Source organism: Haemaphysalis longicornis, unplaced genomic scaffold (genome assembly GCF_048455015.1).
Source record: "Haemaphysalis longicornis isolate Haplotype H1 unplaced genomic scaffold, Haemaphysalis longicornis Haplotype H1 scaffold_2, whole genome shotgun sequence".
Lineage (NCBI taxonomy): Eukaryota > Metazoa > Arthropoda > Arachnida > Ixodida > Ixodidae > Haemaphysalis > Haemaphysalis longicornis.
Genome location: NW_027526295.1, coordinates 40935156 through 41079334, shown reverse-complemented (window position 1 = coordinate 41079334; position 144179 = coordinate 40935156). Strand labels below are relative to the sequence as shown.

The 144179-nt window shown below is 46.8% G+C and overlaps 1 protein-coding gene across 2 annotated transcripts; it reads right to left on the bottom strand.

Moving 5' to 3' along the window:
• Positions 1-28707: 28707 nt before the first annotated feature.
• Positions 28708-126932, bottom strand: LOC144168840 (uncharacterized). 2 transcript variants are annotated; one of them, XM_077697822.1, is made up of 10 exons: positions 126834-126932; positions 102836-102903; positions 79257-79363; positions 75799-75905; positions 74851-74904; positions 64969-65040; positions 57546-57653; positions 43252-43321; positions 38595-38785; positions 28708-28856 (listed from the first exon to the last, which is right to left on the bottom strand). In XM_077697822.1, exons 2-10 carry the CDS (start codon positions 102865-102867, stop codon positions 28818-28820), a joined length of 780 nt encoding a protein of 259 aa, XP_077553948.1. In that variant the 5' UTR covers positions 102868-102903; positions 126834-126932; the 3' UTR covers positions 28708-28817. The 2 variants fall into 2 exon arrangements, with proteins under 2 accessions (XP_077553948.1, XP_077553949.1); XM_077697823.1 differs by lacking the exon at positions 102836-102903 and having other exon boundaries at positions 126834-126895.
• Between the last annotated feature and the right edge of the window lie 17247 nt (positions 126933-144179).

The following is a 144179-nucleotide window of genomic DNA, read 5'->3' as shown; positions in this document are numbered from 1 at the left end:
GGTATTTCCCAAACTCGGTTCAACTCGATGAAGATAGCGTGCTTATGGTCGTAGGGAATATTGCGTAGATCGGTAACGCTCACCCCATCGCCGCCTGGAGACTATGTGCGTTAGCTTGCTGCAACGCGTGCTCGAGCTCGAGCATGGTGAAGGACTCGCCGTCTTTAGAACTTGGCTGTGGGGCGAGACGTTTGAGGGAAAACACTTTAGCGCCCTGTTTGATGCGCTCCTGAGCACTGATTCCTTCCCGGAGAGCCACACGAGCCACGCCGTTTTAGTTCTTGCGCTGGCCGAGACGAGAGCGCAGTATGTCCCATAACTTGGACGTGTGGGTGTGCTATTGATGGATCTACAAATTCTCATCAAAGCGGTCTGACACGAGCGCATTCCTGTATTCTTCAATGGAACGTGGTATCTTGTGCAACCGTGCTATTTTGCGCGCCGCGCAGCCGGACCGTCTACAGGGTGTCCCAGCTATCATGCAGCAAGATTTTAAAAAAGAGTAAAGGCGTAACTCGAAGGAAACCAGGTGCATATTGTTTGCAGTACTGTGAAGAAGCGTACAGTATTTTTTTCTTTAATGAGACTTAATTACTAATTGTAATTAATTATCTAACTCGAGAAATACTGCCCTAATCACTAAAGTGTCAATGAGCAACTTGTAGGTAACCAGGAGGGGCATCTAACTGCGGCATTTTCAGCGATGAACTAATTGCGTACACATTTATTCTGACTGATAAAGGAAACCCGCGAAATTTGAAAAATACCACGTGACGGCGCCTCCGCGCGCACCGTAAAGCAACGCCCTCAAACAGGCTGCCTCTGAGTTAGCCAGAATGAAATAGTCAAAAGAAAGAAAGAAGAAATCGCGACCGAGTTTGTCCTATATCTGAACACGCGTCCCGTGAATCTTGCTGCTACTGCTCCTTCCATGCATGAAATTATCAAGGTGATGCGCTGTCTCTTAGGGCGGGTAACACGCGAAGCAGTTGCTTTCAATCAGTTGTGTTTGGGGACGCTGCTTTACAATGAGCGCGTAAGCGTCGTCACGTGGTATTTTTCATATTTCGCGGGCTTCCTTTATCAGTCAGAATAAATGTGTACGCAATTAGCTCGTCGCTGAAAATGCCGCAGTTAGATGCCCCTCGTGGTTGCCTACAAGTGCCTCATTGACACTTTAGGGATTAGGACAGTATTTCTCGAGTTAGATAATTAATTACAATTAATTAATTAGGTCTCATTAGCGAAAAAGTTACTCCCCGATTCTTCACAGTACTGCAAACATTATGCACTAGGTTTTCTTCAAATTATGCAATTTGTCTTTTTTTAAATCTTGCTGCATGATAGCTGGGACACCCTGTATATCGCGCAAGAATCCGGAGCCTTCTGTTCCATAAGTTTAACAGGCGTCGATCAGGTTCTCGGTGGGCAGACCGAACCCGTAGGGTCCTGGTGGCTTTCCACTGTGCTGCGCATAGCTGCGATACCAGATGGTCAATGTTCTTGGCCGGAGGCTGTTGCTGTGATAACTCGCGGGGTTTGTGTCACGGTGTGATGTAGCTTAGCGGTGTAGTGGCGTCTGACTTCATCTTCGTATTGGCGTGGCGTTTACGAAAACGTATGAGTATCGAAAACGGTCGCTTCCTATGTAATCTTCCCGTACCTCCCTTTGAAACAGCTGTGGGCAGACCCTGTACTTCGAGGCATCTGGCATGATGCTCCTACCGCGCGGACTGCATTTGTTGTATCCCCAGGCGACGTGCTGAGTGCTGAAGTCCCCGAACAGCAATATGGTGTGCTGTGCATAAAGCGTCTTGAAATGGGTGATTAAACTTAAATCAATGGGTGCCTTATGGGCCTTATTTTATGTTTTAGGAACAACGTAGACGCAGAAGACGAGGATTACACACCATTATGAGAATTCTACAGGCAACCGACAACGCTAAGAGTAGTACTGCACCATTGTTGCGTATCTATTTACACGTGTGTTGTTCCCCATAGCACGTGCAGTACTGTCTTCGTGGGTGCAGCTTGTTCTGGGGACGGGGAATATCCACCATAGCCCACATTTTTTCAGCACAGGGCCGTTAACGTTTTGAAGGGCAATGGTCAATGAACTACTCTCTTTCTTGCCTATGAACGGGGTGGTCACGTCAGCCCTTTTGCTACGAAGCGACCAGCAATTCCACTGCAGGACAGTTGTCCATGGCGATGAGTTTAAGAAGCGAGCCTTGGTGAGGCGCTGTTCCGTAAGGAGCAATGAAGTTTCATGGCCCCCAAGGTCTACGCATCCCATGTGCTCCTATCGGAGGAGTTGTGCCAACAGGGAGCATGCGCTGGCCAACCCTTACATAGATTGATTTTTCTATTTCTGCCATACGGTTTTCAAGACGCCGTTCGAGATGTTGGAGCGTGGTTGGGGCGGGAGGATGTCGATGGGCACAGGGAGGCGGGAGCGCCGTTGATTAAGCGGCGTCCCTTCGAGAGCTTCGCTCCTGCACCGTAGGCAGGTTGCGGCACGGAGGGAGTGAGTGTGTGCATGATGCACGCACTGTGATATTGAGCCACTTGTTCGGCTCACGTTCGCCTCTTCAACTTCATCCGTGAACGTGATTTTGCCGATATACTCTGTGTGTGCAGCTGGGGGTAGCGGTGGCCCGGTGTAGAAACTCTGGCTTGTTGCCTTGATAAGGAGTGTGGAGAAACCTTGTTATGTCTCAGGATTTCGGCGCTGGCACCGCTGCGTCTGCCTTTCCCTGCGTTGCCTTTCGCCGGCCGGCTTGCGTTTTAGATGCGGCGCATATCTGCTCTGAGGCTTGTCCCTCCTGCGTCGTCGGCGTCCGTCCGCACGCCACCTGCGCATGCGCGACTCTCCTCCGTTCGTCTCTCCCACAGCTGTTCGCAACACTCTCACTCCGGCGCATTAGCATAACGGCAGCTGGCGCGCTTGGTTGGCGCGCGCTTCGCTGCGTTAACGCTGCGTTAACAGCCGCTCCGGTGCGCATGTGCGCGCATGCGGGACTCTCTCCCGCGGTCTCCTCTCCTTCAAGCCCTGTGAATATAAAGCGGGCATCGCTCCGCGGCGGTTCAGTCCGCGCTCGCTCTCGTTCTTCTCGAACATCGACGATGAAACCAGGATTCGACCACTGCTGCGGCAACCGCTCACTGTGCACTTTACTGACCATAAGGTCATCATACTTAAATGTAATGAACAGCTGGGTGGTGGTCGCTAAAACACGTGTACTCTCTCATTTCGCGTATGCATGCGCCGCATCACACCAGGGTTCCCTCGGGGGGAGATGGAGGCAATTTTTGTTCAGCTATCTTGCTTACTTTACTTTTTTCGCAGTTCTTTGGCCAAGTGTGAACCACAGCAGCTGCGGCACTTTGTTTCTGCAACTAGACATTGTGTGCCTTCTTCGTGTTGCCGCAGACCGCATTAAGGGCATCGTGCCGCCAAAGCATTGGGGTAGTGCTCCTTGTGATGCCCAATTTTGTGGCATGTGTCACAGACGGCCACTTGTGCACGGTACAGAAAAACAGGGAACGTATAATTACCCCAGGCCGACCGTATAGTTCAAAGTGTTAACTTGAAATGTAGCCGTGACATTGCCTTTATCACCAAATGGGCGCGTGTGCAGGATTTTGCACATTGCGGCAGTGGATTGGCTTCATTAGTTCCTCAGAAGTCATATCCCCTGCGTTTCTTATAATGCATCTGATTTAATTGTGACAAACTGCTTCGTTCGCTTGAAAGGGCACGTCCTTTCTACAGTCTGACAGAGACGCTACCGCGAGAAGGGCGTTGCCCACCTCGGCATCAGCCGCGTCGACAGCGAGCAGGTTGCTATGGCCTAAATAGCGAACCATGATCTTCGGCAGTGGGTGTTCCTCATAGAGATTGGGTTGAGCAGAAATGTGGGGCGTTATGATTCTCTAGAATCGTATGAACTGCTCATCGATCACGTGACATGGCTGCTTAGGCTGAAGGATGACGGTATGTTGATATTTGCGCGCAACACCTGGGCTCGATGTCGTTGCGACCGTCACACGGTCTTGCTGTTTACGTCGACAGCTCACTGGTATCCAACCATCCTGTTCGTCCTGGTGACAAACGGACCCGGGTGGCGTGCGAGGTGTGCTTCTCGCATGAGGGCAATCCCTGCGCATGGGTGAGTACTGTCGTACAGGGGTCGTCAAGAGCGAGCCTCGCGCGTGTTTCTCTCCATTCGGCACGGTAGAAATATTTCTGCCTCAATGAGAGCCATTGTCAGTCAGACTTGCCTTCATTCTGAAATTTGTTTCTTACTAAAACAAGTTCCGCAATTCATGACTTCAGGTAGACAATCGTCAAAAATGGGCTTATAAAAGATGCAGAAGAACACGAGACATCTCGCTGTCGTGTGTTCATATGCGCGACAGGTTTTACATACCTATTGTGGTAATTTTAGCGTCCACCTTAATCAGTTTTATCACTGTGCGTCTGAAAATGTTACGATCATATTGTCATGAAGCCAAAGACGACTTAGTTGTCTTCAAGGAAAACCCGTTTATTGGAGCGCACTTGTGCTCCCCTAACAACTCATAGTATACACAGGCGGCGAAGCAGCATTCAACAAAGTGACCTGTGAAGGCGAGCGTCGACAATCCGAATGCCACAGAGTCTGCTCCGCAAGCATTTATATCTGGGCGCGAGTGTTTCTCGAACCGTCGGAGTACATCCAGAAAACTGTAGGTTAAAGAAGATGATTCTATGCTGTTGACGTTAGTTCAAAACACTTTCCCTATCACAAGATAACACGCGCTGCATAGAAATAAAGAATGGCCCACGCGCTTCCCTTCTCCCACAGTTACACAGATAACAGTGCCCGGCCCAGCCTGTCGGAAAAAGCAAAACATAAATAAACAAACCCAATCCTTGGTTTGCGGCATTACCCCCCCCCCCCTCTGCGTGTGCATCTGCCCGATGCTAAAATAAAATGCAGTCCGAACAAAGAGAAAAAAAATAAGGTTTCAGGCGAACTACGGGGAGGACTTCGGGCTGTGCGCGCCATCGGGACGCTCCGGAATCACTATCGGGGATCACATCGTAGGTAAGTTGCCCAACACGTTGTAGAATCCGGTAAGGTACGAAATAGATACAGTCGCAGAACCTTTTTACTGAGTCCATGTCGGATTGGAGTCCCCAGCGCTGTACTCACCGTCTCGGCGTCGGAAGTTGTAGGGTCGAGCATCCACAGACTGCTGGTCCGTTGTGCAAACTCGAGCAAGCTGGCGGAACTCCTTTGCACGCTGAAAGTATCCTTGGACGTCGGCGTTGAGGTAGTCGTGTTCTACCTGCAGGAGCATGGCCTGAAGCATCATAGCCAGCCTTCCTCCGTAGACATGCTCGAACGGTGTCATCTGCGTTGTTTCCTGGATCGCCGTGTTGTAAGCAAACGTGACATACGGAAGGACTTCGTCCCAAGTCTTGTGTTCACCGTCGACATACATAGCATATCTGCGATCGTCTTCTTCAGACATTCCGTTAGTCCGTTCGTTTAGGGGGGGGGGGGGGGGGTACGCCGTGGTTCTTCGGTGATCTGTTTTGCTGTAGTGCAAGATTCCTTTCATAAGCGTTGCAGTGAAAGCCGTTCCGCGGTCCGTGATTAGGACTTCAGGGGCTCCATGCCGCAGCACAAGTTTGCTAATGAAGAATTTGGCGGCTTCTTGTGCAGTGCCCCTCGGAAGAGTGGCGATCTCTGCGTAGCGCGTCATGTAGTCTGTCGCTCCGACAATCCACTTGTTCGCGGATCGTGAGCTGTTGAACGGGCCCAGGAGGTTCATTCCAATTTGTTGGAAGGGCCTGAAGAGGACGGCTATCGGATGCAGAAGTCCGGCATGTCTCGTCGGCGGCGTTATTTGTCGCTGCCAGTGACGGCAGCTCCGGACGTGGCGGGTGACGCGATGTAAGTCGGGGCCAGTAGTACTTCACCTTGATTTTTTTATTAGTGCGAGCTGTGCCAAGATGTCCGGAAGATGGGTTGTCGTGGCACGCGTCCACAATATCGTCCCGAAGGTCTGCGGAGATGACAAGGAGATAATTCCTTCTCGTTCCGGGGCTGAAATTCTGTTTGCGAGGACGGGGTTTTTAAGGCTGAATGTTGGTAAGTTGCGATTTAAGTTCTCACGCATGGCAACGTTGCGTCCTTCGAGTTAATCGATCATGACGCGTAAGTCGGGGTTGGCACGCTGCTGGGCAGCTAGGTTGCTCTCTGTCACGACTCCGAAGAAGGCGCTGTCTTCATCGGAGTCCAGTGATGGTGGGTCGACGGGCGCGGGACAGGCAGTCGGCATCAGAGTGTTTCCTGCCGGATTTCTAGACGATTGTAACGTCGAACTCTTGCATGCGCAAGCTCCACCGCCCCAGATGGCCAGAGAGTCCTTCAAAATGGCCAGCCAACACAGCGCATGGTGGTCTGTCACAACCTTGAATGATCTGCCATACACGTATGGGCGAAATTTTGAAACTGCCCATATTATAGGAAGGCCCCCGTCTTCAGAGGCTGAGTAGTTTTTCTCCTCCTTCAACAGACCAGGGCTGGCAAAGGCGATTACGTTTTCTCAACCGCTCTGCTTTTAGACGAGGATAGCAACGAGGCCTATATCACTGGCTTCTGTGTGCATTTCCGCTTCGGCGTTTTCGTCAAAATGAACGAGCACGGGCGGGTTAATGCAGGCGTTGTTGCTGCTCGCAGAATGCTATTTCTTGGGCGTTTTCCCAGCTGAAAGGAGAGCTATCTTTCGTCAATCGCGTGAGTGGCTCAGCAATGCGTGCAAAGGTTGCTAGGAAGCGCCGGTAGTATGCGCACAGTCAGAAAAATCTTCGCACGCCCTTGTCTTTCGGTCAAGAGAAGTTCGCTATGGCTAAAGTTTTCGCCGTGTCAGGCAGGACTCCCGCGGGGGTAATGACGTGGCCCAAAAACTTGAGTTCCCCGTACCCAAAGCGACACTTTTCAGGATCCACCCATAACCCCGACGTGCGAATAGCATCGAGTACACACTCCAATTTGCAAGGTATTCGTCGAACGTTTGGGCGAATACCACAAAGTTTTCGAGGTACACCAGACAGGTCTGCCTATTTAGGCCGGCTAGCACGTTTCTATGAATCTTTGAAACATTGCTGGTGCTGTGCACAGACCGAACGTCATCACCTTGAAATCGTAAAGGCCGCCCTGGGTTATGAATGCAGTTTTCTCTCGGGCTCTCTCGTCTACTTCTATTTGCCAGTAGTGATGCTGAGATCTCTCGATGAGATGTACTTAGGGTGGCAGAGGTGGTCGACGGCTTCGTCGACTTGTGGAAGAGGGTACACGTCCTTTTGGGGATCTTGTTCAGTCGCCGGTAGTCAACGCAAGACATTAATGTACGGTATTTCTTCTTAACCAGTACGACCGGCGTAGCCAGGGGCTTCCTGATGGCTGTATGTTGTCGTCGCTGAGTATGTCTTCAACTGGTGTCCGGACGAGCGGGAAGCGGACACCAGTCCGCTTCCCGCTCGTGTAAAGACACGCGGTGCAGTGGCTGTCGGGTAAGCTCCATCTTCGGTTGTTATTAAGTGCTTCGCTAGAGGTGTATGACGTATTTTGAGTTCGGGTAAAAACTCTGGTTGCAGCGACGCAGCAAAGCCAATTATTTGTTCCGTCTTTCGTGCGCCGGGTTTGCTCGTCGTAAGGTGGCGTCGTAAGACCTCGAAGCAAAACCTAAGCCTTGCACACACAGGGCAGTGGATGTTATTGCGATATTATGTTCCCCAGTGGTACAAGCCCGACATTTACTGTGCTCACCCATCGCCATCCGCTGCTTCCAACTCCTTCACTGCTAAAAGAGGTCCGCTGTTGTTCCGCTGTTAAAAGAGAACTGCTCAAAGAGATCCGCTGTTCTTAACAATTAAGGAACACAGAAATAACTAAATCAGCCTTTCCAACCGAAAAAATACCGGTTCGGTTACTGTTCGGGTTCGGGTGAATTCATTCTGTTCCTGTGCAGTTCTGATTCGAATGTATAGCAAAGCGAACCGATTCACCAATTTAATTATTAGCGGGGTGCTAGAAAAGGTTTTATCGTTTAAATCAGCCATGTAAACCTAACAAAATTCTGATGTATTCAAAATACTGCTTTTCCTACTAAGAGCTGCGCAATTTTATAATAGAGTGAATATTTACGTCATACATTGAGGCAAACAAATGAAGCAGTGACGATTACCGGCTAGTTTACCGTCCAGTTCGTATATTGTAAATTCTAGAGTCCCTAGCTCTCATTTGTCTTCGTAGAAGACTACGCCTGTATTCGAAGTACGTCAAATTTTAATGTGCACGCCAGAAGGCCCTACTTCCCATCAAAGAATACAGAAAGGAGTGCCTCAAGGAGTGGTCTTAGGTCCTGTGTTGTTCAACCTTAAGCGTATCCACCCAAAGCGTGTTCTCCTTCCCGGCGTCATGGTCACACTTATTCTAGATGATATCTGCATTTGGTGTGCGGCAAAGTCACGTCGTACAACGCAACAGCGACTACAGAATGCTTTGAAAACTGTTTCTTCGTACCTTTCGTCCAAGGGTCTCCGCTTTTCTTTCAATAAAAGCGTCACCATGGCGTTCACACGCAAGCGGATGGCCCAATACCCTTTAATCTTTAGCGGTCGTTATCTGCAATACGTACGAACCCAAAAATACCTTGGGATTATCGTGGATTGAAACCTAACCTGGGCGACCGAAGTCAAGAGATTACGTACTCGTATCTTCGCGGTGGCACAAATTATGGGTACCTTGCCGAAGTCGATAGGGCAGTGACACAAATAAACTCTGGCGAAACCAATGGGTGGCATTTTGCTCAACATTAGGTGTATTTACACCATCGCCACTTATCTGGGGAGTGGTGAACAAACTTCTTGGCAAAACTAGCCCTGTCTGGCAATGGCTCTAATCAAAGGCATGACTTTACCACCTCTGGCTGAGGAGTTCGCTGACGTGTACGCATCTTCAATATCACCATGCGTAACAGACGTGTCACTGCAATCAACGGTTTGCGCTTACTCCTCGGTTTCAGCAATGGATACCCCATTCACGCTTAGGGAGCTTCAAGCAGCCCTCGCAAGCTTACAGAAATGGTGTGCAGGTTGCCCTGATGGCATCACGAACCAAATGCTACCTAACTACATTCCGTCATCGTGGAAGCTGACCTGGGTGGTACCGGTGCCTAAACATAACAAGGATACAGCGGACCTCTCATCATACAGGCCAGTGTCGCTTACTTCTTGTGTCTCAAAGCTCATGGAAAAGCTCGTCTGTGCCAGACTGATGTGGGGGCTAGAGTATCGGAAAACGCTTCCTACCTGCATGACCGGATTCCGCCAGCGGCTGAGCGCCCAATATAGTGTACTGGATTTGGTCAGAAACTTGCAACATAACAGACCGTGTGGTTTGTCCACCGTAGCTGTGTATCTTGATGTGGCTAAGCCATACGGCTCCATTTTTCAAAGTGCTATTTTGAGTTATTTGCAAGACCTGGAGGTGACAGAACGCCCACTCCGCTTCATTTGAGTCTTCTTGACCGATCGCTTCATGCAGGTGCGGATAGACAATATTTTTAGTTAAAAAGAACTGTAGTAAGAAGCATAGCCCAGGGCAGTGTTCTGTCGCCTATTCTCTTCAATGTAGCCATGGCTGCCCTGACTTCTATGCTGAAAAATCATCGGTCAAAAGCTCGTATGTCAATATATGCGGATGACTTCTGCATCTGGCTCACTGGATACCAGACAAAGCAATTGCGTTTAATAGCACAACATTCTGTTTCGTCTGTTCAAGCGTATCTTTCAACAGTAGTGCTGACACAATCACAGGATAAATCATGTTTTGTTCTACTTCCTGGTGTACGACGCAGGTCTGCGCGTCTCAGGATATAACTGAATGCATCCCCATCCGCCATGCTACTTATATACTATTTCTAGGAATTGTGGTCGACCATAGCGGTGATTGGCGAAAGGCCGTCGACTCTATGGTTTCCTCTGTGGCGCCAAGACCTAATGTACTGCGGAGAATTGCCGGTGGGATGTAAGGAAATCACCCAGCCTGTAAGGTCAAGTTGCACGAAGCCTTGATCTTGAGCCGCATGCTCTATCAGCTGCATCTGATACCGCCTTCAGAGACACAATATTAGCGTTTGGAATCCTTACACAGGAAAGGGCTTAGGCTGTCTCTTGGCGTTCCTTTAAGCCGCTGTAAACAAGATCCTCCATGAGGCGCAGTCAACACCTCTTCGTCTTCAGGCGTCTCAACGTTTGCTTATGCAAGTGTTGCGCCTCAAAGAAACAAGTGCTTGATCTGCATAAAGGCGGCATATACAATTAGGGTAGAGTCTCGTGTTGATGCAACTCTAAATACTCTTGGAATGCTGTGTCCCAAATGGCCTGGGAAAAGGTCTACTTTGAACCCGCCTTGGCCCCAGGAGAGTGTGGATTGTGCATTGACCATCCCTCATATGCGCTCGAAGCGTTGTACACCTATTTCTGAAGCACCATCACTGGTGCTGAAGCACTTGGAACGGGAATACGGGGACTCTCTGCACATATACACTGATGGATTGGTTGGCGCAACAAGTGGGGTGTGGGCTGCGGCTTTTTTTATACCCAGTTTGAATATTTCGTGTGCTGCCAGTTTGAATACCTAGTTTGAACACCCAGTTTGAATATTTCGTGGGCTGCCAGGGTGACGCCTTTGGTTTCATCTACAGGGAGTGAGTGGGTTGTCATAGAGGCTGCGTTGCGCCAACTGTCATCGTTTGAAAGGCAAAAAGACGCAATATTCAGCAATTCAAAGTCAGCCCTTCACCTGTTGCAGCGTGGTATAGCTGTTGAAAAGACTTGTCAGCGATCCCTAGTTTTACTAAGGCGGCTTAAGCATGAAGGCTTCACCGTGCAATTCTAGTAGATCCCATCGCACGTCGGTGTAGCGGGAAACGAACATGCTGACAGCTTAGCTACGGACGCCTTATCATCTACAAGGACGGTGCTAACGCGGTGCGATTTCCAACGCATACAGAAACAGACTGTTCGCGAGCTCTTTAGGCAGCTGTGGCGACCAGTACATCAAACAGTCGTGACGAAAGGCCTGACGAGAGCCGAAGCCTGCCTGCTGCACCAAGTAAGAACACACTCTGCCCGTACACCAGATTGGCTAAATAAAATCAACATTGTTTCATCCCCTTTGTGCCTCTCTTTCAAGCGTATCTTGGACTGGTACCTAGAATGGTAACATTGATCATTTTATTATGAACTGCTCGAAAAACAACCCTGAGCGGACGAACGTTTTTCGTGATCTCCAGAAGTTAGGAGTGCCCAATGCTAAATCGGAGGGCAATATTTTTCGTAGGGACTACTGGATTGTGCGAAGAGAGGTGTCTCATCTCCTACTCGGATTCTTGCAGTCCAGAGGACTAAGTGAGGTGTGATGACTTTGAGAGTGTCTGCTATTGCATTGGGGATGATTAGGCGGAGCAATTGCCGGCAGCTATGGAAGGCTAAGCCCGCCTCATTCAGCGATACTTACTGTCTATTGTGCTACTCTGCAAAACTCTGCGAAGCTTGCTGTGCTGCAGCCTGCCTGTTCTGCAACGGCTCTCACCAACATGTACAAAGCAGCTCAATGTGGTCAGGAATAACTCTTTTCTTACCTGTCTCGGCCTCCCTAAGTGCTCATCGTGTGTCGGCACTGTCGCGAGGCTTGGTGCTTGCCTTTAGATATTCTTATACTGCAGGAAACATTTCGACTATACTTGAGGCGTACGCTGCACGCAAAATCTAAATTCTTGAAAGGTATTGTAGAATGCAACAAGAATTTGACCTTCGCAGAATCTATAAATACCATAAACATCTCTTTACCTACCCAATGACGACACTCCTGCCATCTGATTTCCCGGCTTGGACTCTATCACCCCTTTGCATACGATTCCACATACCTGGACTCACCTCAAAAACATTATGCCTCTAGTTTTGCCTCCTTCGATTAACACTTGTACTTATAAGTAGTCAATACTCTCAAATGACCCACATTTTTACTGATGGTTCGTCTACGCCTGACTGCAGTTCTTCTGGACTCTTCATTTCATGAACCGCACAAGCACTCTCATACCGTCTTGAGCGCCCAACGTCATCCACATCTTCTGAGCTTCATGCCATTAAAGAAGCACTTCGCTACATTCTGCCCAATCAGCCAGCCCAGTGGTTTATCTTTAATGATTCGCAGACAGCGCTACAAACTCTTCGGCGTGCCAGCTGCTTCAGCATTCACGAACATATAACCCGTAATGTCTCCTACCTAAACCACCTTCTGCGTAGCCGGACACCGCGTGATACCGCAGTGAATCCCTGCACACTGCGGCATCATAGGACATGAAAAAGTGGATGAGGCTGCCAGGAGAGGATTACGACTGTGGAACGTGAGAAACAATTTCTTCATGAAGCAAGGTACTTCGAGACTAGCGCAGGAGCTTGCTTTAAGGGAAAGAAGCTGCTTATGCTCTCTCCCGGAAAACCAGCACCCATTCCTGCATCTTGGGGAACAGCGCGAACTAACAGGGACACACTAAGAAGTGGACAGGACTAGTGCTTACTTTCCACTCGATTTATTGGAAAAGACGTAACTACTTATACATACACAGAATCCTCCTCCCCCAGCACGCCACCTGCCCACACCAGCCAATGACATACTGTCACGACCAAAACACTCCACTGTTGACAACGCATCTTTCTTAACACTGGAACACCTTATCGCGACGACCGCTCCAAATAACCAAATTGTTTTTCGTGCAGGACAACTGATGTTTCACTTATACAATCACTACTCCACTTATACAATCACAAGCTCACCAACTCGCCCAACTCGCCACCCTGCTACCCATTCCTGCATCATGTCGATCCAACTTCGGCAATGAGGTTACCGGAGCGACTTCCACGTCGGGTAGAGACTTTGCTCCATCGTTTACGTCTCAACGTAACGCTCACAAATACCTAGCGGTATCACCTTCGCCTAACCTCTAATCCGTATTGCGACTACTGCGGTTCACCAGAAACCGTCGAGCATATTTTACTGGACTGCCCTACGTACGGTCAAGAAAGAAACTACCTCGCACAGAATATCGAGTGCCCTAATCACAGTTACCTAACTTTAAAAGCTGTTCTGGGACTGTGGCCATCTTCCTCGTCTCCGCGGAAAGTGCTAACCGCATAATTTAAATACCTCAATGACATTGGTGTCATTGAGATGATTTAGGACCAGAACGTCCTTGGACTGTGCAACCATATATACACTTTCCGCGTGTCGCACTGACGGTCCCCAACACACACGCTACCTGCGTTTTTTACTTTTCTTCTTCCTTCTCTACCTTCCGCCTTCATGTTGCAACCCCTTCCCGCAGAGTAGCATGTAGGCGTGAACACGGAGACAGACTTCTCTGCTTTCCTCTAATAAAAAGCTCTCTCTCTCTCTCTCTCTCTCTCTCTCTCTCTCTCTCTCTCTCTCTCTCTCTCTCTCTCTCTCTCTCTCTCTCTCTCTCTCTCTCTCTATCTCTCTCTCTCTCTCTCCCAGTTTAAAGCAGGCACCAATGTTCATGACTGTCTGCCGCTTCTTTTTTTCCTTAACGCTTTCAGTCCTGGATTTTTCGTTTCAAGCGAAAATTGTTTTGCTGCATGTTTTCGTACAGCATTGAATCTCAGAAGCACCAAATTGAAAAATTACGTTAATAGTGGAAGTATTTAAAATTTGGAGGCCTGAAAATTAATTAGGTGATTAGGAGGAGCAGGAGGAATAAACTTTATTTCTATATTAGTTTTTGTAGTAGTGGCAATAGGGGGTGTTCTCAGTCCGGAAGTCCCTGGGCGGTCGCTGCCAGGCGGGCCCTTTCAACTAGACGAAGCTGATCACCGGGGTCCGGGCTGGCTAGCATGCCTTTCCACTGCTCATGGTTGGGGTAGAGAATGGGGGGGAGGGGTGGTGTGTGGGAGCACGCCCAAATCATATGGCAGAGTGTGCAGGGTTGGGGACAGTACTTGCAGGTGGCGGAGTAGGAGGTGGAATGAATGGCGTGGAGGAGGGTGCCGTGTGGGTAGGTGTTGGTTTGAAGGCGGCGGTACGTGGTGGCTTCTTCCTTAGTCAACTTGTCGTGGGGTGGGGAAAAGATGCGGCGTTCGAGGCGGTAGTGTCGAGGATGTCTTTGAATTTTTGAGGTACGGAATGGTGGACTTCTGACGGTGGTAGTTGCGAATTAGAATAGGTAGCAGGTCTGTGAAGGACATCTGCGATAACAAAAATCAGCCCTGAAAGAGACAAAGCAGCACAACAAACGCAAAATGTGGGCGCAGTGAAAATAGGATAGTGTGGGGCCGGTCTGCCTTTCTGCATGTGTCATCTATTTTTTTGGTGCGGCTTCTTATCCAAAACAAAATAAGGTCGGTCCTCAAAGCTCGTGGGATAGCTTTTAGCAACATGAAAAAAGTGAGTGCCATAATCTAAAAGAATGGCATCTTGGGCGAGTTGGTGTTGATTCAGCTTGAAAACAGGCGCGGAAAGACGTTGACTAAGAGAAATCTAAGAAGACTAAGAAGAGAAATCTAACTGTTTTGTCTGTTATATTTACAGTCATTGTTTGGATATCTACAAACAAGAAATTGTTCGTTCAGCGCGTCCGGAAAATCTATTACCAAAGGCATCACGGAGCTCGCTGCCTTCGTAATTACACATATTGATATGCTTATTTAAAGGCTCGATAAAGGAAGGGGTCTCTAGAGCAAAGTCTACCATTTTGTGTTTAGTTTATTCGCTGGCTGAAGGCAGCAAAAAGGAGGTTAAATGTCTGGTGTAAGAACTCAGCACGGAATAGTGTAAAAACACGTCGTGGGCCTTCTCTTTTTTGTTTTCCCGCAGAAAAAAACACTTGTATGAAATACTGGTGCATATGATGCCCCGAAGCTATTATTATGCTGATTCCCACCTTATTTTGCGGGCTGAAAGAGCCATTTAGATACCCTAGAAATTTTTGGCGTGTGTCGAAACGTAAGTTTTTGTTTTTCATCTAGATCAGAAAAACGACCCCCGCCCGGGGAAATTAAACCCGCATCGTCGTGGTCGGCAGGCTACGGCAGCCTATGGGTGCACTTCTTCGCCCCTCCAGTGCGTGCCGGAAAAGCAGGGGTCCTGGTCAACACGGTGACTACGTTAAAAACGAATCACGCGGTGTTCTAAGACACTCTAATAACGGTTCGGGTTCTGATTCAGTTCCGGCAAAATAGTGGTTCAGTTCCGGATTTCGGTTCGGTTCCTGTTTGACACACTGAAGTTGAATAATTATTAAATTATGGGTTGAATAATTATGAGGTAATATTGATTAATACGGATGGATAATGAACGTAAGTGTCCAACTACGTCTCCCGTTATCTTTGCGGCTTTTGGAGCTATCGACATAAAATAGATGTCTACTAAGCACGTGCAAAATTTTATACTGAAAATTGGTATAGTTTCAAAATAAAAATTACCAGTTTTCTTAGATTTTTTTCTTCGGCTTAACGAACATTTTAAGAAATGCTTTTACAGCCTCAGGGCTGAATCATTATCTATGTGTGTTCAATGCTTCTGGCTTTCTTTTGAATCTGAAATAATGCTGGCCATAACCATTGATTTTTAAATATACTATATATATATATATATATACAGTGCGTCCCAGCTATCATTCACCAAGATTTAAAAAAAGATAAATTGCGTAACTCGAAGAAAACCTAGTGCATAATGTTTGCAGTACTGTGAAGAAGCGGAGAGTATTTTTTTTCGTTAATGAGACTTAATTAATTAATTGTAATTAATTATCTAACTCGACAAATACTGTCCTAATCACTAAAGTGTCAAAGAGGCACTTGTAGGTAACCACGAGGGGCATCTAACTGCGCTATTTTCAGCGACGAACTAATTGCGTACTCATTTATTTTGGCTGATAAAGAAAACCCGCGAAATATAAAAAATACCACGTGACGACGCTTACGCGCGCATTGTAAAGCAGCGTCCCCAAACAAAGCTGATTGAAAGCAACTGCTTCACGTGTTACCCACCCGAAGAGACAGCGCATCACCTTGATAATAGCATGCATGGAAGGAGCAGCAGCAGCAAGATTCGCGGGACGCGTGTGCAGATAAGGAGCAAACTCGGTCGCGATTTCTTCTTTCTTTCTTTTGTCTTTTTCATTCTGGCTAACTCAGAGGCAGCCTGTTTGAGGGCATTGCTGTACGATGTGCGCGGAGGCGCTGTCACGTGGTATTTTTTTTTTCTCTCAACATGATACAATGTCGATGGTCTCCCTGGCAAGAAAGCTGTTGCTACAGCTTGTCGGGGCCAGGGAGCCAAATTGACAGCTCAATGACGACTGTACAATGCGATTAAAATAAGGAATACAGCATAACAGTACCTCTGAGAAGGCCGATAAACATCACAAAAAAAATAAATAAATAATAAAAACATTAAAAATACTTGTATAGCGAGTTTGAACGCATTGGTTCGGCGTCACATAATCATATACAGGTAAAAAGAACAGACGAGACAATTCACGCATATTTACACAACAATATGGAAAATGGAATTCAAAAACAATCATTTCCGACAAACGCATCACGTAAAGAAGCCCGTGTTAGTGTTCCGTAATTGTCGCTAAGTCCCTGTAATTTATTTAATATGCTTGGAATGTTGTATGCCAGTGACTGCCAAAGATAATTGGTTCGTGGGCGTGCAACGAGCCATTGTTCCGAGCCACGAGTTGTATAAGTGCTAATTCGTAGATCTAGACCGCATAATTGTGTTAAGAATTTCTTATACTTATCATTTGAAAAGTGTAACTGATATATCAGACGGTTAGAATAAAGCTGCATAATATTGATTATTCTATGCTGCTCAAACAATTGCTTAGTCGGATGAAGATACGGTACGTTATTTATACATCTCATAGCTTTCTTTTCTAACAGCAGTAGCGTGTTCATATTTTTCTTGGTTGTCGTGGCCCAAACTAACGTACAGTAATTAAGGTGTGACCAAAAAAGCGAATGGTATATTTGAAGTTTAATGTTCAGCGGGAAGAAATCGCGGCATCGGTACAATGCACCCACTGCGCATGAGAGCTTTTTGGCCAGTAATTGGCGTCCCATGTCATGGGCGTCCCATGTCATGCGGTGCGAGAGCACCACCCCCAACACTTTATGCTGCTTAACAATGTCGATTTTCGAGGCCCCCAAGATCAAGTATTCGGTTACATTTACATTTTTATTTTTAGGCGCGAATAAAATGCATTTGGTTTTCTTTGCATTAATTTTTAAACAGTTTTCGTTCGACCAGACGTGTAATTGGGATAAGGTAAAATTGGCGGCGGAAAACAGGCGGGTTGCGTCAGCATTGCTAATAAATAAACTAGTGTCATCTGCGTACAACACAAATTCGGTTTGTTTATCAATAGAAATGACGTCGTTAACATAAACATTGAATAAAACCGGTCCCAGAACACTTCCTTGCGGTACACCGCACAATATCTTTCTGAATGAAGACTGGTAGCCATTGTGCACAACACATTGCTCCCTATTCGACATGTAGGATTGCATAAGCGAGTGCGAGACACCACGGATTCCATACTTTTGAAGCTTTTGCAGAAGAATTTCATGATGCAGAGAATCAAATGCCTTGCTGTAGTCGATAAATATTGCAAGTGTAAGTTTGGAGGATTCTATGTTTTTTAATATTATTTCTTTCTGCAAGAGCAGTGCAGACTCGGTGGAGCAGCCTTTCCTGAAACCATGCTGGCGTTCGGACAAAATGTTATGCTTAGAAAAAAAGCTTTCAAGCCGCGCCAAAATAATTTTTTCGAAACCCTTTGATAGCACTGGTAGGACAGATATGGGTCTATAGTTAGAGGCATTGTCTTTGTCACCATCCTTAAATATAACAGACACTTTAGCGCGCTTCATTTTGTGCGGGAAGCAACCCGACTCGATTGCAAGGTTAAATATAAAGACTAGATACGGGCAAACAAGGTCCAGGACGTGTTTTACGGGTTTAATCTGCATGCTTTCAATGTCGAGGGCTTTGCTGTTTTTAAGTGACATAAAAGCTTGATTAATTTCCGAGATGTCTGTTGGTTTCAAGAAAGCAGTTTCGGGAACGTGGGGTTCCAGAGTACATGACATGGGGTTTGGGGACGTAATGTTAGCATTTGCATTGATGAAGTGATCGTTGAAGTGTTCAGAAAGTGCGGTAGCAGTAAGGGTCTCGCCACGAACAGTTAGCTCTGACGTTTCCGTCGTCCCGGTGCGTTTTCCCAGTGCATCATTTATAATTTTCCATGTTTTATCAGGACGGGATGCATCAGAAAATAGCTGCTGATAATACTGGGCTTTGGCCTTTCGTAGTTCGGCGGTCAAACGATTGCGGAGTGTTTTAAATGCGTTATGCGCCGCCAAGGTGCGCGTGTTTAAAAATGGGCGATGAAGCTTGTTCTTTTCTCGTATCATTTTTAGTTGATCAGGCCCAATCCACGGTTTTCTGATACGCTTTCTGGCTGTGAAGGACTTTATCGGAAAACAGGCGTTGTAAGATTGCTAAAAATTCATTGTAAGCGCCGTCTGCGGTACCATGCTTAAGGACGGGTGTCCAGTCGCTTTCGCGAATTTTGTTTCTGAACTGCTCCAACCTGCACTCAGTTATGCTCTGGTAAGTTACTTTGGGGGGAGAGGGATTACAACGATTATTGCAAGAGGAGTACGCTATAAATATCGGACAGTGGTCGCTTAAGTCGCAATTGATAGTGCCAGCTGCTGTCACGGGCGTGTCGGTGTTGGTCACAAGAAGGTCAAGGATTGTTGAACTTGTTAACGTCACGCGGGTTGGCGTTTTAATGACATTTGTAAAGCCACAGGCAGTCAAAACGTTTATTAATTTTTTTGAATGAGTGGTCTCAGCAAGAAGGTTAATGTTGAAATCTCCACCAAGAATTAATCGAAGCCTTTTAAATGAAGCGTATTCAAGCAGCTCGTCCACAAATTCTATGAAAGTATTTGTATCGCCGCTGGGTGGTCGATATAGAACAGATACAAATGTGTTCGTGCCTTCAATACTCAGCACCTCGTAGTCTTTGGATACCACAGTAAATTGCGGTAGCCGGTCGTAGCAACTAGAAATGGATGTAAAGATGGCAACACCACCCCCACGCTTGTCGGATCGGTTCGCTAAAAATTGCTTGTAGCCCGGTAAAGAAGGAGGAATATTGAATGAGCTAAACCACGTTTCTGTAAGCATTATAATGTTGAAACGAAACGCGAATTGGCTAAGAAAAGAAGTGAATTGGTCATATTTGTTTGTAAGAGAGCGAGCATTCAGGTGAATAATAGAGGTGGTCCTTTCTGGCGGAGCACATAGTGTTGCAGATTCGGGATCAACAAATTCTTGATACAACATTTGGTCAAAAAGACGGAAAAAACCGTGCAGCTATTGAACTAGCTACGCGATCTTGGAAAGATCAGCCACTGTGACGATGTGTTGAAGCGCACTGCGCTCGTGCTTTCGGGCAAAGATCTTTCCGTTTCGCGTCCAGACGAAACGCCAGTTGTGCTCTCGCTTCCTTGCTATGGCCATACCCAGCAGCCGCTTAATACTCTGGCACAACTGCTCATTAATGTAAATGGGGTCCCCGCCACCTGTACCGCCATCAGCGTTAGTGCTGTCACCCTGCTCACCAGCCAGGCGCAAGGAGCCGTTCGTGATGCGTTTTTTCCGTGCCTTTTCAAGCACACGATCCCGCTGCTGACGGCTCTTGAATTGGACGACGATATTTTTTTCAGTCCCACGTGTGGGCACACGGTGACATGCGTCTATGTCTGACGGCAATACTGGCTCTTCCAATTGCGCGCACACCCTCTGCACAAGTTCCAAAACATCCTCTGAATCCGTCTCGGCAACACCCTCGATCTCTAGATTACATCTTCGAGAATACTGGTCACACTGCGTAAGCTTTGCGTCGAGATCTTTCATGTGCTGTGCATTTTCAGTGCATTGTTGGCGGAGGCACTCATTTTCCTCCTTTATTTTCTTATTTTCTGCGACGACTGCACTCAGTTCCTTTTTGAAATTTTCAAACTGTGCGTTTATGAATTCCATGCTTTTCACCATCTCTCGGAACTCTGCCCGCAAATCACGGTTTTCACTGCGGTTGCCCCTGTCTGACGAATTTGCATCTTTCATTATTGCAAAAAGAACAGTAGAGTCACTTTTTAAAACAGTACAGAAGTGCAATGCAACACAAGCAAGGTATTTGGCAGCACTGACGACGCTCTCTCAAACAGGGAAGCCCAAAATATAACGTCGGAACCAACCTGCGCAAAGCAATTTCGAAGTGTCAGCGCAGTGCTTCCACGCGTCGTCCGTGCTGCCAAGTGCTGGTCGAAGAGCAGAGGCGGCTTTATAAAGGCTGAAGTCGACGTCAGACCCCCTTGCGGTGATCAGCAGTCGACGAAAAGGCCCGCTTGCTTGATGAAAACCACCAGTGGTGACGATGCTGTGCTGGATCGGATTCACCCCCGTTGAAGGCACACGTGCAAGGACGCGTTACAACAAAAACCTGCGCAAAGCAATTTCGAAGTGTCAGCGCAGTGCTTCCACGCGTCGTCCGTGCTGCCAAGTGCTGGTCGAAGAGCAGAGGCGGCGTTATAAAGTCTGAAGTCGATGTCAGACCCCCTTGCGGTGATCAGCAGTCGACGAAACAGGCCCGCTTGCTTGATGATGACCACCAGTGGTGACGATGCTGTGCTGGATCGGATTCACCCTTGTTGAAGGCACACGTGCAAGGACGAGTTACAACAAAAACCTGCGCAAAGCAATTTCGAAGTGTCAGCGCAGTGCTTCCACGCGTCGTCCGTGCTGCCAAGTCATATTGCCAAGTCATATTGCCGTGCTACCAAGGTATTTTTCATATTTCGCGGGTTTCCTTTATCAGTCAGAATAAATGTGTACGCAATTAGTTCATCGCTGAAAATACCGCAGTTTGATGCCCCTCGTGGTTACCTTCAAGTGCTTCATTGACACTTTAGTGATTAGGAGAGTATTTCTCGAGTTAGATGATTAATTACAATTAGCTAATTAAGTCTCATTAAAGAAAAAAAATACTGTTCGCTTCTTTACAGTACTGCAAACATTATGCACCTGGTTTCTTTCGAGTTACGCCTATACTCTTTTTTTAAACCTTGGTGCATGATAGCTGGGACACCCTGTATATATCTGTATATATGTACAAGAAAAGGAAGCTTTGAACACGGTAAAAGCACGATTGTTGCCAACGTTTCAGCAAAGAGACTTGCTTTCGTGAGCGCAAGCTCTCACCTGGCTGGCACGCTTTATATAGGGGTAGGTCCCCAGGTGAGAGGGGAGAATGAAAGCAGGAAGTGAAATTGAGAAAGCGGATTGGTTTGGGAGTATGTCGGGAAGATATTGAGGACCAAAGAGGGTTGTATAGTTTGAGGCGCGAAGTAGGTCACACGGAAGGCAGCCGGGGGTTGATATTCGGGGAATTTTTGGAGAGAAAGGACGAGAGGGTGTTTGTTGACCCGCCACGGGGCATACTGAAAGGTTCTCAGAACCGCCGGTATGCCGTTTTTGAGTTGCAGGACAGGCCTGTTCCAGGAATGTTGCCGTGGGTGACGCGGGCCATTTTATTTGCTGGGTCATTGCTTTTTTGTGTGTGTGGGTTTGTGTGATTTCCCTCCCAATTTTTTTTCTCTTTTTTTCTTGTTTCCTTGACCTAGTTATTTCCTCCCTTCTCTACCTTCTCTTTTGACCTGAGTCTGGTAGATAGTTTCTGATAAGAACCCCACCCTCTCCGCCTGGTCTGCTTCCAGCGGTTCTGAGAACCTTTCGGTATGCCCCGCGGCGGGTCAACAAACACCCTCCCCTCCTTTCTCTCCAAAAATTCTCCGAATATCAACCCCCGGCTGACTTCCCTGTGACCTACTTCGCGGCTCAAACTATACAACCTTCTTTGTCCCTGAATATCTCCCCCGACATACTCCCAAACCAATCGCCTTTCTCAATTTCACTTCCTTCTTTCCTTCTCCCCTCTCACCTGGGGACCTACCCCTATACAGTCAAACCCGGCTATAACAAACCCGGATAGAGCGAATTATGCTATATACGGAACATAAATATGTCAGTTACGGAAATACATGGGAAACCTATTGCTTATAACGAAGTTCAAATCCGATATATCGAACTCTGTGCGCCTAGAATGGCCTCCGAAAAGCATGATCTCGGAGCGGCGAGTGAGATGTGGATTGGCCGCGACCACGAAGCAAGAGCCGCGACTGAGACATTGCCCCTCGCACGGAGCGACGTGACGCCCAATACTTTCCGTAACTGTTTCCGATGCGCGGGACTTGCGACAGAACCCGCCCAGTGAGGGATTCTGGACCAAGACAGCAGCATCGGTGAACTGTGGGAAGAGCTCGCCAACGTTCCCGATAATGTCGCGAGTGAAATCCGTCCGACGCTTATAACGAAGCGCTTTCGGCAGTCGATATGCACCACCAATGCTTCTTGAATTTTTGAGAACGCGGACTCGTACTGGTGCAAACAATATTTCGTGTAGAGAGTGCTATGCTAATTGAAGCCGCCAAAACGAAAGTGAAAACAAAAATCAACGGTTTTTTTGTTTTGTTTTTGCAACGTGGGCAGTTAAGGTTGAAAGTAGCTTTATTACTTGCAATAAATAAATTTTGTATGGTAATGGCTACTGTACTGTGTTCGTTTCTGCCTACGCGGATGGCGGAGTTGGGAAGGGGCCGGAGGCTTCCGCGGATTGCGAACTCGTAACAATGACTCGTTATAGGCGGGTTCGGCTATATCGACCTATTGGATATATCGCACTCATCGCGGTGCATATTGCAGTTCGCTATAAACGGGTTTGACTTATAAAGCGTGCCAGCCAGGCGAGAGATTGCCCTAACGAAAGCAAGTTTCTTTGCTGAAACGTTTGCAACAATCGTGCTTTTACCTTGTTCAAAGTTTTCCTTTCTTGTGTTCTCTACCATCTTCAAAAGTTCTACTGCTCGCTCTCTCTCTCTCTCTCTCTCTCTATATATATATATATATATATATATATATATATATATATTTATAGCGAATCAGAATAGGAAATGAGGGGTTCGTAGAAATAACACAGAAATACGGGTTGGCAGTCAAGAAAACCTCGGAAAGCAAAGGGGAGGCTGTGGCAGGTCATTGAAATAGATAAAGAATTTGGAAAGAAAGAAAGAAAGAAAGCCCAGAACAAATGCCCGCCAGGTGGGATCCGAACCCACGAACCCACGACCGCACCAGTCCGGTATTCTGGAGGTCGTGGGTTCAGATCCCACCTGGCGGAAATTTTTTTCCGCTTTCTTTCTTTATTTCCAAATTTTTTATCTGTTTCAATGACCTGCCACAGCTTCCCCTTTGCGTTCCGAGGTTTTTTTGACTGCCAACCATTATTTCTGTGTTGTATGTGTATATATATATATATATATATATATATATATATATATATATATATATATATATTGTCTGAAAAGATAAAAACTCACACAGAGCGCGACAAAAGTAAGGTTAGTAGAGACAGAGACAAACGAGTAAGACGTAAAAAATAGAAACAAGTATACTGACGTTTCAGGGAGAGGACTCCCTTTCTTCAGAGTACAAAATAAGTTCGTTTCAGAGCTATACAAATACAGAAAATGTAGCAAGGGCGAGGGCAAGGTAAGAGGAGGGAGAGTTTGTACAAATTGATCATGGTTGGTGGGTAGCAAAAGAATGAAGAGAGAGCGGGAAAATAAATTATAAAAAGGATAATAAGAACACACAGTCACGCGGTACGAACATGGGAAAAAAAGAGAGAGAACCAAACTCAGAGAAAAAAATAACTAATTAAAAAATAAAAAATAATAAATAACCAGGCAATTTTCCTCCCCGTGGCAATGGGAGTGAAAGAGGGGTCAAAACAAGATGTGCCCATGCACGTGTTTGACATGGGCAAAAAGGCTGTTCATTTCTTTCCCTTAATAATATTCTCCCATTAGTTCGCGAGCTCCCATAGTTGGGTATAGTTTCGTGCTAGCACGACGTTTTTTAGCACAATGGCTTCACTGAACCAAATTTGATGAACAAGTCTGGACATTGTGTTCTGGGTAGAAGGCTGCAGTACCATTTTTAGCTTTGATATTCTCACCTTGTAAATAATTTGGGAACGCGAGCGTGTGTGATTGCTTTCGTGTCCTCTTTCTTTCTTGTATTGTTGTTTTCTAATATTCGTTGCTGACCGCCTCGGCATTCCCTGAGCTGGCACCATGCGCCGACCACATGAGTACCACTTGCTGCCGCGCGAACAAGTCTGGTGAACAATGAACAAGTCTGGACATTGTGTTCTGGGTAGAAGGCTGCAGTATCATTTTTACCTTTGATATTCTCACCTTGTAATTAATTTGGGAACGCGAGCGTGTGTGATTGCTTTCGTGTCCTCTTTCTTTTTTGTATTGTTGTTTTCTAATATTCGTTGCTGACCGCCTCGGTATTCCCTGAACTGGCACCATGCGCCGGCCACATGAATACCACTTGCTGCCGCGTCATACGTGTTTGCCTTTGTCCTTTTTTTTTCCATACCAAGGTACACTCATTTTGAGTCGAAACTACCTGTCCTACTGCTTTTTGGCGTGACCCTTGCCTGAAACCAACAGAAGTCACGTGTCTCATGTTTCAATGACCTTACCATGTTTTTAAAACGGGTGTGTATGGGCAGATGTTCATCCTTTGTGTGCATTTGCATATCTTCTTTTCCTTGTTCCGCGTGACTAATCTTTTTGCCCATGTCAAACACGTGCATGGGCATAACTTGTTTTGACCCCTCTTTCACCCCCGTTGCAAAGAGGGAGGGGAAATTACCTTGTTAATTTTTCTCCCGCTCTTTGTATACCAATGTACACTCTTTCCTGTCGAAACTGCCTGTCCTACTGCTTTTTGGCGTGACCCTTGCCTCAAACCAAAAGAAGCCACGTGTCTCTTGTTTCAATGACCTTACCCGGTTTCCTAAAACGGGTGTGTATGGGGAGATGTGCGCCCTTTGTGTGTATTTGCATATCTTCTTTGGAACTTCTTCGTTCCGCGTGACTAATCTTTTTGCCCAAGTCAAACACGTGCATGGGCATATCTTGTTTTGACCCCTCTTTCACCCCCGTTGCCACGGGGGAGGAAAATTACCTTGTTATTTATTATTTTTTTTTTAATTATTCATTTTTTTCTCTGTGTTTGGTTCTTCTCTCTCTTTTTTTCCCATGTTTGTACCGCGTCACTGTGTGTTCTTATTATCCTTTTTAAAATTTATTTTCCCGCTCTCTCTTCATTCTTTTGCTACCCACCAACCATTATTCATTTGTACAAACTCTCCCTCCTCTTGCCTTGCCCTCGCCCTTGCTACATTTTCTGTATATATATATAGCTCTGAAACGAACTTATTTTGTGCTCTGAAGAAAGGGAGTCCTCTCCCTGAAACTTCAGTAAACTTATTTCTACTTTCTACGTCTTTCTCGTTTGTCTCTGTCTCTACTAACCTTATACAGTCGAACACGGATACATCGAACTCCTAGGGGACCGCGAAATAGTTCGATATATGAAAAATTCGATATAAAAAATATGGGTTCCGAGACCTCACCTATGGCGGACGATCACTTACCGATCGTCGCATTCAAGAATGACAACTAATTCCGCACTCACGACGCAACAGGACGACTTATTTCCGTGAAAAAAAATCGCTTATCTTGGCCTGCTTCTTCGTCCTGGAAATGAAAGTAAAGACGCCGGTCTCGATCTTCTCGAGGCTGCACAACTAGAAAATTCCAGCAGTACGCTGCGCCTTCGCACACCATTTACAACACGCACGCAAAAGAAGAACAGCGCTCACGTACCACAAGAACTTTGAAGGTAACAATTTCAAGGCTCTCTGAACAGACTCCAACAAAGCGCTCGTGATGGTCATTTCTGAGAGAAACAGTGATCGCCGAAAGGTGCGGGACAACTCACCAAGCAACAGCAACAGCAGCAAAATGCAAATAAGGAGGAGGCCGCCAGCGCCTTCGTTCCCTCTTCTCTTTCCCGAGACGACATCGGGGGAAGACAGACCCAGAGAGAGAGAAAAAAACTCTTTTTCGGCTAGCCGGGGAACGGACTCAGCCGCAAAAACAAAGGACGTGCGCAGTCGGGGCATCCCTACCTCGCACTGTCACATTTTCCAATTTCGGGCTCGTGTGCCTAGAGAGAGTTAGCATACCGGGCTGCGTCCGCTAACGCTACGGCGGCCGGTAGCGGGGCCTGACTGGGCAAGCGCAAATTCGTTCCGGTAGGGGGATTAGTTCCGCGAGCCAGTCTTCGCCATTCCCGCGCATTCCTCCATATCCTCCTCAACCTCCATCGGGGGTGCAGCGACCGCCGAAGAGCACCTTCCAGCTCGCGCGGCGTTCGATATACCCAATGTCGGGAAAAGTACGGTTCGATATAAACGTACTAATTCCTATACTTTTACACAGAATTTTCAAGGGGATAATTTATGAGTTCGATATAGACAATAATTCGATATACCCGTGTTCGATATATCCATGTTCGACTGTATATATAAATATATATATATATATATATATATATATATATATATATATATATATATATATATATATATATATATATATATATATACAGACAGAAAATAAGGGTTGGGAGTCAAGCAAACCTCGGAAAGCAAAGGGGAGGTTGTGGTGGGTCATAGAAAGAGATTTTGCGATTCTAAGTAGTCCGAGTGGCGCTGGCTACCACCCCCAAGTGCAGGAAACAAAAATACCTTAACATAAATACCCGAGAAAGTGCTGGGGAAACAGCCCCGCTGGTAGCGTAGTGGTTATCGCACCAGACCGGTATTCTGGAGGTAGTGGGTTCGGATCCCACCCGGCGGGCATTTTTTCACGACTTTCTTTTCGACTAAAAAAATTCTTCATCTCTTTCTAAGACCCACCACAGCCTCCCCTTTGCTTTCCGAGGTTTTCTTGACTGCCAACCCTCATTTTCTGTCTTATTTCACGGAGCCCCTCATTTCCCATTTTCTGATTTGCTATATATATATATATATATATATATATATATATATATATATATATATATATATATATATATATATATATATATATATATATACATACATACATACAGAAAGAAATGCCGGCAGTCTACAACGCCAAAGAAGGCATAGGGGAATGGTTAGACTGTTTTTTACTGTTACTGATATTACATTATTTTTTATTATTAATTACACGAGAAAGAAAGAAAAACACGCGCCCAGAGTGGGGACCGAACCCACGCCTTTCGAGTGGGTTCGGTCCCCACTCTGGGCGCGTGTTTTTCTTTCTGTCTTTCTCGTGTAATTAATAATAAAAATAATGTAATATCACTAACAGTAAAAAACAGTCTAACCATTCCCCTATGCCTTCTTTGGCGTTGTAGACTGCCGGCATTTCTTTCTGTATTTCCTAACGAGCCCCTCATTTCCAAACCCTATATATATATATATATATATATATATATATATATATATATATATATATATATATATGAATATTATATAGCTAGCACAAACACAACATTATTAAATTTGAGGAGAAAGAAGTGTTAATAAAAAATTTTTGTTTCAATATGCTCATTCTTTTTTTAGAATGTGTATACCACATTGATAAAGAACTCACACAAAAATTGTTTCGAAAACTAAAAACGTCCAAGAGAAAATGTTCCTCTGCTCTGCGAAAATGGTATTTTGAGAAACCGTATTTCAAAGTTTTCGTGTCAAATTTTTCGATGTTCGTTTCTTTCTCAGATTCTGTGAAAAGCTAGGTGATGCTACTATCACAGTGAACTTCTAGAATAAATGATCACTGCAGTATGTTAGAAAAGAAACCAATTGCATGCGCACCTACAGAATAATAGGCGACCGACCTGGCGTAAACAAACATTACGCCATGCATGCGAAGCGCAATGGCACACACAACGCTGCGCCATTGCGGTTCACAGTTAACTACCAAAAAATCAACTGTGCGCTATATTTGTAAGTAATTATAAAAATAAACCTTATCGCACGTTTTACAAAAGAAAAATAACAATGTAAATACCACTGAGCATCACTCAAAACTTGCAGTGATTTGACGGGGCCACGTGTGGCGCGTGTGGCGCTATTTTAAAATGACTTCTGCGACGCATCCAAGGATGTCACTTCATGGTGATTTTCTCCAAAAGTACTCGAATATTTTGGCACCATATTAGAAAATTCTTTTTTGTCCGTTTTGCTATCCATCCCCCATTAAATAAATTAAAATTGAATATATAAATTGTGTTGATTTTATTGTGAAACGCCACGGTGGCCCACTGCGCTCGCAGCTACAGATTTCCCTGGTGAAGCCTAAATGCTCTAACACAGCCTTGGGCAATATTCTCCAGGCGGCCACTTTCTTTAATGTCATGGAACCACACGGAGAAAATCACCTGAGAAATCTGAGTCATAAGACCAGCAGTCTACTAACGTTTCTGCGACACACCCAAATCTTCACGGTTTATTTCTCATTGTCATTTATTGCAATGTTCTTGAAAAAACGAGCATATTTCAAAACAGGCTACAGCCATACAAGTTTTTTTGTTCAGATTTCTGCTTCAACCAGTTCCTTAGTTGTTTCCTTGTGCCCATGTTGGTGGCGCGCCCACCTGAAACAGAATGACAATAGGCACGTTCAGTTATTAACATGGTTATTGCTGGGAACAGCAAATAAAAACAATAATATCAGGTGCGTTGCCAACACAGGTTTTAGTTGAAAATTTGACCAAACATATCTGTAGCTTTTTACCACTCAACGAGTGTTGGTAAAGCCGGCGACATCTTCTGCACGAAAAAGGAAAACGCACCTCTCGTGCAACTTATCACAATACCTGGCAGTCCAAAAATGCTTCCGAAGCCATTAACTTTTTCGTAATCCATTGGCTGACTAAGTGTGAACAGGATCTGACATTGGTAATTATAAATATTGGTTGCCTCTGAAAACATAAGGACGAATTGGCAAGTCTTCTCACACCTGCAGTTCTGTGTGGTGATGTCCTAGTAATCACTAATATGCATATTCCAAACACCTGCAGGCTTTTTGACGTCACGAGGCTACAGTTACTTATTTTGTCATGGTCACTTTGCCGAGGACGCAGGATTACACTTTTTGTTCATAGTCGCTTCGTAGCTGTGTCTTCAAGGGCAGCTTTCGGGCATGCAATATCCAGCCAGTGGAGTTGCTCAAGGGAATTATTTGATGGGGCTTTTCCCAGTTAATCGATCGCGGTCATATGCAATCACTGATATTTCGAAAGGAATGGTGGTCATGCCTAAAGTGTTTGGTGCAGGGAAATTAACTAAGCCTAACAGGTGATTTCAGTATATTATATGACGTGTAGTACAGCAAAAGGGGCTTGATTATTTGGGACTTTCGTGTTCGCGCCGACTTTGTTGTAAATTTTGAAACTAGTGGCCCGTAATTGTTAAAGGACGTCTACTTGATGCCGACGAACGCTAAGCGCATTAGTTGGAGCCCAAGCAGAAGAGGCTGTTACAGGAGAGGCTGAAAAACTCCTTTGAGAGCACTTCCTTCAGGCGTCAATGTTACCATGTTGAAACATTTGGTCTAACTCTGTGGAGCATATGGATCATGATGAAACCTGTGGACCATGTTTGAAATTTTTGGTTGTGTGAGACAGTGGTACAATTAATAGCATTCACACCATATAAATCAACCCTTACGTGACTGATCTGGCCGTAACTCACGTCATTTCTGCACTTGAATGCAAGAATGCAAGAAAATACCTTCATTCGCGTCACGGACACCACAGAAGATACAAAAAAAGCAGTTTTTCTCTCATGCATCGCTGTGAGACAGCACCATAGTCAACAACCAATCAGGTTCATTGCAAGATGACGACCTCTCCCTTTGACCTCAACCCGCTCCCGTCCTGTGCTGCCCCAGCCCATTCTTGGCCTCCGAAGTTTCTTAAATTATTTCGTTTCTCCGTCGAGTTACCGGCCTTCCCCTTCTTCAATACCCCCCTTTTGGTATCCACTCTTTTAACCTCGTGGTCCACCTGTTCACTGTACGTCTCACATGGCCGGCCTAAATGGGAACTATGATATCTTCTACTCGAGTTTGCTCCCTGATCAGAAATGCTCGTTTTCTGTCCCTTAGTGGTATTCCGGTCATTATTCGCTCCATGGCCCGTTGCGACAACCTACATTTGCTTTCCGGTTGTTTAGTATAAGGCACCAGGTTTCTGCTTCATATGTCATGAGCCGTAAAACGCATGCTTTAAATACTTATCTTTTAAGTAAAGAGGTAGCCTTAATATCATTATTTGTGAGTGCTTTCTGAGTGCGCCAGAAACCATTCCTATTGTGCGCCAGATTTCTTTCTTGTGGTTGGAATCAGCACTAACCACCTGTCCAAGCCACCTATATTCTTCCACTTGTTCCAGCATTTCGCTACCTGTGCTGAAGAGGGCGCTTTCACCGTGCTTATTTATGATAAATTAAATTTACTTATACTTATTTTAACCCCACGGCGAAGCTGTACATCTTCTACCACTTTTTGCAGTTGTTCTGTTGATTCACCGAGCAAGAATACGCCATCTGCAAGCCTCAGATGACTCATGTACTCTCTGTATCTGTAAACCCGTATTTTGCTTGTCACGCTTCCTGCATACCCCTTCCATACATGATATAAACAATTTTGGTTAGATGGTATCTCCCCGTCGTACTCTATTTCGGATCAGGAAGTTTTATCTTTGCTCATGCAGGATTAACATGTCCGTACATTCCTGATGTATTTCGTCTGGGAGTATATATAGGTCTCTTTTATTCCTTGGTGTTTTAACGCCCCCATAAAATCTCCGGTGTCTGTAGAATGAAATGCTCTTTCGTAGTCTATAGATGTCATGTAAAGAGGTTCATTATGCTCTGCAGATTTTCCTATTACATGATTGATGGCATGGATGTGCATTGTATTGTATACTTTCGTAAACCTATCGTGCTCCCTCGGTTGTTAAAACTCAAGGCTCTCAGCTATGCGGTTAACCATTATCTTGGTAAACATCTTGTGAGGAATCGACAGTAGGCATTCGGGTGTGTAATTCTTACGATTTTTCCTATCTCCCTTTCGTGCACCAGAACTATGTTGGCGTTGTTCCAGGCCATGTGCACTTCTAATATACTTAATGGTCTTAACCATTCTGAAAATTGCTTAGCAAGATTCTTCAGTACAATACCTCCACCCTCTTAAAGAAGATCCACGGTTATGCCATCCTCTCCGGCAGCTTTTCTTCTTTTCATACCATTCAGAGCTTTTTCTACTTCCTCTTTAAATACTGGCGGGATATCTCAAGATAAGCATGTGTATTCAGTAGTTTTCCCTCGGCCAACGTCGCTGGCGTATAGCCTTGTGTAGAATAGTTATGCTGCTTTTATTATCTTGTTCATATTGCGCGACACGTTAGCCTGTTCGTGTCTGAGTGCCTACATTCTGTCTCTGCCAATAGCCAGCTATGTCTTTGTTGGGTGAAAGCTTGCTCCTGTATGCATGTTGTACATGTACGCAGAAATGTCCTTTCTTTTACTTCTTTACTTTTATTAATCAATTTGCACACCTCCCCTATTTCGATTTGGCCCATCCTACTCGACAATCTTATGCTGTGTAACAAGAAGAGTTAACGCTGCACAACAACATTATATGCCGAAGCGCCATTTGCCCAATCGAGTATGCCTCGGTGATTATCGTGAAGACAACGAAGGCCCGACTTGGACGTTCATGCTCTCGAGCTCATACCGGCTGGACCTGCGCTCCGCTCGTTCCCTTACGCGACACCTTGAATAAACCCCCACGATCAACTACCGTCGTGTCTGTTATTCCCCTTCGCAAGTGGTAGAGGTCAAGAGCCTCGGTTCCACACTGGAGCTTCGCAACCGGACACTGCCCTAGATGAACCACCGAGCGACCATCCAGCACCCTGCACCATCGGGCGCACCCATGATCTGCTCTTGCGCGATGCGACAGCGTGACCCAACCATGTTCACTGGCGAGGACGACACTGATGTCGAAGACTGGCTGTCGTCCTATGAGCGTGTGTGTGCCTACAATAAATGGGATGATCCGACTAAGCTGCATAACGTGTTTTACGCCCTTGATAAGCTCGCCCGGCGGTGGTACGCGAATAATAAATGAGACATTACTACCTGGTCGGCCTTCCGCACCCACTTTGTGGCAGCATTCGGCCGCCCAGCTGTACGGAAGCTCCATCCCGAGCCGCAGTTGCGTGTACGTGGCCAACAAGCCGGGGAAACATTCACCAGTTACATCGAGGACGTGGTTGACTTGTGCAAGCGGGTCGACCCGTCGATGACGCAAACGGACAAGGTCAGGCACGTCCTTAAAGGAGTGAACGATGACGTGTTCCAGATGCTGCTGTCCAAGGATCCCCAAATGATAGCCGACGTCGTACGTTTTTGTCAGAGCTTCGACGAGCTTCGAAAGCAACGGGCCCTAACTCGGCAAGCTCGCGCTCAGGCCGAGCCCCTGTCGAGTTTGGCTGCGACCTACACAAACGACCCGACGCTGTTCACCCGGATAAAAGATTTTATTGCGAAAGAGGTGGCTCGCAAGGTGTTCCTCCCTGCCGTACACCGCGGAACCGTCGTCCCCTCTAGCTCCTGCACTGAGGCACGTGATACAAGAAGAGGTCGCTGAGGCACTACCAACTGCCCAGTACCAGGCGCCGGACGCCAGCCCAATAATGTACGCCGAAGGTAAAGGGAGGTCACCTCTGCAGCCTGCTGCTTCGGTCAACCCCGAGTGGTGCACCCGCCTGCTCCACCAGCCCAGCCTGGCGTGCCACTGCGTCCGTTGCAGACCAATCTGATTCGGAATGTCGTGCCGGCGAGCCGTCTTCCAACGGCTGTGGGTAGTCCTCTTACGCGCACGTGGCGTACGCATGACAATCGCCCTATATGCTTTGTATGCGGAATAGCCGGGCATGTAGCTCGCTACTGCCGCCGTCGCATGCCGCCGCCGAACACCTTCCAACAGGTCCCGTACTACGACCCCGCTTACGCCCAGCCGTATGTTGTTCCGCAGCCAATTTACCCAGTCACCTCTGATCCGCCGATGACGTCGCTGCCACCTGACCGCTCTACTACGTCTACCAACCGCCGATCTCCGTCTCCACGTCGTCGCTCGCTGTCGCCTATGCGGCGGCCCTCTGCCAGTTCTGGGGCGGAAAACTAACAGCCGCAGTTCCCGAGGCAAGAGCTGCGTCGCCCTTGAAAGCGAAAAGTCCCCACGTCCCGTCCCAAAATGTTATTGGTGTGTTTGTTGAAGGTATCCCCACTAGTGCCCTACTCGACACAGGAGCTGCTGTTTCTGTCGTCCACGCCGACCTATGCCACTCAGTTGGAAAGGTTCTGACGCCACTTTCTGGACTATCCTTGCGCACCGCCAGTGCACAACAGACTAAGCCCACAGCAGCCTGCACGGTCAGTGTCGTTATTCAGCATATTGTCTACACCGTTTGACTTTGCCGTATTGCCGTCTTGATCTCATGATGTAACCCTGGGTTGGGACTTTCTGTCGTGCCATCAAACCATCATACGGTGTGCACCTGCCGAAGTCGAGTTTTCGCCTCTCTTGGAAGATTATTTCAGTGCTCGCAACGCCAAGGTGGTCATCGCCGAAGACACTGTCGTCCAACCCCGTTCTTCCGTTCTTGTTCCTGTTCGCTGCACATCTATTCCTTAGGCTACGGTACTTTTTACGCTGTCCGACATTTTCTTCCGCCGCAGATGACTTCCGCTACCCCTCGCCCGTTTGACACTTCGCAATGGCGCGAGTGCAATGATGATTATGAACCAGTCGACGACTTCGTGCGCCCTTTTACACGGCGAAACAGTCGGCTTTGTAGAGCCGATCGATCCCCGTCTTGTTACGGAGCTTCTTGATTATGCGCCCCATCTCCAAGTCGACGAGCTGAGCACTACTACGCCATGCACACAGGACAAAACATGTCCCGAGATTTTCTGCCGCTCAATTGACGAAAGTTTGGACGCCACCCAACGAGCCCAGCTTACTGCACTTCTGAGCCAGTTCTCTTCGTCGTTCGATAGTGGTCAAAGTTTTCTTGGCCGAACGTCCGTTGTGAGCCACGCCATCGATACTGGCTCGCATGCCCCGCTTCGACAACGACCATATCGTGTATCACAGGCAGAGCGACGCACCATTGAAGACCACGTGAACGACATGCTTCAGCGTGATATTATTCGTCCCTCCAAGAGTCCCTGGGCGTCACCCGTGGTTCTTGTAAATAAGAAGGATGGGTCCATTCGGTTTTGCGTCGACTACCGCTGTTTGAACACCATAACTCGCAAGGACGTGTATCCCCTCCCCCGCATCGACGACGCCTCGACTGTTTGCAGGGAGCAGAATACTTCTCGTCGCTTGGCCTTCGATCCGGGTACTGGCAGGTCTCGATGGCGGAAGCAGATCGAGAGAAAACTGCTTTTGTTACCACTGACGGACTTTATGAATTTAAATTATTACCGTTCGGGCTTTGTAACGCTCCTGCCACCTTCGAGCGAATGATGAACAGTATTTTGGGCGGACGAAAGTGGAAGACGTGTCTTTGCTATCTGGACGACGTCGTTGTTTTCTCTTCAGACTTCAAAACGCACCTCGGCTGCCTGCAGCAAGTTTTGACGTGCCTTGCAAGAGCTGGGCTGCAGCTGAATCTCAAAAAGTGTGATTTTGCTGCGCGCAAACTGACGATCCTGGGCAACGTCGTTTTGAAGGACGGGATCCTCCCAGATGATACGAAGCTGAGAGCCGTAGCCGAATTTCCGAAGCCGGCCACTATAAAGGCGCTTCGTAGCTTTATCGGTCTTTGCTTGTATTTTAGTCGCTTCGTGCGCAACTTCGCCAGCATAATTTCGCTTTTAACTCAGCTCCTCCGTTGTGCCAGCGACACATCTGCGTGGTCACCCTCCTGCGACGAAGCCTTTGTGATGCTACAGTGTCTACTCACATCCCCGCTGATACTGCAGCACTTCGACCCGTCCGCCCAACCGAGGTCCACACTGATGCTAGTGGGATCGGCCTCGGTGCTGTGCTTGTCCAACGAAAGCCCGGTTTTGACGAGTACGTCGTAGCATACGCGAGCCGTGTACTGACGAAAGCTGAGTCGAACTACTCGGTAACAGAGAAGGAGTGCTTGGCGATAATTTGGGGACTAAGCAAGTTCCCCCCGTACTTGTATGGTCGCCCATTCGGTGTCGTCACCGATAATCACGCACTCTGTTGGCTCTCCTGCCTGAAGGATCCATCAGGTCGTCTTGGTCGGTGGGCTCTCCGACTGCAAGAATACATCCGGGTCATTTACCGGTAGTTCAGGTCGCAAGCACTCGGACGCTGATGCTCTTTCACGCTCACCCGTGCCTGCTGAAGTTTCCTGCCTTGCCTCAAGTGATAGCGACTTACGTCTGCCGCCTCTTGCAGTCAGCAACATGTCAACCGAGCAACGCAAGGACCCGTAAATTGCTTCTCTTATTGGCATAATCTCCAGTACATCACCTACCGGGGAATCTCGGGCCCTACGCCGGCAGGTTTCGCACTTTGCGCTCCGTGACGAGCTACTCTAGCGCCGCAACTACTTCTCCGATGGCCGAAAGTGGCTGCTGGTCATACCCCGTCATTTGCGCAGCGACATATGCACCTCCTTTCACGCTCATCCAAGTTGCGGTCATACTGGCGTACTAAAGACCTATGAGCGTCTGCGCCTGCGATACTACTGGCGTGGTATGTATACCTTCGTGCGCCAGTACGTGCGCTCTTACCCTCAATGTCAACGCCGAAAATCGCCACCGACCCGCCTTGCCGGTCCTTTGCAGCCACCACCATGCCCAGCAAAGCCATTCGAACGTGTGGGCATCGACCTGTATGGATCACTTCCGTTTACTGCAGCCGGAAACCGATGGATCATTGTCGCCGTGGATCAGCTTAGTCGGTACGCCGAAACCGATGCTCTTCCGGCCGCCACGGCACGCGACGTAGCATCCTTCCTGCTTCGCCGCTTAGTTCTTCGACACGGGGCACCTCAGGAGCTTTTCAGCGACCGAGGGCGGGTTTTCTTGTCTGAGGTTATTGAAGCACTGCTCCCTGAGTGCCACGTCGTTCATCGGACTACCACATCATACCATCTACAAACGAATGGGATCAGAGAACGCTTCAATCGCACTCTTGGTGACATGCTATCCGTGTGCGTGTCTGCGAACCAGTCGAAGTGGGACCTCGCACTCCCGTTTGTAGCATTTGCTTTCAATACGGCAACGCAGACGACCACGGGATTCTCGCCGTTTTTCTTGTTGTGTGGGCGAGAGCCGTCCTGCACAATCGACACGATACTCCCCTACAAGCCCGACGCAACCGAATTTACGCCGATTTCAGACCTTGCTCGTCGCGCCGAGGAATGCCGTCGACTGGCCCGTTCGTTTACATCGACCGATCAGCAGCGCCAGAAGCATCATCACGACGAATGCGTCAAAGATCGCAGTTTTGATCCCGGCTCCCTTGTGTGGCTTTCGGTGCCCTGCTCAACACCCGGTTTCTCCCCAAAACTGACCCCGAAGTACCATGGCCCGTACAGAGTCGTTGAGCGGACTTCGCCCGTCAATTACCTTGTGGAACGAGTTGCACGAACTACAGATCATCGCCGCCGAGGGCGTAAAATTGTTCACGTGGATCGGTTAAAGCCCTACTACGACCCTCTAGTTTCGTCGTGCCCTTGAGTAGCCAGGATGGCTCCTTTTGCACCGGGGGCAATTGTAACAAGAAGTGTTAACGCTGCACAACAATATTAGATACCTAAGCACCATTTGCCCAGTCGGGTATGCCCCGAGGATTATCGTGAAGACGACGAAGGCCCGACTCGGACGTTCATGCTCTCGAGCTTATACCGGCTGGACCTGCACTCGGCCCGTTGCCTTGCGGGACGCCTTGAATAAACCCCCACGATGAGCTACCATCGTGAATGCTATTCACCTTCATAGCTGTTATATCTCGCAATAAGTTCCCTTTTTTCTGCGTTAGCCTGGCACAATGTTTCCCACATGCTGCTTCTCCCACAGATGCTGCCGGGTTTGTGATTACCGTCGTTAGGTTGTCCTTTAGCGTATTAACGCTGTCGTCTTTCAAATCGGTTAAAAGCGCGAATTTATTCTGTGGTGTTATTTTGAACTCGTGCGACCTGGTTTTCACAGAATACATGGTGGGTTTCTTACGTTTTGCAGTTTTTCTCTTTTCTTTTCAGTATAGCCGTATTTTCCACGTAAGCATCTATGGCCGCTGCTTCGAATTTTGCTTAGCACCTCCACGTCATGCACAATACCTGGCTTGCTACTTAAAATGAATTCAATTTTATTTCTTTGTTTTGTCGTAGGGACTTTTCGATGTTCATTTGCTATTCCTTCGTTTGTGGAATAATGTGTTCATTAGCCTCCGGTTATTTCTTTCCCCAAATCCAAACAGTGTATCTCCTGGGCTATTGCAAGTGTCTATTTCTAGGTTGCCCAACGACCACTCTCCTACCCCTTGTTCACCTACAATTGTGATTTGTGTTGTTCCTTTGTTTGTTGCCGATTCAAAGTCTTCGTAGAAACTATCAATCGCCTCGCCATCATAGACAGCTGTCGGTGCATAAACTTGTACTATCTTTACCCTGTACTGCTTCTTCAGCTTGATCACAACGACACCGACCCTTCGGTTAGTATTGGAGAATTCCTCTACATTCCCTTCTATGTCTATGTGGATGAAAAATCCCACCCCGTGTTCTTCCTTTTCGTGAGGTCCCCGGTAGAATAGAATAGACCCACTACTCAATTCCCTGAGGCCTCACAGCCCTACAATATCCCACCTAATGTTCGCGAGCTCCTGTAATAGTCCAGCTAACCTTCCTTCGCTAAACAGACAGTGCGTTGAACGTTGACAAGTTCAATGTGCTGTGGAACATGTAACTTTTTTTGCGGATTTGCGCGAGTGCCAGCATTACAAGCCCTGGTCACTGTCCTTAGGAGCTGATTGCTCGCCGCAAGCTTGTGCCCGTGGCAACGGGTGTAGTTTCCACTCTTCATAATCAGTTTTCGGCATTAATTTACTGATATATAACCTGTCGTCAACGCGTTGCAATAAGATGGCATCTTTGCTCTTTGGTTTCTTTTTGTTCTATGCGCCAGCACAAATGCTGTCCAGCGGTTCATGGGAAGGCTAAGAAATGATTTATTTATATGTTCATTCCGCGCTCAATGTATGCATTAAATCCCCACGCACGAAAATTGGGATCGCTCTAACATAGTTATCTAACGCGCTTCTTGAATCTTACCATGAGCTTCATCCACCCCTGGGGAAATTTCACCAGCAGCTCGTGGGGCTCGATGATGATCGCCAGGCTTCCGACGGGCAAAGCAGAAGACGACTTCTGGAACGACGCTGCATCTCGCCAGGCTGTTGTGTGCCTCACCAGCAGGCCTTCCGTGGACACCCCCTCGTCGAGGCCGTATTCAGACCTGTCACCTGTAGACTCGAAGGCGTCACTACATTTCCTGGCTGATTTTTTTTCACGCTCGTATGCATAGATCACACTGGGCACTGTGACTTTTAGCTAGTGTTTGCAATATTGCCAAGCAAAATTGTTGGGAACCATGCTTTGAAATCAGCTTGTTTTTCGCCAGCACGTGACCCTAAATAGTTGTTGCCCTTTCCTCGAAGCGAAGCGCGCGTTTCCTTCTTCCGTTGCATGGCGCGCAGTGCAAGCAGGTTTTACGTGAAAATGGTCCCAACTAGGCTATACTACACGGTTTATCTTCGATATACATTGTTTTCGATGGCAGGGGAATTTCTGGGAAGTACACCATCTAAAATAAAGGCATGCAGGGCAAAGTGCGCGACAATATATTTGCCCACGCTCCTGTGTCCCCGTTACTATGTGTTTCCTTCTAATTTACTGCGAAGCGACGTTTACTACGGTTACTTATATTTATACAAAATATTTGGTTTCCGCTATACTGCGTGACGCTATGATACAGTAGCATTCTACTTTAGCCATACCTACTAAGTCTTGCGTCAAACCTAGTTACTATGCCGGTAAACCTGGATGTAACAAAGTTGACAAAAGTTCGCAAGTTTTCGCGACATTTAGGTTTGGTAACATGCAGGCTTCGAGTTGAGGCTCAGCGGTAATAATCAGAAAAGAAGCCAAAAATCCAGAAATCAGTGAAGGTGAACCCACCGTTTACGGATTTACGTCACAGCGAAAAACTGCGTGAGTTGCGCCTCCTGCTTCCTCAGGAGCTTAGGCACTACACGGAATTGAAAGACTTCGGATCGAAAGACACGGAATCGAAAGGCTTCAATGAGGAATCGAAAGACTTCGCTAGATCCAAGAATTCGTTACATAGAAGTTCGTTAAATCCAGGTTTACCTGTACAATAAATGGCAAGGGTAGTAACTGAAGAGGTTGCGGAAAACTAGGCACAAAACAGTGTAGGTTTCACTGTCGTTGTAACTGAGGACAGATGCTTCCTCCCAGCCGAGACAGCTTTTTTTATACCGGAGGTGAGAACCATGAACATCCATTCTAGAAAATTGCGCTTGAAATAACATTTACCCAAGTGAGCCAGAATACTCCGCAACCTTTTTATATCGAACCCCCCTTAGTTAAGGGGAACCTGAGGGCCCTAAGTCCCCAATCAGACATTCGCAACTTGCAGGGCTGTTTCCTAATAGAGGAGCAACTTGTAGAATCAGCAAAACAAGCGTACTACACACTCGTATTAACCAATCACAAAAATAAATATCACCACAGTGGTCATAATAATAGGAGCAGGAGCGTAATAACAGCGATGTTCAGCGACGTATCAAGAGATGTTTTACATTTTGGGTTTGAATGCAAATGTATCGTTGATTTTGCAATTCACCTTGATTGCACTCTTCACTCTTGATTTTGCAATGCAGAAAAATACCGCAACGTGCCCCGGTGTACACCATAAAGTACACGAATAATTGTATCCGCAGCCGAAATCAAATATGCGAACAGTCTTGGAGGAGTATTGGGGGACTCATGCAATAATAGATAGCATTAGGTCATTCAAAAAAGAAAGCTTATTTCTGTGCTGTGACTAGATAAGTGAGACTGATGACAAATGAGACAAATGAGACAGTTCCATATATAGATGGGGTATGTTGTATATTTGCTAGCTGAAATCTTTGAATATTTGCAAGCATAAAATTTCTGTGCACAGTAAATTGTTCGAAGAGAAGGTTCGGAACAGCTTACCCCGACGTGAGCGAACAAGAGCTAATTGCTGTGACGCATCCGGTGTTTCATCCCTTTCCAGGGGTGCGTGCGCATCTTTCTACTATTATTAATGTATTTTTAGGTCTTTTATATATGCGTTTTCAGTGGTGTCTCCTTTCTTTCTAATTTCTTTACATTGCGTAACCACATTTCAACCACAATATTTAAGCCTCAGAGGCTATTTAGATCTGCTATTAGGTATATAATACATATATAAAATCGCCAATGCAGTTCGATCATCCTTTCTGATGTCAATAAATAGTGAGAGCGTAGGGAAGTTTTCGCACAGGTGAAGGAGTGATAAGAAAAAAGCCTATCTGAAATTTTTTTTTCTCGGTGGGAAAATTTATAATTTTAGTGTGGCATTGACGTGCCTGTTTTCAAGAACTGCACTGACTCTCCTGGCCCAAAGCCTTAATTTTTTTTGGTCACAGCAAGCTGAGCATAGAAGAAATCGTCATCAAGTAGGCCGCCTACTCTTCCTGTGTTGAAATTACTGCAAATCGCCAAACTCTTATTAAGTCTGTAGCGCCACCATCATCATCTCCTTAGGCGCCACCATCATCATCACCAGATGGGCCAGCTGGCACAGAACACACTCGGCACCCGGCACACCTCGGGAACGGCACCCGCGTTCTACGCGCCTCGTCGTGTTCATGGCACAGCCAACAGAACCACAATAAACGTGGTCGGCCGCACCGCCTCATCGGCCGCCTACAATTTGGTGACCCGGCAAGCGGCTTCGCCGTGGCTTCTCAACGCTGCTTCCCCAGCCACAACGCGGACGACGGCACGTGAAGAACGTTCCCCGCCCTCCCAGACCTTACCTGGCTGATCCCGTTTGATTCCATCTCAAACCACGCTGCCTGGTTCGTTATCTTGGAGAGCCATTTTTATGTAAATTACATCTGCTCCCCGGAAATCAGGTACCTCGTGACACTACAGAAGCTACCTGCTGACCTCACTGAGCAGATCCAGCTGCCGAACCCAGGAACAGGTGCGTATGACGACTTGAAGGCCGCTGTCCTAAACCACTACAGTATAGGAACGCCTTTGTCCACGCCACCACGCCTTCCAACGGTATCCGTGGATTACACGTCGCCGGCAGCTCCACCCTTGCCTGAGCAACAAGCGCGAACCCCGACTACGACTTGCGGCGCTTCCGAGTTGGCGTTTCACTTAGCCAACTCGACGCCACACCATGGCGCAGTCCCACACGTTGTGGCTTTTGCTGCAGAAACCCACCCAGGTGTCGACTGTTTTGCCGCTAACAACTGGGAAACTTCACCGCCTTCGCCGCACGGCACGGGTGAGAAGGATCTTTCAGACCCTTTTCCTCCCCGCACACGTGAGACCTCTTCCCCGTCACCGGTGGAACAGCTTCCAGCAGTAAACAGCTCGAGATCCTCGGATGTGCAACTGACACTCGGAAGCTGATCAGATTGCCCCCGACAGTCCTGACACCCTGGATATGATCAAGACACCGGAAAAACAATTGCGGGACAAATGTGCCAACAAACGTCGCCGAAAGAATGTCTTGTTCCTATGCAGTCAGACGCGCCGCGAAATGGTCACCCCACCTCGACCGATTTCCTGCTATAGGAGCGTACTCGGTTTACGGTGCCACAGGCGCTCTGCTCTCCGACCCCTGATGAAACCAGCGTGAGGGCACTGCACGTTAGGAACCCGACACACCGGTGGTGTGAGAGACGCTTGTCGTTGGCGCCCTCCGCTGCTCCGTCTCTCACGGCGCGTGCGCAAGTTGCCCAGACAGCGACACATCCCCAGAGCTCACACCACAGCACAGTCACGCCACTCCGGTCGTCATTCTGCCGCACCACGCTTCACCTTGTCGCTGTCCTTCCAGTCACGCCTGCCGTTCACGCCACCATCAATTGCAGCAGCCGCTTCGCACCCCGCAATGTGTCCGCGGCCGCACTCCCAGCCTCGCCCACCAGAGGTTTCCCCATATCCCGGACGCTACCTCGCCAACGACCAGGACCGTGCCTTTAGTCAACCTACTGTCACTTGACCACTGACTGCCCAAGGACTCTTCCTGACTACGGACAAATTGTACATACCTGTACATAGTGCATAGTGTATTTTCCTGCATTGTTATTTACATTTCTCACTTTACCACCCTTCACGCTAGGGGGGGAGCCCTGTAGCGCCACCATCATCATCTCCTTAGGCGCCACCATCATCATCACCAGATGGGCCAGCTGGCACAGAACACACTCGGCACCCGGCACACCTCGGGAACGGCACCCGCGTTCTACGCGCCTCGTGTTCATGGCACAGCCAACACAACCACAATAAACGTGGTCGGCCGCACCGCCTCATCGGCCGCCTACAAGTCTTAAATTTCTCACCTTCAACAACGCGTTTAGTGCTATCCATGGTAAGAGACGGATCAAAATGACCCGAGAATAAATTGATGAAAAAATAGTACAAACATAGGGGGGAGGCAGTACTCAAGTATTTGATTTCACAATTTAACCTAAATGATCTATAATTTAGGTTTTGCGGTAACCAGTGTCCTTGCTCCTAACTCATGCCATTTCGATGTCTATAGGGCTTCTGTATGCGTGGGAATAAACTAGCTGGCAGGATATGTGCGCCAGGTGCTGCACTAGTTCATCACAAAAGTTCGCCGTTTCAAAATTCTTGCTTCTGTCCTCACCAAGCGCCGGAATTCCAGGAAGGCCCGGCAGCCCAGGTGGCCCCGGGGGCCCGGGTTGACCGCATTCACACTGCAAAAACATGAGAACATCGCCAGACATTGGTTTCATGAGCGACCTTTTGCACAGGTGTCTTTGAAAGACTATTACTTTTGCTTTCAGGTAGCCTCTCAGAAGCGTCCGAATGTAGTAATATTCCCAAGCTCATCCTTATCATAACCGTCATCATCAACACTACCACAATCATCGCCTACAGCCTGTTTGTGAACACTGCATGACGAAGGCCTCTCCCAAATATTTATTTCTTTGCCTGTCGTGAGTTTACCGAGCAGAATATTTCGTAGCTCTCCAAGTTTCAGGCTACCACCACTACCACACATTATTCGGATCCGTTTAACGGTAGTCCATCCGCTTAACGGAGCGGCTGCCAGCGGCCTGTAAAGGGAATGCAGGTGGTACTTGATGGAGGCATTAACAACGATAATTTTCGTCATAGAATCATCTGTGCTAGCTCGTGATAGATACGGCAAGAAATCATTGGGAGAGACTTTCGCCCTGCAATAAACGAAACAGGATGATGAGGCTGATGATGATCCCCAATTCCGTAGTTTACCCGTTGTTCGTAATCAGATTACATCACCTGTCGCGCACCTATTTTGCTAACTTGGAGGTAGATCATCTGTAATTCCAGTTTTTCCCTAGTCCACGCTGCTCTTTTATTGTACTCAAGTGTTACCCCTGATATTTTTGCATTTGCTTGGTGTGCAGAAACCAGTTTTCTTTCAAAGGGCTTCCTAAGACGCCAAGTTTCTACGCCTAATTTTGTGGCTCCAATTCACGTTGGCCATACTCCAGCTTTTTCATAAACATTATGCTGACAACTCAGGAATTTACATTATCACTGATCTTTTTGGCGTTTAACGGTCGTTGCACGACTGGTATCAGCCCTAATAGACCGACGTATTCACTTTGTCGAGAATTTGTTCGGTACCTTCAAAATACTGAGGAGGATGAGGAATAAATGTTCATTTTACAAGCGTTGGTGCTGCTGTTAGGGCACCTGCCCGATGGGGGCGTCCCTAGTCGAGGATGTCTTGGCCTTGGCTGGCAACCCAGGCGTCCTCCACCAGTATTCTCAAGGTACCAAGGTCTGGACTTTTCAGGCAGGCCACCCACTGCTCGTAAGGGGGGTAAGGGTTGAGGGCTAGGCCGGGGTTTGTCCTCACTCGCATACTTGTGAGGTTGTGGTGCCGGCTAAGATACTGAAATTCCCCGTGGCCGGGTGTAGGATGGGGTGTGTGGCATGAAGAAGGGTTCGATGAGAATAAGAGTTTGTTTGTAGTCTTCGGAGGGTGGTGGCTTCTTGTCTGAATACCTGGGGATGTGGAGCCGGGAATATTCTTCTGCTCTGGCGGTAGTGTGTCACAATATAGTAATATTTAACCAGAGGTACCGTCTTTGGATCAGCAGGGGATGCTTGTCAATCGCAGATAATGGTCTGGTGTACACATGCGTGCGCAGCGGCATGGGCCGCCTCATTACCAGCGATGTATGTGTGTCCAGATACCCAGACGATTTGTATTTCGAGGAGCCGCGCCTTGGTTTTGAGGTGGAGGGGTGAGGTGGAGGGATAAAGTACTGTGGCATGGTGCTTGCCATTCCGTTAGCACTGTGGTGGCGTACTTCATAGTTCTTGCACGTAGGGCAATAGGCAGTTCATCGGCGTTTTTTTGTGTTTTGCACGGACGGTGGCGGCGGTCATTATTTACCTGCTGTATAGGTGACGCACACCGCGTGGGCTGGCCGTTGAAGATAAGGGGACGCGTCAATGTACCTTGTCGTCGGGTTTGGTCATACTTTATGTTCGTGACACTGGCTCGTGCGATGCGGCGAGCTTGAGTGTAAATTCGGTGCATGTGTCGCGGTAGCAGCGTTACTGTGATGTTTTTTTAAGAATTGTAACCTTGTGTTCTCGTGTTGGCGGCGTTGCATAATTCTATATTCTTATGGTGGCTCTTCCCGTGGGCGTTAGCTAGAGTCGTTCTATTTGAGAGGTATGATGTGCGTTACCAACATCTTCTCAAGTATTGTGCATCCCAAGTGAAAGTAATTTCTTTGTCGACGTCTTGGAAGGCTATCCTAGGGCAATCTTATAGGCTTGCCAGATTAAAGTATTCAATCTTCCCTTGTCGTCTGTTTTGGGAGCCAAGTATGGTGTACCGGCGATCCGGCTGACCAGCACAGCCCGTACCTTGCGCAAGGTGCATAACTTGCAATTCAAGGTATCGATGTGGTCGCGGTGCATTCAGTGCATCCATTGACTAAGCATTTTTTGTTGTGGGGCTGTGGTGTGGAGGCCTTATATATTTTGGTGATTGTAAGGCCCAAAATACGCAGATTAGGTACCTTTGGAACTAATTTGCCTGCTATGTTCACTTCCAGATCTTGGAGGCACCGCTTCCATCGTTGAGCCGTCCCACTATGACAGCAAAGAGGGCAGCCTTCTCTGGTCCGCATTCGAGACCTCTAGACCACACATAAAGATGCGCCTCTTCTATGGCTGTTCGCATTGCAACTTGCTGCTCACCTATGCACCCTCTTAGGGACCAGAGGGTGAGGTCACCTTCGTACAGTGCATGCCAACGATGCGCGCTATATTTCAGTGGAGTAAGAACGTCTTTGATCACTATGATGTACAGAAGCGGTGATATTACAGATCTTAGAAGGGCGTTCTGGATATTGTGCTGAATGTGGTCGCACGAAGATGGCTGATTTCTGTACAGTTAAACCTGGATGTAACCTACCTCTATATAACCAATCCCTGGATTTGACGAAGTATTTCAATTCCCCATTGCCCCCCTTTCTGAAGCCCACGTATTTGTGACCTCCATGTAACGAAGCCGTAGCGACGGTCAACTATATGTAACCAATTTGCTACGCTAATCAGTCAATGTTTGTTACACGTGTTTGGGAACTCGGCCAGAGAAATGCACTAATTCAGCAAATTTCGCCCTAACCTGAAACTACCTTTCACTTCAACGTGTGTTTGCGGTGTAGGTTAGGTGCTAGACCTGTTGTCGGCGTGTAGCCGCGCGTCTCTGCTGTCTCTGGTGTCGATTCGGCGCTGATGAGTTCTGCTGCCAGAAAACAAAAACTTTTTTTTTCAAGACAAGCTGGCAGTTTTAAATAGCGTCATTGCCGACGAGGAGGAAGAACGTCGCCACGTCGCCACTTTCAGCTAGCACCGTCTCAAGAATTTCGAGTGCGGAATACAGCATCATGTTTGGCAAGAGGCGCCGCATCAGCATACGTTTTGTACTTGAAATACGTTAAGGCACCGAAAAGTATCAGAAGGCAAACGGTAATACTTAAGTTACGTTCGTGAATACGGGGTAAGTGACCTTGCTTCTTAGGACTGCCGTGTAGTGACTAAGCACGTGAGAAAGCAGAAGCCGCAAACCACGCAGTTTTTTACTTTGAAATTAATACCTGAAGACTGAGTTCACCGTGGCAGATGTCTAGTATTTTGAACCCGTTTCTGCTCCGTTCACGCTAGCCTTAACTGAAAACCGGTATGTAACGAAAACCTGCGTGTAACGAAAAATTGAGAGTTTTCGTCAGCTTCGGTATATCCAGGTTTAACTGTACTTGCGGTGCGCCGGGTAAGGAAGTCTGTGACGTTGCTGTACATCCGGTTGCCTACAGTTGGTCGAAATTTGTCCTTGAAGGATGGTTTCACAGCTGATATTTTCGAAGGCGCCCGTGATGTCCATAGCCAGGATCCAGCGCTTGTGTGTACTTAACGACTGCTTATGGTCTCTTACTTCAGCTGAAAAAGAATGTCTTGTGTGGACAACCCGGGGCGGAATCAGTACATCGTATTGGAGAAGTGTCCATTATGCTCAGTTCAGGCGGAGAGGGGATTTCGTACCATACATTCTAGCACTTTTCCAACACAAGAAGGGAGGGAGATAGCTCGCACATGATTATAGGTTAGCGGTTTATCAGGTTTTGGGTCAAGGTGATATCTCCGTGCCTCTACTGAGGGGGAATATTGCCAGTTGTCCACTTTTTAATAATGAAGTCGAGAAGGGTCTCTAACGCTGCGGCGTCGAGGTTATGTGGTAACTAGTTTCGAATCTACAACCCTCTACGGTTGTAGAGTGGACGGGGTCGTGCTTGCTTGTTCCATCTTAGCCACGGTTTCTCGATTTTCTCTTGGAGATCTCATCTACCGGCGTAGTTGTCAATTAGGCAGTTTTGTTAACGGCCTCTCGCTTACTTGCTTTCCTTAGTATTCATTGGGTTTGTAAGCAGATGCCACGTGCGCCGAGTGCGAAGCGTGCCTCGCAGGTTGGTGCAGAAATCATACGAATTTCCTCGGCTCAGTTTACATGCGTAGCCTACTGCTCCTTGCGTTTGTCGAGATATTCTAACCTACAATTTTCAATTTGCTTTATGATTTTTGCCTTATTTGCTTAGACCCGGCATATATGATCTTAGTGTGTTTTTAACCTGTATTCAATAGAAAATTCGGTATAGAATTCTCGAGCAGGTTCTTTATTTCCTGTCTGGTATGACCGAATCAGACGATGTCATCTCAATAATTAGCTCAAGTGCAGTCGAACACGGATATGTCGAATTATTGTGTATATAAAAACGTCTGAACATTCCCTTGGAAATCCTACGCAAATATATAGCGCTGTTGTACGCGTGTATCGAACTTCAGATCACGAACACATTCTATATATCGAATGCTGCACCGCAGGTGCCCCTCAAAGTGCGCTTCTCCAGATTGGCTGGATGCGATGATGAGGACGTCTCCCGGGCGCTGCGCGGTCGAAGATGAGGAGGCGCCACCACGTCGCTTCAGTGGCCTTCAACAAACTTCTATTCCCCCATGCTTCACAACCTGCTCGCACGCTGGCACGGGAGCAGCCGTGTGGCACCGCGGGCATGGGGAGTTACTGAGTGCTAAAGGCAATAAAGAAGGCCGAAACCCGTTGGAAGCGCTAGGATTCTTGCATTTTTTTCAGCTTGCGTCAGTGATTACCAGTGGCGGCTCGCGCAGGAGGACCTATGTGGCGTGGTGCGTGTTTATTTTGTACGCCGCAACCCTTTCGGACCCACGGTCACGGGAAAATTTGGATTTAGCGACGAAATTTTGGATTTAGTGGACATTTTTTCGATGGGTGCAGGCCAGTGAAATGATATCGGCTGCCGATCTCGTATTTGTGAGTGCGGTAATGGGCATCAAACCTGTTGTACAAGGGAGAGCCGCGGGAACAAGGCCCGGCCGTTCCGGTGCGTGTCGTGTGCAAAGCAGCTTTGTTGCGCGGCTCCAGAGGAAGGGTGTTCTGTTACTGCGGGCAACGTAAGTGAGTGCCTCGAGACTAAATTCAGCGAGCAGTCAGCCTTCCCATTTTTCGTGCTGTGAAGAACCAATGGGTTAGCTACCGCTTGTCGCGACTTGGGAGCGCTATGAGTGATGTGCGGAGTTTTCGGATAGGTTTCAGATGGGCCTATATTATATTTCGAATTATCGATATATCGAACTATTTCGCGATCCCCTTCGAGTTCGACATATCCGTATTCGACTGCTTTCCTTATTTCTACGCACTGTCGGGGGCAAATGTCTGTATTCCAAATAGTGCCCGAAACCCATTGCAGCGCCACCCGGCGATAGTGCACATGCAGCCGAGCGGCATATATTAACTGCACGCATCTTCGTTCGCTCCTATAAGCTGATACACTGTCGGTAAACTTAGACTCCAATGATGTCGCTTCGGCTGCACGAGTTGAGATTCTTTTCAAAGGCGGTCCTGCATAGCCACTGAATTGGCAGTTATTATCTCTGGGAGCGCTATCGCTCGGATGTAGTCTCGCTGTTTTACAGCGAAGAAGTTAGCCTCGTCTTTGTCAGAACGTTTCCTGTTTTGAACAAAACATTCACGCAGGACCCTGCCGTTGTCGCCCAAGACGCTGAGCGCATGCGTGAGTCGTGTAGCAAGAGCTGGCTATTCGTGTAAAAAAACACAAAGCAAGCATGGAAACCACATGATGAATGATGAGGCACCGGTGAATTTCAATCCCTTTTACCCCCCCCCCCCCGCTATTCTGGTAAACACGCCTTTAAACACGCCCCTACGCCCCTACAGGTTTGAAGGAAACGTTGTACACCACTAACATTAGGCCTGTGCTAGAATACGCTTGGCAATCATGGGATCAATTAACTAATAAAAATATTGATAAGTTACAGCGCGTCTAAAAACGTGCAGCACGCTTTGTCACAGCCAATTACGATTTCACTGTCAGAAGCTCGAGTATTGTTGACGGACTTGGATGCAACACTTTGGCAAAACGTAGGAAGGTATTGGGGTTAAAATTTGTATTTAACATTGTAAGCGATAAAACAGAAATTAACAAAAACATTTGTATAAAAGAACCTCATCACATCACTACTAGACGAGATAACCCAAGAAAACGTAGACCATATCAGTGCCGCATTGATGCCTAAAATACTCATTTTTCCCCTAAAACGACCGAAGATTGGAATGCTCTACCCAGCGAAGTAGCTGCCGCATCTGATGTTCACACTGCCGTCGATGATTTTGTGATGTAACATGTAACAGTTGTGTATTATGCTCCCCCAATGTATTTCTAAGTGATGGTGCCCTTTTGTGTATTGCCCTTTTTCTGTGATTGCGTTATGCATCAAGATTGTAACCCCCCTACAGTAATGCCATATCGGCGCTGTAGGTATAAGTAATAAATAAATAACGATTACGTTTGCAGATTCTCACAAAAGGGGAGTGAGGCTGGCGTCATTCGCGGGCTAGCGCACGCCTAGGGCTAGGCATGACACAGCAGTTATCGCCCAAGACGCCGAATGCATGAGACAGGACGCAGCATTTGCCGCCAGGGAAGCCGAGTGAAAGCATCAAGCCTGCCGAGACAAGGAGAAACATTTCATACCGTCCCCCATCAGCATTTGTAGGGGTTTACAACAGCTGCCCTGGACATCCACTTTCACAGGGCGGGAGAGCGTTCATTTTTTTGTTACTGCTTCTTACCCTCGTTGTGATTCCCATAAAATCTGGTACTTAAGAGTAACCCAATTAATTGCCGCGACTTGAATGAGTGAAGCAAGTCGTGTGTTCGAGATCATCATAAGGAGCAACAAAAGAGGCACCATCGGGCGACGCATCACTCTGCTCTTGTTACAGCGCCGAGACTGCCTCTGCAAATACTTTTAAAAGGCGCAACAAATTGCTGCATCCCAAGCGTATTCGCCCGGTCCAGGTGCCTATTGACAGCGTATCAACTCGAGCGAGCCAACCAACATGCGTTCCAGCCAGTGTCTCAGCTACAGACACTCTCTCACGTGGTGGCGAAGCGATGCCTTTAGGCTGCCGCACGCGTAGAACCCTGTCGTTTTCTCCGGACAGTACCTGTGATTTTATGTACGGAACAATTTAGGTGCCCGGTTTGTCGTCGAAGCTCGTCCGTGGCCAAGGTGTCACTCGGCGTCCGTCAAGCACCCGAACAGAGGTTTCTAAAAGATACCCGCTTGTTGCTCCATTTAGCCTTTCGCCGAAAAGTTAGGGATATTTGAACAAGCGGTTTATATAAGAAGAACCGTTCGAAACTCCTGCAACCGCTAACAGTGGTCATACATGTCCCCATTATTTAGCGGAAAGAAACCGGCTAATACATTTGAGGCAAAACATACGTACTTAATCGGCAGTCCTCTTGTTTACTTACTTATAATGCTCGTTTGGTTAGTTTTTTGAATATTAAGCGAAAAAAATGGCCGCAAGAGACAAGAAAGACTCGTTCAAATAGACACACAATGGCTCCATCACGTGCGAGATCAAGGCCAGCACAAAAAGAACAGAAGCCTCGCTGTGCTCTTTCAGGCAGAAAAAGAAACAAAGATAAAAAAGTGTGCGACCTGTCCCAGGAGAGGGCGCACAAGCACTGCGAAGGCGGCAAAATTGCATTGAATGAACCTCTGTTCAAATCATCAAGAGAGGAGTGATACAGCACGGGGAGAGCGGGAGTGGTGGTAGCAAAGAGCAGACAACGGCCCCACAGCCCCCCTGGCGAATCCCTGCTCTGCACTGCCGGCAGCTCTCACTTTGAGTGGAACTCCTTTAACTTTTAAATGCAGAGCATTTCTTTAACTCAGATGTAGCGTCCGCCGTCCGTCCGCAACAGCTCAGCGCGCAGGTGCGTCCTCTCCCTCAATCCTTCTCTCCCGCATCACGCTATCCTCCTCGCTCTCAACAACAGGTCCGCACCCCTCCCCCTACACTATACAAAAAAATATTAGTTATCGGCGCCTGGTTTCGATTTCACGCCCTGTGGGCGGAACACGAGGTACATGGTGCTTTTCCCACTGCGCCACAAAAGCGACACAGAATCAAAGAGTACGAACGCGCCTTATATCCTTGACTCATTCAAACTACGTCAAGAAGCTGCTGATACACGGCAGCAGTTGCATCGATCTCGTCTTCACCAGTTTCTGCAACGCACGACCACTGCTTAAAGACCCCTTAACAGTACACGTTAGCGACCACGCAGCCGTCGTTCTCAGCGTCCAATACAACGACAACAGCAACAAATAAATAAATAACGACTTACAACAACCTACTCCATGCCTTCACTTCTCGCGTCACAAAAAAAAGAAAAAATTGGGCCCATCTCTCCACGAGGAGGGACTCAAGTCGCAAAATCACGAAAGTAATAACTAATATATGAAAGAAATAATAATAATTAATAGTAATAAGCAATAATAGTTAACACATTCACTACCACCCCACCACCACCCCCCAAACAATAACGTTAACGCAATATACCCACCACCTACGCGACGCATTTACTCGAGTCCCCCCTCGCGGGGAGATGGGCCCAATATTTATTTTCCCAGTACGCGCGCTTTCATGTTAATAATTTTCTGATGACTGTGCCGTTGTTGGCCACCTTTCCCTCCAGTGATCCTCTGAGCCTTTACGCGACGTGTTGTTGTTTTCGCGCATCGAACCTCGATTATTTTGGAACTGCGCTAAGCGACCCCCATGTACACCACCAACACGTAAACGTGAATTACTGCAGAGTTGCGCACTTTGTCAAGCGCCTTTTAAAATCTAGTAATGTCATGTAAAACGACTCATTAATATTCAGAATTTTAGATTATCTCTTTAGGAAAAAGGTAATGCTCTGTAGTTGAGAAACTTTTATTAAAAATGCCGTGCATTTTTGCTGCTTAAAGGAGCCATGAAGAGAATATGCAAGTTGGTTTTATTCCAAATATTTCGTTTTTTATAGAGCCCAGAGCGATTGTCCGGATACAAACGATGCTTTATTCACTGAGAAATTAAACAATTCGGTTAAAATTTTGATTTTCCCCCTAAATCGTTTGTTTTAGGGATCTGTAATGACATCACAGGAAACGACCGCTCTGCAGCCTAGAATACCTTCATTCACACATCTGCCGTACAGGGTAGAGACACGTATACGCTGGCGCTGCCATTTTGGGTCGCTCGCTCGCCGCCGAAGCAAGTTATTGTGTCAAAACCGCGCTAAAATTATCGTCGCAACGCGGTTCACTGACGGAGTTTGAATCATATTGTCTGTTTCGCGTTGCTAGGTCTCGTGGGAAACGAAAAGAACAACGCGTTGAGCACGTTGGCCGAATTGCGGCGGTACGGGACCGTTCAAAGGTTGTCTCCACCCTGTTCAGCGGTGTTGGTTTGGTCCTGCGTTTCTTTACAATACCCGAACCTAGATGGCGCCACCATATCCGTGGCAAGCGTTTGGTTTGTTTTTGCCCATATTAAAACCTGGCTTGTTTTTGTTCTGGGAGAAAATATTCGTTCCCTGAAACAGTGCTCGCTCGACAAATGTGGCCACGTAAGACACCGTCGCTTGCGTCAATCGGCCAGTGTCGTCTGAGACAACCCCAAGCCCGGTAGTGCTGTGCTGCGAAACCAAGCATGCTGTGCGCAGTACGAACAGCAGTACGCATCAGTACTTCTACGTTTACATGTGCTTTCGTAACTTCCACTGTTTGTCCCATCATTGTTATTGCTTTGTAAAGAATGTGCCCTAAATTTAAGCGCAAATCGCTCGTTCGGCTAGTTTGTAAGCTCCGCCTAATTTGCGTCTGCTTGTGCCGGGCTCCGCCAATCGCAGAGCTGGCTCGAATGACATCATAGATTCTGTTGCGGGAAATGAGCTGGTGGGTCGCATGACCATTCCCTTTTTTCTTAATTATGCAGCTTATTTGAGCGAAGTTTACGTTAAAAGTGGTGTCAGTATGATTCTAACGAGGCAATCTTTTGAATGAACCAAACTTGTGTTTTCTCTTCATGGCTCCTTTAAGGTCTAAGGTGTCGCTTAGGATTCTAATGATAACATTTTAAAAAAAAAAAGTAATATCGGCCTGGAAATCCTCTGATGCGTAACATCTTCTTCTTTGTTCTTTGGAATCATCTTTGGTCCTTTTAGGGATGTGGTAACTTTAAAGCACTCCGTCATTAGAAGAATGACCCTGCTACTTGTTTGCTTACTATGTCTCCGCCCTAGCATAATACGGAACCGCTGAAATTTTTTACAACTTCCAGTTCTGCCTTTTCTCCATTTTTTTATTCGCATTTGCCACTTCACCTTTAGTTACAGCAGGAGCGTGTCCTGCGGTTCAAAAAAAATTATTATAATTATGGTTTGCGTTTTTGGGGGGCACAGTGCACGGTGTCCTAATGAGTACTTCAGTTCCGTTTTAACTGCATAGTTGCCAACTGAGGCACAGAATAGGCATTCTTTTTATACTGGTTTATACGAAATACGTGGCGCGATCAGAACGCGGGGTATTAAGAATTATTAAAAGGATTAAAGTTTTTGAAATACGGTCGCTCTGGTGGTGTATCAAATAGTTATCTCAAACTTTGCGTGTGATCACTTTCCCCGCACTTGAAAATTGAAAATTATCTTTGAAAAATTAGTAGCCATATCCTCAATCATAGACGACTGAAATCTTAACAGTATCCTCGATACTATGTCGACACAACCGTATCATCGAGAAAATGTCGAGAATTATCGACCGGTATCTTTGAAGTACGTTGCCTCTAAATGTCTGGAGCCTATCGTATGTAGGAACATTGTTGAGCGCCTAAACCGTAACCGCCTGCTTAACCCTGTAACACGGTTTTCGTAAAGGTTTCTCTTGTGTCACCTTACTACTAAAGCTTGAGATAATAAATAACTAAAGAATGTGTGTTCTTAAACTTCAGGAAAGTTTTCGGTGATGTATCCCACAGCTTGGGTATTGATGAGAATGACTACCTATAGTATAACTTTTGTTGATAGTAAACTGGGTGAGAGCGTATCTTGCATCGAGAAGGCTGTTTGTCCTTTTAAATGTAGTAAGTTCAAACTTGGCGTACAACGCATCAGGCGTGCCACAGGATCAGTTTTGGCTCCGGTCTTACATAGGTCGTACAATACTCTCAGTGCTAAGTAAATAATTTCTATTTGAAGTTTTCGTCCTACTTGGCTTTTTATGCTCGTTTTATTATCTCTCTTGTACAGAAGATTCCACAATTCTAAAGTTACACTTTTCGCAAAGCCAAACGTCATATCGCGTCAGCTGTGGTGAGAGTGTATTCGAAGTATCCCGGTACTCAGGCTCCCCTACCTGTTTCTCTCCATCTTCTGCATTCAAGTCGCCTTAAGCATTGAAGGCATCAAGTAGAAAAGATGCGGCTATATGCATGCGTGGTACCCCCAATTATGTGGGAACGGTCCACTTATGGTGTCACCATGGTCCCATGGTCACACGCCAGTTTACCACCGTGACGACTTGACTATTGAGTAGCCCTCTTACATCATGCGCAGTAAAAACTCCCAAGTCAATCATGTCCGATACACTTAAGCTCATAAGTGTCGGGCTGGTGCTCCTGCTGGAGTAATTTCACTAGGCAGAGTTGGTATCGATTCAGTAGGTCGAAACGATCAAAAAAAGATATGTACCAAGAAAAAACAAGTTGCGCGTCGTGCATCCTGAGCACTTTTTTTGTTTATAGTTTTCTGCGGTTTAGACAGAACAGATAGCGTTTGCGATCACAAAAATTTTGGTATCGATTGGTGTTTTTATAACCGAAAATATTTTCCCCCACTACAAAGACAAATCGAAAAGTTCGGACACTTTCAGAAGTAGTATTTATTTGAACGACGGAAAATAGAGAGGTAACTAAGTTTTCAGCTAGTAGCTGTGGTGTAACAATTTATGTGAAACAGCGCTGATGAAAGCCTACAAAAAATTCCTATATAATATAAGTACTACCACCTATAGGATGCTTATTCTGAAGTGGGTTCTGAGGCATGTACTCCGTCAATGTGACTGTTCTAATTTGGTTTAAAAAGTAGTTACAATTTTTTACAAATTGTGAAAAACATTCAGTCAACGATGTTGGCTTCGTACGGTTCCCTTACTGGATTCACCTTGCTCTTGAGTCTGCGCGCGGGTCACATAATGAGTTCAAAACTTGCTCTCTCCAGATCTTATGGAGAGAGACAGAGAGGGAGCGACAAACCCTTACTTATGAGCATCAATGCTGAAGGCAGGACACTGGCCTGGAAGAGGAAATCTTCCCCCTCTATCATATATTTATGTCCTACCACAGAAGTAATTTTTATACATCTGCATTATATCCAGGTAAAGAAGAATCAGAAAGAGGTGAGAACTTGAGGAACAGGAGAGGGATTCATCTACATCTAGAAAACCGTTCGAAAGATTTATTACATTATCTACAAAACTGCTCACAATCTTTCAGAACAATCTGGTTTTGCAGAGATCCCTTTAAGCGGTGTGCACACGACGGAGCCTTTCGGCGGAGAAATCCCAGGGAGGTCGTGACGTCACCCCAGGAGGACTTCCGCTCGGCCAGCTCCTTCGCTTACGCGGAGAATGTGACAATCAGACGAATACCACTGTTTGCAGTCACCTATCTCGACAGCAGGGATGCCATACAACGCCGCTTCCGCCGCGGCGGCAATTTCTACTAAAGCCCCTACGTACCGATCTTGTAAGCCGACCGAAAATTGGCCGCGCACGCGATGCAGGCGCTGCCGCGGAAAGAGAGAGAGGCAGTGGGTGGGGCGACCACGCGCTGGGAGCATCCGGCCAATCCGCCTACAAAACGTTGGGCCTGCACATAGAGTTTCATACTAATTTATACTAGAGGGAAATCTGTCACTCAAGTCGCTGGCCGCCGCGGGCGGCGCTATTGCCGCTAGCGACGTTCCTCGCCTACTTGGCTTAGATAGCCATATGGCTTCTTGTTTGTCTCGAAGCCAAATCAACAAAAAAGGGTAACCTTTTTTTCTTGTTCATCGTCCACGAAGCTTCTACATAATCACTGACAAATTAATCTTTCTGGGCGTTCAATTTTATAATAGCAAAACAAATTTGATGTGCCTTCTACAGTTTTATTGCTTATTTGCAGCCAGAGCCAACGTTTCAGCCTTTTCATCAGCCATGCCAAGAACAAGTGGAACGTGCCTGCCCGGTACATGACGGAACGCTCGCCGAAGCACGGCTGCCGTAGACAGTGGCGCCAGATTCCCCTCTGGTGTATATTAGTATGAACCTCAATGGGCTCGCATACAGATTGTAGGCTTAACACGGCGGCGAATATTCGATTGCCGCCATCACAAGCGGCGCAGATGACCATTTTTAATGCAATTTGCCATCACGTCGTTACCACCTTTCTCGTATGTGCAGCTTTGTTTGCGCATTGAGGGGCGAAAACAAGCTTTCGCTCAAAGTACCAGCGGTGGGCTGCGCCACTACGCGGCCGCCGCACGCGCAGCGACAGTGCGCCTGTCGTTTTCGCGGCGCATTTTTGTGCCAAGTGTAATAAAAAGCTATGAAAATAGAGCACCTGCAACCGCTCAAGAACTTGAGTCGCTGCCAGCTGCCCGACGAGCAGACGAAATCCCGCCGCCCCCACCGCCAAGCATCAGATCGTTTGTAGCTCGCGAGCAGAAGCTCCGACCTTCGATCGGAGCGGTGTGCCGGAGAGAAACCGTGACGTAGGGGCTACATGGCGCGCACTCCTAGGAGCGAAACGGCGGATTTCTCCGTCGTGCGAATACCCCTTTAGGCGGGAACCATGTTGCCGGATACGTTTTAACTAACCGTATGGCACGACTACCGTTATATCGAATTATTAAGTTATGTGGGAAGATAGCTCATACAAAGCGCGGAAAAACAAAAAAGAAGTGTACCCACCTTGCCTGCCTGTTGGCAGGGCACACCAGGCGGACCAGGAGGACCGGGTGGACCTCGAGGCCCCGGAAGACTCCTCCTTTGACGACTAAAACCGGCGGCTTCGCTCGACTGTAAATGTGTGAGCAAATCAGCCACTAATCTACAGGCTTTCTAGAAACCACTATGGGCCGGGCAGAACCGCATACCAAAACAAAAGCACCAAGTTGCAACATCGGTGGGTTGTCATGATGGAAGGGCGGCTGTTGTCAGTAGCTCATTTATTACAAGCTACAATTTCCTGGATACATCATTTATGCGACGCCTAAAAGAAGATGGCAAGCAAGAGCTTATGAGTTATCCTGTGAAGAAGTATTTGTTTTTCTGTTTTTATCTTTGCAAGTTCATTCATTAGTTGAAAATTAAAACCCTCGTGCGCCATTCTGTCGTTCAATTGAATCGTGGAACTTTATATTACGAGAACTGGAGTCCTTAATGGGCAACATATATATGATGGTCCGGCATTATTAAATCACACAGATGTGTTTAAATGAAGCTAGAGTGAGTATTTGCGATAGCACAGCAGCATTCGTCGTACATGCAGTGTCGATGCAAAAATATTGAAAATTCAGACTGTTGTGGCAGAAGCACACTGCTGGCATGGCCGCATGAACTACTTATAGGCATGGCCAGCTGGCAAATTTCTTGTAAAGGTTAACACTCATTTTGAACTTTATTTCACATTTTTTTCTCTTAAACAACAAAATGTAAAAACGCTTGGGCCGGAACAGAAACCTACCTTGAAGTAGCTTGACAAGTTTCGAGTGTTACATGATGTATTTATCAGTTTTATATTTCTTCAAAACTACTTACATTTTTCTATTTGGAATAGTATTAAGCACAAGCTGCTGGTTCCCGGTACGTTAGTGCAAAGGCCAAAGCGACAACTAGTAATGTCGTCATGTTATACCACGGGCTTGGTCCTATTTGGTGTTTTCGGTTTAAAGGTGGAATACGTGCGTGCAGCAAAACACCAATGGCGTATAAACCATTTCGGAAGTATCAAAACTGCAACATCGTGGAGGTGTGCTTGCACTGCCTCTCCCTCAGGTGGCTTATATTTTTGAGGGGATTCTGACAGGATGGTTGTGCATGACCGCATCTATTGTAGTACCGCTCATGCAACGGAGCGCCGCCAGCTATCCTTGCTACCTTTTGGGCGCCGTGCTTTTCCGCACTTACTTTTCAAATACATCAACGACCTGTGTTTCGTACGTTTGTGTGGCTGTTACATCGTTAAGTAGTGCTTGAAACGGGACGACAGCAGAGAAGACACAGACGACGGCGCTAACTCGCAATTGGTTTTATTAAACATAAACAGAAATATATTGCCGCGAACCATGTATGAGTTTGTATATTTATTGTTTTTTTTCTTCTGCCCGGCCACTCCCGGCTCTGTTATCTGTGTCCCAGGGGAAGCGCGTCTTCCATTCTGTATTTTTATGCCGTATGGGGTATCTCATTCAGATAAGCAGACTGTTTCGTCTTAACGTTACTAGCCCAGAATATTCTTCTCTGATCTACAATGTTGTGGATGTAAATCGACGGTTCCAGAAACACTCGCGCTGAAAAATAAAAGCCTGCAGAGCAGACCCCGCGGCATTCGGTTCGACGACACTCGCCTCCAAACGTCACTTTGTTGACCGCTGCCTCGCCGCTTCTGTATTCTTTTGAATTGTTAGGGGAGCACAAGTTCGCTGCAATAGAGTTGTTTTCCTTAACGACAACTGCGTCGTCTTTGGCCACGTGACATCTGGTGGCGGTGCTGAGTCAATGCACCCTACGCCCTCGTCAAGCCGACAAGCAAGTCCCACTCTGCCAGCCGCCGACAGCAAGGTCTTAAACCGAAGTTTGTACTGCTTCCCGATAAAGTGAAGAAAGAAGACGTCGTGACCACCACCATGATCAACGCAGGCACCAGGACCAGCACTACCAATCCTGCCGTTGTTCTTCAACAGCCCGGGCACCACCATCGTGCCGCGGATCCCATAGAGAAGACCCCGAGGACTGGTTGGAGAAAGTGGAGCGCGTCCGCGTCTTAAACAGGTGGGATGACGAAGAAACTTTCCGCCGTGTTTTTTTTTTTTTCATTTGGGAAATACAAACCCAAAGATGGTTCTCGGCATTGATGTATCGAGTGCTTTGATGTAATCGCCCTCATAGACACGGGAGCCGACAACTCAGTAATGAGCAGACCATTTTCGTCTAAGCTGAGGAAGGTTATGACCATATGGGACGGTCCACACATACGCACAGCAGAGTGGCGCAGTGGAAGGGTACTGGGCCCGTTCCTTACATCCCAATACGAGAACAAGTGGATTGTCGTAGCGACAGACTACATGACGCACTACGCAGAGACCGCCGCTCTTCCGAGGGGGACCTCACAAGAAGTCGCAAGGTTCTTCATAAGCCAAGTTGCGCTGCGATATGGAGCCCCGGAAGTCCTAATCAGGAACCGCGGGACGGCCTTTACTGCGGAGCTGATGCAAGGAATATTGCTCTACAGCAACACAGATCACCGAAGAACGACGGTGTACCACCCCGAAACGAACCGACTAACAGAACCTCTGAACAAGACAATCGCGGATATGCTGTGAATGTACGTCGACGTTGAATATGAGACTTGGGACGAAGTGATCCCGTATGTCACGTTTCGGTACAACACAGCTATCCAGGAAACTACGAAGATGACGCCGTTCAAGCTTGTCTACGAAAGACGGCCGACTGCGATGCTTGACGCCATGTTTCCGCATGTAGAAGACGACGACCTCAACCCCGACGTCCAAGGATACCTTCAGCGTGCGGCGGATGCCCGCCAGCTCGCTCGAGTTCATACAACGGACCAGCAGCTGGTGGATGCCGGGCACTACAACCTCCGACGCCGAGACGCCGAGTACCACCCAGGGGATCGTGTTTGGGTTTGGACGCCTATTTGCCGACGCGCACTCAGTGAGAAGCTTCTGCGACCGTATTTCGGACCCTACCAGATTCTACGACGTGTAGGCCAACTTACCTACGAGGGGATCCACGATGGTGATTCCGGAACATCACCATGACGAGTGCGCCCCGAAGTCGTCCACGTGGTTCGTATGAAACCTTACTATGCAAGACGACGGACTTATTTTTGTTGTTTGTTCCCAATGTATTTTGTTCTAGCATCCGGTAGATGCCCTCTTAGAAGGGGTAATGCCTCGAACCATGTATGGGTTTGTTTATTTATTGTTTGTTTTTTGTTCCCGGCCACGCCCGGCTCTGGTATCTGTGTCCCAAGCGAAGCGCGCGGTCCATTCTTTATTTTTATGCCGTACGGGCTATCTCATTCAGATAAGCAGACTGTTTCGTCTTAACGTTACTAGCCCAGAATTATCTTCTCTGATCTACAATGTTCTGGATGTAAATCAACGGTTCCAGAAACACTCGCGCTGAAAGATAAAAGCCTGCAGAGCAGACGCCATGGCATTCGGTTCGACGACACTCGCCTGAGAAAGTCACTGTTGAGCGCTGCTTCGCCACCTCTGTATTCTTTTGAGTTTTTAGGGGAGCACGAGTTCGCTTCAACAAACTTGTTTTCCTTGGAGACACCTGTGTCGTCTTTGGCCACGTAACAATATACTCAGAATGAACACGTTCCCAGGTCAACCCCTCCGATGCGCGGTTTGATAAACACAACGGTTACAGGATTACGATTAAGTAAACACAAGATTACAATGTACACATTTGAAAAGCAACCCACAAAACAGCTAAGTTAATGCATTGTATAAGAACAGAAACTCCTTTTTAAGTAATGCCACCGACAGGTGGCTGACACAATTTTCCTCGTTCGTTCTTATATAGAAAGTTTCAATTATCTCTCGTGTCATTTGAAAATAGTGCCGCCACAACACGCGGCTGTTCTCAAATAGTGGACAACATTCCGCTATTGTAAGTACATTGCAATTCTGTGTTTATCGAATCGTAATCCTGTAACCTTTGTAATGTTATGTTTATCAAACCGCACTTACTAGGGCTTGACCTGATAACGTATTTATTCTCAGTATATATTCGTGGTTATCGGCAATAAAATCAGCTGCGAGTTAGCGCCGTCGTGTGTCTTCTTTGCTGTCGTCACCTTTCAAGCACTACTTAACGATGTATCAACACCAACTAGCCCAACTGTCGATTTTACTGTGTGGCTGTTGCGTGGTTCCATTAGCCTATGCAGCTTCAATGAGCGGGCGCCGTCATTTTAATCATCCAGGTGTTCTTTCGTCCGAAAAACGCTACGCAAACTTTTATTTTGATCAGTTTTTTTGTTACTTTTATCGCAAGGAGGCCTAATATCCACACCCTTCACTGTTACCCAACACATGTGTTCAGTTACATCGAGCTTTATGTGTTTGTTTCCCGAAAGTTCAAACTCCAATGTTTTTTTTATAGCATCATAGAAACGAACATTCATTTTCGAAAAGCTGGAGGTCACCTAAAAACTTCAGGTGCCCATATTTTGCTCCGGCGTGCCTGCACCTTGCGCGTTTTCGAAGTTTAATTATGTATTTTGCAAGACATAAAGGGTGAAAAAAACCTACCTTTGAAGCCTGACAAGCTCTCCCCTGTTTCAATTAGGACAACGTTGTACATGGCATTATAAAATTTTCTAACCCATAAAAAATGGCTTGTGCAAGCTTGCGCTACTGTGTCAGATTTCTGCACAAACTGGCCAAGGCGCTCAAAATAGTTGTTTACAACACCTTACAACAAACTCTTATCCTCATGCTCTTCATCTTAATTTGAAAATTAAAACCACAATTTGAGCAATAGTCGCAGAGGTCATTACGAAGGAAGTAAACAAACTACGCGTTGCTAGGTAGGTTCAACCAACTGCGAGCCATGATAAGCCTTTGTCTAGAAATTGCAGCATCTTGCTGTTTGGCCCCTCAAGTTTCCTAAGCTTAGGCTTTTCAGATGTTCTTTTGTTTTATTACCATAAAATCGTTGTAATCCTAATGATCAACGCAGCGATGGTTCAGAGGTACACCACTCGCCTAGAATGCGGGACGTACTGGGATCGAATCCTGGTACCACTGGGAAGTCACCGGTTTCTTTAATGGGTACAGGCGTCCCTGGTCGAGTGCAGACCCTTGAAATGGGAATCCATTGTTGGAAAGCTGCCTTTACCCTTGCGAGGGGCCCCTGACCCTTGTCCATCTGGTGGGGCCCCCGGCCATCATGCCGGGCTTTGCAATTGCCGGGGGTAAAAGAATCTGGTGGCATGTCCTGCCACAGGCGGTTTCGCGTTGCGCATACACCATGGATGTGGAAGGTACCATGTATTCGTGTGCCTTGGTGGCGCCGGGAACCTAACGGTAAAATCGGAACAAGCGACTCCCTGGCCTGGCGCTCGGCCCTTTTGTGGGACTACAACGCTTGGGAAGTTCACCCGGCTTGAGCGCGAAATCGTCCTTATGGAAAGGAACGGCTGCAAAAACGCAGGAACTTTTTTTTTAAGTTCGTTGGCGAACTTGAAGCCAAACATTGTGCACTACTGCGCTCATACACCTGAGTACTGGAATGTACCGCAGCCTAGAACAAACCATGGCCTGCAGTTGTTACGGTCCTGCTTGCCGAGGCTACGTAACAGTCTTGCTCCTGAAAACATCGATATAAGCTTATGTTCCTCAACAAAATTGTATGGCGACGTTTCCTGCTTGTGAAAAATAACATTTTGCAATGTTTCTGTGTATTTTTTGCTGCCTTGTAATCCACTGTGTTTACACTTGTGACATATTGGAACTGTAAGATGTAGTTGTTTGTTCTTAGTAAGTTGTACTTCGTTTTCTTCTGTCTTTTTTCTGTTTTTCTCTCTCTCCACTTCTTTTTTTTTGTTATTCGTGCTTTGCGCTGCTGCTGCCTGTCAAAATGGATTTTTGGGCTAGTCAAGTTGCCTACCCGCAACATTTCTCCTAAATATCCTCCATAAATTGTACTTCCTTTATAAAAATAAAGTCATTTCATTTCAAATACGCTTTACTTACTGTGTTCGAGCACGCTAGCACCATTTTAATGAAAAGCTGCCGTCGTTCCGCAGTGCGGGTTTTATTTATTCATAACAATCGGCCCTAAAGTGTTTGGCAATGAAGCTCCACACTTAGCCCGTGGGCCTTACAACTATCTTTTCCTGTCTAAATTGACGCTACACAGCACTGAATTATTCGCAGAGTACGAGAACGTTTTCGGCGCGTTCGGCTGTAACAACCGGCAAGCATACATTTCATTCACTGAAGCAGGCATTTTCGAGCGAGCTGTTTTTCTACCTAGGTTATGGTTAGTGCAGAGAAGGTAATCTCAATTTCGAAGACGATAGAACCGGTATTGGGGAATTAAGTACCGTTTTACTGGACCGTGGGAGCACCGATTTGTTGTCCTGGTACCCATTTGTAAGGAAGTCAGAATGGCATTGTTCATAAGCAAACATGACTTCAGTGATGAATACTCACCCCACTTTCTAGAACGTGCGCTATTCAAAGCAAAGATAATTGTCCTTCATGTGTTATCCCTATAACAAGCACGGGATTCAAAAAGCCTACACTAACATTTTTGGGGGAGTGCCATCCCGCTGGGTGAAGACTAGCATGTTTTTACGGTACCAGTGATTTTATTCGGGTGCAGAGGAGCGAACTAAAGGGTAACTTAGGTTAATGTACTTGGGATACTTTTGTAATACTTTTCACAATAGTAATTGTGAAAAATATCACAAAGAGATTGTGAACAACATTCTAGAATCTCTTTAAAAATGTCACAGCTCCATCATCATCGACTCCTACCGCCTTCGGCGGCAAGCCAGACCTTAATGGCCCTGGACAAATCTCCCTCGGCTAGAACCACCATCGTCATGTGTCGTGCCCTATAAGCGCATGCATTGCTTCTTCCTTTTCAGTAGCTTCCACTCAACCTTCCATTTAGTCCAGGCCTCGACGGTCGCTTCTCTCCTCCCTTGACGGTGGAGTCTCGTTCCAGGAGATCGACGAATCAAACACTGATATTACTTCAAAACCTCTTCATGCGCAATCATAAACCAATTCTTTTACCAAGAGATTGTAGCATGGTTGTCCCTGAAATATTAATATTATATTCGACCGTTTTGGTAGATATAACCGCTTGTTAGTTACCAGGGTAAGTCTGTAAGTTTCGCCATTACAACCGTTTCCTGTTCAAAGCAGCTGCAAAGAATTTTTGTAATTTTTGTTTACTCTGCCTATTTTTGAGACAGCTGTTTTGAATAACCTCGCCTTTAGAAACGATTTCATTTTTTATTCTGCTAAGTATTACACGAGATTGCTTGTGTTTTTAACCGCAGTGTATTCTGTGAAATGTAAACTGAAAGATAGACTAAACTAAAAAAATGACTTGCCGCAAGAGTGAAATCGCCTGGCAAGCCAGGCATCCCAGGCAAACCTGGAGGACCTGGTTCTCCTTTTTCACCCTGTAATAGAATGTGTTACCAATATTTGGTGTAGTTCCCATTGCTCAGCGACAGCGAACATATTCGGATTCATCGACACTAATCACGGTGTTGTGGCATTAGGGCCATCGTGTTAGCTCTTAAATTTACACCACACTGCATCACGAAATACATCTATTGTGTGATTTTTAGCACGTTGCTTGAACGTAGCTTTAACAAAATATTTGCTTGACAAATGAAACCATGGTCGACAAAAACTTTATCCTTGCGAGTACCTTATGTGCACGCCAGTTACGCGCCTTCATTGTCTCATTACCAAATATAAACGCGACTTAACACGTTATTTTGTGTTTCACTCCCATAATGGGCATATTCGTTTTACGTTTAGTGTTCCCTACCTTATCTTTTGTTATGTGACTTCGAGTGAGGTGCCAATAATATGCCTAATTGAAACTCTGGAAAGTTTTCTAATAATTGCCGCTGCCAACCACCCTAAAACCACCTTGATGCACAATACAGCCCTTAATGGTCTACAAGTAGTGTAGAATTCGTACCAAGGCCGAGACAGACGCGCCTGGTCATACGCCCGTTGTGATCGACAGCTTATATTTCATTCAAAATGTCGGTAACAAAGGGGTTTTTGACAAGCCGCGCCTTTCTAGGCCCCGGTACCAGTTCTACACTGCATGTTGACCTTTTAGGCGGTGTATTCACAGGCGGCACAGAAAGTGTGCCCCAAGACCGGCCCGTCTATGGCCGCTTTCTGGCATGTCCGGCCAGCATGCCAGAAAGCGGCCAGCCAGCATACCACTACACTCCAGGAAGAAAACGTCTGTTCACTCGGGTTCTTTCCCTAAATAAAGAAAAGAACTGGGAATAACGGTGGACTCACAATGGCGTGATCAATTCTACGAGAACCAATGAAAGTAAAGTGCATCGTATCTCCGACCAAGATGTCCTGAGAGTCATTTCATAGCAAACCCAGTTATTGACGAAAACTGCTGGCTGCATAGTGGCCTGCAATATCTTCTCTTGCACTGAAGCTAGCATCTTTTTGATCAAACACTTCCATATCTCTCATAAATTTCAACACGCGTACCCCAAAGTAGACCTTATGACGACTTTCTAGCCTTATTATCTATATTCAAACACAAGTTTTTCGTAATCTGCCTTTCGGAGACATGGCTTTCGGCAGATGACGGGGATCTCTATTATTTACCATATTCTGCATCTGAAAATTGTCAGCGCCATATTTATCGTGGCGGTGGGTTAGCGGTATTATTCACGTCATCAATTTCGCACAAGCGCCGTTATGAATTTGTGTTCTCCAATCCCAATTGTGAGTGTGTCTGGCTAGAAGTAGGGCCTTCTGCTCTGCTTTTGATAGATTGATTGATTGTATGGTTTTAACGCGACGACGCAACGGAGACGATGAGGCGCGCCGGAGTGGAGGGCCTCGGATTAATTTTAAACACCTGGGGATTTTTAACGTGCGCCGAAATCTCGTACACATGGGCCATTTTGCTTTTCGCCTCCATCAGAAAAGCGGCCGCCGCGGGCGCCAATTCTTCTGCCTTTAAACAATCGCCATACAGTCACTGCATCCATCTACCGTTCCCCATCTTCCTCGTACTCAGTCTTTTGTGCGCAGTTCGAAAAACGTCTTGACATTGCGACCCCATCTGTGGTATCATGAACATGAACTAATTTGATATCAACAGCTCAGCTTCCTAATATGTTCGTTGTATTTACTGCTTAGGGTTGAATTCTCTTCTTTATTGTCCGTCTATATTTTATGTGAACGGGTCGAATACATTAATTGATCCGATAGTGTACGATATCTTATAAATTGAATTGATGCGATCAATATCTGATCAGTCAGCTGAGTGGGGGAAAAGGTAAAATTCCGGCTGCTTGTTTTGGGCGTCGAATGTTCCCGGGAGATGTCCGTCTTCTTGTTTTTTTCTACTGCCATTAGTGCTCTTGAGAGTTGAAAACAAATTGTTCAGTAGAAGAAACGCCCCAAAATCTCGCATAATTATTAAACGACGTACAACCCAAGCAGGAAGCTCCTTCACAGGGTCAGTTTACTGAACGACGCCGTCGACTCTAAGCATGGACGTTAAGTTAGCCACACGGAGAGCAACCCAGCGGCGGCGCAGGAGCGGGCGCGGCGGGGGGTGTCGTGTCTTTGCTCCATGTAGTTCAGCCAGACAAATATATGGTGTCCGGCCGCAGCCGATTTTCCGCCGCGCGAACATCGTCGGGAAAGTTCGCTCCATGTATTCTGGCCTTAAGTCAATTGCCTCTGCCGCAAGTTCATCGGTTTGTTTTCCGTCCTTGCCACAGTGTCCTTATTTCTGATAAACACGGGGAGGTTTTAGAGCAAAGCTTTACTACTTTAGTCCTGCGATTTTGTGGAGGATGCGCAAATGACCTTTTGACCAAAGACACACCTCCCGCAGCACACCCCTCGAAGCGCCTCGCGTGATGGACCGGGACCGCTGCACCGCTGCACCGCCGCTGCGCCCGAGGCAGCCAACCACCCCCGTAACCTAACTCGTCTCGCGCCCGGTGAAGAGGAACGGTGGGTTCGCCCGGAGTCCTTCTGCGAGCGTTGCACGGAACCGAACGGCTTTCAGACGTGGGCGCAAATACAGCTGAATCAAAGGTTGCCAAGCGAAACCAAGACTCAACCAGACTAAGCTAAGCTTTTGCTTTGCATATCCAAGGGTAGCGGAGCTAAGACCCAGCCATTCGTTTTTCAGATCTTCCGCTACTTTCCATGTCGAGTATTTGTTTTCAAATTTCACAGATCGCTTTACCAGCATTAGCGGTAGACCATTTTTTTGACACAGCCGTTGACCAGGCACAACATGAGATGTAGATGCAAACAGGCAACCCAATGGAAGGATGAGAATAAAGAAATAAATTGCCCTTGGACGAAATAAATACGTTTTAGGAAAAGCGTACTACAGGTCATTTTTGGAGGTTTCGTTGATTGATCTATAACAGTGATACGTATTTGCTGGTTAATTCATTTTTAAAGTTTGATCCCGCTTATATTATCACATTCACGCAGGTTCTTTAGCCGGGACAGGTGCGCACTGACCCCATTGTTGGATTTTTGCCAACATTTATTGCCGAGCTTCAGACACCCGCGACACGAATGATCAAAGTTGGGGCATCCACAGTAACGTGCGAAATTGGGTCGTTTCACGACGGTGGATTCGAACAGTGGCTTTCCTGCTTGGTGAAAGCCGCTAGGTTAAGCGTGGCCGGAAACGACGTGTTACGAATGTTCTCGCCTGCAACGGCGACACCCTGCGTGAGGCCGGTGAAGCCTTTCATTTTGTCACCTTGATTGAGTGGCTTCACTCTTTGGCGGAAGAGCATCGCTCAGCCAAGCTCTTTGACTGCCACCTACTCAGGCTAAAGGCTTCAAACGCCGGCATTTTCTTTTTCTAATACACCTTTATTCACAGGATTAGAGAGTTTTACCATACGGTTACCATGTTTATGCTACCGTCTGCCGTGCTTGCGGGAGTCGACTGTGCGTGTGCGAGAACGGTATCGTACCGGCACCGGCTTTATCGTCGCCACCGAGCTTTCTGAGCATACGAAGTGTATTCTCGCGTCTTGATTACAGCAAATGCAGTGCGCGCGGCGCTGTTGCGCTGCTGTTACGCAACCCGGCTTCAGCGCTGGGCTGAATCACCAAAACCCTGCTGCCGGTCGCTCCTAATCGACTTTCCACGACCCGGCGTGTTTACAGTGGAGAACTATCCGGCTACTTGACAATAGCCTTTCAGCGACGTCGTGGCCCCTCAAGCGCCAACCGGCCAGCGGCGGTTCTAACAATTGCATTGCTTGGCGCCCCGCACTGCAAGCTTCGGTGGCGTGCCCGCACCTTATTGTCATGCCCTTTTTGTGGGAGTGTTTGACGAAGCTAGGTCTTCAGTAAGCCACCCGAAGAACATCACGACAGAGGGAGGCAAGGCGTCTTCATGATGGTGCAACATCCCCAGGACAAAGAGGTCTCCGACCCCAGGCGAATTGCCACAGTGGTGGCAACCTAGCGCTCACCTGCGCAGGAGAGGAGCGGGTCTCTCGTGCGCGCGCGCGCGCGTGTGTGTGTGTGTGTGTGTTTCAGCTTGAGGGCGCAGCTATCAGTGCCATGAATTCTGTGATTGGTGCGTCCTGACGTCAGCCGAGAAAAACGGTAAAGGGGAATGGACCCAACGCGACTATTTAAACTCTCGAGCGCAGGAGCGCACTGGCCGTTCTGATACCGAGATGTTAATGCTTGTATATAAAGTTTTGTTCTCCGTCAACTTCGCCATCATGACTGCCCCGGCACTACACCAACCTCCACATAGACCACGCTACCCTGGTTGCCAACAGTGGAGTCAGCGGCGGAATATAACAACAGCGCTTCATGCTTGGCACAGCCGAGAGAAGTCGTCTTATTTGTTAATCGTTACTACGTTATTGTTGTTAACCGTTGCTGAGGAGTACGACAAAGGACTATTGTTCTCAGATCGGCGAGCAAAATGACCACCCCTACGAGTGCTACGCCTCGCCCACCTCAAATACTTGAAACGAGTCACTGAGTTTTCGTAGGGTTCTTACACCTCCAAAATCTTTCTGGTGACAATAATGTAGGCTGTTGCGGAATTATTACAACTTCTTCTACTTATATTTGCCGGAATATTTAGCGTAGCAGTGAATTCTAGTTTTATTTGATTACAACTGTCCTCAGTAGATGGCGCCACCAAAACTGGTTTTCTGCTCTGAAGTTCTACAGGAGACCGGATAAATTATTATGAATGCTTGATCCGAAAGGTGAAAGATTCAAGGTATTTTGAACTCAATCAAATAGCTCAGAGAAACAAAGTTTTGCATCATTTGTTTTGAGACTAACTCGTTAGATGTCGCTACTTGCACCACTGCGGAAGTTAAGCGGGAATAAGTAAAAACAGCTAACGGTGTGCCAAAACGTGTCCTACCGTTTCCAACTGTAAACAAAATCTCTGGCTTCCAGTAATGCAGTAAACTCTAACGTAAACACGGTAAACCATATACTAAAAATTCCTCTTTTCCGTAAACCCTTAAGGTGGGAGCATTATTTATTCACTCACGCGTGCAATATTGATGGGAGAGATGAATTAAGGAAACATACTTGAAATGCTAGTGAAAGTCCTTGGGGGAAGCCGTCGACATACAGAGAAAACGAGCGTGCTCTTGATAATGGTAAACTCCCGTTGAAACCGTTATGGGTACCGGGCCACGGCACTATAAATCGCAGTGCCGAAACTGCTCGACACCAATATTTGAATGGCGTTGTGGACCCGCCGTGGTGGCTCAGTGGCTAAGACGTTGTGCTGCTGAGCCCAAGGACACGGGTTCCATTCCCGGCCACGGCGGCCGCTTTTCTGATGGAGACAAAAAGCGAAAACGCCAGTGTGTTCGAGATTTCGGCGCACGTTAAACATCTCCAGGTGGTCAAAAATAATCCGGAGCCCTCCACTACGGCGCGCCCCGTCGTCTGCGTTGCGTCGGTGGGTTAAATCTCATCATCGATCAATCAATGGCGCTCTCGCCTTGCAGCGATGCGAACGTGAACATATGGAGCAGTAAAAAAGTGTTGGGACCCTCAAAAAATTGCCAAAGGTTGGTGTTACGAAAATTTCCCACACACTAGCGTCGATTCTGACGAAACAGTCATCCATCCTCACAGGTGCGCAGCAACTCCTTATGTCGCCGCTGCCAAAAGATTAATTCTTCTGTGACTGCCTCTCGATGCATCGACTACAGCACCTATCATCATCGACATGAGTAGCATAGCCAAGTTATTAAATCACTGAACTTGAAATGCCGTAAGCGTCCCTCCAATATACGTACCAACTCTTTAGTCATGCTCACCAAATTTTATTGGCTACACCCGACAAAAATGGCCTTACCGCAGGCTTAAAAATCTGGAAGGTGGTTCCTTATACATAGCGAGTTACAGGCATTCTCCATTTGATTACAGGCCCGCATAACACCCTGACAAACGCTTAAAAACTACAGTAAACATCAGTTTTACAATCGGAGTAAATGTCTCAAGTACAATTATGTTTTTAAACGTCACATTACAGTATTCAAAAAACGTATTTCTATGAAACGCAAATGATGTCCTTTTGCACGAACACTTAACCTCATTGTGGTCAAACGTTCGTTTTTGATTTCGTTTTTGAACAGCGAATCAGTTTAGCAGATCGTAATTTTTGGTGTCCGCCGTTAAAAATACCAGCATATTACCGAGCATGCACACGTATGTGCGTGCCTCGCGACGACCGCCTAGCGTCCCCTACGCAATTTCGTAAAGCCAAGCACTTTGGGAGATTGGCCACGATTGCGACGACCACCGGGCAGTTAAATTAAATCAAGAAAATGGGAAGGGTTTGTGGGTCCGTGGCTTGCGGCAGCCGCCCAGCGTCCCTGGTGCATGTTTGTCAAGCCAGCCACATCCACTTAGGGAGATTGGCCAAGGCTGGCCAAAAAAACTGCGCTGAACTAAGGAGAACGAACAATACTACGATATTTCTACAAAAGATGGAAGATAGTATTGGTGAACGAATGATAGGACAGGGCATGTGATTTGCCGTGCATGTGCAGTACGTGAGTGACCCTCCGGACCTGACACACACGACGGGATCACGGTGGCACCCCAGCCCCTCCCAACGAGCTTCGCACACTCGCCACTGCCTAAACCGGCGGCACAACACTCACCAACCAGTCAAGCCGCTTTGCACGACGCACCAATGCACTCCTTGCACGCGCTGCGGCTGCTTCTGCTACAATCAACAGCGTGGACGCAGGGGCTGTGGACCATGACGTCAGGAACAGCTTTATTACTTGTAGAAACGTTACGCGAAGAATATTTAACCGGTTGTGTCCTAATGCTTCCGCATTCTTGCCCTAAGGCTGCCTGAAGTGTTTCTGGCGAATTATTTTCCCGCTATTTCGTCTATCGTCCTTTCTGACGCTCATTTCCGTTCCCCTTAGAACACATCTAAGCTTTCTGCAAAGAAAACACGAAAAAGGCCCAGCTCGCCCATTTAAGAAAAACACTAAAGGACGCTGAGTCCTGGCACGCTCTGGCTCGGGCATGTACGACAGCATTAATTATTCAGACCTAATAAACTGTTCCGTGAGATTCCGAGTTGCGTTTGTGTGGCGCGTCCATCGCCCTCAGTATACTCCACCAAAAACAATACTTATACTGCAACATTGACGAAACTCTACAAAATATAGTTATTATCCGCTCAGATTTGTTTCTAAAGTATACAGATCTGCAGGCGGAGGACCAACGTGCACCCCTGAAGCACCGTAGAAGGACTACGTCATCTTCCCACCTCGCCATTCGGAATACCATCCAGCGCTTATAACTCTACTCTCCCCAATACAGTCTTTCTAGAGCCACCGCTATCGTCTCGGCTACTCGTCCAAAGTGGTGCCTTTAATCTCTTCAATCGTGAGATATTGTTGTATCCTTCAGATCCTTTCGAAATGAGTTGTTCTTTGCCATACATTCAGTGCTTTGCTTTATATATGAACGCAATACAGAGTTACTTGCCTTCAGGCCTTTAAATCCGGGGTGTCTATCTTGCCCCCGTAAGTAGAGAGGATAATTATTTACACAATAAACAGATAGGTATTATGCTTCACGGCGTAAATGTGCAGCCACAGTGAATTGCTCCAAACATCCTTAAATTATATGTTTAGAAAATGTAAGTTCTTTTGGCCAGACCATGGAACGGCGACTGGAGCTGGTCTCAAAACGCAATGTGTTAGACACACTCTGAAATTGTGTGATGAAGTAACGGCGCTTTTTGCACGTAATGCAGACTGTTCAACATCGCCGTATGGAGAATAAACTTTCTGGCTTCCGATGGTTTTGTTACTGCTTTCCAGCAGAAAACTTAGGAGTGGTCTACATCCATTCGCATGCCAAAAAAATATAATTTTTCTAATTGACGGATTTGTTAGCCCATGAAAAATGCACTAATTTGGGCGCCGTGATCTGCTGCGATTTGTTATGGCAACTTTTTTCCGTTGGCCAGCCTTTCCGTTTTTGGTGATAAAATTACAGCTCAGTGCACGCTCTCCAAAAAGTTTGTGTGGTACTTTCTGTGTAGCTGGGCTGCGAATCAGTAACGATAGGAAATATCTTGGTTGCGAAATCATCTTAACCTTTGTGCAGTTATATATAGAGAGCTTGAGTTGGGAGAGCCCCACTGCGTTATCTATATTAGCGTAACACCCAGTATGGACACTCCATCCAGCGAGGCTAGAAGGTGACTATTTTAGGTGTAGGCCTAGGAACGCGTTGTTGTTTTTTTTTTTGCTCGCGTGGCATTTCTGTGTGTGACATCGACTGATAGGCTCCACACCCATGACCCATGAAATTGGTGTGGCCAAACGATTCCACGTGCCATCAAAAATTGCATAGGCCGGCCGTTAGAGTGAGCTTACTACATCCCCCACACTCTAGATACGAATCAACCAAATGAGGGCACGCAGCCTCATGCCTAGAAGCAGCCGCACTACTCTTGAACCAGAAAGCTTGTTCTCCAGCAAGCAAATAAGAGGAAAGGAAAGTTGTGCTACAAACTCCTGATCCAAATTTTACAGCAATAATGCTCATGGTAATGTGTTGCAGAGACTCCTGGAGCATTTTTGGCCAGTGGTTACAAAGGCTGTGTGCAAAACCGTATATAATGAGGGGATTATTGGGTTATGTAAGTTTTCATGGAAACAATAGTGTGTTAAAGGCCAACTGCCCACAAATTTCACCCTGGCCAAATTTAATTTAGCATACACTACGTATCTCCACATCTACTGGAATACAACTGGTAGCCCAGTGAAATGCTTGGTTAATTATTTAAAAGCGTTTAAAATAGCCCCGTCGCAGGCGACGCTGGTTTCGCTGCTTTTAACCGTGATAAGGCGCTAACCCATCAGCCGGTCGACGCTCCCATGATAATATTAAAACATTCTGCGGCTCAACATGATTGCAAACTACTTCATTTATCCAGAATATTTTACTGTGTTAGCAGGCTCGTAGCAGTATTAGCAGGCTCGTCAACAGGGACGCCCGCAATGTTCAGTGCAAGTAGAGAAGCTGCTCCGGCGTCACCTGAGTGCACACATTAGAGGGCCAAAAAATCCTAGCCACTCGTCCCTCCCTTATGGTGCCGGCCATTCTTCCGTGTCACGTGATAGATGTACCTACACAGCAAATACCGTTCACTCTGACGCGTGTGCTCTCCTTGCAGTATCAGAGTTTATTTTTTTGCTCAGACTCGGTGTCCCCGCCTATACACTGACTAGAAAGCCATTATTCCTAACCTGGTGAAGAAGGTGCTAAAACGTGAGACATAGCCTGGCTACTTGTGACGAACAGAAATGACATTTTATGCTGTATTCGCGGGTATTTATTATATGAACAATTGTTTATATAGCACAGCGCTAAGAACAGCTTGTTTCTGGAGTTTTGGCTAAAATTACACAACGGGTTTGTCGCTTGTAGATTGAACACGAAAAAACTACATAGTCCATGGCATCAAAAGGCAACCGCTTAATTTCGAATTTCCCGAAGTGCTAAGATGTCAGGCCCTGTCGTAGTTTAGGTATCGTTTATCATGGTAACTTCGTAACTTTTAGATTTCTATTTTGATGCCTGTTTTATGGGTTCACTGCCCTTTGCTCTATTATTGGTCCTCTGCTTTACGCAAAAGGGGTTTAACGCATTGCACCCTAAAACGTCAATAACGGGGGACTTACCGGTATACCTGGTGGTCCAGAGAGCCCCCGAAAGCCGGGGTCTCCTTTTTCACCCTATAATGAAAGGAGGTAAGATGCATAACTTCACACATCTATTTTCACATATTTACTCTATTATGTTAAACACACGAAAGGCTCCACCACATGGTAGGGGTCTCAGTCAGTAGGGGCCTCAGGGTCTCCTTAGTATTCTCTTGACGTTCTTTACCCGCCCTTCAAAGACATCATTTACCTTAGCAAATACTTTTTCTGGCTTCTTTAAAATTAGAAACGCCTTAAACCAAACTGGCGCCTCACTCATATAGAATTATATTGAAAACAAGAAAGTTACTCATTAGAGGAAACCAATGGGTCACCTTTGGCGGAAAGAAAGTTCAACGCCGCCATTTTTGTATTTCGCAGAAGCGTGGCACGGACATGATTATATAGTAATGCGAACGGGGAAATCACTGCAGCATTTGATTTGTATAAGTTCCTTCCAGTATAAAATTGCTTCTGCGTTGCACATTTTTTTCGGGGCTACAACTTGATTTTTTAGATATTTATTAAACAATACGATATAGCTCAAACGGTTTTCTTAGTCATTTCATTGAGTGGTAAATCTCACAGAATACAAACTTCTGAAAGCCAGCGTACGCCACACTCAAGTAAAAAAGGAAGTCTTTCTTGTTAATGGCACGGGTTCTTTTGGCATATCTGGGTTCTTTAAGAAATTTTTTGTAGCGCGTAATCGTGTTACGTTCGCTCTGTGTCTGGCCATAGCCACTACGCCAGCACAGATAATTAAAGATTTGGTGGCCTCGGGATGCGCGTATGCACCTACCAACTGTCAGAAGGCGCCAGCATTGTATCCTATATAGGACAAAATGTTTTCGTGAATCGCATGTGAGCTTAGTGGTCCCAGCGACAAAGTCAGAGCAATAGGGGCATTCTTTCCCTTATGCTCACCTTTATGCCCGAATACGTCGACCGCTTTTGGCGGCTTGCTTCTGGTGGCACAACATGGTTGCCAGCGGCTTCAGCATACTTAGGTCCAGCGTCCCTCCCAGATGTTCCTGGGAGAACTCCGAGAGCTTTAGTTATCACCAAAACAGCGTCACTGCCAGTCTCTCCCGTCATAGCAGATACCTCCTCTATTTTCTCATTCCCCCTATAGAGGATTTCCTGTGAAGGTGCCCTCGAATGCATTTATTGCTGCGTCTAAAACGAGGACGGCAAACAGCCGCGACATGGCCTGAGTGGCACCACAAAACGCCAAATCTTTGACAGAGTTTCTACACTATCTGGCGAATATGTCACAGTAACATTTGTATTTTGTAGGTACTAGCCACCCTGTCGAATTAGCGTTGTAACGTTCCAAAAACGCCAGATTTTAGAATTTTAAGAAGTATTGCAGCAGACCAACCGTTAAAATGATTGTTTCTTTCGGTATTCTCTGCTGGCTGACAATGAGTTTTACTGGTAGGCTATTTGAGATTCACTGCGATTTCATGACCTCCATGTTCCTAGTTATACGCTCTCGAAAGAGTGCATAAACAAGTGTTTTTATACACTAAAAGATGAGTGCGCCAAAGTTTATTCTCCAGCAAACATCGTAAATACCCTTATTGGGTCTGTCTTCAATTTCACAATAGCAGCTAATATTCCAAAATAGTAGCTAAGTATCAAAAAATGATCCGCTAAAAATGCTGTTCCATGCTACATCAAAAATTTTGTTTGAAGCCAAAAACAAGCAATTTAAGTGCGAAGTAACGGTAAAACAAGTACACCAAGCAAATTTCTACCAAAGCATTAGGAGCTGTCTTTGCCTGTTGATACAAGGCTCAATCCAAATGATTTCCTGGTTACCTAAACACAATAACACTATTAAACTGCTATGTTTACAAAGGAGGAAGCAAACAAGTGAAGCACTCGGCCAACAAGTATTAACCTGTGACGAAATAAACACTCAACAGGTCATTTCAAAATTTCTTTTATGAATTCTATTTAGGTTATTATATTATTCAGTACTACTTAAATGCCCACCGGGCATTCCAGCGCAAACTGGCGCTAAATATTAAAAGAAAGTGCACCTATATCGATAGATTGCAATGTTTAATATATCACTCTATGCAGTAAACGAGGTCTGTAGGAGCAGCAAATGTCAAAAGGGCTACAACCACCGTCACCACCTCGTACATTTTTCTACACTACAATATGGGGCAGCAAAAATTGTGAACGGCAAAAAGTTGTTGACGGAGCCTATCTTATTTATTTACAAATACTGCTGTCTCAGATTCTGAGACATAGCAGGAGTGAGTACAGAGTTTCAGCAGAGAGAACAGCACAGTTCAACAAAACACATTAGTACGTAACTCTTTCTCAAATTGCGCTCAAATTGCGCTCTTTCTCAAATTCTTTGCAAAATGATAGGGTATAAACTTGTGTATCAAAAGAAATGTGTGTCTGAACTTCTTCTGAACCCATGTTTTTGTATGAACATAAATTCAGCTAGTAAACCTAGAAAAACCTAAGTTATCTGACTCCACAATCTGTGCATACTGTTCCAAATTCGATAGCAGTTAAACATTCGTTGTTTTGTTGTTTAACCAGCGAAGTCAAATGATTCATCTGGCTAAATACGAGAAGTATTCTGCCTTTTGCTACCAGCGGATTCTCCGGTGATTTTAGATAGATTAGACCACGATGTAAAAGGCTAAATCTGGAATTTTTTTTACACAGAATCTAATGAACCAATAGTTATGGTGGTCTGGGCTACCTCCCAGGTTCTCTGGATTTGAACTTGTCAACGAATTTTGTATATACAATAATAATTTTGCTAGTTAAACTAACACAGGATATTGTTTACAACCAACGATGCAGAGCTAAGTCAGTATTTTTTTTTTGTGGAAATAACTGCAATTCGGAACCATTTTTCAACATCTAAGAAATACCGAGCGAAATTCAAGCACCCGACAGGCATCATTCCAGACTCGCAGAGCTTTCCGGGTTCCTCCACTGGACATTATTGTGCTGCGTTACGCGTTGTCACTCGCCGTTGATCTCGGCCGGTTGAGCCAGCCATAAATTGAGCCAGCCATAAATTCACTTTTACACATATTTCTTTCAGGTACTTCACCATTTCCTCATTTTGGCGCGCTCTATTTTTGCAATTAATCTTATTGAAGAAGACTGACTGGTTTGTGCTTATTTCTTTATCTATGTTTATTTGCTTTATAATATTTCTAATACTATGGTGAAGCCCGAATTCATTAGTAAAAGGAGTGCGCGAACTATATACATTTCTGGAGGAAACGAGCTAAGTTAGCGTAGCATTTTTCTATGGCTGTTTTGAAGGTGTTGGTGTACATGATGACTGCGATGCTGGCGACAGCGTAGTCCCAGTTCTGGCTGTGTTTGAATGAAGGAACTGCTCTAATTTAGATGACGCAAGGCGACACACCAACTTTGAAACTGTGGCCAACCTGAATTATACGCATGAATATTAGGTTTTCGTTTCAACAAAAAGGAATTTGATTTTGTGCGGTAGATTGCAGGATATACCTAGAAATGCCCGGAATTCAGTACGCTTTCGCTAGCAGTTTCTATCGTTATTGAATATAAAATAGGAAAAATATATTTATTTTCAATCAGCAGCATTTATTCGCCCTGTATGAAATTACCCAGCACTGAGCATTACCGGCAGCTTTTCCTCATATATACAAATCATAGTTTTAAGCAGACAGGGCAACAACACGTTGGGTGATTTTTGATACAACTTTTGATCTCCTGCTTTTTCACCAAAACAACTTTTTTTAGAAAACTTTTGTTCTCTCCGAACTAGAATTCATAAGGGCCATTTAGCCCGGCTGTCACGCCCCTTATTATTACCAAAGGCAAAGCCTATTAAAAGTACAGTGCACGTTTATCTAATCAAACTCTGTTAGGTGGGTATTTGATATGGTTCCGAGACGAAGCTAACTTAGGAGACTACACCTAACGTCTTATGCTAACGTCTTATGCACACCGAACGTTTTATGTTAACCTAACGATACGCCTAATACAAAAGATCGGCTAACGGATCGGCTAACGGATCGGAGCGATCGGCTAACCATTTGGTTAGAAGCTACTGTGCATCATACTGTACTGGAACATTGGACGAGGGCTCGCACACTTTGACCAGAAAACAAATGATGCGGTAAGAATTGAGCTTTCGTGAACAAACTATCCTTTGGATAGTTGTTGTCCATGATAAATCCCGCCTGCTGTGAGAAGCTCATACTATATCTAATGGCCCTGCATATTCCTTTCTCCTTTTCTTCAGTCTATGTTTAGTTTTTTTATACTTGTTTACACATTTTGTGGCCCACAATCACTGAACTGACTCCAGTGTTCATGTTTTTTGGGGCTATCTCGTTCTTTCTCACCATCAACCAGCCGAATGCCACGCACATGGTTCTCAAGATTCCGGGCTGACTGCGACGCAAAGCCAGCCACTCCTGCCAGCATGCATCCGAGCAGCACGGCAGATTTGCTGCACGAGTAAAGAAAGCAGATGTGAAAATGACGGATGCATGTTGGTCAGCTGTGCGCCAACAAGAAACACGTAACATCACCCACACGAATGGAAGCAAAAAGCTTGCAAAGTCACGTCAGCACAAAGTCTCACAAAGCATGCAGCTTCAGGCTGCCGACTCAAGGATTGTGGCTTTCACCGGAAGTAAAGTCCGTCTAAATGCCATCGCGAACTTCCTGTCAAACACTTGTTGCGGTCATCCCTTCCAACGCGAACTTGACGGCGAAAGGCGGAGCACAAATAATATTGCATGCGCTCGTAGATTAATTAGGAAGATGCAGGTTAATATCTACCTCTTTGAAGTAAGCCAAAAACACCTTTGTTAAATTTTCCGGCAATCGTTTGTATTTATTTATTTATTTATTTATTTATTTATTTATTTATTTATTTATTTATTTGTTTGTTTGTTTGTTTGTTTGTTTGTTTGTTTCTTTGTTTGTTTGTTTGTTTGTTAGTTTGTTTGTTTGTTTATAAATACTCCCAATCTAGCGAGGATTCTCGGGCAGAATCAGAAGAGAAAAATATGTACTTTTGTTTGTTAAGCAAGCCAGAACGAGTTACCCTGTTTTATAGATAACACTTGCGTCGCTTTACCCAGGGTTTTACGTTGGGACAGGGGGTACGCATATTATCAATTCAAACACTCCGCCAGGACAAGGACGGAAGAAGTTATGAACTAGAGAGCTGAACAACTGGGGAACAATTTATTACAAGACCCGGAAGAACACAGGACGCAGTCAAGCATTCGTTCAATGATTCGTTCAATCACTCGGGATATACAATAGAAGCTCACATCAAAGATAGAACCAACCAAACGGGAAGTGTGAAGGCGGATTCAACTGCCCAGATATACGATTCCTCCTTCTAAAAAATGCAATCGATGGCGTGCTCACGCAGTGTTCACCTCGAATGTCCACCACTGATGTCTGCAATATTTCCAGAAAGTGAGCACATCGATAGTGTTTCAAAACGCGCGTTTCCCCAAATTTAGGTAGCAAGCACGTTTCTCGCATTTCTTGCATTGTATTCCAACATTACCTCCCATTCTTGTGCGCGTAATGTAAGCATGTTCACGAAGGCGCTAATTTACGCATCTACCCGGCGGGCCTATGAAACGCGTCCGAAGAAAAGTGCAATTTCGTACACCACGCAGTCTGCACATTTGACGTGCTGGTTTTCACGCTGTTCGTGTCTTGGGCCGTCGTTGCTATTTACTTGGGCGCTCAAGACGCCCAGGCATGCAAAATGAGAACAGGAAAACATGAGCAGATTTGTCATGGGGTTACGAAGTTCCGCACTGAAGATTTTATACTTAAGATGCAACGTGATAACTAGCAATCATATTTGCCAACGTGATATTTCGTACAATGCTATTTAACGAGATAATTTCCAGAAAATGCTAATTCACTGCAGAAACGTCACTACGGTAAGCTGAGGAAGCAGATACAAAGAGACATATTGAAATGATTTATGTTTGGTAGAAGTTAGTTTTTACTAAGTACGAAAATTGAAGAAACTTGATGTAATGGTAAGCTCCTAGTAACTGACGAAGTAAGGCGATTCCATGCTCTCGCAGCACGGAGGAAAAACGGGTATTTGAAGCATTCCATCTGGAAGGGGGGTTAAATTAGAGTGAGCGAGGGTTTGCCAAGCGTTTCTCTCTTTTTTGAAAGCAAGAAATTTTTGTAAGTGCCAACATATAGTTGAGTATACATCAACTCATATATAATTTCGAGTCAAGCGGCTTACGCTTGATTTTAAAGACTAAGCATGCCTGCATTTTAATTTTGTTGTCAAGGGATAAGCATGTCTGCATTTTAATTTTGTTGTCAAGGGGAGTTCGTTGGCTTGTATTGACAATATTCGCTCTATTTGCTTTCCTGACATTATTCGTTCCATGGAACATTGAGCAGACCTAAGTTTCCTTTCTAGTTCTTTAGTAAGAAGCCAAGTTTCAGCTCCGTTGGTCATCACCGGCAGTATGCACTGGCTGTATATTTTTTTTTAGTGACACAGGTAACTTACTGTTCATTATTTGAGTGTGCTTGCCCAAAACCTCCCCAACCCATACCTATTCTGCGCCGGATTTTACTCCTGTGGTTGGAGTCAGCACTGACCATCTTTCCGGGGTACTTATATGATGATGATGGATTGATTTTATTGGCGCAAGGCCGACATGGGCAAAGAGCGCCAAACACAAAGTGATTTGATAGGAGAGAACACGAAGTAAAATCAGTTAAAAACAATGAGCACGGCTGGTGTAAAGGGCCAGGGTGAAGAACAAGAGTGGTTAAAAATTAAATAAGGTGGCTGGTGTATGGGACCAGGGGTAAAACTATGGGTGATAAGAGATGAGTTGTAAGAAATGAACTTCAGATAGGAACCTTAAGGTTCGCTGAACAGAGAACATGGCTTCATCTCCTAAGAAGTATGACGGGTGTGGTGGAATATGTCGTGTGTGTAGTTGTGGGAAGTGTTTTCGTCGTGTAATGTCGAGTGCCTTACATTGTATGAGGATGTGGATCACGGATAGGGCCTCTCCGCACCTGCTGCACAGAGGTCTTGGAGACCCCGTGAGAAGGTGCGAGTGCGTTGCAAGAGTGTGCCCTATCCGTAATCTAGCCAAGGCGACTTCAGTGTATCTATTACGTGTGTCGGTGGTGTATGGTGCCAAGTGTGGTTTTATTACGTGTAACTTGTTGTCTGTTTGTTCACTCCAGTGCGTTTGCCATGTTTTGCGAAGTTGTTGTCTGATGTGTGGTTTCACGTCGGTGTAGGGTAATGTGGTTATGTCTACTGTATTCGAGAGTGTAGCAGCAGCAGCCATTCGGTCCGCTGCTTCGTTCCCGGCTATACCACTGTGGCCAGGGACCCAGCAAAGAACCAGTTCAAACTTGCGTACATACACCGACATAATACCCTTGACTATTAGATTTACAACGTGATTTTTTGAAGACTTTGTTGACGACAACGCCCGCACGACACTGAGTGAGTCTGTATATATAATGGATTGTGGGATGTGACTTTGAAGGATATGATTAACAACAAGAAGTACACCGTAAGCCTCTGCCGTAAATATACTAGTATGACTATTCAGAGTTTTGGTGACACTAAGGCCGGGCCCATGCGCCGCGCAGGACACAGAGGTGCAAGTCTTAGAGGCATCCGTATAAAATTCAGAGCACTCATACTTCTGCTGCAAATACAAGAAATGCTGCAGAATTGCACATGTGGGAGCTCGGTTTTTATCTACATGTGTGAATGATGTGTCGCATGAGACAGGGCGGAGATGCCATGGTGCTATACAATCTGTTTGAGAACTTTGGATGGTGTCTAAAAAGGAGACAGAAAGCTCTGACGCTTCCTCTCTAACTCTGTAAGAGAAGGGCGCAGAGAACGATGGTCGGTTTAGGAGTAGTGCAGTCTGAGACGTATCATAAAAAGCCGATTTAAAAGGATGGTGTGGCATAGATGAAATTTTAAAAGCAAAAAGAAGATCTGTGTATGCTCGCTGACGTTGTAGGTTCCACTTATTACACTCCACATAGAGGCTTTCGACCGGGCTAGTCCGGAAGGCGCCACATGACAACCGGAGCCCCAGATGAAGCACTGGGTCCAGCATTTTGAGGGATGTCTTACTTGCTGACCCATAAACAACGCTTCCATAGTCTAATCGTGAACCTATCAGGCTGGTAAAAACACGTAAAAGAAGTTGTTTGTCAGCCCCATATGAAGAGTGGGAGAGAACCTTGAGTATATTCATGGCCTTTAAGCATTTATGTTTAAGTTGTTTTATGTGTTGAATGAACGAGAGCTTTTCGTCAAGGACTACACCTAAAAACTTGTGTTCATTTCTGACTGGAATTGAGACACCATTGAGTTTGATGTCTGGATCCGGCCGAATGCCGCGCCTTTTCGAAAACAAAACACAAGTACACTTCACTGGATTAAATTTAAAACCGTTGCTATCTGCCCAGCCAGCTAGCTTGTTAACACCAAGCTGGACTTGGCGCTCGCAGATAGACAGGTTACAAGACTTAAAGGATAATTGCACGTCGTCTACATAGATTGAGCAGGAAATGGTTGGTGGCAGAGCCTTCCGAAGAGAGTTCATTTTTACAATAAACAACGTGCAACTCAAAACTCCACCTTGCGGAACACCGTTTTCCTGCACATGAACTCTAGAGAGTGCAGTTCCAACTCGCACGCGAAACGTTCTTTCAGAGAGGTAACTGGCAAGCGTGTTCCACATGTTACCCGACATACCAAAGGACTTCAAATCGCTGAGGATGCCGTACCGCCAAGCAGTGTCGTACGCCTTTTCAAGATCAAAGAATACTGTCATACAGTACTGCTTATGCAGGAAAGCATCTATAATATATGACTCTAACGCAACGAGTTGATCATTCGTAGATCGCCCCGCCCTAAAGCCCGCCTGGCAGCTCTCGAGAAGACCGTTGTACTCTAAGAAGTACACGAGTCTCCTGTTTATCATCTTCTCGAGGAGCTTGCACAGGCAGCTTGTCAGGGCAATGGGGCGATAACTGGCGGGAGAGGAAGGGTCCTTTCCTTCCTTCAGGAAAGCCACTACTATAGCCTCCCTCCAAGAGCGAGGAATGTGCCCCGAAAGCCATATGTTGTTGTATAGATGTAGGAGTGTTTCAAGAGTGTCTGGGTGTAGGTGTTGTATCATGGTGTATGTGATTTTGTCTGCACCTGGAGCTGAAGGCTTACATGTGCTCAGAGCAACCTTCAGCTCATGAATTGAAAAAGGAGAATTGTAAGAAGTGTGCGACTTGTTGTTATCACGCAGGGACTTCTTTTCTACAGATGTTTTGTGTTTCATGAAAGTGTTTGTGTAGTGTGCTGAACTGGACACGTGTTCGAAGTGTTGTGCAAGTGTGTTAGCCTGGTCTTCCAGTGTGTCCCCTGTTGTACTAACCAGGGGCAGGCTGTGTGTCTGTTGTCCTTTTAGTTTTCGTATTCGTGTCCAGACTTTATGTGTGTCAGTGTACGAGTTGATGGAAGTGAGGAAGGTGCGCCAACTCTCCCTTTTCGCCTCACGACGCACTCGCTTTCCAAAAGCCTTTGCCCGTTTAAAAGAAATGATGTTATCTGACGTGGGGTACCGGCGAAGGACACCCCACGCCTTGTTCTGGGCCTCTCGCGCCCGCCTGCAGTCCTCGTTCCACCAGGGCCTCCTTGGGCTGCGGGACCCACTGGAGGCCTGGGGAATGGACTTTTCGGCGGCGTCGAGGATGTGCGCCGTGACGAGTTGGGCGGCTTCCTCCACGTGTAGGTGTTTTATGGTTGTGTGGTGTAGTTTAGATGTTTCTGTGAATGTACTCCAGTTTGCTTTGGATTCATTAAACCTGTTATGGGAAGATGGACTGCTCGGGCCTATACCTATATACGTTAATGAAGTGGGGAAATGGTCACTACCATATGGGTCCGTGCCCACACCCCACTCAAGACATGGAAAGAGAACTGCGGAACCAATAGCCAAGTCAAGATGAGAGTATGTATTGTGTCCTAAGTTATGATATGTAGGCTGTTTTTTGTTGAAAAGGCATGCTCCGGAGGATGTAAGAAACTTCTCCAACAGGCGACCTCGGGCATCCGTTCTGGAGGAGCCCCAAAGAGAGTTGTGTGCATTAAGGTCGCCTGTTACGATGTACGGTTCGGGTAGCTGGTCGACCAGCGCCTCGAAGTCAGAGCTCAAAAGTGTGACATCAGGAGGAATGTATATGGAGCATACCGTTATCAACCTATTAAAAATTATTGTGCGTATTGCTACAGCCTCAAGGACGGTGTTGAGAGCGACAGGGTGGCATGCTAGGGATTTCCGGGCTATTATGGCTACACCGCCCGAAGAGTGTGTGCAGCCATCCCTGTCCTTTCTGAAGACCATGTACCTATTTAAGAAATTTGTGTGCTTGGAATTCAAATGCGTCTCCTGAAGACACATCACACTTGGCTGATTAGCATGCAGTATTTCGTATACATCGTCAAGATTTTTAAGAAGGCCTCTACAGTTCCATTGAATTATGTTTTCTCTTCCCATTATTTAGTGTGAGAGCTACTGGAGTGTGTGTGTTTGTTTATGTGTCGTCTTTCGGGGCTGTGACTCTCGCCTTTTTTGGCTTGTCGGGAGGCTTTGGCGTCGGGACGCGTTCCTTGCGCTGCGTTGCAGGCAGGAACGGCCCGACATCCATCTCGTCGTCGGATGTCCGAGGGGTGCCCGACGGACCGGGCCCCCTGGACTTGGCCCCCCCTCGGCAGCCCTTCGTTTGAGCCGCCACCGCCGAGGGCGTCCGGGGCGCCAGAGGTGGCACAGGCGGTGCGGTGGCGGTGGGAACCGGTGCGGGGCCCGTGGTGTCCATCACCTCTGTACCCTCCAACGCACTGGAGGACGGGGAGACAGAGGCGGGAGCGGCACCAGTCCCGACGGAAGAGGTTGCCACCACAACCGCTGCTGCCTCAGCAAGCGGCGTGGTGGCGGGTTGGGCTGCCAGAGGCAACCCAGGGGGGGGCGGGCGAGGGACCAGGTCAGACTCGCTGAACTGGGTCCCTGTGGAAACGAGACGCCGCTCCGCCCCCCGGCGAGCCGCGTCGGCGTACCTCCCCAGGGGGAAAGAGGCGAACCTCTTTCGCGCCTCTGGGAAGGTGATGTTTTCAGTGACTTTGATGTTGATGATTTTCTTTTCTAGTTGAAATTTTTCGCACTTGCGGGAGTATGCCGCATGCGGCCCCCCGCAGTTTACACAAGTGAGAGTTTCGGCTGAGCAGTTCTCGCTCGGATGATCGTGCGCCGCGCACTTTGCACACGTCGTTCGGCCACGGCAAGAGTTCGTACCATGCCCGAACCGCTGGCACTTAAAACAGCGCCGCGGGTTCGGGATGTACGGACGGATGGAGCAACGGATAAAACCTGCATTTATGTATTGTGGAAGAATTGCGCGGTCGAAAGTCAAGATAATGTGTTTGGTGGGAATCTCCTTGTCGTCTCTGCGGATGGTGATGCGTCTCACGGCAGTGACGCCCTGATCCTTCAAGCCGGCAAGGAGATCCGCATCGGTTTCGTTCAGGAGGTCTGTCTCGGATATCACACCCTGCGAGCTGTTGAGGCTCCGATGGGGTGTGACCCGGATGTCAAGATCAGCCAGTCTAGTCTGAGCTAGAAGCTTTGCAGACTGCTGCTTGTCATTTATTTCAATTAAGAGTTCACCAGACCTTTGTTTTTTGCATTTATACGATTTTCCTACTATGGCTTCAAGATACTTGGCGATCAAGAAGACTGACTGAGATGCAAGAGGGTGGGTTGGATTGAGGGATTCCATCACAAGAAATCGAGAAAAATGGTCCGGTTCAGGAAAGGTTAACGACGGCAACGGAGGAAAGGATACTTCGGTGCGGCCCCTTTTCAGGGACCGATCACGGTTGGGGGGGGTTTTAGACAATACCATAAAGCATAGTATAAAAGCAGGGAGACGGGGGTACTTTCTCCTTTGACCTTACCCTGGTAGTCAAAGAGGTCCCGGAGCTCCCTGCCTGGTAGACAGGCAGGGAGCCCATCGGCCGGAGCTTGACCAAGGCTCCGACGGCCACCGTTTACGGCTTCTACCCTTCACCTTTAAACACGTCGCCACGGTTGGACACGGCTTATGTTGGGAGCTCGGGGTCCGCGGTGTCGCTGCTCACCGTCACCATGAATACTCAAGGTGCCCCGTGCGGGGCCGGGGTACTTATATTCTTTTACTTCCAGCGTTTCGCTTCCTAAGCTGAAGAGGGCGTTTTTGGCATGCGTATTACTCATTACATTACATTTATTCATATATAGTTTTAGCCCCAGGGCCGTGATTTCTCATTTAATTTCCTCGACCATTGTTTGCTTGCGTTCTGCGGTCGCACTCAGCAAGGCTATGTAGTGCGCAAACCTCAAATATCTCACGTATTCTCCGTTTATCACTATTGGCGGTGAGCGCGACCACGGGCGGCGCTGCGAAGGGCGTCTTCGTGACGTCGGCTTAGGGATTCTAGAAAATGTCGTGTGCTTCACTCGGGCTCGCTCTATCCGCTGTTTCTTTGCGCTCGGTTGACTTTTTTTATGTTTGTCCGCGCCGGATTTTGTGTATGCGCAGCCGTTTATTACAATAGACATAAAATCGCATACACTAGCTCAAGGCGTGATTTACAGTGTAGTTTTCGATACCGCTTCGAAAGAAACATTGCCGGCATGGCCCCATTCCTGCGAAGCCGGTCCTGTGCGGAGAGTCGGAGCTAGGCGTAAGCTTCTGTATTCAGAAATCCTTCAAACGGACAAAGGGAACATTCAGAGTCTAAAAACCAACCGCGAAAATGCAAGAACAAAAGAAATTCCGGGCGTTCGGGTTCTCGGCTTTGGCAGAAGGCACTACAATTTCTGGTAATCGTATGTCAGGTAAAACAGTTTTTGCAACCTTGCCGAACGCTCGAAAGTATTGCATCACATCACTTTACGTTGTCATAGCATGGAAGTATGCCGGCATAGACTATGGGGCGCAAAAAATGCAGGTTGAGTTCTAAATAACTTACGGTGTTTACAGGCGCGTGCTGGTGCAGGCTTCTAACCAGTATGGAGGCTTATTGAGCAAAACGGGTCACGTGTACGGTAAAAATTCAGTAACAATATGTTTCTTCAGACCTTGAGGGACATTTCGGTACATTTCCGACAGCCATATCTTCTGAATATTCAGATATGCGTTATAGTAACACTGCACTCAAGAGTACGAAGAGAAGGGGCAGGAGGAGATTACTTTAGCAGTAAAATCTAGCTGGTTAGTGAGCCGGGTTACTCAGTCCACGACAGGGAGTAAGAGTAATTTTCTTTAGTTCGTGGAACATCCCCCCGAGTAGGCCAAGATTTGTTTTTACGCCTGAAGGGGTTGGAAAACAATAAATAGCTGCTTGGAGATATTCATCGGTTGTGAGTCTGCATAATACTGAAAACCGGCACGTACACTATTTCTTGGGTTTCTTAACGACCTGAACAACAGCTAACTGTGTGGGTTGAGATTCAGTTCATTAGTTACGATAGAAATTCGGGGCGGAAAAGCCGACTTCGAGTACTCTGAGCAACGTCGTCTGCGCCGTTTCACGGTGGGGTAGCACAAACCTTCTCATTGCATTTGCATATGAATAAACGCACGCTGCGAATATGCCCCTTCTTGCACGCAGCCATACCGAAACCCACTTTCTGAAGAAGGTAGTGTATGCCTTATAGCCTGAAGAAAATATCCACACAAACTATGTGCGCCTCTCAAACATCCCCAAACCTCCTAATAAGACGTGTGTGGCGGTGCAGAAAGATTAATGCGTTGGGCATAGATAAAACATTCACCTGATACAAGTCAACAACAACGAAAGAAACAGAAGACAACCGCGTTGTTTCCTGCTTTCCGATGCGCGTTTAGGGATGCAGTGCTTGGTGCGTAGCATTACAGTGTTGAGTCTTCATAAGAACATCTCAAAAATACTTTAGGGTAGCCTACGCATTTTGCATACTTATCGAGGAGCTCTGAGCTTTGAACCTCGGAAATAAGCTAGAGAGGAGGAATCACACACGATTATCTGACCGATTCTCTGAGGAAAGTTGGTCTCTCTCTCCTCGTTCGTTACACACGTGTGTAGTATACAGCTTGAGGATAATAAGAGTTGTCACAAGCTGAAAAAATACCTTAATTACGGGAAATACGCTTTTTGTTGCCCTAAAAGACAAAAGCGGGCGATTTTTACCTCAGGTTTTTCTGCCCCTCACAAGCGGACCACAGCGGCGCGAGTCCCTAAGCTGACGTCAGAGCCAGAGGGCGCCATTAAACATCTCAATGCCAATTCCTGCGTTTCATAGGTCTAGCATTATAAATATCTTCTCCAAACATGCTGTGAATAGTTTAAACGAGAGGGTATCTCCATGGATTACTCCCTATTGGATCGGAGAGCTATCGCATTGCTTGTGGAGGGCTATCCTTGTTTTTTATTGCTTCTAGCACGGCTTGGGTGAGCATGGAGTCAAACGTTTTCTCAAGTCTTTAAATGCGATGTAAAGAGCTTAGTTTACTCTGCCGATTTTTCTATTACTTAATTTACGACATGAACGTGATCCACTGTTCATTACCTTTTCCTAAACCCAGCCTGCTCTCGGGGTTATTCGGAGCCCAGGCTGTCATATGTGCGGCAAACTATAACTTTTGCACACAGCTTGTAACCAGCATAGAGTAGGCTGATGTGGCTACCATTCCGAGGTCCTTGGGATCTCCCTTCTGATGAATCAGAATAATGTTGGAATTTTTCCAAGCTATGTTCGCTTCTTGAGTCTTCAAGCCTTCCGAAAATAGCAAGCAAGCTTTTCCACTACTTCTTCTCTCTCCTACAAACGATCCACGGTTATGCCGTCATCACATGCAGCTTTTCTTAATTTCGTGCCTTTGGAACTTTTCCTACTTCCTGTTTAGTGACTAGTGGCACATCGCCAAGTGAGTTCGTAGTTTCAGTAGCTTCCCCTTGTCTAATGTTGCTAGCATGCATCGTGGTGTACAATCTTACTGCTACCTTTATTATCTAGTCCAGGTTCAGCGTAGTGTTACCCTGCTCGTCTTTGAGTGCGTACATTCTGCTTTTCCCGATGGCTATCTTCCTCTTAGTTGCTTGCTTCCAAGCTTTTTTCCGATTCGCACAGTTTCCTCGATCACTGCCATGTTGTATGACCGAATATCGTTTGTTTTACTTTTGTTAGTCACCTTATACAGCTCTCTCAAGTCAACTTGATCCAACGTACGTGATCCAATTTCATGCTGTTACATTTCACAATAAGTTGCTTTGTTTTCTTGCTTAGTGTTACGGTGTGTTCTCTACATACTGCTCCTCCCACAACTCCTGCAAATTCTGTGATTGCCGTTGTTCGGCCCTCATTCGGCCCATCTAACCTATCCTGGTTCTTGCTTAGAAGGGTAAATTTATTTTGAGGTATTTTATACACTTCCATCCTGACTCTGACAGACTCCATGCTGGACTTTTTTATTTTTCACAAGTTTTCTTCTTTCACTTTTCAGATTCATCCGTACCTTGCATCTAACAATCCTGTGGTCGCTGCTGCAAATCTTACTTAGTACCTCTTCATCCTGCACAATATCTTGGTTGTCACTCATAATAAAGTCAATTTTGTTTTTTCTTCTTTTGTAAGGGCTTTTCCATGTAGGTTTTCCATTCTTTCGTTTGTAGAAGTATGTGTTCATCAACCGGAGGTTATTTCTGTCCACAAATCCCAGCGCTGTATCTTTTAGACAGTTGCGATTACCTATTTAAAAGTTTCACACCGACCTTTCTCTCATATGCTTCTTACGACTTTTGTGTTGGGTCTCTGCTTATTCCTTGTGAACCGTGCGTATAAAAATTAATCTTACAAACGCTGGCGCAGTCTTACTGCCGTGTGCGGGGCAACGTCATACGCGAGATGTTTCTCGCTCTCCCTCTCTCTCGTTATACTCTTTGCTCGCTGCTTGTATGGCGCTCTGAGCAGAAGCCATGCACGTATGGAGTGCTGCCTGCTCCGGAAATAATAATCATCTAGGATACCTCAAAGGCTAAACTAGATAGGTTGGAATCATGCTTGGAAGGCTTTTTCGTACACAAACAGCCCTCTATCTTGAGTAAAGAATCTGGCCACCCTGATGTAGTTTTCGCCGACACCTCCTATGACTTGCCAAAGCAAATTTCTGTCCTGAGTCCCCAGTACCTATAGAGAACCGGACTACGGATGCGGTCAGGCCAACGATACAGCACATAGTGCTAAGAACATCTGGTTTCGGACAGACCGCCTTCAGAACTTGGAAACGAGATGGTGTTCGCGTATGCATGGACCGATCTCACAATTGCTTTGTGCACCAACTTGACCCTTTGATGCCCAGTGTTGCTCAGGAGCAACAACTCAAACAATATTTTTGTCTCGCACTTTGGGGTTTTTTTTACATTTAGCACCATCTATCGATAGATAAAGGATCCCCGACCTTCAAAAATTAAACAAGAGAGGGCAGTGCGTGCTTCCGTGTGATAAAAAAAAGTTTTACCTAGGCGTGTCAACACGCATCGAGCCCTGGTGGCTCAATGGGCTGGCGACAAGTAACCATATTGGGTAATTTTGTTGGTATTATTAACCCTAGTTATTACAAATTCTTTCAAGATATTACAAATGTTATTACAAATATAAACTTTACGTCATTGTCTTCACTGGACCAATAAATCATTGTGATCAAGGTGGCTCTCCTGTCCAAATGATATATGGGCACCCAGTGCCCTGTGTTTCCCAGTGTTCGACCTAACAAACCAAATTTTTTCTAAATTCATATTTGTGATGTAGGAAGTTTTCTTAGATCTTTAAATACTTCTTACGCGCTTAAGCAAAATAATCAACGTTTTGGGCATTAACGGGTAGGAGCCGGAAGTTCGGAGCCTTTTGAAGGAGATGAGTCTTCTGAAGGCGGAGGACGTGACGTGTTTGACATTGGTGCCCCACTTAAATTCTTATGTAAATATTAGCCCGAAGTATTTGAGCTCGTTATTAGCGTTACCTAACTCTGTAGCGCCCTCTGATTGGCGCTCTTAGCCGGCGCCTTGGCGCCGGCTAGAAAAGAAGAGAATAAAGAGACGAGCGGCGCGTGCTTGGTGCGCCAGCACGGCACGGGCAGTTCGATTCCGAAAGCCTGCCACGCTGGTACTTTCTCTCTTGCGCTGCGCTGCGACCCCGCGGTTCCCGACAGTGGTGACTCCGGACTAAAACATGACCGACCCCAGCAACCTCGCGCCCTCGGGCCCTCTTTTGCCTGACGTTCCCTCGCGGCCGCCGGACGTCGCAGTCTTACAGCTCCGTCTGCCCACCTTCGTGCGCAAGAACCCACACGTCTGGTTCGCCCAGGTCGAAGCCGTCTTCGATCTGCACCGCGTCACCTCGGAGACTACTCGGTTTCGCCACTTGCTTTGCAACCTGCCTCCGGAGGTGGCTGATGAAGTGGCAGACGTCATCGGTGCACCTTTGAACGATGCTCCGTACCAGCGGCTCAAGCAGAGTATTCTGGACCGAACCACGGCGTCTGAGAGCGCGCGCCTCCGGCACCTGCTCACCCACGAAGAGCTTGGAGATCGCCGCCCTTCCCAGCTGCTCAACACCATGCGACAGCTTGTGGGCGCGAGCAACGTGGACTCCAACGGTGCACTTTTAAAAGAACTCTTTCTGCAGCGCTTGCCACAGTCCACTCGCATCGTTTTAGCTGCTGCAGGGGACTTGACCCTTGACCGCGCCGCCGAGCTTGCTGATAAAGTTCACGACGCGACTTCTCCCTCAGTCACCCCCGTCGCTTCGACAGCAGAGTCATCGGCCGTTTCCCGCTTAGAGACTCGGATCGATCAACTCACCGTTTCCATTGAAGCGCTTCGGACGTCCTCTGATCGCCGATGCGGCTCCTCCCCACGTCCTAGCCGCCGTTCGTCTTCCCCGGGTGGTTCTTGTTCGCGCAGCCCTCGAAGCTCGGCTATCTGCTGGTACCATCGCACTTTCCAGCACCGCGCCCGTCACTGCACTTCCCCATGCAGCTGGTCGGGAAACGCGCCGCGAGATCACTAATGGCGGCAAGTGACCTCGCCTTACAACCTGGCCGCCTTTTCCTGGTCATGGATCGCATTTCTGGTTTGCGCTTCCTGGTAGACACGGGTGCTGAAGCCAGTGTACTACCGGCCACCAAGGATGAGCGTACTTCTAAGTAACCTGGACCTACACTTCGTGCAGCGAACTCTACCTCTATCGCCCCGTATGGTCTGCGGTCCCTCACCCTCGACCTTGGTTTGCGACGCGCCTTCCGGTGGGTCTTCGTAGTAGCCGACGTCAATCAGCCCATCCTCGGCTCCGATTTCCTCACCCACTTTGACCTAGATGTCAGCATGCGTCACCATCGCCTGATTGACAGCAAGACGCGCCTTTCCATCCTGGGCATACTGTCTACTGTCGCTCCAACTGGCATCCGCACGCTGCTTCCCTTATGCCCGTACGCAAGAATCCTCGAAGACTTCCCTGAGGTCACGAGACCCTGCAACTTAAAGCAGCCGCCCAAGCATAGCGTTACCCACCACATCGTCACGCGTGGTCCACCAGTCGCAGCTCGGCCGCGCCGCCTCTTCGGTGAGCGTCTGGCGACTGCTAAACGTGAATTCGAGCACATGCTGGAACTCGGTATTATCCGCCCATCGTTCAGCAACCACGCGTCTCCGCTGCATATGGTTCCTAAGAAAAGTGGAGACTGGCGTCCGTGCGGTGATTACCGAGCGCTCAACGCTCAGCCTGTCCACGACAGCTATCCCCTACCCCACATCCAGGATTTCACAAGCCACTTGGAAGGGTGCACAATCTTTAGCAAAGTGGACCTTGTCAAAGCGTATCACCAAATCCCCGTCGAGCCTGCCGATATCCCGAAGACGGCCATTACTACACCCTTCGGCTTGTTTGAGTATGTGCGCATGCCCTTTGGGCTACGCAACGCAGCTCAAACATTTCAAAGGTTCATTGCCGAGGTGACGCGCGGCCTTCCGGCTGTATTTGCGTACATCGACGACATCCTAGTCGCGAGTCCTACTCCACAAGATCACGAGCGCCACCTCCGAGAACTCTTTGAACGCCTTCAACAATTTGGCCTGGTTGTCAACGCCCAGAAATGCGTCTTCGGGACGTCCGAGCTCGAGTTCCTGGGCCATCACATCTCGGCGCAGGGAATACGTCCTTTACCCTCTCACGTTCAAGCCGTGAAGGACTTCCCCGAACCTACCAGCCTCCGCCAGCTTCGTGAATTCCTGGGCCTGGTGAATTTCTCGCGACGCTTTATACCCCACTGCGCCGAGCTTCTGCATCCACTGACTGAGCTTCTTCGCACAACCAAGAGCTCCTCATCCGCGATTTCCTGGTCTCCCGAAGCTCAAGCCGCTTTCAACGCTGCTAAACAAGCCGTCGCCGACTCTGTGCTTCTCATCCACCCGAGAACCGACGCGCCCACTCGCATCATGGTAGATGCATCCAGCGTTGCAATAGGCGCTGTTCTCCAGCAGAGAATCGACTCCGAGTGGCACCCGCTGGGTTTCTTCTCTCGGAAGCTCCAACCTGCCGAGACGCGCTACAGCGTTTTTGGTCGTGAGCTGCTCGCCATTTACGCCACCATCCAGCACTTCCGGCACTTTTTGGAGGGCCAGTCCTTTCACGTTCTTACGGACCATAAGCCTCTGGCGTACGTTTTCCGTACGAACTCCTCCAAGTACGTTGCACGGGAACTCCGTCAGCTCGCCTATATATCGGAATTCACGACGGACATTCGGCCCATCAAAGGCATCGACAACGAGGCGGCTGACGCGCTTTCACGCATTACCTCCATCGGCAGTGCTGCATCTGCTGTGGACTGGGAACGCCTAGCTCAGGCGCAGATTCAAGACCCTGAGCTGCAAGCACTGCGGGACCACCCGGGTTCCCTTCGTCTACAACTTGTGCCTCATCCGTTCGTGCCTGGCTCACTGTGGTGTGACATGTCAGCGGCGGCGCCTCGACCCTTCGTTCCGGCTGCCTTTCGTCATGCTGTGTTTCACTCGCTCCACATCTGCCACCCCAGCATCCGAGCCACGCAGCGCCTCATCACACAGCGGTACGTCTGGCCGAGCATCAACGCTGATGTCCGCCAGTGGGCCCGTTCGTGCCTCGCTTGTCAGACAGCCAAGGTGACCCGCCACACGAAGACCCCAACGCAGCCTTTTTTGCCACCTAGCTGTCGATTTGACCACGTCCATCTTGATTTGGTCGGACCATTTCCTCCCTCCCGTGACTGCCGGTACATTCTCACAATGATTGACCGCTTCACCCGTTGGCCCGAAGCCGTACCAATTCCGGACATAACGGCAGAAACGGTCGCAAAAGCCTTCGTTTCGACATGGGTTTGCCGTTTCGGCTGCCCCGGCATTGTTACCACGGATCGAGACAGGCAGTTTGAATGCACCCTGTTCACTTCCCTCAGCCGCTTGCTTGGCACTAAACACTGCCGCACCACAGCATACCATCCCTGTGCCAACGGCATCGTTGAGCGGCTCCATCGCCAGCTAAAAAGTGCTCTCACTGCGCGCTTGGATAGAGAGCACTGGGTTGATCACCTGCCTGTAGTGCTTCTTGGCCTGCGTGCCGTCGTTCGTCGCGATCTCGGCTGTTCAACTGCTGAACTTGTCTACGGCGCACCCCTGCGGCTTCCTGGCGATTTGTTCGTCCCTACGGCCTCCTCGCCCCAGCCGCTTGAGTACCTCCAATGCCTGCAGGACTGCATGCAGCACCTGCGACCGGTCCCACCTCGGTCTTCAGACCACCGCATCTTTGTGCATCCCGACCTCGCGTCTTCGACACACGTTTTCCTCAGGCGGGACGCCGTAAAGGCGCCTCTTACCCCCTCCTACGATGGGCCGTACCGTGTCCTTAACAAGACCCACAAGTCCGCCACCATCCTCTTGAATGGCCGCGAAGAAGTCGTCTCGTTGGACCGCCTCAAACCGGCCTACCTCGAGACGCCACCCAACGAACTCCGCGCAGACATCGCAGGCCTAAACACTCCACTGCTCGCCCCCAAAACCAACGCCCGCCAGCCTCGCCGTCGCGTCACGTTCGACATTCCGTCTGGGCGAGGGGCCCTGTAGCGCCCTCTGGTACAGGGCCCCCAGAGGGCGCTACAGGGCGCCCTCTGGGGGCCCTGTAGCGCCCCTGTAGCGCCCTCTCGTCTCTAGAAAAGACAAGAATAAAGAGACGAGCGGCGCGTGCTTGGTGCGCCAGCACGGCACGGGCAGTTCGATTCCGAAAGCCTGCCACGCTGGTACTTTCTCTCTTGCGCTGCGCTGCGACCCCGCGGTTCCCGACAACTCTACATAGTGGGGTATTATTTATGGTGTACACTTGGAGGTCAATGGGAGAGGCGTTTGTCTTGCAGTGGACCTGAGTAGGATGATTATTGTGGTGATGATGACGGCGGTGGTGCTTGTGATGGTGACATAAAAAGTAACGAGTGTTTCTTCCTGGTAACAATTAGTACAGCTGATTTTTTGACGTTTGGCGCCTTCTGCCAGCCTTTACTCCATTGGAAACTACGTTCAGGGTTACATGTAACACTCGGTGATGTTCAGCCGAGTTGACCTCCCTATTAAGTTTGATACCCGACATGCTTGTGTGATACTGTTTGAACAAAAACGCTATAATAGTTTTGTGAGGCCAAGCTGCAGGGTCTCATTTACAACCCTCTTGCTGTGAATTGTTCAAGGCTGTGACAATGCAAGCAGAAAGTTCTGTATCGATGATGATGGTTGGATGTTTATGGCGCAAGGCCAACTAGGGCAAAGAGCGCCAAAACAATAGTCATATATGAGGGGTGAAACGTTAAACACTACGAACAGTCAGCAAAAACAAAAGTAAAATCACAAAACGACAATGAGCATGGCTGGTGTATAGGGCCAGGGAGTGATCACGCGTGGTATAAAATGAGGTCTAAAAATTGAACTTCTTCTAAATATTTAAAAAAGCACTTGATAGAAAACATGGGATCATCAGAGAGGAAAAACGCTGGGTGTGGTGGGACGTGTAGTCTGTATAGCTGTGGGAAGTGTTTGCGTCGTGTTGTGTGAAGTGCCTTGCATGTGATTAGTATGTGCACCACGGATAGGGCATCTCCGCACCTGCTGCACTGGGGTCTAGAAGATCCCGTCAGCAGATACGAGTGCGTCGCATGGGTGTGCCCTATCCGCAGCCTACCCAAGGCGACTTCCATGTGTCTGTTGCGTGAGTCAGCTGTGTACCGTCCCAAGTGTGGCTTTATTACGTGTAGTTTGTTGTCTGTCTGTTCGTCCCAGTGTGTTTGCCATGTTCTCCGCAGGTGTTGTCTTATGTGTGGCTTGAGGTCTGTGTAGGGTACGGTTGTTATGTCTACAGTGTTCCTGAGTGCAGCAGCAGCAGCCCTCTCGTCTGCCAACTCATTCCCAGCGATCCCAGCGTGTCCTGGAACCCAGCAGAGGAGCAGCTGATGCTTCTTTGCATACACAGACATGATAGTGTTAAATACAAGATTAACTATGTGGTTTTTGGGGGGTGTATGCGATGACAGTGCGCGAACAACACTCAAGGAATCTGTGTAGATGATAGACTTTGGAATTTGATTTTCAAGTATGTGCCGTACAATCAGCAAAATCCCATACGCCTCTGCTGAAAAAATTGTCGTGTGGACGCTCATGGTTCTGGCTGCACAGAAATTCGGACCATGAGCAGCGCAGGAGACCATAGTGGAGGTTTTAGACGCGTCACTGTAAAATTCTGCAAGTGGGTATTTAAACTGCATAGACAGAAACTGCTGCAGTATTGCAGCCTGCGGTACCCGATTTTTGTCAAGTTTCATAAAAGAAAGGTCGCACGACACAGGACGAACTTGCCAAGGCGGTAAACTGTTTGAAAGGGATGACCTGTACACATCCAAAAACAAAGCACTGAGATCCGAGGCTCGCTCTTTCACTCTAAGTGAAAAGGGCAGAGGAACGGATGGGCGATTTACAAAGAGAAGAGATGTGGATGTGTCGTTAAAGACAGGATAAAAAGGATGATTATTCAGCGATGAAATTTTAAAAGCCTAAAGCAAGTCCATGTATGTTCGTTGGTTCTCAAGGCTCCACTTATTACACGCAACATAAAGACTCTCAGCAGGGCTAGTGCGAAAAGCACCCGACGAAAGACGAAGGCCCAGGTGTAGAACTGGGTCAAGAATTCGCAAGGCTGTCTTAGTCGCCGACCCGTACACCACACTGCCATAGTCCAAACGAGACCCAACCAAAGCAGTATACAAGCGAAGCACGAGTTCTTTGTCGGAATCATAGGATTGGTGGGAGAGAACCTTAAGTATATTCATTGTTTTGAGACATTTATTTTTAAGTTCCTTGATGTGGGGAATGAATGTGAGTTTGTGATCAAACACCACACCTAAGAACTTGTGCTCCTTGTTCACAGGAAGCGACATGCCATTAAGAGTAATGTCTGGGTCCGGATGGACCCCGCGCTTCCTGGAGAACACAACGCAGGAGCTTTTTGCAGGATTCAATTTAAACCCATTCTTGTCTTCCCAGCCGGCAAGCTTCTTGACGCCTAGCTGGACTTGACGTTCGCAGATGGACATATTACATGATTTAAAAGATATCTGTACGTCATCTACATACATGGAGTAAGAAATTGTAGGCGGCAGTGCCTTCCCAAGGAGTTCATTTTTACTATGAAGAGAGTGCAGCTTAGAACTCCGCCTTGCGGCACGCCATTTTCTTGCACGTGTACTTTTGACAGTGCAGAGCCAACTCTGACGCGAAAGGTTCTCTCAGACAAATAGCTAGCAAGGGTGTTAAACATATTACCAGAAACACCGAATGACTTCAGGTCAGTAAGGATCCCATAACGCCAAGCGGTGTCATAGGCCTTTTCTAGGTCGAAAAACACAGTTAAACAGAACTGTTTATGAATGAAGGCATCCTTAATATATGACTCTAGTGCCACAAGTTGATCATTCGTGGATCGCCCCGCCCTGCAGCCTGCCTGGCAGCTCTCGAGAAGGCCGTTATACTCCAAAAAGTACACGAGCCTCCGGTTTATCATCTTCTCGAGAAGCTTACACAGGCAGCTGGTCAGGGCAATGGGTCGATAGCTAGCGGGAGAAGAAGGGTCCTTCCCTTCTTTCAAGAATGCTACAACTATGGCATCCCTCCAAGACTTTGGAATGTGCCCCGAAAGCCATATCTTGTTGAAAAGGTGAAGAAGTGTTACAAGAGTGTCTGTGTGTAAGTTCTGTATCATTGTATATGTAATGTTGTCTGGGCCTGGAGCTGAGGGTTTACACGTGCTCAGAGCACCCCTCAGCTCATGAAGCGTGAACTCGGAGTTATAAGAGGTGGCTGACCTGTCATTATCATGTAAAGGTTTCTTTTCGACCACGAGTTTGTGTTTCATGAAGGTGTTTGTGTAGTGTGCTGAACTAGAAACGTGTTGGAAGTGTTGTGCGAGTGTGTCAGCCTGGTCTTCGAGTGTGTCCCCTGTTGTACTGACCAGAGGCAGGCTGTGTGTTTGATGTCCCTTGAGTTTGCGTATTCGTGTCCATACTTTCCGTGTGTCTGTGTAGGAGTTAATTGATGTTATGAATGTACGCCAACTCTCTCGTTTTGCCTCACGGCGCACACGTTTTCTAACGCCTTGGCCCGTTTGAACAAGAGGAGGTTACTCGACGTGGGGTACCGGCGAAGGATACCCCACGCCTTGTTCTGGGCCTCTCGCGCCCGCCTACAGTCCTCATTCCACCACGGCCTCCGCTGGTTGCGCGGGGCAACAGAGGCGTGGGGAATGGACTTTTCGGCGGCGTCGAGGATGTGCGCCCTGAGGAGTTGGGTAGCTTCTTCAACGTGTAGGTGTCCTATGGATGTGTGGTGTAGTTTGGATGTCTCTGTAAATGTGTTCCAGTTAGCTCGTGCTTCATTGAACCTATTATGGGAAGATGGACTGCTCGGGCCTTTACCTATATACGTTAATGAAGTGGGGAAATGGTCACTGCCATATGGGTCCGTGCCCACACCCCACTCGAGAAGAGGAAAGAGAACTGCGGAGCCAATAGCCAAGTCAAGACATGAGTATGTGTTGTGACCTATGTTATGGTATGTAGGCTGTTTATTGTTGAAAAGGCATGCTCCAGAGGATGTAAGAAACCTCTCTATCAGGCGACCTCGGGCATCCGTGCGAGAAGAGCCCCAAAGAGAATTGTGAGCATTAAGGTCGCCTGATAGAATGTATGGTTCGGGCAGCTGGTCAACCAGCGCCTCGAAGTCAGAACTCAAAAGTGTAACATCAGGAGGAATGTATATGGAGCATACCGTTATCAACCTATTAAATATTATTAAGCGTATTGTTACAGCCTCAAGGATAGTGTTCAAGGTGACAGGGTGGCATGCTAAGGATTTCCGGACGATTATGGCCACACCGCCAGAAGAGTGTGTGCAGCCATCCCTGTCTTTCCTGTATACCAGGTAACTATTCAAGAAATTTGATTGTCTAGAATTCAAATGTGTTTCCTGAACACACATTACACTTGGCGGATTGGTATGCAGAATCTCATACACGTCGTCAAGATTATTCAGAAGGCCTCTGCAGTTCCATTGAACAATATTTTCTCTTCCCATTATTTAGTGTGAGAGCTACTGGAGTGTGTATGTTTATGTGTCGTCTTTCGGGGCTGTGACTCTTGGATTGGGCTTTTTGGGCGGCCTATCTGTAGGCTTGGACGTCGGAGGCCGCTCCTTGCGCTGCGTTGCAGGCAAGAACGGCACGACATCCATCTCGTCGTCCGATGTCCTGGGTGTGCCCGTGGAACCGGGCCCCCCGGACTTGGCCCCCCTTCGGGGGCCCTTGGTTTGACCCGCCACCGCCGGTGGTGTCGGAGGCACCAGAAGTGGCACGGGCGGTGCGGTGGCGGTGGGAGCCGGTGCGGGGCTCGTGGTGTCCATGGCACACTCCAACGCACTGGACGATGGGGAGGCACGGACGGGAGCGGCAACGGCCCCGACAGAAGAGGTTGCCACCACAACCGCTGCTGCCTGAGCAAGCGGCGTGGTGGCGGGTTGGGCTACCAGAAGCAACCCAGGGGGGGGGGGGGCGGGACCAAGTCCGACTCTCGGTACTGGGTCCCCGCCGAAATAAGACGCCGCTCCGCCCCCCGGCGAGCTGCGTCGGCGTACCTGCCCAGAGGGAAGGAGGCGAACCTCTTCCGTGCCTCTGGGAAGGAGATGTTTTCGTTGACTTTCAAGGCAATGATCTGTTTTTCTTCTTTGAACTTTCCACAGCTCCTAGAATAGGCAGCGTGTGGTCCCTGGCAGTTGGCACAGGTGAAGTTCTCGGATTTACAATTGTCAGTTTGATGATCATGTGCTGCACATTTTGCGCACGTCAATTTACAACGACAAGACGTTGTGCCGTGCCCAAACCGCTGACACTTGAAACAGCGGCGCGGGTTCGGCACGTAGGGTCGGATTGGACATCTCAAGAAGCCTGCGTTGACCGACTCAGGAAGGTTAGAGCGGTCAAGTGTCAAGATTATGTGCTTGGTTGGAATTATTTCATCATTTCGGCGTATGGTGATTCGCTTCACTGCTGTCACGCCCTGCTCTCGGAGGCCCTCGAGCAGGTCTGCTTCAGTCTCATTCATTAGATCCCGATCAGAGATCACGCCCTGGCAGCTATTGAGGCTGCGATGGGGCGTGATCTTGATGTCAACATCTACCATGCGCGTTTGCTTGAGGAAGTTAGAGGATTGTTGCTTGCTTTCTACTTCTATCAAAACTTCTCCCGTTGTGAGTTTCTTAGCCTTATACGACTTTCCGATAAGGCTTTCAAGAAACTTGGAGATTAGAAACACAGATTGGGAAGTGATGGGCTTTGTCTTGTCAACAGATTCCATGATCAGAAACCGCGAGAAATTATCAGGCTTTGGGGGAGAGATCGATTGCAAAGGAGGAAAAGAAACTTCGGTGCGGCCCCTTTTCGGGGGCCGATCACGTCTGGGGGGGGTTTAGAAAATGCCATATAATACATTGAAAAGCAGGGAGACGGGGGTACTTTCTCCTTTGACCTTACCCTGGTAGTCAAAGAGGTCCCGGAGCTCCCTGCCTGGTAGACAGGCAGGGAGCCCATCGGCCGGAGCTTGACCACGGCTCCGACGGCCACCGTTAGAGGTTTCTACCCTTCACCTTAAAAACACATCACCACGGTAGGACACAGCTTATGTTGGGGGGCTCGGGGTCCGCGGTATCGCCAGTTCCGTCACCAAGATTACTCAAGGTGCCCCGGGCGGGGAAGTTCTGTATCCCTGCTGCCATACAACAGCTTATAACTTTTCGAGGCTGGTGATCGATGGAGTAGTTTTAAAAGGGTTTCGCATGTTTTGCTACACCTTTATCCAAGATGAAAAGCCCGCAGTTATTGTTGATCTACCAGGTGCCATTATGAATAACAAGCATTGAACGCGTCGAAATGCCTTGGCCTAAACTACTGTATTTACATCCAGTAAACTTTAGAAGACCGTCTGGCAGAAACGTACCCCCGCCATAAACATTTAGTAGTTCGCAGTATCTGCTTGGCCTGTTAATTCATACAATGTTAGAGAAATCCACAAAAATGCCAAACTCATCCTAATGGGCCGTCATTTAGGTTTCAAAACTGGGAAAGCATTGCTTACTCTCATATGCTAATCGATCTTTTCTTGCAATTTATTATCTACGTATGCAATGAAATTGGGGCACTAGCAGTCGCTGTCGCCCGATTTTGTTCGCAATACTTACGTCAGAGTAAAGGCTGACATCGCCGTAGTCATCAGCCGCAAGAGCCCTTCGACGAATACCTGCCAAACCTGCGTGGAAAAATGACGCAATTGTACTAACATATAAGTAGCCGCAAACTTACGAACAGATACAAAAAACAATAAAACCGTCCTTACACGCACGCTGATAATATGTCTCACATACGACAAGCATTGCCCGACGACCTCAGCGAGCCCACTGTAGGGGGCAACTGCATGGCGCTCTCGAGTAGTTTCATGCTCGCTGATAATACAATTTCAGCGTTAAACTAGGACATTTTTATATTATTGAGTAGGCTGCATTTTATTGAGGCCAAATACAAAGGTGTAACATGTACAATTGCGGATTATGCTTGCAGCGCAGTCCACACCCCAGGAATTCTCCCTTTTATTGTTCTAACTCGCATGAACGTGGTGCTATCACAGGGGCAGCACAGATACGCTTTTCGAAGAGCAGCTTGCTCGGCTGAAAGTTCCCGAATATTTAAGCCTGCTTTAAATGAACCCATGTCACGGTTGAACTGCAAGCCCCTTAACTTACGATTGGGTAGAAACAAGCGTAACGATGTTGACTGTCTTTTTAATGATACGAATACGCTTACTGTTTGATTATGTTTACCGAAACGTGGTTTTTGATGCGAACAATAAGTACTTACTATGCCACAATACAAATCATACTCTATGAGTCATACTAGAGAGCACGATGAAGGGCTATGCATGATGAACTTAAAGAGCATGCGATTCGAATGGCTTTCTGATTTTTTTCTGGTCACCGCCAGTTATGACGTGGTTACAATTAAATCTGGATCGCCAGTTCCTTCTACATGTTATCGTTCAACAGGTGGGGATACCTCAAATTTTCCGGCGTTTTTACATCGTTTTCACGAATTTACTTCGTTTCATAGACGCTACTAATCCTTGGTATCGATTTTATTAGTAACATGCTTATTGACACCATCATCAAAAACAGAATTTAAAGCAACGCGTAACTTTAACCTCTGTCAGAATACTATAGCCCTACGCATTAACATAGCCGGAAATACGCTAACTAGCCTTCGCATTTTCATCAGAAATTTCGTCATCCGATTTGTATTAGCGGGTGCAATCGCATACGCAATTAGGGATCCCCTACCAATTTTTTATCTCTTGAGCAAACTTTAAGCCTGCTGAAAGATTTCACCAGTACACGTATTGTCAGATCAACCTGGCAACGTTAAATTTATTCCGTCAGCTTGAAACAGGTACTAGTTTGGATTAAGTTCTAGACGTAATGCCAAATCAGCTGAAAAAGCATTACATATTATATAAAGCATTATATATTATATAAGTTCACGACTGCATATACCGCTTCTTTCAATGATAAGGTACACGCCCCAGTAAACAAGTCACGCAAAGTGTGGGTTACAAAAGATATTTCGAAACTCCCTGGAAAGCGAGACCGACTGGATGGTAAATGTATTCAAACCAGTATACTCAATCATTGAAGTTATATAAATGGGTTAAAAACTGCGTTACCAATGAGCTGAAGTTTGCTAAAAAACGCTATTGCCTCGATCTTTTTACTTCACTAAGAAAACGCTCCGAAGACGTTTCAAGAGTTTTAAATTCTTTAGTCCAGCGTTCACCAACCGTATCAGAAGTCTAATAAAGAATCGTCGGGACATAACTGGAGTAGATTAGAGCAACCTGTCCTGCATGAATTCTGGCAATCAACACTCAATTTTCTGACCCGACTGACAGCAAAGAAATTACATTATATGAGCTTCGAAAACACCAAAGCAGATGATGCTTTTGGTATCAGAGTAAACTTGCGAAATACCTAATTGGTGTAACATCAGACTGCTCATAACAAATTTTTAATGCCTGCCTTTCAATTGTTATACTTCCACCTAGCATGCAACTTTGAAGAGTAAAAATAGCGTGCAAGAAAGGAAGTCAGAATGAGCTTCCGATAACCGCCCGACAACTATTCTACATGTTTTTTCAAAGGGTCTGGCATTGTAACTCGTTCAACCTAGTTTCCTGGTCGGTTCCGAATGTTGACCTCGCTACTATACGGTTACCGAAAATACATGTCGACTGAATTGGCACTTCTAGCACAACAAGAACATATACTTAAAAAATTTCGGAAAGAAAATTACGGTTCTCAGCAATTTTCTTGGACTTCACGCAGGCATTAGACCTCATTAACCATGATATACTTCTTCTTAAACTGGGTAACTATGGATTTTGTGGTATTGTGCTTTATTATCACCATGCTTACGACAACGCTATCCATATGAAATTAATCGCAGCCATTCCACTGTACACCCGTAAAGTCAGGCGTTCTTCAACAGAGCATACTTGGTCCATTTCCTTCTATCCCGTACGCAAATGAAATCGCTAATGATGATGGTTCTGCTAAGTGTATTATATATGCCTACGACTTTAGTTCTTTTCGCAAGTATCTGGGGTTCATTTAACTGAATGGGAAACAAAGCGGTGTGAATTTTAAACAATTGGACTTCCATATACGTACAGTAAAAACTAGATGTAACGAAGATGGTCAAAATTCGCAAATGTTTCGTTACATGCAGGTCTCGAGTTAAGGCTCGCGTGAATAAAGCACAAACGAAACCAATATGCCAGACCACAGTGATGGTGAACTCACCTTACAGGATTTATTTCACAATAAAAAACCGGGAGATTTGCACGTTCTGACTCCCCACGGGACTAGTCACTAAACGGCACTCAGAAAAAGCCAGGTCACTTACCCCCGTTTTGAAAAACGAAACTTAAGGGTCCCTTTCGCCTTGTGACACTTTTTGGTGCCTCAAACCAGTTTTAAGGATCAAACTTCTGCTGAAGGCGCACCTTTTTCCGAACTTTTTTTTTGTGGGGACAAGTAGCTTTCTTTTATTTACCATATATTTCTGCACAGTTGCTGAGCTAAAAGCTGCAATAGCAGCTTGACGAGGCCCAGGAAACACAGCAAGACGCGAGGCCCAGCAAGAGCATTAAGAAACTTGATGCTCTTTGCCGCACACAACACAAAGTGTGCTCTATCAAAGTGAGCGCTAGCTGAGTGGGCGCTGACTGGGCGCTAAGTGGGCGCTAGCTGAAATACTGAACCCGGCGGTGACGTTCTTCTTTATCGCCGGCGGAAACGGCGAGAGCACGATTACACGTCGACAGGAAGGCCTAGCACCTAGCCGACACCACTCATACGGGAAGCGCACGGCACCTTGAGGTGATGATGATGGTTTCTGTTTAATGGCGTAAGGCCGACGAGGGCAAAGAGCGCCAGAGAAGTCATTTAATGAAAAGAAGTGATTACCACAAAAGGTAGGTATAAAAAGTGTAAACTGGACATTGTAAGATCAAAAAAAAATAATGGTGATGGCTGGTGTATAGGGCCAGATTTGATTATGCATGATAAGAAATGAGGTTTAAAAACTTCACGTCTGACAAATACTTAAACACGCGTTTCACAGTAACCATGGCATCGTCACCCAGAAACAACGATGGGTGTAGGGGAATATATATGTTGTCTGTAGAGTTCTCTGAAGTGTTTGTGTCGTGTTGTGTCAAGTGTCTTGCATTGTATGAGTATGTGGACTACGGACAGGCCCTCCCCACACCTGCTACACAGGGGTCTTGGGGAACCCGTGAGCAGGTGCGAGTGCGTCACATGTGTATGGCCTATCCGTAATCTAGCTAAGGTAACTTCAATGTGCCTGCTGTGTGAGTCAGTAGTGTATTGTCCCAAGTGTGGTTTTATTACGTGTAGTTTGTTCTCTGTCTGTTCGCTCCAGTCTGCTTGCCACGTTTTACGGAGTTGCTGTCTTATGTGTGGCTTGAGGTCTGTGTAAGGAAGTGTTGTTATGTTTACTGTGTTTCGGAGTGCAGCATTGGCGGCCATTTCATCCGCCAGTTCATTTCCACCGATGCCAGAGTGGCCTGGCACCCAACACACAGTCACCTCAAGGTTTGAAGAATACGCCAGCATAATTGATTTCAAGAGAAGGTTAACTACATGGTTTTTCGATGACTTTCCGGATGATAATACACGGACGACGCTCAGCGAATCTGTATAGATGATAGATTTAGGGATATTATGTTCAACTATGTGATTTACAGCCAGAAAGATGCCATATGCTTCTGCCGAAAAAATACTTGTCTTTGCATTCATGGCTCTACCTCCTTCAAAATTGGGTCCATGAGCAGCACAACACACCGCAGTGAACGTTTTGGAAGCATCAGTGAAAAACTCTGCAGCCCTGTATTTATCCTGCAGATACATGAAATGCTGCTGAATCGCAATTCTTGGTGCCCTGTTCTTATCAAGATGCGTAAAAGACAGGTCACAGAGCACAGGGCGCAGATTCCATGGTGGTATAAAATCAGTGATGGGTGTCTTGTGAATGTCTAAAAAGGGTACCTCATGCTCAGAGGCTTCCTATCTTACCCTAAGTGAAAAGGGCAGAGAGATGGATGGACGATTTAAGAACAGTTGTTGTGAGGATGTGTTAATAATGGTGGAATTAAAAGGGTGGTTAGTCAGGGCCATGATTTTCGAGGCATACACTAAATCCATGTAAATCCTCTGGTGATATAGGGACCATTTATCACACTCGGCGTAGAGGCTCTCGACTGGGCTAGTGCGAAAAGCACCACATGCAAGGCGAAGACCCAGATGCAGATCTGGGTCGAGCATTTTCAGTGCCGTTTTTTTGCAGACCCATAAATGACGCTTCCATAGTCCAATCGGGACCCCACTAGGCTTGTGAAAATACGTAAGAGGAGTTGCTTGTCCGTTCCATAAGACTGGTGGGACAAGATTTTAAGAATGTTGAGAGCCTTTAGACATTTATGTTTCAATTGCTTAATGTGAGGTATGAATGTAAGTTTTTCATCCAACACCACTCCTAAAAACTTGTGTTCCTTCCTCACAGGAAGCGAAACGCCATTAAGTGTAATGTCTGGGTCCGGATGGATCCCACGCTTCCTGGAGAAGACAACACAGGTGCTTTTTTCTGGATTAAGTTGAAACCCATTCTTGTCTGCCCAGCTGGCAAGTTTTTTGACAGCGAGCTGGACTTGACGCTCACAGATGGACATATTGCATGATTTAAAAGATACCTGGACGTCGTCTACATACATGGAATAAGAAATTGTACGTGGCAATGCCTTCCCAAGGGAGTTCATTTTAACTATGAAAAGAGTGCAGCTTAAAAGTACACCTTGCGGAACGCCGTTTTCTTGTACATGAACCCTTGAGAGTGCGCTACCAACTCTCACACGAAACGTTCTTTCGGACAAATAACTAGCAAGAATGTTCATCATGTTCCCTGAGACACCAAATGACTTCAGGTCACTGAGGATCCCGTAGCGCCAGGCGGTGTCATATGCCTTCTGAAGGTCAAAAAACACCGTTGTGCAAAACTGTTTGTGAATGAAAGCGTCCTTTATGTATGACTCAAGGGCGACAAGTTGGTCATTTGTAGATCGCCCCGCCCTGAAGCCTGCCTGGTAGCTCTCGAGAAGACCATGGTACTCTAAGAAGTACGCGAGTCTCCTGTTTATCATCTTCTCAAAGAGCTTACACAGGCAGCTTGTCAGGGCAATGGGATGATAACTGACAGGAGAGGAAGGGTCGTTCCCTTCCTTTAGGATAGCCACTTCTATGGCCTCCCTCCAAGAGCGAGGAATGTGCCCCGAAAGCCACATGCTGTTGTATAGATGTAGGAGTGTTTCAAGAGTGTCTGGGTGTAGGTGTTGTATCATGGTGTGTGTGATTTTGTCTGCACCTGGAGCTGAAGGCTTACATGTGCTGAGAGCAACCTTCAGCTCATGAATTGAAAAAGGAGAATTGTAAGAAGTGTGCGACTTGTGATCACGCAGGGACTTCTTTTCTACAGATGATTTGTGTTTCATGAAAGTGTTTGTGTAGTGTGCTGAACTGGACACGTGTTCGAAGTGTTGTGCAAGTGTGTTAGCCTGGTCTTCCAGTGTGTCCCCTGTTGTACTAACCAGGGGCAGGCTGTGTGTCTGTTGTCTTTTTAGTTTTCGTATTCGTGTCCAGACTTTGTGTGTGTCTGTGTAAGAGTTTATGTATGTCAAGAAGGTGTGCCAACTCTCTCGTTTTGCCTCACGGCGCACACGTTTTCCTAATGCCTTGTCCCGTTTGAACAAGAGGAGGTTACTCGACGTGGGGTACCGACGAAGGATACCCCACGCCTTGTTCTGGGCCTCTCGCGCCCGCCTACAGTCCTCATTCCACCACGGCCTCCTCTGGTTGCGTGGGGCACCAGAGGCGTGGGGAATGGACTTTTCGGCGGCGTCGAGGATGTGCGCCGTGAGGAGTTGGGTAGCTTCTTCAACGTGTAGGTGTCCTATGGATGTGTGGTGTAGTTTGGATGTCTCTGTAAATGTATTCCAGTTAGCTCGTGCTTCATTGAACCTATTATGGGAAGATTGACTGCATGGGCCTTTACCTATGTATGTTAGTGAGGTGGGGAAGTGGTCACTACCATATGGGTCAGTTCCCACTCCCCACTCGACAAGAGGAAAGAGAACTGCGGAGCCAATAGCCAAGTCAAGACATGAGTATGTGTTGTGACCTATGTTATGGTATGTAGGCTGTTTATTGTTGAAAAGCATGCTCAAGAAGATGTAAGGAATTTCTCTATCAGGCGACCTCGGGCATCCGTTCTGGAAGAGCCCCAAAGAGAGTTGTGAGCATTAAGGTCGCCTGTAAGGATGTATGGTTCGGGCAGCTGGTCTACCAGCGCCTCGAAGTCGGAGCTCGTAAGTGCAACATCAGGAGGAATGTATATGGAGCATACCGTTATCAATCTAATAAATATTATTGTGCGGACGGCTACAGCCTCAAGGACGGTGTTCAAGGTGACAGGGTGGCATGCTAAGGATTTGCGGGTGATTATGGCAACACCGCCAGAAGAGTGTGTGCAGCCATCCCTGTCTTTCCTGTATACCATGTAACTATTCAAGAAAATTGTGTGTTTGGAATTTAGATGTGTTTCCTGGACACACATTATACTTGGCTGGTTGGCATGCAGAATCTCATAAACGTCGTCAAGATTATTCAGAAGGCCTCTGCAGTTCCATTGAACAATATTTTCTCTTCCCATTATTATGCGTTCAGAGCTACTGGAGTGTGACTATTTATGTAGGGTCTTTCGGGGCTTGCACTCTTGGAAGGGGTTTTCTGACCTTCTCTACTGACCTGGACGTCGCAGCCCGTTCCCTCCGCTGCGATGAAAGCCGGAAGGGCTCGACGTCCATGTCGTCATCTGAAGGCAAGGGGGTGCCCAGCGGACTGGGCCCCCTTGACATGGTACCCTTTCGGGTGTTCTTTGCCTGTGCTGCCAGTGCCGAAGGCGTGGGGAGCACCCCAGATGGCACAGGCAGTGAGGCGGAGGAGGGGGTCGCTGCGACTGCCTCCGTCTCCATCTCGTCCGGGCCCTCGCGTGTGCTTCGGGCCGGTGGAGAGGGGGAAACGGTGGGTGCAGCAGCATCCCCACCGGGCGTGGATGCCACCACAGCCGCTGCTGGCTCAGCGAGCGGTGCGGAGGCGGGTTGGGCTGCCAAAGGCAACCCAGGGGGGGGGGGGGGCGGGGGCGGACCAAGTCCGACTCGCGGTACTGGGTCCCCGCCGAAACCAGACGCCGCTCCGCCCCCCGGCGAGCTGCGTCAGCATACCTCCACAGGGGGAAAGAGGCGAACCTCTTCCGCGCCTCTGGGAAGGTGATGTTTTCAGTGACTTTGATGTTGATTATTTTCTTGTCTAATTGAAACTTTTCACACTTTCTGGAGTACGCCGCGTGTGGGCCCTGACAGTTTACGCAAAGAAATTGTTGAACGTTACAGTTGTCGGACGGGTGGTCGTGCTGGGCGCATTTTGCGCAGGTAAGTCGGCCGCGACAGGAGTTTGTGCCGTGCCCGAACCGTTGGCACTTGAAACAGCGCCGCGGGTTCGGGATGTACGGCCGGACTGAACATCGGATGTAACCAGCGTTGATGAATTCCGGAAGGGTGGACTTGTCGAAGGTTAGGATGAGGTGCTTTGTCGGTATTTGTTTATCGTCTCTGCGGATGGTTATGCGCCTGACCGCTGTTACGCCCTGACTACGAAGGCCCTCTAGCAGGTCAGCTTCAGATTCATTTAGTAGGTCATACTCAGAAATCACGCCCTGGGAGCTGTTTAGGCTGCGGTGGGGCGTGACTCGGATTGGCAGATCGGCGATGCTGGTTTGTGCAAGAAGTTTATTGGCCTGGTCCTGGCTACTGATTTCAACAAGAATTTCACCGGTTCGATGTTTTTTGGCCTTATACGACCCTCCAACAATACTCTCAAGAAACTTTGAAATGAGAAATACCGACTGTGAAGCAAGAGGTTTTGATTGGTCTACAGATTCCATCACGATGAAGCGAGGATAGTTGTTCGGTTTCGGAGGCGTCAAGTCAGGAAGAGGTAGAAAAGAAACTTCGGTGCGGCCCCTTTTCGGGGGCCGATCACGTCTGGGGGGGGTTTGGAGAATGCCATGTGATACATTGAAAAGCAGGGAGACGGGGGTACTTTCTTCTTTGACCTTACCCTGGTAGCCACAGAGGTCCCGGAGCTCCCTGCCTGGTAAACAGACAGGGAGCCCATCCGCCGGAGCTTGACCTGGGCTCCGACGGCCACCGTTCGTGATTTCTAACCCTCCACCTATAAACACATCGCCACGGTTGGATCCAGCTTATGTTTGGGGGCTCGGGGTCCGCGGTATCGCCAGTACCGTCACCAAGATTGCTCAAGGTGCCCCGTGCGGGGGGCACCTTGAGGTGCCGGTGAAGTTTGCTAAATTACTGAATTTTTCCAACCGCTCTTTCTTGAAAAGTGCGAAAAACAATAACTCACCGGCGTAGCAAATTTGCTATTTCAAGGATAATCATTACAACGCCTTCGTTACATTGAGGTAGCAAACACATGGTTTTCAGTAGGGCTGCAAAAGTGGAATGAAAGCACTTCGTTAAATCCAGGTATTCGTTATATAGAGGTTCGTTACATCTGGGTCTAATTGTATGACCTGAAGAAAAATATAAATAAAAGTAGGGCAGTATGCTTTCGCCCGACAGATAAAAAAATTACGCCTCTTTCTACGTGAAGTCACAATACAGAGACCAAGTTGTGCTGTATATCAAAAAATGGTCGCCATCCTGTCCTGCTAAAGTGGATCTCCAGCAAAGCTGTTGTAAACCAATACAAACGGTGATAGGGAATGATATGAAAACTAAGTGTGGATGACGTCATGTTCGGGTGTAGCGAAACTAACGGTTCACGTTATAGACTAAATATACAGGATAATTCACGGCAACAGCAGGACAACCTATCGCTTAAAAACCTGACTTTGAATTGCAGAAGTATCGTTAATACGGTTACTGAGTTAGAGACATTGGTGTTAACCCACAGCGTTGGCATAGCCAATCTCACTGAAACATGGCTACACGCGTCGACATAGCCATTCTCACTGAAACATGGCTACACGCGTCAATTTATGACAGTGAATTATCCCCTCTGGATACAGCGTGCATAGAAAAGACAGCGAGAACCAAGGTGGGGGCGTTGCTATCTTGTATAATAAAAGCCTAATTATGAGAAGAATGCCTGACGTGCCTGGTGTAGAAGCTATCTTTTGCGAAGTGTACTGTGGGAAAGTTAGGTACGTTATAGGTGCCTTGTACAGGCTTCCTGGTTCTGAGAGTGACATTCTGGAAAACCTAAAAACGTATCTAGATGCCCAGGTGAGGCTTAGTGACAGAATCACTCTAGCTGGCCATTTTAATCTTCCCGATGTCGGCTGGTCAACTTTCACACCCGGTAACTGAAATATTCACTGTGAAACGATGCTTGATATGGCTTTCGCGTTTGACTTAGAGCAAGTAGTCAAAAATTACACCAGAATTGAAGGTGACTCAAAATCAATACTTGACTTATTTTTTCTAAGTGGTTCGATTACAGCCCAAACATCGAGTGAAGTAATAACGGGCGTATCGGATCATTCTGCAGTATTACTTGAATTAACTGGTGTAGCACTCCAAAGTAAAAACCTAATGAACCCTTTCCCCAACTTTTCTCGAGCAGACGATGTCTCTATCATTGACACGCTTGTCTTTTTTACGATATCTTCTCCTCCTTTTCCGGAGATATAAACGGCCTTTGTTATAAATTTAAAATAATAGCAAAGGAATATGTTTCCCCGATCGTAAAGAGGTCGGAGCACAAAAACGCTAGTATCTCTCGGGACTCATTGCGGTTACAAAGAAAACTAAGACTACTTAAGACAAATAAAAAATCTAACTCTACTTGCATTGCAAACGAAATAGCAGACATTGCATTAAAGCTAAAAACACAATTACGAACTGACAAGCAACGGTATTTCAGAGAGTCTTTACCAAACCTTATAACCACGTCCCCTGAAAGATTCTGGCGGTACGTACGTCCGAATTCTGGCGATTGTGATGTATTTGATATTGAAAGTGTACAAGTAGATGACGCAAAAAAAATCTCAGAGGCTTTCAATTGGCAGTTTAAGAGGGTTTTCACTATTGATGACAATATAATACCAAACTTTGACGCACATTTTCCGCCCGTACCAGGTGTTGTAATAAGTGAAGCTGGAAGTTTCAACACGCTGTTGAAACTAGATGTAAACAAGTCACCAGGGCCGGACGACATACCCAACGCCTTTTTAAAAAGGTATGTACAATGGACATCGAAATACTTGTGTGTACTGTTTACTAAATCTTTGTTTGAATGGCAACTACCGGACGACTGGGGAATGGCCAGAGTAAAACCTACACATAACAGCAAGAGAAAACACTGCGTCAAAAACTATCGCCCCATCTCCTTAACTTGCACGGCATGTAAACCTTAAAAACAGATTTTACATAGCCACATTACGCAGTTTATTGATCAACATAATAGTTTAACAAAGTATTGAATTTCGAAAAGGTTATTTGACGTGTACCCAGCTAGCGGAAACAGTACATGATTTTGCGCTTACTAATAATAACGGCAAACTGATGTAATTTTTATGGATTTCCAAAAAGCGTTTCATAAGGTCTCTCATAAGGAGTTACTCCACAAACTCAGCAAAATTATAAATACCCATCAACTCTTAAATCACCTTACAGCATACATTATTAATCGTAAACAGTTTATAGTATTCAATGGGGAAACGTCTGAAGATGTTTCTGTAGACTGGCGTTCCTCAGGGGTCGATGCATGGGTCCCTTTTTTTCTTTTGTTTGTTAATGATATTGTCTGCAACAGTCCTGTGAAAACACTATTGTATGTCGATGATTGTGTGATCTTCACAGAAGTGAACAGTGTAGGCGATCAGATTTTTTTAAATGACACACTACAACATTGTTCTCTGGTGTGACAAGTGGCAAATGTGCATTACTTTGACAAAACTGTATTTATGAGAATTACTCACCCGAAAAGTCCATTAGCGTATATGCATTCCGCAAACAAAAATTTCCTTCATGAAGTATCTCAATACAAATACTTGGGCCTCTGGATTTCAAATACCCAAAATTGGACTCATCACATTAAGTTGCAAGAACTGCCAACTGTAAACTTTTCTAAGCTTTAAAATTCAGCAGTCATGACATCCGAATGACCGCAAATAAACCGCTTATTCTTTCCTCATTAGACCATGCAGTTATTTTTTGGGACCCCTTCACTAGAACCAATATTAACAAGCTTGAAACGATACTAAAAAAGGGTGTACGATCTATTTATATCAGCTACGGGTGCACTCGTGTTTCAACCCTGTTATGCAGAGAGAATTTACCACAAATAGCTGAAAGAAACAATTTACCAAGGCTAAAATCTCTCTATCAAAGAGTAAAAATTCACTATAAAAAACGCATTTCCAACATAATATTGTTTTCTTCCGGGTATGCCACAAGGCCAAGGCATCAAATGACAATTACTCCTGTTCGTACACGCAACAATACCTTCAAATATTCCTTCTTTCCGCCGGCCATTACTGAATGGAACCAGCTAACTAGCACGCAAGTACAACAGCCTTCACTTACCTTTTTAACATCATCTTTAACTGAGTGCTGAAAGTATGCCATTTATTATTTTTTCTTATGTACCTATGCATGTGCTGTTTGCCCATTTTGTGATCTCCTCATCATTTGTACCCTCCTGCCAATATCCCAATGTGGGATTGCAGTATCAATACATAAATAAATAAATTTCTCCCCATTTCGGTGGGCTTGTCACTTGCGCTCGGCTTCCATGGCGGCAATATTTCGGTCCTGCCTAGCCTGATGCATGCGCCCGGCGTCTTAAGAAAAAATCATAATAACGCGTCTTGCGTGCCCTTTCAACGTTATATGCAAACATAATCTTTACCAGCAACACATGGGCGGGGGGTTACTATTGTTCACAGACGCTTTATCTACGTAAATCGGTCTTGATTCTGATTTTGTGTTTTTGTAGACGAATACTCAGCTCCATAATGTATGCCGGATCAGCCTGACGCATGTGCTCGCCGTTTTCGGCGAGGACTGCTGGGTCTTGCCTGGGTTTTGGTTGCGACACAAAATTTTCCGACCAACTACAGGCTTACTGCTTCGCTGTAGAACACCAGGTGTATATTTTGCGGACACTCTGCCTTGAGAAAAGCACACCAAATCCCAAACAGGAAAATTATCCAGTGTGACCTGTAGTCTGCGACAACACTGCTTTTATTTTCCAGGTTGAGGTAATGTTATTATTTATATTTGCTTTTTTTCTTCGTTAGTAAATTTCGCTCTGTTCGTACGGGGAACAACAACTTTTAAAACCTTCATATGGCGCTGGTAGTACAAAAAGTCATACTACGTTTCATCAGCAAAGTGCATTACTTGAAACGCGCATACTAATAATTATAGAATACTGAAAGTAAAATTTCTTTACAAGCATAAATTATTACGTTAGTACAAACCACAAAACATAAAAATACCGACGTACTGGTTAGACCAGCGCACTTCGACAAACCGTCGCAACATAAAACATCCATCGCCTAGAGCAACGTTAAGTGGATACGTGCCGCACTAAATACGAGAACAAACGCTCAAATATTGTTTACCATCTTCGCGTCGGGAATTCTTTCTTGTAGAATACGTCGATAGTTTTGCTGTTTCGTTTAAGGATTCGCCGAACGTGTTTTCTTGAATGGTTGATTTTGTAATATTGCGCTATACATCTTTACTGACCTTTCTTTTTACTTGGTATTGTGCGTTTTCAAGCCAATGTGTAACGTTTAGTGTTGTTTCCAAATGTGACACTGACGTAATGATGTGTTCTTATTTACGTGTACTGTGTATAGCTCGCTATGGTTGTGTTGTAAAGTTTTTGGTATCTCGTAGTGATTATATGCTTTCTTTCTTGTTTTGTTGTGGAAATTGTCTATTCATCTTTTTTGTGCACTGAATGTTGTAAATGAATCGTACCGTACGCTGCGAAAGTTGTACGAGCCCTTTCATTGTCTGCATTGTAGGGGGTATTGAACCAGTCAAGCCACATAGTGGCTTTGTGTCCATGCCCCAAAGGTCACTTACGTTGAAATGAAACCGAACTGAATTAAAAACAACTTGTATTTCTTTATACTGAGAAAATACATTGTGTATATCTGTGATTTCTTTTTCATGAGTGTAACGGAATCATCATCAGGAATCTTCGCAAATCATATACCCGGGTATTTTGACGTGCCAATTGGCTTTTTGAAGGAAAACATACTTGATATAGTACAGAGGGCTTACATGCAGCGCTAGATATTTCCGACTTTATATATATAATGTTTCTGCAGTTGTTGGTGGTCTTGCGTGGTCTGTCTGTCGCATAGCTGCTCCTGACTCTTTCTCTTCGGCTTCTCAATAACCTTGATATTTATGTGCACGACACCTGATTGGTTGTACACGAAACATACTCCTTCTGCTGGAGTTATAATCTTCTCTGACATATGCGCTGTAGGCTGATTCAGTTGTGAACCAGATGTCGCGGTTATTAATTCAACTTTTCGTGTGCTTCCTGCGTTTGGCTGTTGCGACTCAAAAGTGGCATCTTTTTACCGCCATTTTTTCTCATTTATTGGTGTTCGACAGGTTAGTAACTGCTTTGTTCAGCACCAAGAGGTGCTCCGCTTTCTGGAGCTGATCTTAAGGCGGGTGTTACGCGGAATTTATCGCAGGATGAGCTTCGCCCACGAGACCATTTCCGCAAGGTGATGGATCTCGGAGACATGGGCTGGATCAGGCGCCTTCGTCAGCTCCTTCGGTAGCGAGAGAAAAGGCCCGCATGAAGCTCCCTGATGCCCCCCTTGGACGCAGTCAGACGGTCTACGTTGCGTACGTCACAGTGCTGCTTGATGTCGTGCCCTGGTGAGGGTACCGTGCTTCAATAGAGCGACAAGCTGGAATGTTTAAAATGGGCATTATGTCTGAACGACGTCCTAAGACGTGGCACATCCCTTACACTGGCACAGACGTCACGTAAAGCAACCATTTACCTTCAACACCCATGTTGAATGCATCGCAGGTTATTTGTGTCTCAGTAGAGTGATCACCACAGCTCTGGTGCTGCCGAGCCGCCGGCACTTCACAAGCTCATGCCCCCTGTAGTAGAGGTACGCGAGGGACTGCACCATGTTTCAGTTCAATGGCACGTCACCAATGACTCGCCTGACCGAGTCGCCGGGAGCCAGTCCATAGATGTTGACGTGATGGGCTCTCCCCTCAATGGTTAGCTGATGGCTCTAATTGAGAGCACTCGAAACTTTCTGCTGAGGGTTTTTTTTTCCTCTTCATTAATACTAATGAGTGTCTCTCTCCAGGTAATTATTGTCTTATGTTGTGCTAACTTCAGCGAGCTTGTCGGGTTTCATTTCGTTAAATTTAATACTTATATGGTTCCACTCACAATTTTGTAGTCATTTCTCGTAAACGTGGTTGGCTTAGGCGTGGTGGTCATTGCGCTAATCCCGGCCACTGAATGATTAGGCTGGAGCCTGACGTACTGCCCCTCACCTTTTGTTTTCTTCACTGGGCCCCACTACCACGTTTCATTCCAGTTATCCTTATAATTCATTGTGGTCGTATCTTATTCCTCGTTGCTGTTCTTCGTCCCTTCTTTGTAATATGCTTGCCGCGGTAGCAGCTTTTCTGATGGAGGAAAAAACGATAACGCCCGTGTGTTCGAGATTTCGCCGCACGTTTAACACCCCCCGATGGTCAAAATTAATCCAGAGCACTCCCCTACAGCACGCGCCTCATCGCCTGTGTAGCATCGGCGCGTTAAACCTCATAATCAATCATTCAATCAATCAATCAATCTGTCAATCAATCTATCAATGGATGAATCGAACAATTTAAGCTGCTTGCCATTGCAAGGAGGTTTTAGGAGGGCTTACTATTGTGTCGTACTGGGAAGCTATGCCTAGGCAATATGCCTGGCTCCACGGCTCCATATGCGACTACGCACTGACCACAAAGACAACAAATATGCACGTATATGTACCAGTTTTGTGCATTGGAAACACTGAGAATTTCGGGAACAATTTATGACGAGAAAATGCTGGGGAAGACGACGACGACACAGCAAAAAGATGGGAGAGAGCACACTGCCCCCCCCCCCAGCGCGTTTTTCGCCATGTATCACCAACTCGCCCAAAAAACCACACTCCGAATTTTTTATGAACTTTTTAACCTCATGACTTTGCCTATTCTACCGTTCACAGAAACCTTTCCCGAAATCCCACCGTCCAACGCAAAAAAATGCGTTCTGAAACGTCGAGTGAAGGCTTGATAACCTGGCCAACTGGATAAAAGCTTTCTGGATATTTGATGCAATCAAAGCATTTTTGCTGCAGAACGTGAAGGGAAAATTTGCACTGCTAGGTGCTAACACAGACTACTTTCGGTTTCTTCAAACACACCACTGAACAATGCAATAAACGCACTTCCAGCCACACAGAAAATGCATACCCACGATTAAGTTAGCGACACAAGAACACGCCATTACGCAGGCTGGTTAAGGTCAATGTGGCACGCAAGTAAAAGATCAGACGGTTCAGCTCCCAATGGGAATCAAACATGCCCGCGCAGGCACGCCATGCAAAAGAAGTAAAAGGCAAAAACTAGCAAAAAATCAAGCCATCCACATCTGTAAACGTAAATGCAAGTTTCTTTGCTTCCTACCACTTGATACATAAAACGACCTTTGCTATCTAAAGAAAACTTCGAAATTATTGTTCCTAGCAAACTATTTTGATGCTGTCTAGTGGATAAGCTTGTTCTAATTTGTAGCTTTGGTGCCTCAAAATGACCACTACAGCTTTTCTGTTGAATCCCCCGCTGGGACCATAATCATCGTGTAAGAACCTTGCTATAAGACATCATCCCGGAAACGTCAACCATATCCACATATCCTGCTGTCTTGTCTTCACCAATCGCCCGGGAGCTAAGCTGGTTCCACAGGCGAACGCCGGCGTTGCTGCGCCGCACCAGCCATCGGTTACACACCCGGCCACCTGCCTCTCATTTGGTGCTGAAAAACCGAAGACGAAGCCCAGAATCCGACCTGGCGAGTACAAGCAATGCCAGTGGCTGCAGAAAAGTGAGCCCCAGAACCTACTGCCACTGACTCTACCTGATCCAGCTAGCCCTATGGCGGACTGCAACAGAACAGCACGATCGAAGCCCTTGAGGGTACCTATGCCAACGCCGGCGTACCTGCGTCTTCCTTGAGGGCCGCGAAGTTACCCAAACTCGGCGGACACAGTGCGTTGACATCCCCAGTGCACCGACAACGAACCCCATCTGCAACCCATCCCCCGAAGCAGAAACAGGCCACCACGTTCAGTCTACTATGACTGGCACGAACACTACCACTACCGAAGACCAACCTAACGAGCTGGACGTTGTGCGTTTCTTCTGAAATCTTTACCGGAACTTCCCGAAAACCGGCTAGCTTGCATCGTCCAAGTGTGGGAGCTTGCACCGACGCGCCAGTATGAGTCGTTCCATCACACTGATGTTGACACCCTGAACAACCGCTGCTCATCACTGGCCGTTCACTTGAGGAAACAGCGAAGCCTCATCAAGAAAAGGCATAACCGCATTTCGTGTTAACGCTAATAACGTAAATAATATCGCCAGGATTCCAGTGATGAATGGTTGGATGTTAATGGCGCAAGGCCAACTAGGGCAAAGAGCGCCAAAACAGTGGTTAAATATGAGAGGTGAGAACTTAGACACTGAAATCAGTAAGCAAAAAGTAAAATCAATAAAATACAGTGAGGATGGCTGGTGTATAGGGCCAGATTTCATGATGCGTGATAGGAAATGAGGTTTAAAAACTTGACTTCTGACAAAAACTCAAACACACGTTTCACGGTAACAATGGCATCGTCACCTAGAAAAAACGACAGATGTAGGGGAATATGTTGTCTGTAGAGTTCTCTGAAGTGTTTGTGTCGTGTTGCGTGAAGTGCCTTGCATGTGATTAGTATGTGCACTACGGATAGGGCCTCTCCGCACCTGCTGCACTGGGGTCTAGATGATCCCGTCAGCAGATACGAGTGCGTCGCATGGGTGTGCCCTATCCGCAGCCTACCCAAGGCGACTTCAGTGTGTCTGTTGTGTGAGTCAGTTGTGTACCGTCCCAAGTGTGGCTTTATTACATGTAGTTTGTTGTCTGTCTGTTCGTCCCAGTGTGTTTGCCATGTTCTGCGCAGGTGTTGTCTTATGTGTGGCTTGAGGTCTGTGTAGGGTACCGTTGTAATGTCCACAGTGTTCCTGAGTGCAGCAGCACCGGCCCTCTCGTCTGCCAACTCGTTCCCAGCGATCCCTGCGTGTCCTGGGACCCAGCAGAGGACCAGCTCATGCTTTTGTGCATACACGGACATGATAGTGCTGAATACAAGATTAACTACGTGGTTTTTGGGGGGCTTGTACGATGACAGTGCGCGAACAACACTCAAAGAATCTGTATAGATGATGGAATTGGGAATTTGAGTTTCAAGAATGTGTCGTACAATCAGTAAAATCCCATACGCTTCTGCTGAAAAAATTGATGTGTGCACGCTCATGGTTCTGGCTGCATTGAAATTAGGACCATGAGCAGCGCACGACACCATACTGGAGGATTTAGAAGCGTCACTATAAAATTCTGCACATGTGTATTTAAACTGCAAAGACAGAAAGTGCTGCAGTATTGCAGCTCGTGGTACACGATTTTTGTCACGTCTCATAAAAGAAAGGTCGCACGACACCGGGCGAACTTGCCAAGGCGGTAAACTGTTAGAAAAGGATGACCTGTACACATCTAAAAACGAAGCACTTAGATCCGAGGCTCGGTCTCTCACTCTAAGTGAAAAGGGCAGAGGAACGGATGGGCGATTTGCAAAGAGCAGAGATGTTGATGTATCGTTAAAGACAGGATAAAAAGGATGATTATTCAGTGATGAAATTTTAAAAGCATATAGCAAGTCCATGTACGTTCGTTGGTTCTCAAGGCTCCACTTATCACACTCGACATACAGACTCTCGACAGGGCTAGTGCGAAAAGCACCCGAGGCGAGACGAAGCCCCAAGTGTAGCACTGGGTCAAGCATTCGCAACGCTGTTTTAGTAGCCGACCCATATACCACACTGCCATAGTCTAAACGAGACCCAACCAATGCAGTATACAAGCGAAGCAGGAGTTCTTTGTCGGAACCGTAGGATTGGTGGGAGAGAACCTTAAGTATATTAATTGTTTTGAGACATTTATTTTTAAGTTCCTTGATGTGGGGAATGAATGTGAGTTTGTGATCAAACACAACACCTAAGAACTTGTGCTCCTTGTTCACAGGAAGCGACACGCCATTAAGATGAATGTCTGGGTCCGGATGGACACCGCGCTTCCTGGAGAACACAACGCAGGAGCTTTTTACCGGATTCAATTTAAAACCATTCTTGTCTGCCCAGCCGGCAAGTTTCTTTACACCAAGCTGGACTTGACGTTCGCAGATTGACATATTGCATGATTTATAGGATATCTGGACGTCATCTACATACATGGAATAAGAGATTGTAGGTGGCAGTGCCTTACCAAGAGAGTTCATTTTTACTATGAAGAGAGTGCAGCTCAACACGCCACCCTGTGGCACGCCATTTTCTTGCACGTGAACCTTTGAGAGTGCACCACCAACTCTTACTCGGAACGTCCTGTCCGACAAGTAACTGACAAGAGCGTTCAACATGTTTCCCGAAACACCGAATGACTTGAGGTCCCTAAGGATCCCATAACGCCAAGCGGTGTCGTATGCCTTCTCAAGGTCGAAAAACACAGTTAAACAATACTGCTTGTGCGCGAAGGCATCCTTGAAGTACGAGTCAAGAGCTAACAGTTGATCGTTCGTCGATCGCCCCACCCTGAAGCCTGCCTGGCAGCTCTCGAGAAGACCGTTGTACTCAAGGAAGTACACGAGCCTGCGATTTATCATCTTCTCGAAGAGCTTGCACAGGCAGCTCGTCAGGGCGATAGGACGGTAACTAGAGGGGGATGACGGGTCCTTTCCCTCCTTCAGGAAAGCTACAACTATAGCCTCCTTCCAAGAGTTTGGAATGTGCCCCGAAAGCCATATCTTGTTATATAGGTGTAAGAGTGTTAGAAGCGTGTCTGCGTGCAGGTGTTGTATCATTGTATATGTAATGTTGTCTGGGCCTGGAGCTGAGGGTTTACACGTGCTCAGGGCAGCCCTCAGCTCATGTAGTGAAAACAGGGAGTTGTAAGAAGTCTGTGATTTGTTGTTGTCGTGTAGTGACTTCTTTTCACTAGACTCTTTATACCTCAGGAAAGTGTTCGTGTAGTGTGCTGAACTGGACACGTGTTGGAAGTGTTGTGCGAGTGTGTCAGCCTGGTTTTCGAGTGTGTCCCCTGTAGTGCTGACCAGAGGCAGGCTGTGAGTTTGTTGTCCTTTGAGTTTGCGTATTCTCGTCCATACTTTCCGTGTGTCTGTGTAGGAGTTGATGGATGTTATGAAGGAACGCCAACTCTCTCGTTTTGACTCACGGCGCACACGTTTTCCTAACGCCTTGGCCCGTTTGAACAAAATGAGGTTACCCGACGTGGGGTACCGACGAAGGACACCCCACGCCTTGTTCTGGGCCTCTCGCGCCCCCCTGCAGTCCTCATTCCACCACGGCCTCCGCTGGTTGCGCGGGGCACCAGAGGCGTGGGGAATGGACTTTTCGGCGGCGTCGAGGATGTGCGCCGTGAGCAGTTGGGTAGCTTCTTCAACGTGTAGGTGTCCTATGGATGTGTGGTGTAGTTGGGATGTGTCTGTAAATGTATTCCAGTTAGCTCTTGCTTCATTAAACCTTTTATGGGAAGATGGACTGCTCGGGCCTGTACCTATGTACGTTAATGAAGTGGGGAAATGGTCACTACCATATGGGTCCGTGCCCACACCCCACTCAAGACATGGAAAGAGAACTGCGGATCCAATAGCCAAGTCAAGATGCGAGTATGTGTTGTGACCTGTGTTATGGTATGTAGGCTGTTTATTGTTGAAAAGGCATGCTCCTGAAGATGTAAGGAATTTCTCTATCAGGCGACCTCGGGCATCCGTGCGAGAAGAGCCCCAAAGAGAATTGTGTGCATTGAAGTCGCCTGTTAAGATGTACGGTTCAGGAAGCTGGTCGACCAGCGCCTCAAAGTCAGAGCTCAGAAGTGCAAGATCAGGAGGAATGTAAATGGAGCATACCGTTATCAACCTATTAAAAATTATTGTGCGGACGGCTACAGCCTCAAGGACGGTGTTCAAGGTGACAGGGTGGCATGCTAAGGATTTGCGGGCGATTATGGCCACACCGCCAGAAGAGTGTGTGCAGCCATCCCTGTCTTTCCTGTATACCATGTAACTATTCAAGAAATTTGTGTGTTTGGCATTCAGATGTGTTTCCTGGACGCACATTAAACTTGGCTGGTTGGCATGCAGAATCTCATGCACGTCATCAAGATTATTCAGAAGGCCTCTGCAGTTCCATTGAACTATGTTTTCTCTTCCCATTAGGATGTGTTAAAGCTACTGGAGTGTGATTATTTATGTAGGGTCTTTCGGGGCTTGGACTCTTGGGAGGGGCTTTCTGGCCTTCTCTACTGACCTGGACGTCGCAGCCCGTTCCTTCCGTTGCGATGAAAGCCGGAAGGGCTCGACGTCCATGTCGTCATCTGATGGCAAGGGGGTGCCCAGCGGACTGGGCCCCCTTGACGTGGTACCCTTTCGGGTGTTCTTTGCCTGCGGTGCCAGTGCGGAAGGCGTGGGGAGCACCACAGGTGGCACAGGCAGTGAGGCGGAGGAGGAGGTCGCTGCGACTGCCTCCGTCTCCATCTCGTCCGGGCCCTCGCGTGTGCTTCGGGCCGGTGGAGAGGGGGAAACGGTGGGTGCAGCAGCATCCCTACCGGACGTGGATGCCACCACAGCCGCTGCTGGCTCAGCGAGCGGTGCGGAGGCGGGTTGGGCTGCAAGAAGCAACCCAGGGGGGGGGCGGAGGCGGGACCAAGTCCGACTCTCGGTACTGGGTCCCCGCCGAAACAAGACGCCGCTCCGCCCCCCGGCGAGCTGCGTCGGCGTACCTGCCCAGGGGGAAAGAGGCGAACCTCTTCCGCGCCTCTGGGAAGGTGATGTTTTCAGTGATTTTGAGATTTATTATTTTCTTTTCCATCTGGAACCTTTCACACGTGCGGGAGTACGCAGCATGAGGTCCACGACAGTTGCTGCACATTAATTGTTGAGCCTGGCAGTTATCTGTATCATGATCTTGGGATGAACATTTTGCACACGTTGTTTTGCCGCGACAGGAGGTGGTGCCATGCCCGAACCGTTGGCACTTGAAACAGCGCCGCGGGTTCGGGATGTAAGGCCGGACAGAACAATGAATGAAACCTGCTTTGATGGATTCGGGGAGTGTGGAACGGTCAAATGTCAAGATTATATGTTTTGTCATGATTTGCTTATCATCTCGCCGGATGGTGATGCGCCTCACTGCCGTCACGCCCTCGCCTTTCAGACCTTCGAGCAGATCGGCTTCCGTTTCATTTATCAGATCTGGCTCAGAAATCACACCCTGAGAGCTATTGAGGCTACGGTGTGGTGTGACTCTGATGTCCAGATCTGCCATGCGATTCTGGGTAAGGAGGCCTGTGGCTTGCTGGTGAGTGTTCACCTCGACCAGAACTTCGCCCGTTCTCAGTTTCTTGGCTTGGAAAGACTTGCCAAGGATGCCTTCAAGGAATTTGGTGATAAGGAACACTGACTGGGAGGAGATAGGATTTGACTTGTCAAGAGATTCAACAATTAAGAAGCGCGGATAGTTATCTGGCTTTTGGGATGCAATTGTTGGCAAGGGTGGGAATGAAGCTTCGGTGCGGCCCCTTTTCGGGGTCCGATCACGTTTGGGGGGGGATTTGGAAAATGCCATATGATACATTGGAAAGCAGGGAGACGGGGGTACTTTCTTCTTTGACCTTACCCTGGTAGCCAAAGAGGTCCCGGAGCTCCCTGCCTGGTGAACAGACAGGGAGCCCATCCGCCGGAGCTTAACCTGGGCTCCGACGGCCACCGTTCGTGGTTTCTAACCCTCCACCTATAAACACATCGCCACGGTTGGATCCAGCTTATGTTTGGGGGCTCGGGGTCCGCGGTATCGCCAGTACCGTCACCGAGATTGCTCAAGGTGCCCCGTGCGGGGAGGATTCCAGTCCACCGAAAAGGAAAACAGGGGGACTGTTTGCAGGCACAAGACTGATCAGCGAGCATCATTCAGCTAAGGCCCCAAGAACTACCACAAAATAGCCAATTCTTCCATAGCTGTGGATTCAGCTGTCAGCCGAGTATCGACAAAGGATGCGAGGACTTCTCCACCGCGAACTGGCAGTGCTGGAGAGCCTACATAGCCCTCTTGAGCAAGACACTGTCGCTAAAGCGTGACTTCCCAAACAGAAGACGAATACTAACCTAGGGACTAATGTGAGCGTGTCTCATGACGTCGACTAAAGGTCAGTAGACTTCGTTCTGCCACAGTGTGGCTCCAATCGCAAGACGCAGGTGCGACTTGCGACAAAGGTTTTGATAATACGCGGGTAAAGGTAGACTCTTCGCGTAGTGTAGAGATATTGGAGACACACGAAAACTACGCGTTGCGGTATCAGCCCGAGATTACATTCAAGTTTTCGTACAAACCGTGGGGCTCGCTGGGTCAGCTTTGGTCTGAAAAGACCTTGCTAGATAGAGGACAGTAGAACAGCATGCAACGCGCGAACATCATAGATACGCAGCTCCAACCGAAAGACAGTGTCAAACTGAGAGAAAGATTAGCGTTTCTGCATGGCTGTTGGCTAAAGCTCTTTGTGACAGACGCATATAGTGCGGGCGGGAGTATGTTGAATTCCCCACTGGGACCATAATCCCCGTATAAAAATACTGCTATAAAGCCGTGATTTCCGCACAGTTCTGCCATTACTATGAATTCGGCTGTCTGTCTCCTCTTGTCGTAACACCTTTCTCGCAGTCCTACGTTCCAGAATCGTTGCAAGTGGTAAAAAATGCTACCTAAAATTTGTGTCGCACTCGTCTTGAAAAGAAAGATCAGATTAATATTTTACATCAAAATACTTTATACAGATGTGTAAAACTTCGGGTGTTTTTTGCACTGTATTTGCATCACACGAAGTGTCAGAGTTTATTAATGCGTCCAGGTACGTTCATGGTGACATTTCTTCATAATGGAAGTCAGATCGTTTGTGTAGCTGTAATATCTTGCTGAGCTCTCCCAGTATTAGCGCGATAGTTGGACAAGATACAACACCACCGCGACAGAAAGTCCAAAAACTGGTAGAAATTTGTTCCTAGCGAAGCTTCCGCGCCAAGGATCTATTGGCTGTAACTAACCTTTAAGAGCGGGGCCGGAGTCTTCTCCACTACTCGCAGTCGCTGCTTCCACTCCGTGGCGGACCGGGTGACGTCGGGTTTTTAAACGCGCCGCGCTGTCAAGCTGTCACCGGAGACAGAGCAATCGCAGATAACAGAGTAGCTGGCCGGTGATATATTTTGGGCTGACTATTAGCCTCAAATAACGCTTGGCTTGTCAGCCGAGTGCGGAGCTATCTTGGCAGCCTCTGTAATCCGGTGATCCCTGCCACGCCGGTGAGTAGAGTTACGCGTTTTTCGCAGAGTGAGGTTGGCTAGTGCAGACGCAACTTTTCCAAGGAATCTTAGCAGGTTAGTTAGGTAGGGTGGGAAGATTTTCATTGGCTTCTAATTGAGACTAATTATTGGTCCCGTCTAGATATGACATACACAAAACTCGATGGCCCCGTACAGTAAGTAGCGTAAAAAATTCCGAAATAAATTAAAAGCAGCGCTTGTTTATTCAATTGTTTTCGTTGCGTAATTATTGGGTAGCATCCGAAAGGTTGTTCTCGGCGTAATTTTTCTGTGTCCGGTGGCCAAATAAAGTGAAGTGCGCAAAGTAATTCCCATATATATCTGCAGGTCCACTTGGTATCAGTCCTTTTTAGCGCCACATAGACGTGTTACTTTTTCTTGCTAGAGATGAAAGCAGACATTAGGATTGTTTAATGCCGAATTATAGCTTGTTGGCGTCAATATTTCTATGTGTTTTATAAATTGCTATTTTACAGTGACTGAACATCCATATGTGAAGGATGTGTAATATCAAGGGAGGTATCTCCATGTAGGACGGCTTGCGCCTTGTTATAGGAGGAAAAGTAATCAATATTAAAAAGGAAGTATCGGACCTAAACCAGGTTCCTGCGTTACGCCATTAGTTATTTCCTTCAAGTATATTCGTTACGAGCTACCGCCACAATTGTTTGTGGTTAATTACGTTGCCTCAGAAGAATTTTATGGTTGGGCTACAAAGATATAGGGTTCTTCTATTTTAGTGAGAAAAATACATTAAGGACAAGGTGAATAGTTCTTTTATGTCATATAAATTGCTTGTGTAACTGAATGCTTAGTCGCTGCTGTGGAATAATGTTCGCAAAAATCCTGTTCATTTTGGCTGAGAATGTAATTTTAGTTGCGTAATTTAACTCTCTAAATTTAGTATTTTTCAAGCATGGTGTTTATACAGTATTGTGGCGGGCCAGCAATTTGTAATTTTGCTAGGGTAATCTGTTTTGAATATTACCCTTATCTGAAAAGTTGCAAATTCGTCCGGGTGCAATTGTGATGTAGATTATACCATAAAATTAAAACACTGGGTGGCCCAGCAGTTGAATTATATTTCCAAGACATCGCTTTTGCGGGGCCAGGCATCATCACGTGCATCGTCATCGGTGGCGGCAGGCACATCTTCACTGTACCTTGTCATCGCATCGCTCATCCTCATCGCAATCCTCGCGTTGCCTCAGCCACGACCGGGTCGGTCGTCCTCAAACCGGGGGGTGATGTTACGGGACTAAGGTGGACAATGCCCGACAGCTCTTTGAAACAACGACGATGACCACGACGACGACGAAGTGCCTGGCGCGAACCTTGGGCGAGCTCTATCATGGCCGCACTGTACATAATGTGAATAGATCGCTTCACTCCATCGCATCATTCGTCTCATCTGTGTCCTGCCGCCACGTAACAATATATTTATGTAATTCAATAACCACCAAGGGCTCTATTGCCTGAAATTTGTTTTGTGAATTTCACCATTTCGCTTGTCGTAATTTCTTTAAATAAAGGCAACTTGCAGGCTGAGCGAGCTATTTGGGCATATGGTATTTGGGGAACAGCGCAAGACAACGGGGACAAGACAATGGCAAGGAAGCAAACAGGACAACCGCTGACTCTCTACTCCTTTTCTTTGAAAACAATGTACTTTATTTATCATTAAATTCGAATTGCACAATGGGACGAGCACAAGAGGGATCCCAAACAAGCCGTTTCACAACTAAATATTTTTATTGAAAAAACCGTAAATATACAGGTGTTGACAGGGCGCTTCACGTGGTACTACACATAAGTTAACTAAACGTACAGAACTCCCGGTAAAATAATAACAGCGGGGAGGAGGGGGGCCAAAGACGCTATGATCTGGAAAATTTCGTTTATCACTGGGGCTGCCTTTTAAGCTAAATGTGCTGCTTCATGCTTCATGCGTTCAGCTGCGTGTAAGTACACAAACTGCGCTCTCTTGTGCCCTGTCTTGCCCTCGTCCCGTTGTGCAGTTAGAATTGAACCGTAAATTCGTCTCAACTCACCCAGCTTTCTCTGAATCCAACACCACTGTAACTTTATATAAACGAACATGCTTCTTTTATGGTCACCACTGCTTCATTCCATCCAATGACGCAGAAACACTACCGATCGAGAAAGTCAAACAATCGACGCCCCATTGTTACGAACGCGCCATATTTTTTAACAACGAAAGTTCTAAAAAAACTCTGCTTTTTCGTGTGCACCACAGTTTAAGTGCAGCTCACACATTCGCCTCTACGATTACTGATATAAGATGCTTCCACCGATGCTCTTGTTTTTTGTCCTTTCTTCTTGTACAGAATTTCTGTAATGCATAACAAGGAATTCATAACCCGTGGTCTGTTGATGTTTTGAACAGCGCACTCACTTTTTAAAGTTTAGCACTTACACAGTAGGGTTGAGCTGTTATCCACTCCCCAAGCTGCAGCGTACTTCTGTTTTTGGCCTCGCCGAAAACGAGTTAGAGTAGCAGTTGGCGTTTTGCTTTGCTGTTTTGATCGTAAGTTGTTTTATTGCATAGTACAGTGTGCATGTTAAGGATATCTTGTTCTTAATGTCGTGGTGCGGCTTATTGTAGAAATCGTTGTTCTTATGTCGCTTGCTCGTCAGTAGTGAATACAGTCAAACCCGTTTATAGCGAATTGCAATACGCACTGCAATTAGTTCGATATATCCAATAGTTCGATATAGCCGAACCCGCCTATAACGAACTTATCGTTACAAGTTCGCAATCCGCGGGAGCCCCACCCCTCCCCCCGTCCTCCCCAACTGCACCATCCCCGCATGCAGAAACGAACACAGTAAAGTAACCATTACCATACACAAAATAATCCATTTATTGCAAGTAATAAAGCTACTTTCAGCTACTTCGCAAAGAAAAAAGCAGTGATTTTTGTTTTCACTTTCGTTTTCGCGGCTTCAACTAGCATAGCATTCTCTACACGAAACATTGTTTGCACCAGTTCAAGTCCGCGTCCTAAATCTAAGAAACATTGGCGGAGCACATCGACTGCCGAAAGCGCTTCATCATAAGCTTCGGACGGCTTTCACTCGCAACATGTTCGGGAACGTGGGGGAGCTCTTCCCACAGTTCACCGATGCTGCTGTCTTGGTCCGGACTCGCTGACTGCGCGGGTTCCGTCGTGAGTCCCGCACGTCGGAAACAGTCACGGAAAGTGTCGAACGTCACGTCGCTCCGTGCGAGGCGCAATGTCTCAGTCGCAACTCTTGCTCCGTGGTCACGGCCAATCCACATCTCAATCGCCGCTCCGAGACCATGCATTTTGGCGGCCATTCTAGGCGTGCAGAGTTGTATATATCGGATGTTAACTTCGTTATAAGCAATATGTTTCCCATGTATTTCCGTAACTGAATTATTTTTGTTTGATATACAGCATAATTCGCTCTATCCGGGTTCGTTATAGCCGGGTTTGACTGTAAATGCATCATTGCTGAGTACCGCAAAAGTAAGTTTTCTTTTAAAAGCAGAGCACTTTAGAGGCTCGCCTTGTCGTCGCAGCTCGCTGCAATGCTCGCTGTCAAGCGATATCACGGACCCAAGTTGAGCCTGGTGTACCCGTCGTAGTGCGCCCGGTAGAGGCTTCGAAGACAAACGGGTTTAAATAGTCATAACCACTCGAAACTCGTGAACCGCTGGTGCTTATCATACATTTGCCCTTTGTTTGGCGCAAAAAAGCTTCAGACACATTTCAAGCAAAATATATGTAATTAACCCGAAGCGCCTGCGCTCATTTCGTTAGGAACGCTCGTTGGGTTGTTTTTTACGATAGTAAGCGAAAAACGAAGTTGCAATGGAACGCCCGAACGTGCGGGAGCAAAATCAAGCACAAAAAAAACTGAACTACCGGTGGCGCTCTTTCATTCAGGCAGGGGGTACGCGAGCGCAGCCGAGGCGGCAAATTTGAATTTCCTTGGTTGGTAGCGGTGAGCGGACAACGGCGCCACAGCCCATTATGACGAATCAGTGGTCTGTACTTCCGGCCGCTTTCACGTTGAGAGAAACTGCTTTCATTTGAGATGCGAACGCATCTCATTCACTTGCCTTGTCCCTGCATCCATCCGGCGTTGTCGGCGTCCATCCCTCCCCCATTCTTTTCCCCACGCCAGCTGCGCTCTCCGCGGCTCGCCCCCTCTCCTCTCCGATAGCGAACACTCTCTCGCGAGGGGCATTGGATTGGATTCGATTGAATTGGCTTGGGTTGGATTGGCTTGCCTTGGCTTGGCTTGGATTGTATTGGATTTGGATTATATTGGATTAAAGTGGATTGTGTTGGATTCTGTTGCGTCATAGCCGCGGCAGACGCACTGGCGCCGGCGCATGTTCAGTACTCTCTCTTCCGCGGTCTCCTCTCCTTCGGGCGCGCTGCGCATATAACCGGTGTGGCGCTGTCCGGCGGCCTTTCGGTCGACGGTTGCTCTCCGCTTGCGCTTGAACCCTCCTCAGCGTCGCATCACACCAGGGTTCCCGCGAGGGTAGGTGGGCGTAATTTTTTGTATATTATTTTGGTTCCTTTTTATTGTACATTGTAGATCATTGCTCCCGTACAAAGTTTTGTTTTATTGCTTCTTCGGTTTATGTATCATGTTTAACAGGCGGCAGCACACACGCCTCTCGGCGGTCCAAGGGCATGCTATCAAAGTCAGGACTGAATGTTTGATATACTGTAAATACCTATCACCATCGCTATACGTTAATAAGGCAAGATGCATTGTTTAATTGGTACATTTTACCGGCATTAATTACGTCTTTAGCCAATAGCGTATGTGATTATGGCTGAACAAAAAAATGCCCGGGAACCTGAATTATTCAGTCACAACTTCCCCGGTTTTCTGAATTTTTTGTGCGACTCGACCAGTTCTTAGAATGGGCGCAATCGTAACTCATGTAAAAAACAATGGCGTGTGTGTTCTCTTGGAAGCATCGTCACAAGACCACAATTTGAGATTCTGTCATGCGGCGTAACGCCATTATAACGTACTTGCTATGCGCCGCAGCTTGTGGCTTTTTTAAAACATTTTTTTGCGATTGCTCAATCAGTAAGAAAGTTAAGCTAAAAGACTGCAATATCAAAACTTGTGCACCCAGTGTCGAAATACCTGATAAGGTATTTCGACACTGGTTGACGCAAGTGGGTGCCGGATGTAGCAGCCACCGACACCGCTTTTTGACTTCCTTGTAAGGCGAGTCGCGGCGTCAAGGCAGGGCATTGCGTGCCTGGCGACGTTATTTGCCCACCCTTCAATGCGCTGATAGAAGTTGCAAGGTCGGTTTTTTCAAGCCTTTTTGAAGGGGGTCGCAAGAGTGCACAAGAAAATGTACTGTTTCTTTATACGCATATTAATTATATTTTTATGCTTTTCGGTGTGCGCAATCAGCGCAGTCTAAAGGTATTTTTTTATTTATGGTATGACACAGTGATCCTTGCATTTCAATGCGGTAAGGCCATCCGTCTCAAAGCAGTATAGTTCATTATTGCAAGCGAAGCCAAAAAAAAACGGGTTTGTGAGAATCAATTGCTATAAAAGCGCTTAGAAAACCACAAGTTTAGCGCCACCCGTGCCTGTCTTCTCCCCTTGCGTAACGTGTGAACACTGCTTCCCTCGTCAAAAACTATGAACCAATTCGCCCATCTTTCTACCTTAGTCAGAAATCCTTTTTGCTGGCCCGTCAACAAACGAAAATATAACATATAAAATTGTAAACAAATGAATCAAGAAATACAAACCTCTAAAACAAACTTGTAACCCGGCATGGACTGTAACCCGTTAAGCTGCATTTCTGTTCCATAAAAAAAACGAAGCGGCTTTGAAGTTTCTTTTAGAACTTCATAACCCTGAATTTTCCCGAACATCATTGTTGGAGCAGCCGTCTGTCGCAAAAAGGGTAATCAAGCATACGATGAATTGAGTGCGTTGTCTCGCGTCAGAGCCACTAGTTCTGAATGTAAAGCAATGCATACACGGCCCGGCTGCTGACAAGTGTGCATACAGAACTCCCCCACGGAATGTAACTAGCTAGTGTAAGAACAGCAGAAAATATTCGCGGAAAACTGGTAAGATTTTTCCGGCGTGGCCAGTGGTGCCCTTAATCGAAGACATAAACGTTGTGGTGATAACAACTGCTAAATGCCTGACCATTGCCACAACGACTCTCCAGGCGGAGGAAGTGATTTTCTTCGTGATGGCGCACACTACAGCTGAAACGGTCATCGTAGCTTGCAGAAGGCCTGTCGCAGCTTTCTAAACGACAGGATTTTTAAAAGAAAGGTCACCCTTGATACAGACGTCCTGGCACACGCGACGGCTAGAGCTTTGGCCTAACAGCCACCACGCGATAACTGGCTGTATATGGCGATTCCTCTCGTCTCATATCAAGATGTTTACTAAATGTTTACTAGGAGTTGGTGCGCTACTGCCTGCCCCTCCCAAAGTAAAGAGCGGGAGCCTTTTCTCAGACTCCGCTAGGTTAATACGCACCCCAATACGACTGAGCTTCACGCCATCTCAGCCCGACACGTTGGGCTAATCGCGCGAAATTTGACATATTTACCTCTACAAAGCACCAACTACTTCTGCTATCACCGCAAATTTTTCTTTGTAAAGTTTACATACCTTCACATGCGTTAACGCAATTACGTTTGGTTTAATGAAGAAATGTGTGAAAAAAATCACGAACATGACGCTTTTTTCAAAAACTTTCCGAACTTCAGGTGCTGCTTTTGTGCCTCTAAACAAGCTAGGGAGTCAATTCCTTTGCTAATATTCATCAAGCATTTTTAATTCGTCGTTCTTACTTACCGTGCGTAGAAAAAAAAGGTTCTAGTTGAATAATGCACTCCATAAGATATAAGTCATCCTTTTTGCTCTAATTTGAAAACCAACATAAACAAAACCACTTTCAATTTTGTCAGCTCTACGCGTCGTCAGAAACGAACAAATAAATTAGGTAACACGCCGGTGGCCACATTAGCAGTGATGATTGTTTTGGTAATGTAAAAGGTATTAAGAAAGAAGGAACGTCTGGAGAAAAATCATCCTTTGGGATTTGCCCTTCGATGGCAGAAAGCAGTGACAGAGAGCAGAAGTTATTCGTGCTTGAACTATACGTGGAATAATTTAGACGTAAGTGACGGGCATTTCTGTTTTTTTTTTATTCAGCAGAGGACGCAGGCATCGAGCTACCGCGCGAAGCTTCAGCTCAAGACAACATTACGGTCCGGGGTGGCGGTGGTGCGGGGGAGGAGAGTTGAAGTGTCATGGCAGCCACCGGTCCCACGTTATTTCCAAATATTTTGCAGTGCGTGAATCCTAAAACACCATTTTGAAGGAGGAGGACGGCGCAAAATTGGACACACACACAGTAGAAGGAAACTACAGAACGGCGTTGACTTACAATAGTGTGTTTTTCTATGTTCAGGCACATATATACCTCCACGGTCACAAAATACAGGGAAAAGCAAGACTAACAGGATTGTGTCTTGTATCACCAACACTCGCCACTTAGCCCAAATCGCTTGCTCCACAAACACGTGCTGCACTACGTTTGGTTCCGAAATTATCTCTCTTCTCTGGAGAGGGTTGCTAACGCAGTTTTCGTATAAGTGTTCTATTTCCGCGGCTTCAAATATTTGTTTCAGAATTTTTTTATTTCTCGCCATGACAATTCTATCAGAAAAGATAGGGACGCATCCGCCATCCCTAGGGGGCCACACTGATCCCCTTGTGTAAGTTGTAGTGTTGCTCTTTTAGTCCTTCATTAAGCCCCGTCCTCTTTGCCCTACATAGTTTTTCACAAAGGAACAAAACCGAATATACTACGTGCTCTACGCGGTCACCAAACCGGTTTACGCGCTTTGCGGAGCACGACTACGGAGTACTTACGTTTTGTCTACTCTTGCAAACATGGCTGACAATTTATTAGGGGAGAAAACACCACTTTCACGTTAGCGCGTTTACCCATCTTTTTTATACTACATGCAATTCGACATATGTGGGTAATCACGGTTTTTTCGTCCCTTATGTTTCGTTCTAATACTTGTAAGCGGCCCGGCGTGTTTGTTTTTAATTTCTCTAGAAAATATTTCGCTACGGATGATAACAGCGATTTCGGTTACCCCGCTACATAAATTCTGTCCATCTGCTTACTAAGACTGATTGGCATAGAGTGAATACATGATATATTTATTTAAGGCATTTCTCAAGCGGGTTGTCACGATTGACGTTTTTACGAGATTATAATGGCATGACTGAAACTCGAAAAGTGGCTTACTGGCGCGTAATTCATCCGCCTACAAGATGTGCTTTGACGAAAGCCGAAGCTTCAGATCTAAAAACCTCACTGTCTTTTCCACCGGTCATTCAAACTTTACAACTGGTGTCTTAAAACAATCAGAAAACTAGTGTAAAGCCTGAAGCGTTATTTGTTCAAGACCCACCTCGTGAGAGTTAAAAAGTACAAATCTTGTAGCTAACGAAAAATTCTAGTTACATTTGAAATTTAGTCATGCAGCAAGTAACCCAGGTAGGCTAATAACAGGTCACTCATAATTGGTCCTATACAGGACCTGTACAGGACAAACCTTTTCTAGCATGCGTGGGTGCTGCACTCGCGAAGCCCAGAACATTGTTCTCGTATATCGCTTGCACAGTCCGAACAAACGCAAACGAATAGGGTATGTTGTTAGCGTCAGTCCTCGCATTATACGCTTAGACGCCTGTTATGGGGTTATTCAGGTCTTATTTAGGGAAACATTTGCGTTATCGGTTGCTACACCCCTGTTAAAATTAAGTGTAGCGCGAATGCCGTACTAGTAGTAGGCGGAAAAGAGGGTAAACTGACCTTGACGTGTACAAATTGCGGATATAATGAACAACAAAAGAACCACGATGAGCCAATGCCTGCTTGAGAGCGATAAAACGGTACTGTTGAAGCGGTAACGGTGCGAACCATGGTTGGTACGGTATGCAAGGGGTGTGCGAGAAATGCGTGTGGCAGGTATCCAGCTGCGAAACAGTAAGACCCCCGTATTCAGCAATACACGTCGCATTTCAGCGAACACTCGCGCTATCGATTCGTACACCCCTCGCATCGTAGTGTAAAACGGAGGGTAGCGCGAGTGCAGGACGAGTAGTAGGCGGCAAAGCAGGGTAAATTGACGTTGGCGGGTACAAACTGTGGATGCTAATTACCAACAAAAGAAACCACAAGCGGCCAGCACAGGTGCGAGAGCCATAAAACGTGACTGTTGACACAGTAACGGCGCAAAGCATGCTAGGAACTGTATGCGAGGGGTGTGCGAGAAAACCCGTGTTGCCATTATTTAAACATCTATGGCATCTATGGCTGGCATCTATGCGCCAAACATGCGCATAGATGCCAGCACCAAGTTCATGATGGACGGAATCACGTGCCTAAGCACTATTCAATATTTATCAATGAATCATTTTTATTGACAATGAGCCTCTCATAGAGCGTGATAATTCGAACGTAACAAATGCCAATAGATGGTGGATTGAATCGCCACCCTAAATGAAATGTTACAGTCGATGCAGCTGAACAAAAGGATTGCGTGTAGTTGTTGCGGTGACAGCCATGTGGAATACTACGTGACCTTTTAGGGTAAGGATAATTGCATTGCAATGGCCTACGTGGAAAACCATACCAGTGTGCTTTACAATTCCTAGGAATAGTTGGCAGTGCTCAATAAAAAAAAACTGATCATCATGCATGGCACAGAGGGCAAAGTATGACGAAGTGGCCTGTCCGTAAAAGACGTCTGGTAGTTAAAGCCCACCATTTGTATTTTCGGTTCGCCACCTCCCGTCATTGTTTACTTTTTTATTCGGAGCAACGTGTCAGGCGTTGGCTGTCGAAAGCAAAAAGTCATTATTCAGCTGTGTAGATCCTAAAAGAAAGTGGGCGCCTTCCTGGAGTGCGCCACAAGCACGTTGTAGGGTTGGCTGATGCCATCAGCTCTCATTGGGGACGTTTCAAGGAGCGCGATTCTGCAGTCTTCCCAGAATTCCTCGCGCTTAGTCCTCCAGATATTTTCGTCCAATTTGAGAATGAGATGTAGGAACCTGCAATAGAAAAAAATGTGCGCACAAGATTCCTGTGTACTTAGTAGCAAAATTATTTATTGGTTGGTGTGGTAAACTGGTTTTATTATTTCTTCCTCCACCTGACCTAGACAACTACACAACTACAGAAAAGGTTGAGAACTACAGAAAGCATGCGCGAAAAAAGACGGCGCCACCGAAAAGAAAACACAAAAACACACGGGACGGGGGCACCTGGAAACGTAAACATATGTGACAGACCTCGACAACTCAAACTGATTTGCACACACAAAATATCAATAAAAGTACAAAAATATAAATCAACAAATACGAACTATCATGTGGACAGCTGGCTATCTCTGCACATGTCGCCCCATGAAGGGCAACTCATCGTATTGCAGACTGAGCGAAAGGGAGCCAACACACATCGATCCCCCTCCCCCTGCTAATTTTTCCCGCTTCCACATACCCCATTTGCGTCCTGCCCCTGTGGCGAACAAAACCATCGCTTTTCCTTTGGAAAAATTACTTACACTCTTAGACCTTGCAGTCCTTACAGTGTATGGACAGGTGCTTTTTGAAATACTACCACGCAGGAACATCTTATTTCTAAGTCGCGCTGCTTCGCAATGGAAGTCATTCTGCCGACCCTCTAAGAAACTATTGGGTCGCACAATGAAGTTTTGTCTCTCTGTCTTCTAACTCACTAGGATTGTGTGTCTACGTGAGTGCGTTTCGCTGTATTACGTAGACAGGTAGAAATCGTACTGAAGTGGCCCATGTATCGCAGGTTAGCTGTCAATAGTCATATGCACTGGAATAATATGCGGCCAACTATTATTTATACCTTCACATTCCCATAAACATTGAAGGATTTGCTCGTGTAGGCTTTGTCAGAAACACAACAAACTATTAGCGCTTCCATTCTTGTTCTCATGTAGCCAAGAACGATGGAGGGTTATTTCAGCAAACACGGTTTATTACAGCGGTCTCGCGCTCCGCAACATCCCCGAAAAGAGACAAGGGGTGCAGAAGCGCTCAACAAAACAACACGCACAAACCAGCGTGGGCGAATGGACTAGCGTGCACGCTTCATCCTTAGCACGATTGCTTCCCTAAAAGTCGAATTAGGACGAGAACATTGTCCATCAAAGAAGAAAAGTATAGGCTAGTGAGTAGAGCGCCAACCACTCTCCCCATCAAACAAGCGAGGGAGAGCTCACGACGAGATGTGGAAATGTGCTCAGCTCTAAAATGATAAGAAAGCAGAGCGCGGCCAAGTGCTGGTGATAAAGCATCCACAAGACACGTGTGCGCCGGCATAATTTCTGTTGAGGGGGACAAACCTGCTTCACTGCCCTAGCAGGGGACGGGATAAATATAATATCAGCGATATTTACCATAATCAAAGGGAACTACTGAACAGAGCTCGATTGTGTTCTTAAGAATTGAGAATTTTAATAATTTTTATATTATCAGCGATATTTACAATCATCTAAGTGAACTGCTGAAGAAAGCTCTATTGTGTTCTTGGGAATTGAGAATTTTAATAAGTAAGTTTTAAAACGTTCGTTAAAACTCATACATAAAAAGAAGCCATAACCTAACATAGCGGCAACATTTTACTAACTAGGTAGATTCAAACATTGGTTTAAAATTTTCCTCGCACCGATCAGATAACTATGTGAAATAAATGATGTGAGGTAGCATTGCGAAAAATTGCTATTAAAAGTTATTCTTCAACTGACTAATGCAAAATCTGCTGCCCTCTCGCGGCCACCGCGAGCGTGACCGCCATGTCAAGGGCTCAACTGGAAAGCGGAGCATCGAACTGCAGCGAGTTCCCGGCGATCTATCGTTTCCTGTCGTGATTGATTGATTGATTGCAGGGTTTAACACGCCAACGCAACGCAGGCGATGAGGCGCGCCGTAGTGGAGGGCTCCGGATTAATTTTGACCACCTGGGGATCTTTAACGTGCGCCGAAATCTCGTACACACGGGCGTTTTTGCTTTTCGCCTCCATCAGACAAGCAGCCGCCGCGGCCGGGAATCGAACCCGCGACCTCGTGCTCAGCAGCGCAACGCCTTAGCCACTGAGCCACCGCGGCGGGTTCGTTTCCTGTCGTCCAGGATGCCTACATACTGTTGTGTGCCATTTTGCACACAAAGTGGGAACAAGGATGCTCAAGGGGCAAAGGTAAGAATGCTAGAAGTCAAAGTAATAATGTTTATTGCGTGTCGCGCGCGCATGTGTGCGTGCCGCGCGTGCGTGTCGCGCGCGCAGCGAATCGTATCCGTGTAAAATGCGTTCATGTAACAATGACAACAACAAATTATGTCCGTGTGATATCAAAGGGGTTACCAAAGAACTGCCTGCTTTTCTCAATATGCCAGAATTACCTCGCGCTAACGCAGCGGCGATTGCGGACTATACTACTTCGGTGATCGGCGCGAACGCGACCTCGCGCTAACGCAGCGGCGATTGCGGACTACTACTTCGGTGATCGGCGCGAACGCGATCGAAGCTATAAAAAGAATTACAGCGAGTGCTGAATGGAACGGCCAGCGCTCGTGCGTGTAATACTGATAAATTAGCGTTCGTGCTTGCTGGTCCGGTGTTTGAAATTATTTGATCCCGTTTGAAATTATTTGATCCCTCGGAAGGCAGGAGTGTCAACTGGCTTGAACATAGAGGGTGCAACCGTTGTGTTTACATGCTTTCGAAGTTCAAGGCGAACGTCGCTGCTACAGTTGATGTCCGGACGTACTTTATGTACTGTTTGAAAGATTCCGTTTTTTACATTCTCACAACGAAGAGAAGTTTGCACGCGATGTAAGCATTCTGCGTTCACACCAAATGCAGGGCAAAATGAGTTCGAGTGGTCGCGTGAACGAACTCCGTGCCGAATACGAACCATTGCTTGATCCGCGATTTTTCTTGCCATGAATGACGATTATCTGGCCAAAAGCACACGCAAAAAAAACGCTGCGCAAAAAAAGATGCCCTTCTAACGAAAAAAGAGACATGGAAAAAGACGCAGTTTAGGTACATTTATTGTATGCCTTAGTTCTGCAATTAGCGCAATAAATGATTATTGAGCATTTTCAGTGTATAATTGAGGAGGTAGAATTAAGGGGAGGAGGGGCTAGCTGTTTCGTAGACATTGTTCTCTGGGGTGTACCACCGTTGTACCCTCTCATTTAATCAAGTATTTCTTTGCTACCTTCCTTATGTGAACCTATCGTATCTTACTTGCGATTACAAGCTATCACACACTTTCAGTGCGAAAAACAAGCTAAAGAGGTTGTTTTTTCCCTCCATGGCAATCATCACGTCATCTCATTTTTGCAGGCGTCATTCCACTGCATTCCTGATGGTGAAGAAGCTCGCAAGGCATGGCTGATTGCCATGAAAAGGGACCCCCCATTCAATGTCAGGACTGCCAGAGTTTGTTCGCAGCACTTTACTCAAGATGATTTCTTGAAGAACATAGCAAGTGGCCGAATAATACTGCGTCAAGGAGCTGTACCTTCGGTCTTCACATTCAGGAAGCCAAAAAAGACTAGGGAGCCCCCAAAACCCCGGACCATCCTAGTAGATCCGAAGAGGAGTCGCACTGCTGTTTCCGAGGTGGAGACACGACCACCACCACAGACCTTGGATACTGAAGAAGACACTTCAATGAGCCTGTCAGAAGCTGCTAGTGCTGAAAGCAGATCCCCTGCCGAGTCAGAGAAAGATACTGAAATTCTCCGCCTTCGCATAGAACTGCAACAAGCGTATGAAAGAAATACCAGGCTGGAGGCAAGGGTTTCTTTGCTACAAAAAAGGTGCGCGTACCTGGAAAATGCGTCAGCAGAATTCTCCGTCGAAAAATACAAAGACAGCGACGAAGATTTCTAGTTTTACACTGGGTTGCTGCTATGGCAAATTCAAAAAACTGCTTCAGTATCTGAAGCCGCACGATGTGAGCACAGATGACGGAAGCAGTTCTAGAAGAGAGGCCGGTCGCCCCACTGTTTTGAGTGTGGAAACCCAGCCTTTTCTGGTTCTGGTATGCTTGAGACTAGGGCTGTTTCAAAAGGATCTTGGGCATCGGTTCAATTTTCATCAGAGCACCGTGAGCAGGATCGGTCAACCTAATGTTCCACCGTTTGGGGGACCTACCAATGTGGCCTTCACGGCATGTAGTGGACAAACACATGCCTAAGGAGTTCATGGAAAAACACTCCCACACGAGAGTCATCATCGATGCGACTGAAATCAAGTGCGAGGTACCAAGCTCCTTTGTCTTGCAATCAGAGACGTATTCGAATTACAAGTCAGCCAGCACCTTCAAAGGCCTTGTTGGCGTATCACCAGATGGAACCCTTACATTCGTGTCTGGACTTTTCACGGGCTGCGTCTCAGACAGGGAGCTGGTGAAATGCAGCGGGCTTCTCTCTCGGCCTTTCGACAAGGGGAATGTCGTAATGGCGGACAAAGGTTTCACCATTAAGGATCTTTTGGAGCCGATGGGCGTGCACCTCAACATGCCACCCTTCCTGAGGAATAGACAGTTTTCTGAAGACGGAAGAGATTGCATCCCTGCGAATACATGTAGAAAGGCGGATTCAGAGAATCAAAAGCTTCCACATTTTTGACCGTCGGATTGCCATCACCATCGCACCCCTCGCAAACCAGATATGGACGGTTTGTGCACTTTTGACGAACTACCAGACACCACTGATTAAGCCGCCGTAGTGTGCTTGCAAGGTCCTGAAGCATCCTTCCCTTTTTCGACCACGGCGCCCACAGAAACGAACTGACCCCACTGGTGCAAGAGCAACCAGGAGGAGGGGTGGTGTCACATCCAGGCAGGAACACCGGCTTAGAATCGTGCTGTGAAACGACAGAAATAATTTAGTTTTTCAGCAGAAAAGCTGTTTGTTTCTTTTAATCGCTCACTTCGACATTTTTGCTTGTGAAACCAGGCTAGACTGTAGAAATGCAAAGTGGTGTAATCCTTTGAAAAATAAGCAAGCAATGATGACAACAATGTTAATGTGATGACAACAATGTTCTCAGTATTTGCTTCAACAGTTTCGTTATTGCACCAGAGAAGATTCTGTCAAGGTCTGTCAAGGTCTATCCTATCTAGTCCTAAATCCTAGTTTTTAGCAGCTTTGTTTACGTCTAAGGACTGCAGGACTTATGCAGGCATCCTTGAAAACCAACTTGCACAGTACGGTCATGACGTGCTGGCCTGAAATCTGTTTTGCTATCTTGAATGTTTGCATATTTCGTGCTTAAATGAAGCATTCGTTACTGAATAACTCTGATTGGATAAACATGTACTTGGTCCATTCAATGCAAATAATGCACAGAAAAATCAAGGAAGCTCACACTAACGCGTAAGACTTAGTGAAGCTGTACGCAACCTTCACAACCATCACGATGGTTTAAGGCCACGAATGCATCCGATTTGCTTCTTTGCTGCTGCCGCAAGGACCTTTACTCCATCATTTTTGCTATAAGTGTGATCTTTTTAATGAGTGATAATCATTGGACATCACCTTGGAGGGTGGTACGCTATGACACATCTTTCTCGTTCCAAGCAAGTGTGGCCACGATAATTACAAATGCTGGAGTTTTTTTTCTTTGCCAATCTCCCTAATTGGGTATGCTTGGCTTGACAAAAGTGCGCAGGGGACCCTGGGCGGTCGTCGCAAAGCACGCACGCAAGAGCTCTAGGCATTTCGGTTTTGTTAACTGCCCGGCGGTTGCGCAATTATGAGGCCCGTGCTCACGTGCACGCGCTTGGCAATTTCATGGTATTTTTAACTAAAACAAGAAAAATTACGATTTGCTGAAGAGCTTTGCTCCTAAAATACAGATTTATCAATTTTGAAAAAAAAAACTACCGAGCTGAAAGAAATTGCACATATGAGACCGCCATCCTTCCGAGTGTTTTGCTTTGTACCCTGCCCTGGTAGCTTTTTTTTCATGACTTGAAATTAGCTTGACAAGTTCCCAAAGCCAGACTGCGGGAAATACTGTCTTGTATTGAGTTGTCATGTTACAGCATGTTATAACTTTTTTATGCAGTTCCATATGAAGAATGGTGTCACCATTAGCGGCGCGCAAGCCGCTAAAATCCTGAGTAATCGGAAGCCGACCATGGTCTGCAAAGACACAGCGCAGGCCATTTGGACTGCTGAAATACTTGCAAAAAGGAGTGTAAGACGCCAGGCTGCCCCCAAACGCAAGGCCACTGGGGAGACTGCAAAGCTTGCCCTGACACACATGAAAGTCAGCGCGGTGATAGGTAAGTTCAAGAGGCATTTGTTGTGTCCAAATTCCTCGCAGAAATATTGTTTTGCCATTCAGCATTGCGCATGTGGGAAACGTGAAAGCTTTGCTCTTCTTTCTTTACACTTCGTTGCCCCACTTTGCTAACAGTGAAACCAAATTGCTCAAATGATTATCTTAGCTACCCACTGCCGTGGCCCTGTGGCTATGGGATTGTGCTTCAGAGCTCAAGGACGCAGGTTTGATCCCTGCCGCGGTGGCTGCTTTTCAGATGGAGGTGATAAGCAAAAATGTCTGTTCAAATTTGCCACACGTCGAAAATCCCTAGGTGGTAAAAATTAGTCCAGAGCCCCTCCACTAGAGTGTATTTCATAACTGGGGTGTAGCTTTAGTGCTTTAAACCCCAAAGTCAATCAATATTAGTACTTAGAACTTCCTAAACTGTGGCAGTATTTATATTCCACAGTTTCTTAGGGTATAACAAGTTATTTCCTAGCATTGCAGAATGTAATTTAACCAATGGTCGCTAAAACAATCCCACCAAATGCTGTTACTATTCCTAATATTATTTGAAATTTCATGATTGTCTAGGTAATGTTCAATTGCTATTTCTGGCTTTACATGTGTCCCTGTTTCAGACATACTCCGG

What these genes read in the sequence shown, in the direction of transcription:
- LOC144168840 (XM_077697822.1), bottom strand. Translation starts at nt 102,867, where the DNA reads ATGACTACGGCGATGTCAGCCTTTACTCTGAC. An exon ending in TGGCATTCGGCTGGTTGATG is followed by an intron (nt 75,906 to 79,256) that starts GTGAGAAAGAAC and finishes GAGTTCTCCCAG; the next exon opens with GAACATCTGGGAGGGACGCT. An exon ending in CGACGTATTCGGGCATAAAG is followed by an intron (nt 74,905 to 75,798) that starts GTGAGCATAAGG and finishes CTTTCATTATAG; the next exon opens with GGTGAAAAAGGAGACCCCGG.